At 38.4% G+C, this 144,179-nt stretch overlaps 2 protein-coding genes and 1 long non-coding RNA gene across 7 annotated transcripts; 2 read left to right on the forward strand and 1 right to left on the reverse strand.

The window, feature by feature from the left end:
* The first annotated feature begins 1,942 nt into the window (after positions 1 to 1,942).
* LOC142178622 (uncharacterized) lies at positions 1,943 to 9,866 on the forward strand. Its single transcript, XR_012706892.1, has 2 exons — positions 1,943 to 3,385; positions 9,625 to 9,866. It is a non-coding gene; the product is annotated as an uncharacterized LOC142178622 (long non-coding RNA).
* A 6,273-nt stretch (positions 9,867 to 16,139) lies between these two features.
* LOC107794604 (uncharacterized) lies at positions 16,140 to 62,825 on the reverse strand. 5 transcript variants are annotated; one of them, XR_012706493.1, is made up of 10 exons: positions 62,647 to 62,825; positions 56,774 to 56,945; positions 56,349 to 56,436; positions 50,710 to 50,790; positions 50,556 to 50,620; positions 50,420 to 50,473; positions 49,600 to 49,855; positions 18,097 to 18,268; positions 17,663 to 17,750; positions 16,140 to 16,381 (listed from the first exon to the last, which is right to left on the reverse strand). XR_012706493.1 is itself a non-coding variant. In XM_075247128.1 (7 exons), exons 3-7 carry the CDS (start codon positions 56,402 to 56,404, stop codon positions 49,839 to 49,841), a joined length of 273 nt encoding a protein of 90 aa, XP_075103229.1. In that variant the 5' UTR covers positions 56,405 to 56,436; positions 56,774 to 56,945; positions 62,647 to 62,823; the 3' UTR covers positions 49,643 to 49,838. The 5 variants fall into 5 exon arrangements, 4 of the variants coding, with proteins under 4 accessions (XP_075103229.1, XP_075103230.1, XP_075103228.1 ...); XM_075247128.1 differs by lacking the exons at positions 16,140 to 16,381; positions 17,663 to 17,750; positions 18,097 to 18,268 and having other exon boundaries at positions 49,643 to 49,855; positions 62,647 to 62,823; XM_075247129.1 differs by lacking the exons at positions 16,140 to 16,381; positions 17,663 to 17,750; positions 18,097 to 18,268; positions 56,774 to 56,945 and having other exon boundaries at positions 49,643 to 49,855; positions 62,647 to 62,824.
* A 3,629-nt stretch (positions 62,826 to 66,454) lies between these two features.
* Positions 66,455 to 67,645, forward strand: LOC142178345 (uncharacterized). Its single transcript, XM_075247680.1, has one exon. The coding sequence runs from the start codon at positions 66,455 to 66,457 to the stop codon at positions 67,643 to 67,645; it is 1,191 nt and encodes a 396-aa protein (XP_075103781.1).
* Positions 67,646 to 144,179: the final 76,534 nt, after the last annotated feature.

Raw genomic sequence — 144,179 nt, forward strand, 5'->3', positions numbered from 1 at the left:
TATAGATCACGTATTTTTAGAACCACTAAATCAAATTTAATTGTTATTATTATTTTCATGGTAAACAAATAATAATATTAATAACAACAATAACAACAACAACAACAACAACAACAACAATAATAATAATAATAATAATAATAATAATAATAATAATAATAATAATAATAATAATAATAATAATAATAATAATAATAATAACAACAACAACAACAACAACAACAACAACAACAACAACAACAACAACAACAATAATAATAATAATAATAATAATAATAATAATAATAATAATAATAATAATAATAATAATAATAATAATAATAATAATAATAATAATAATAAGGTAAACAATTAAATCATATCAATAACTGAAGTCAATTTAGCATTCATAGCCAATTATTTCTTTTATCATTCTCTTGCAGCGTGCAACCCGTTCCCACAATATAATCCTTCAATTAATTTTCGTTGCGGTATGCAACCCGCTCCAACAATATAAACTTAGAATAAAATCTGTTGTGGGGTGCAACCCGATCCAACAATATAATCTTTCAAATTAATTCCGTTGCGGTGTGCAAACTGCTCCAACTAAATAAACTTAAAATAAAATCCGTTGCGGTGTGCAACCCGATCCAACAATATGATTTAACAACTCTTAAATGTAAAAATACTCCAATAAATACCATAATAAGGAATTATATGGCAACAAAGCATACAATAATTATAATCTATTTAGGAAATAAGTAATGACAAGTAGCAATAAATTGTGAAAATCAGGGAGAAAATAGGCAATTTAATATGCTAAATGTCAAGTAGCAATTAAGACACGTAAGTCAAATAAGCATGTAACAATTATAGCATGAACTCAAGACATAATATTGGATAAGGAATATGAGAGAAATAATTAATATAATAATTAATTCATGATTTAAAATAATTTATGATTTTCAGATAAATATGCAAACAATCAATTTGATGACGTATAGGCACTCGTCACCTCGCCTATACGTCGTTACACATGAAATTCACGTAACAAATAATTCAAGGTTCTATTCCCTCAAGTCAAGGTTAACCACGATACCTACCTTGTTTTGCAAATTTTAAGTGATCACTCGACCACAGCTTTTACTTTCGAATTAGTCTCCAAACCAATCAAATATATCAAATTATTGTCCAAAAATTCAGTTGGAGCTTTAGAAATTATTCATAATTCGAAAGAGACTTAATTTAAGTCATTTTCGAAAAAGTCAACCAAAAGTGAACTTGGGGCCCACTTTTGGTAACCCGACGAAAAATCACGAATTCGGACACCCGTTCCGATACGAGTTCAACCATACAAAAATTATCGAATTCCGGCATAGGATTGTCTTTCAAATCCTAAATTTTTATTTTTATTTATACGGTGTCCTATGCGAGGTTTTCATTGATCACCGAAGTCTACAACATTTGTTTAAACAGAATGATCTTAACTTACGGTAGCGGACATGGTTTGAGCTGCTTAAGGATTATGACATCATCATTCTCTATCATCCCGGGAAGGCCAATGTGGTGGCCGATGCCTTGGCCAACCTGTTCGTCAGATTGGATGTTTTCGAGCCGAGCAGAGTGTTGGCTTGTGTGGTTTCTCGGTCTTCTCTTTATGATCGTAACAGGGAGCGTCAGTATGATGACCCCCATCTACTTGTCCTTAAGGACACGGTTCATCACGGTGATGCCAAGGAGGTTACTATTGGAGATGACGGTGTATTACGGATGCAGGGCAAGCTATGTCACTACTAGAAACTGGACCTATCGCAACGGATTATTTGCAACGGTTGTGAGACCATTGCAATAGACCGTCTATTGCAACGGTTACAACCGTTACATAAGTCTTTCGACCCTAGAGACAGTTCTAAGAATAAGTAACCGTTGCCACAGATGGAGTTATAGCAGCGGTTACATAAACCGTTCCAAATTTACTAAACCCGATTTTACTTTTTTATTTTATCCATCGCCTAGTCTTTTTTGTTATTCCTCCCAACCATCTTTTATGTTCTGTGTTTTAAACATCAATAGCCATTTCTTTTATGTTCTGTGTTTTCTTTTAGCTTCGACCCTTCGAACCCTAACCCTTTCAACAAGCCATTCTGGAAAGGCAGTATGTCAAGGTTACTGTATTTTTTCTATTTTGATATTACCCTTTGAGCTATTTTAAGAGAGAAGTTGTAGAGCAATTGATTATAGTTGCAAGGCTTAATTATTGGTATTACCTCGGGGTGAAGTGTTTGTAGCCTGTTGAATTGAATTTTCTAGAATTTTTTGGGAAATTCCGGGCCAATGTAATATTTTGCTCATAAGGTGTTTGAAAATAGTTTACAATCAAGACAACTGCGTGTGCCAAACAAATAAAACTGCAATTGACTAGAAAAGTTAACTGCAGATCAGCAACAAAACAAGATTTTTAGAATTGAAAGATTCCACTTTGATGGTAATATTTATTTAAACTAGTCATGGTGCTTAACATTATAGGATAAACTTCCAAATATCTCCACTTTTGAGACTAGGAGATGTCTATTACATAGTTTAAAGGTGTTGTAGCAGTGTCTTAAAATTTTCCCAAGGGAATGAGCATGGCATTTGGAAACCTCTCTATGTTCTTTAGTACTTTTTGAACTTGGTTTTTCCTTGTTTTCTCTACCTTTAGTAGTTATTGTGAAATTCTTTTCCTCAAGATCCTATTAAATAGAAATAAAGAACGAAATAACTGAAAAAGGTGTTACAATCTCCCTATTCTAGAAGGATCATCTACTAAGTTATTCGTCTTATCTGTATTTAGACTCTCTCGAAGATTTCCTTTTTAGAAGAAGAAAACTCCTCATAAAAGAGAAGCGTAGCACGAAGCTACCGCTTCCCTCAACCGACTAAACTAGAACAGTCACTACTTACTTTGACTCAAAAGAAAGACACACATCCTCTTAGCCAGAAGTACTTTTCTAGTGCACTGTTTGCAGTTGCATCAACTGCTCTGCTATGTACTCTAAATTCATGTTTTTATATTTTTTCCTAGTGAAGTAGCCTTAGATTTTCAATAAAACTTCTATGAATAATCTCTGGTTGTTTGAAGTGTAGCTTTCAGTCTTCTTCAAGTCATATAAAGGGAGAACATGCTCATTAGCTGCATTCTCGAAGCTGTTCTTTTAATTTGAAGCTGCGATTTGTTGCTTTAAGTTGCTATATTTGTGGTTTCATCAGCAGCACCTTCATGCTCCATGAATCAGCTTACCAGCTGGTGTGATGTTCATTTAAAGTTGGTACTGGAGGCATTTTACTTGTTGCCTTTCAATCGAATAAGCAGACCTCTGATGTATCAAGTCTACTAGATCAAAAGCTTGCCACAACTTGAATAAAGGTATTGTTCTTTATTGGAGTTTAGTGCATCCTAAAACTAAATATCTCCATCTGTTATGAAATTTTTTTATTAGTCTTTATTTATTTATTTTGTTTGGTAAATAGACTTCATCATTTGATTAGTCGCCTAGGAAAGTCACAAAGGCACAGTTGGATAGTATTTGTTCATAAGTAAAGTAGTATTAAAATAATTTTCCCCAAGTAGAGAAGAATGGCTATAGATCATTCATAATGAAATAATTGATTAACTAAGAAAGCTCTGGTGTTGCTTTGTTAAAATAGAATTTGTGATAATTAGATATAATACATGTGTTGTTTGTAGTTTTAGAGTTGCACATTCTTGGTTGCTGGATTCCCTTGTTTGGTGGTGTTTGAGTTCCGAAGTTGTTGCTTAATGGCAGTGATTATGCTGATATGTACTCAAAATTTAAGATGTGTTCTCGTGCTATGAAACACTTTATCAAGACTATTATTCTTTAGTAGCATGAGCTAACTTTCTGTCTAGATGTAGATGAACTCTAGAACTTTACCCCTTTCATTGAGAGGCAGGGGAGATAATAAGATGCAACATAATAACCTTTTCGCTCTAGGTGGCAATATTTGTCCAAGGAATGTAAAAGAAATATAAGAAGAGACTCGTTTGTGGTCTTTAAAGGGATGATGAATAGCAATGTAGAAAGAGAATCTATCAAGATCTAAATTTGGAAAGCAAATAAGCAGTTACTATAATGTGGAGCTTAGATTAGAGTATGTAGGGGTCGACGTTAGCAATTTTCTTCATCCCCCGATTAGTAAAAGCTATGTGTAGCACTCTTTCTCAAGGAAAGCACTAGATAACAATACATATAATTTTCTGTTTTAAATTAGATAAAGTTAAACTAAAACGAATCTACTAATTATACACTAGCACAAGGTATAAGGTGAATATCGGAGATTTTCCCTCATTCTTTTAGTAAATTCAATTGTTTCCATAAATTCCATGAACTGAACCTTCCTCTGGGACAATAGTGCACATTTCTGTTGCTAATTTAGGTTAGAATTTTCTTAAATGTACATTTTACCTTACAATATAATATGTAATATGTAGAAGATCTTAATATTGTTGTACATGCCTAATGTACATGCTGCCTAATGAGTATTTTCTATATATGTTGAAAATATATTCTTCTGTGAAAATTTTGCTGAATCATATTTATCATATTGGTTGATCATTGCTAGATCTTCAAATGTTCTAGGAATCCTTTATTTTCGAACTTCTTGCTAATTTATGTATGCTATCTCTTGAGTTGTAACGTTGTATATTTTTCTTTTTGATATGAATAATACTAGTTGGAGATTGTGATGAATGCTTTTTGTTTCATGATTTATATAAATTTCTGTGTCTTTTATTATATATTCAAGTAATTATTTATAACCAAATAGTGTACATGATAGACTCCATAATCGTTGCAATAGCCTCACTAAGTTGTTGCAATAACAAAAGTAAATCGTTCCAACAGTTCTTAAGCACCGTTGCAATATATAACGAGAACCGTTGCCACAGCATTACAAACCGTTGCAAATAGCCTAAAATTCATCACACAAATTGATATTGCAACGGTTTAGAACCATGCCATTGGACTGAATAACCGTTGCAATATATAAGTTTAAGACAACGGTTAACGAACCGTGGCAACAAATATACCTATTGCAACGGTTTGGAAACCGTTGCACCAAACTGTTGCAATACGCCTATTGGCGCGCGATCTGGTGGAATGGTTGCTAAATTGTTGCAATAGTGCTATCGCAACAGTTTTCGTGCCTATTGCAACGATTTTTGCAGTGTTGCCATAAGCCTATTTTCTAGTAGTGAACTGAGTTATCGCCGCATGTTGAGCCTGCAGCATTTCGAAAATCACTCGTAAACTGATCCCGTTCCCTCCAATATATTGTGTATTTTGAGTTGCCGATCGGGCTCCACCACAGACGCTATTCTCGGGGTCAGTTGGCAAGTTTGCGTCGATAGCCACATGTGAATTAGCGTCAAATTGGGTCTGCGACCGTAATTTCGATGGGATCAGCGGGCGGTACCTCTGGGCTCATTGTCAACATGTAGGGGTGCTGATTGAGAGTTCGACATTGTGTTTTAACCGGAAATTAGAGACACTTCAAAGAGCAAGCGTAAAGTAGTGTGTGTTATGGAGATTTGTATCAAATAACCACTATTATCCTTAGCCCCACGGTGGACGCCAAATTGTTTACCCTCAAAATTGGATAACATTTAAATTTATACGTGGTTCTAAGGATACGTGATCTAGCTTGATACAAAATAATAAATCAGATTGAAATTGAAATAAACAATGGGAAAGTAAATGCAAACCACATAGGTTGAACAATCTTAGCCTTAGAAGGTTAGCCGCCCTCGAGCCAAACGTGCTTTTATCGATATCAGAACAGAATGACAATAGAATAATAAGAACTAAAAATAACAATATATTACTTTGGGATGCGAGTTACAATGTATTCAATGAACTATCAGAACCCCTTTATATAGTAGAGAAGTCCTACTTTAGGTACAATTCTATAAAAGGTAAAATAATCTCTTGATTTGCTGATTGTCGGTTCCTTATTGATACGTGCCGAGATTCCCGCCGCAATATCCAACCTGTCACGGATATTTCGGTCTTCTATTAGTTATCTCAACAATGTCTCTCCGAGCTCGTTCGAAGCTAAGGTCGACACCAGACTCACCGTTAGTCGAAGGCAAGTCCTAGCTCGGTGGGACTTGAGGTCACTACTAGAAATCAGGGCTACTGCAACAGTTCGTAAGCAGCGGTTGCTACAGAAGCGCTATTGCAACGGTTGTCAAACCGTTGCATAAGACTCTAGGGCCTATTGGGATAGTTCGAAAAAAGAGACGGTTGCATTAGTATAAGAACCGTTGCCACAGATCAGTCCATTGGAACGGTTACTCTAACCGTTGCAATATACAGATCTATGGCAACAATTCTTTGGAAAAAAATTGCTACTGGGATGGTTTTATTTTCCCCCTTTGTTTCCCTCTTCTTTTTTCACTAAACCTGCCCGATTTTCTTTTAAAGTTTCTTAACCGTACTCTCTCTTATGATTCAAAATCTGAAGACATGGAACATAACAAATTAACCCAGTTATGCGCATCTCTTCACATATTCGCTCAGTTCCTAAACCCGCATCGGAACAATAGCCCGGTGAAGCACCCACCTCCGACAAAGCCACACCTCTGGCAAGACCCAACTGGAATCTTCATTTATTTTTCAGCTAGGTAAGTTGTAGAGATCATTCTAATTTTTCTACTTTTATTTTTACATATTTGGCTTTGTATTCTTTATCTGTTCCTAGGTTGCTTTAGGCATCCTTGTTCTTTCATAGGAAGTATCCAAAAACTAGTAATAAATAATTCTAAAGAACCTTCTGTTCTGAAATGAATATATGTAATGGGCATAACCCAGAAAATTAAAGCTTCAATTTTTTATGCAAACCCACCCACGTCCCTTTGTATCACCTTTACTCCTAGATTCTAAGCCTTTATAGTTTTCAAATTGTAAAATCCCTCTCTCAATCTCTTGAATCCTCCTCCGCCAACCAATTTGGGCACTCGTGTAGTTTTATTACGAGAAGAGTGTGTCGAAATATTTGATTTTCTCTAGTTTATTCGTTTTTGCTCATATTGTCGTGTTGAATCTCCTTGTGCGGCATATACAATGTTTTGAGATCCGATCTATGTGTTTGCCGAAGCCCCTTCTAGCCTTTTTACGGATTTCTGTGATGACCCAAATGGTCATCTTATGTTTTAGAACTCGATTCTCTGTTCCGAAACTTTTAAAACCTCATTTTATTCCTCCTCGATTTGCGTGCACAGTCCGGGCGTGTTTCTGAAAAGCTTTTATGTTGAAAGTTGATGAAAATAAGGAATTTTGCTTAAAAACCTCATTTGAGTTTATTTCGGTCAATATTTTTGATAAACGGACCCAGACTCGTGTTTTGACAGTCTCAGTGGGTCCGTATCGAAATATGGGACCTTGGCGTATGCCCGGAATCGATTTCCGAGGTCCCTAGCTCGAGATATGAATTTTTGTTGAAAATTTAAAGACTGAAAATCTAATGGTTTTAAGAATTTGATTAATGTTTGATCTTGTTGGTATCGGACCCGTATTTTGGTACCTGAGCCCGGTACATGTTCATTATGATATTTAAGACTTGTTTGTGAAATTCGGTGAGAAACGAAATTGGTTTGACGCGATTCGGACGTCCGGGTGTGAAAATAGAGGTTTTAAAGCTTTTTTTATAATTTCATTCGATTTGGTGCAAAATTCGTAGTTCTAGGTGTTATTTTGGCGATTTGATCGCGCGAGCAAGTTCGTATGATGTTTTAGGACTTGTGTACATGTTTGGTTTGGAGCCTTGAGGGCTCAGGTGAGTTTCAGATAGGCTACGGTGTGAATTGAACTTAGAAAAAAATCTGGTTTTCTTCAGCTTCAGTGTTTTCTGGCTTTCTTATTCGCGTTCGCGAAGGTACTCTCGCAAACGCGAAGAGTGAAATGGAGCTGTGTCGGTTTTATTCTTCACGAACACGTAAGCTTGATCGTGAACGCCGAGCAGTGGGGGTTTTACCCTTCGCGAACGCGACCGGCATCTCGCGAACGCGTAGCGTTAGGGGACCTGGGGGAGGGGACAACCATTCTTCTACGCGAACGCGAGCACTGGCTCGCGAACGCGAAGGCCAGGGGGGAGCAGCCTTCGCGAATGCATAGTAGGACTCGCGAACGCGTAGGCCTTTTGGGCCGCTGCCTTTCGCAAACGCGGCAGGCCCTTCGCGAACACGAAGAATGCCTGACGCTTCTACTTAAAACAGAATCAAACACGGGAATTTGCCATTCTTTCAAAAAAATTCAAAACTAGAAGACTTAGAGGCGATTCTCAAGAGACATTTTCTTCCCCGATTTGTAGGTAAGTAATTCCAAACTACTTTCTTTCAATTACCCATTGTATTTCATGAAGTTTCAACCTAAAATCTAGAGTGTTCATGGTAGAATTGAGGGTTTTTGGGTAGAAACTAGGGATTTCGAAATTTGAGGATTTAGACCTCAAATTGAGGTCGAATTCCAAAACCAATTATATATCCGGGCTCAGGGGTGAATGGGTAAATGAAATTTGGTCCGAACCTCGGGTTTTGACCAAGCGAGCCCGGGGTCGATTTTTGACTTTTGGGGGGAGAGTTTGGGGAATCTAAATTTATGCATTGTAGTTGATTTATTTAGCAATTTTTGATATTATTGAGTCGTTTGTGGATAGATACGAGTGTTTCGGAGGTGAATTCTAGAGGAAAAGCGGAAATTGAGCATTGAGTGGCCTTTGGAGCGAGGTAAGTGTTGTGTCTGACCCTGACTTGAGGGAATATGACTTGTTTTGTCTATTTGCTATATGTTTAGATGCTGGGGAACAATGTATATGTGAGGTGACGAGTACTTATGCGTTATAGTCAGGTTAAAGCATGCGGGTTGGGGCTTAATTTCTTGCAATTATAGCTTCCTTTGTTCATGTTATCCATGTTTAGACTAGTATTGTTAAAGTGATCGTTCTTATCATGTATACGGATTTTTTGGTGATAACTGAGTATTGATTTCGAAGCTGATGTTGGTATTGTGGAACCAAATGTTGAAGTAAGGTTTGTACTTGTTATTCTATCTCTCTGTTGTTATTTGTTCATTGCATTATGGTAAGGGAGAATGTTAATGCACGAAGGGTGATGCCGTGCCATATTGTGAGTGTTAATGCACGAAGGGTGATGTCGTGCCATATTATGAGTGTTAATGCACGAAAGATGATGCCATGCCACGTTATGAGAGCTAACGTATGAAGGGTGATGTCGTGTCGTATCTATTGATTTATATTGTGAGGTTGAGAGTAAAAGCACGAAGGGTGATGCCGTGCAATTGTTTTCATTGTGTTTAGTTGTTTTCACTGGTTAAAAGCATGTTGACTGTTCTGGTTATCATTTTCACTATATGTCCTATATCCTGTGCCCCTTTAGCATGTTCCCCCTCCCAATAGTACATGTTTAGCTGGTACTGTTGTTTTCTTGTACATATACTGTTATCTGCACAGGTTTATTATGTGAGTGTCTTGTCATAGCCTCGTCACTACTTCGTCGAGGTTAGGCTCGACACTTACCAGTACACGGGGTCGGTTGTACTGATACTGCACTTTGCACTTCTTGTGCAGATTTTGGTACCGGTCTTAGCTGATCGTGAGGCTTAGCAGCTTGGATTTGCTGTCAGGAGACCCAAGGTAGATCTGCTGACGTCCGCAGACCTTGGAGTCTCTTCCTAGTTTTATCATTTACTGTTTCCTTACTCCAAAACAGTGTATTTTTTCTTTTCAGACTCTATTTGTAGTAAATCATAGTAGCTCATGAGTTGTGACTCCAGATCCGGGTGGTAGTAATTAATGCAGTTTTTATATTATTCCGCAATCACTACATTTCATCTTAGCTAATTTGCTGTTATTTACTGAATGAAAAAAGGATTGGTTTAATGATTCTCTAATGTTGGCTTGCCTAGCAAGTGAAATGTTAGGCGCCATCACGGTCCTGACGATGGGAATTCCGGATCGTGACAATTTCGGTCATCGATGCTACTGTATGTTACTAACGTTTTTTCATTCATTAATTATTAAATATCCCTTTATAGGTTTTAGAAGTTTTATAACAAGCATTGAGCTTCAAATTGAGATGGTAATCCGTCAGGACATAATGATGGAAGATTGTCCTAGCCTGCACTTGGTAGATAATTTGGGTAATATCGAAGTTGAAGATGAACTGTTTAGTGCTTTTTCTTTTATGTAAAAAAAAGAGTACTTACAAGAAGCTGAGTCTATTTTTAAGATCTCAGATTATTCATGAGATAGTTAGATTATGTATAAAACAAGAGTACTTACAAGGAACTTAGTTTGTGCTCTCCTTGTATGCCTCTTTATTAGAAACTCTCGTTGCTAATGAATATCACTTTAGCAAGATCTTTATCAATGAGTCTACAGCTGAATCGTTTCAACCACAAAGAAGTCCTTAAGATGAAGAACTGAATTATATAAGGAGCCATTGCTCTGAGGAAATCACAACAACAAAATTCCCACCTCCATGTGGAAAACGCATGTGTTTAGTAAGCTTTTATGTGATATTTAAATTTCTGGTAGTATTTTTTCTTTTGGGGAATCTAATATTCTAGTCTTCTTTCCAGGTTTCTTCTATGATGTGTTCCTTCTTAATTTAAATCTTCTACAAGTAGATAGCATGAAAAGTAATGTGATACTAAAAGAATCATCAAGAATTTGTACTTCAAGTGGGAAGACAGCTTATATAGGTATTAAAATTAGTAAGGCATGATAATGATATACTCTGTTCTAGGAATATTATAAGAATTTATCTAATCATGCATGTATTCTCTAATCATTTTATTTCACAATAACAGTGAAAACTCAAGTTGGCCTTGAAACTTTTCAGCTGTTATCTTATTGCTAATGCGTGTGATACTACTTTTAAAATTGGCACTGCGGTCAGCTACCTTCTTTTTGTTATCTATTAATTAACACTTGCTTTATTTAATTGTAGGCATGGATTATGAAGATCCAACAAAGAAGAGCAACTTTGTGGTAACGTTCTTATGGATGTTGTATTGACAACATTATGATGCTCTCATTCTCGCCTGTGCCATTTCTATCATGGCACGTTGATTTTCCTTGGCATGAGATGATAGGTTTGTGCATTTATGCACTTGCATTATGTTATTATCATAATAGAGAATGGCTTTCACGAGTTACGACCATTAGAAAAAATGACAACATCAGGGGCTTGTGGTTTTTCTGTCCACTTCTGGTGCTTTTTATATTGTTCTGTGCAATTCTTGTTTATAACTTTTAGTTATTCCAGAAAAAGCCTATCTCATAACATTGGTTCTACAATAAATTTTTGATGTGGATTTTATTCTTGTGCTGCAGTATATGATACATTGTGACCTTACTATATGAAATTATTATTTCTATCTGTTAGTTCGTCTACCTTTTACTGGATTATAAATATACATACAATCAAATTTTAAGTTGCATGTTCTCAATTTACAATTTATAATCAACTTCTCATATTGTCATGCTATTTGTGTGTTCTCTTTGGATTTTGATGGATACTTCTATTTTTGGATAGCAGTTTATGTTATTTTCTGCTGCATCATTCATCCCCGCACCACAAATTCTAAATATCATGTTATGTTACGGATAACCATTCATTGAAGTTTCATCTCAATCTGAATATATGTAGCGCCTAGCGTTAATGTCACGACGCAAAATTCAAATAGTCGTGATGGCATCTAACCCAACCCGCTAGGTAAGTCACTTTCAACTATCCAATTCCAATAACAATTATTAAAGCCATTTAAGTAAGTAAATATCTTAATCTTATATATTCCCCTAAGAACTCGTAGTACAAATCATGAGCTTATAAGAATAGAATTTACAAAGCTGATATGAAGTAAATACATCTTCTGTTTGAAAAGTACATAAATATAATTTTTATAATCTAAGGCTACCATGAACAAGAGGCAGCTACCATAAGAACGCAGGTACATCTTCAAATCCGGCAACCATCGAGTACAGTAACAACATCAGCCAACATCTGCACGCAATGTGCAGAAGTGTAGTATCAGTACAACCGACCCATGTATTGAGTAGGAAACAAACCTAACCTTAGGTTGAAAGCAGTGACGAGCTTTTACCAAGGTCGGCTCCAAAAACCAATAGTCCACAACAGTCCATAACCACGTAAAGCAAATAAAACAAGAAGTAACTCAGAGATAAAATGCTCAGCTAAATCATGATTTCAAAAATAATAATCCTTCATTTTAAGTAAATCAGTGAAAACCCAAATCGTTTACCAAAGTTGCCAGAAATATGAATAAGTTTGAAAACAATAATTTTTCCAAAATCCTTTCAATAATAAATGAGATGTTTCATTTTCTTTCTAGATAACCTGTATAAAAATAAATGCATCACTATGCCCATCTGTCAACATATTTGAGAAATCATGAATGATATGATACTGTACAACATGAGGAAAATACATCTCTATGCATGTATGTCATGTGTGCATGTCAATGCGATGCAACTCAGTGATAAAATCATATGCATACTCTGAGAGTATCATTTCACTCAGTCCTCCCAGTCACTCAATCCTCCCAATCACTCAGTCCTCCCAATTACTCGGCAATCGCACTCGGCACTCGGCAGTCGCACTCAGTAGGTACCTGTGCTCACTGGGGGTGTGTACAGACTCCGAAGGGGCTCCTTCAGCCCAAGTGCAATAATCTGCACGGGCAACACACGTGCGGCACAGACAACTCACGTGCTATAATAATATCTAGATCCGCACGGACAACTCACGTGCTGTCATCCGTGCACCAATACGCAATAATTCAATTGTACTCAGTCATGGAAAAATGACTCCAATGAGAGAACTGCCCCGCAAGACTAATAAGTACCGCCACAAAGAATTGCTGAAAATCCATCACACACCATAGAACCATCACGCAATTCTAACACAAGGTTCATTCCTTAATATAACTCTGCTGCAATGCGTCCGTACCTTCATACCTTCGCCCCGATGTCTAACGCTGGTCCATATTATATACCCTAAGCTATCCTGCTCAAAAATCAATAACCCCGGAGTGGCAAATGACATAATGCCACACAAAACCCGAAAGAACATAAATAATATGCAATCAATCATGCAATACCCAAATACTTATCTCGCTCAAATTCTGCCATAAGGCATCCAATAGAACTGCACCATGTGTGCATATAAACGATGAATCACAACTCCTTGTAGCATGGAGGAGTAACTCACATATCACTTCAGAACATGAATAATTTTAACATCAACCAAATGGCATATCCCTCAACAATAGCAGTATGGAGCCAACCAATCCGACTAGGTGTAGAATACACATCCTAATTGGGCCTACCAATGGACCCCCAAATCAATTATGGTCACCTACAAATAGATAAATAACCCTCCAAAAATTCACCACGACTAATTCATAATACATCCTATCATCTAACTAGCTTCGGCCACGACTTCACACTCTGCAACGATGAAACAATCTGCTCCTGAAACTCCCAAATTCCAAATTTATAGGACACATGAATCATCATAACGGATCCCAATTCTAGCCTTCAAATGACTAACACATCTTTCATGCACGATCATTCTACAAGAAGTACTCCCATAATTCTTCTGTACCACATAGAAATAATTTGAATATCAGTAGTCTATCAACCATGTGAGTACCGCAATACTAATTATACATCCGTAAGTCAAAATACAATGCACCTTCTGAAATCCGCCCCCTTCTCATACAAAACCAAGTAGTAATAGTGTTCATCTAGTTATTTGGTACCGCCCATGTTGTCTAACATTCATTACCTTCTCTTCAAGACTGTACTGCCACCTTGTACATATAAATCTAACTTTCGCACAACATATAACATCTATCTTGCCATCATGTGAAAAGCACAAGAATCTTATTATCAACTTTGAGTCACCAACAATTTACATACCTTATTAGTTAGAAACCTTTTTCTTGCTTCTTTCCAGGAGGAAATCACAATACACAACACGTTCTCCACACCGGTAGAAAATATTGGTTCAAACCATGGTAGAAACCATCAAGAACACTTTGAAATCCATTTGCACATAACCAAGCCATCAGACCTGAATCTCTCTAACTCAACCAAGCCACGCAGGTCACCAAACCCAAGAATATTGCCACCAAAACATCTGTAAAGTCTTACCACATCGTAATTACCCCAAAGACCGATCCTACCATTACCATACTGGTCCAGTCTACTACCTAGTTGTCCTATTTCTCCGAGTCCCTTCCGAATTTGTCTTCAGATTGATACTTCTCCTTGCTAAAACACCACGATCTTTGACTACAACTCACTATAAGACACCCTAACATAAAACTACACCGCCCTAAGGCCCATAAGTTAATGTATTCCCCCAAAAGCACCACAAACGAGACATCCACTCTGAAAGACCTTATGTAAATTTAAAATTTCTCCCCTTTCCTTTCTTATACTGAAATATAAAGTCCCTAGTCATACAGAATTTCCGCAACTCCAGTCGCCATTAAATGTAAATATCAGATTTTATCCATATACAAGTCCGGAGAATTTCTCAATTGCTATATATAAATCTCGAACCTATTGGAACTTTCTCGAGAGTGATCCACTTTGTTCAAATCTAAATTACACTGCCCAAATGGGCCAAAAGACACATGCCCCAATAGCACAACAACACTCAAAAAATTAACTCTACTTTAATACCACCTATCAAATTCATACTCTGTGCGCACTACATCATTTACAAATAGCAACTCACTCATCCCACGATTTCCATATGCTCATAAAGCGCAATAAACCTGTATTCAGGAATTTCGGTACTCGAGTTATTCTCGAACTCCACCTCTACAAGTCATCACTGATTCCCAAGTATACCTCAGACCAAAACACAATTTTGACATATAATCATGAATTAAATTGTCAATAGCAGGCTCCCCTACTTGGCTCAAAGCCATAAATAAAAACATTCGATAACTCACAATAACCATACTCTCTTACTGCCATAATGATGCAGTCAGTTCAATAAAAATTCTTCTCAAGCTCGTGTGACACCAACTATAAAAAAAAAATACTTCGATCATTCTCTAAGCTCGCATTTATTCTCTTGACAGTCAAGTCAACTTCCTCACACAGATTCAAATTCAAATCTCCATACATATAACTCGCTGGTAGAAAAGAAACTCTTCAGTCAACACTATAAAGAACACTTCTACGTAGATTACTTTGCAGGAGATAATCCACCTGCTTAGCCTCAAATTGTCATCTTGTTATACCCTTTCTTAGCCACAATTGCTATGAAATCACTTAATTATTTTGAGTCCAAACTCATTAACCAGACACGAGAATTTAATTTGCCCCAAAATTTAACAACGTGAAAGATCTTTCAAAACATTCCCACTCGAGACCGTATGTCACATCAAAACAAAAATCAAGCACCCAATGGCCTTCCTTTACACTTCAAGAAAACACTTCTCGCCACATTCACATCATCTTAACACATCCCGCAGTTACATCATACTCATCACAAAGCCATTTCACCGCTCATCGATCCATGAATTCCACCTGTAGGGACATTACCGGACATATGAGTCCAAATGTACAAGTTATAACTGAAGCTACCGAGCTTAAACTGCGATCTAACCATGGCCTCAAGTCCTCCAGACTGGCCCATCACCAAAACATAGCATACACATCTCGCACATCATCCCTGAAACCACAAGCCGGTGATGCACAGCTGATACTGAGCGCTCATGTGCGCATACGAATACGTGGAAGGAATTCAAAGAGTTATGTCCCAAGCTGAATCAATCCCGCACGATAAGGAAAGAAAGATGGGAAGTATATATCCTAAATGCCCTGTAGCCTCTCGAAGATAAGTATGGACGTCATCATACCGATCCACAAGACTCTACTAGACACTTGCTCATGACTTGTAGAACCTATGAACCTAGAGCTCTAATACCACCTTGTCAAGACCCAAAATCTAACTAGTCGTGATGGAACCTAACCCAACCCGCTAGGTAAGCCAACTTTCAACTATCCAATTCCAATAATAATTATTAAAGCAATTTAAGTAAATAAAGATCTTAATCTTATACATTCCCCCAAGAACTGGTAGTACAAATCATGAGCTTAAAAGAATAGAATTTACAAAGCTGATATGAAGTAAATACATCTTCTGTTTGAAAAAGTACATAAACAAAGTTTTTATAATCTAAGGCTACCATGAACAAGAGGCAGCTACCATAAGAACGCAGGTACATCTTCAAATCCGGCAACCATCGAGTACAGTAACAACATCAGCCAACATCTGCACGCAATGTGCAGAAGTATAGTATCAGTACAACCGACACCATGTACTGAGTAAGAAACAAACCTAACCTTAGGTTGAAAGTAGTGACGAGCTTTTACCAAGGTCAGGTCCAAAAATCAATAGTCCACAACAGTCCATAACCATGTAAAGCAAATAAAACAAGAAGTAACTCAGAGATAAAATGCTCAGCTAAATCATGATTTCAAAAATAATAATCCTTCCTTTCAAGTACATCACTGAAAACCCAAATCGTTTACCGAAATTGCCAGAAATATGAATAAGTTTGAAAACAATAATTTTTCCAAAATCCTTTCAATAATAAATGAGATGTTTTATTTTCTTTCCAGATAACCTGTGTAAAAACAAATGCACCACTATGCCCATCTGTCAACATGTGTGAGAAATCATGAATGTTGTGATACTATACAACATGGGAAAAATACATCTCTATGTATGTATGTCATGTGTGCATGTCAATGCGATGCAACTCAGTGATAAAATCATATGCATACTCTCAGAGTATCATTTCACTCAGTCCTCACAGTCACTCAATCCTCCCAATCACTCAGTCCTCCCAATTGCTCGGCACTCGCACTCAGCAGTCGCACTCAGTAGGTACCTGCGCTCACTAGGGTGTGTATAGACTCCGGAGGGGCTCCTTCAGCCCAAGCACTATAATCTGTACGGACAACTCACGTGCTGCATGGACAACGCACATGCTATAATAATATCTGGATCAGCACGGACAACTCACGTGCTATAATAAAGCCAATCTAGCATGCTGCGGCGTGTAGCCCGATCCCATAATTATCCTCACAATCAGGCCCTCGGTCTTACTCAGTCATCAATCTCTCCAGTCTCTCGGGCTCACAATGTCATGAAAAATCAGCTCAAAATAATGATATGATGTATCAATAAATAGCAACAGAGACTGAGATATGATATGAAGTGAATGAACATGAATATGACTGAGTATGGATTTTCAATTTAAAATAAATAATTCACAGTAATATGAACTCTATGGGTCCTAATAATATTGTGACATAGCTTCAACATGATTTTTAATATGATTCTCAGCTCAATTTCTTGAGCACATAAAACTGCATGGAAAATACCAAGATTATTTGACTACAAAATTTCACGAAACAATTACGTCACAATTTCTATGGGGCACGCCCACACGCCCATCACCTAGCATGTGTTTCACCTTCCAACAATTTAAAAATCCATATATTCAGGGTTTATACCCTCAACTCCAAGATTAGAAGAGTTACTTACCTCGAATAAGCCAAATCCAATATCGAGCAAGCTAAACAATGCTCCAGAAATTCCATTCTGCGCGTAACAACTTTTGAACTGCTCGCATCTAGTCACAATTAATTTAATTCAGTCCACAAAAATTATAGAAATTTATTCCATATTAAAATACTAATATTTTCCATAAATATCTGAAATTATACCCCAAAAATCACCCGTGGGGCCCACGTTTCGGAATTATACGAAACTCATAAAATCCGACAACCCATCCAATTACAAGTTAAATCATACTAATTTCACTCAATTCCGACTCCAAATCAATGTTCAAAGCTCAAATATTCATATTATGAACTTTAGGCCAATACCCTCATTTTCCTCTTTAAATTCATCAATCAATTGCTAAATATGAAGATAGATTCATGGAATATAATCATAAGGGAGTCAAGAACACTTACCCCAAGTTGTGTGGAAAAATTCCTCTCCAAAATCGCTCAACCCGAGCTCCAAAATCCGAAAATGAGTAAACATCACGAAACCCCGAATTTAAGCTTCTGTCCCAGCGATTTCCGCATCTGCAGACAAGGGGTTGCACCTGCGACCCTCGCTTCTGCGGACAAAAATACGCGCCTGCGAAAACAGTCGGCATTCTCAAATTTCGAAACTGCAGCGCCATTCTCGCATCTACAGGCTTGCAGATGCGCATACCCTTCGCACATGCGGCCTCGCAGATGCGGCAATTTCTTCGCACATGCGAGTAGTGCCCAGTTCCACTCTTGGCCGCTTTTGCGGCTGATTTCGCGCATATGCGGCTTCGCACCTGCGATTAAAAGCTTCGCAGGTGCGATCACAGTCTGAATTTGATCCGTTAACTATCCGAAACTCACCCCGGGGCCCCCGGGACCTCAACCAAATATACTAACAAGTCCCATAATATAATACGGACCTACTCGAGGCCTCAAATCACATCAAACAACATCAAAACGACGAATTACACTTTAATTCAAAAATTATTGAACTTTGAAACTTCAAATTCTACATCTTGTGCCGAAACACATCAAATCACGTCCGATTGACCTCAAATATTTTGCACACAAGTCACATTTCATATTACGGACCTATTCTAATTTCCAGAATCGGATTTCGACCCCGATATCAAAAAGTCAACTTCCGGGTCAAACTTTCCAAAAATTCAACTTTCGGCATTTCAAGCCTAATTCTACTACGTACCTCCATAAAATTTTTCGAACTCGCTCCTAAGTCCAAAATTACCATATGGAGCTATTGAAATCATCAAAACTCTATTCCGGGGTCGTTTACACATAAATCGACATCCGGTCACTATTTTAACTTAATCTTTAAACCTTGGAACTAAGTGTTCCAATTCATTCCAAAATCTCACCAGACCCGAACCAATTACCCCGGCAATTCATACAACAACTGTAAAGTACAATTTGAGAAGTAAATGGGGAAACATGATTGTAATGCTCAAAACGATCGTTATTACAGTTAATTGTTCTGATGCTTTTTGAAGCTCACCAAGCTATGAATCACTTGAAGTTGAACCAAATTTTGTCCATGGTTGAAGAAAGAAAGGTAAGAGACAAAGTGTACATTATTTGACTTCTGCTCACTCTTCACCAGTTACATGTGAGTTCTAATAGCTAGTATTGAATACCTTAACCTAATGTTGTTGCTCGTGACTTAGACAAATGGAGTTGCAGGATTCACTTAGCTTTCAAATAGTGAGTATGATTGCTTTGGCACTGGCCATAGTTCGACTACCATCTTAGCAGCAACAGGTATATATCCATTAAACTGTGAACTGAGTTCAGTACAGAACATGACCTGTGAAACTTGAATTGACTCCCCCTCAAACACATGGATCAGAGCTTTTCTTTCTTCATCAGTTTCTTGTATATGGCTAAGGAGAAGGTATAATTCCAAATCTTGTTAGAGGTTTCATTTGGTTATATGAATGTTAGAGGATTTGTTGAATTAGTATCTGCACATTCGTCCAAGTTAATGTTACTACTTAAATTATCATTAACCAAATTAAAGGTTCTACCAATTTCTCCGCGTTGACAATGCGATTGTGAAACGTTCTTGATGGTATTATTTTAATTTTGGACCTGTCTGACTGATCTCTTTTACTGCTATATGCGTATTTTCCTGGGCTAATACGTGTTCTTTTGAGAATTTGTAGACATTTTAGTTTAGGGATAATATTTTTATGACTAGTTCATTGAAAACTAATGTGTAGAATCTAATTTACTTAAGTTAGGTTTCTTAGCTAGCTATTTTAACTTAATGAATTCATATGCAAATCTACCTTACTTGTGGGAATACACTGGGTTGTTGTTGTTGTTGTTGAATTCATATGCAAATCTGTTGTTTGTCTTTATGTCTGATAGCATGTATACAGATTATCCCGATATAACTTATTTTAGTTCATTTCATTTTCATAATTAATTTTGTTAAGGAGACAACTATTTCACCTTGAATTCATATATTAGGATTTTTCTTATTAAAAAGTAGCACCTGTAATGTATTCTTTTCCTACTTTTTTATCGAAAGTGGTCTATTTGTCTTATTATAATTAGCATCTGCAATGTATTTTTCTCATGCTTTTCTATAGAAAGTGGTCTTGTAATTTTGCCATAATTGTAAGACATTGAAGAAACCTGTAATAATGAAATTTGCTTGTCTGTTGTGATCCATATATAAATGCACAAGTGAATCTAGCTTTAGAAAAATTCTAAATGTATTCATTGTCTGGTATATCTACATAGAATTCTTACTACATTAAAGAATATGTTCGAATACTTTCTTGAATCTGTTAGCTCTCCATTTTACAGTATATTTTTAGATGTTTGTGAACCTGATATAAAGAATATATCGGTTTATTCGTGTTTGTTTCCTGTGTGAATCAACCTCTCCAAGTTAACTAATAATTTGTGGGAGGTTAAGGACATGACGTCAACTCCTTATATTAGTATGAACTCTTATTTTCAAACCTGACTAGCGAGTCCTATTGTTTGAAACTCTTTGTGATTAATTTGAACTCTTTTTTTTTTTACAAGTGTCTGGTATTTGCAGTGAAACTTCTTGCTTAACATGATAACTTGTGTGCCTAGCACCTTTGCCTACTTGTCCATGTGGTTATATGATATGTTTTCTTACTGCCTAGCATATTAAATCCATGAGAAAAAAAGAAATTTTATTGACAAGATATTCTGATTGCTCCATTTGGTTAACATAGATCTAATTCTTTATCCAGTTAATTTTGAAATGTTAAATTGTACTTATTTTATGTATTCTGATATTTGTGAGTTTTGTCATATCTATCTCAATCTCTGTTTTACTATCACTCTATCATTACCATTCTGTTGACTCATAGTATGATGAAAGATGGTCCTCATCTAGGTGCTTGACATTAAACGGATTCTTTTTGAAAATTTTGCTTACTTTTTTTTTTAGTATCTTTTGTAGGTGGAGCAAATGAACAAAGGATAGGCATAAACGGTGAAAACCTTACTTAGAGTGCTGATTGATTATTGTTGAAACTTCGAAATCATTCGAACATTTTGCAATCTTATGTATTAATAATTTTGCATTTGTAAACACTATTGTATAATTTACTTTTATGGATATTACCCCTTTAAATATTTTGGATTGTTGGATTATGAATTTATTTATGATTGTGATAACCCGATAGGTCATTTTATATTTTAGAACCTAATTATGCGTTATGAGTTCTCAAAAACCTCATCTTAACCTTTCTCAATTTGCGTGCACAGTCCGAGTGTTCTTCCGGAAGGCTTATATGTTAAAAACTGATAAAAAGAGAATTTTTACCTTAAAAATTAATTTAAGTTGACTTCGGTCAATATTTTTAGCAAACGGACCCGAACCCATATTTTGACGGTCCCGTTGGATCCGTATCGAAATATGGGACCTGGGCATATGCCTGGAATCGAATTCGGAGGTTCCTAACTCGAGTTATGATTTTTTGATGAAAATTAAAAGTCTGAATATTTAATGGTTTTTAAGAATTGGTTAATGTTTGGCCTTGTTGATACCGGGTCCGTATTTTGCTTCCGGAGCCCAGTATAGGTCCAATATAATATTTATGACTTATCTGTGAAATTTGGTGAGGAACGGAGTTGGTTTGACGTGATTCGGACGTCTGGTTGTGAAAATAGAAGTTTTAAAGTGTTCCTGAGAATTTCATTTGATTTGGTGCTAAATTCGTAGTTCTAGGTGTTATTTTGGCGATTTGATCGCGCGAACAAGTTCGTATGATATTTTTAGACTTGTGTGCATGTTTGATTTGGAGCCCCGAAGGCTCGGGTGAAGTTCGGATAGGCTACGAGATGTTTGGACTTAGAAAATTTGGTATTTTTGCTGCAGCAGCTGTTCTAGTGTGTTCTTATTCGTGTTCGCAAAGATACTCTCGCGAACGCGAAGGGTAAGCTGGTCAGGGTGAGTTTTTGCTCTTCGCGAACACAAAGGACTGGTCGCGAACGCGGAGTGATGGGGGATTTATCTTTCGCGAACGCGACCGTCTCAACGCTAACGCGTAGTGTTTGGGACCTGGGGGAGGGGGGGTCAGTCACTCTTCATCGCGAACGCGAGCAAGGACTCGCGAACGCGAAGGCCAGGGGGCGTAACCTTCGCGAACGCGATAGGAGTTTCATGATCGCGTAAGCTTGGCAAGCTCTGATCTTCGCGAACGCGATGAATACTGTCGCCCAACTATTAAACAGTCCCATTACGGGACTTAAGCCATTCTTTCAACTTTTTAGAAGCCAAACGGCCTAGAGACGATTCTCCCAAGCTAAATTCTTCCCCAAAGTATTGGTAAGTGATTCTAAACCATTTTCTTTCAATTACCCATTACATTTTATGAATTTTCAACATAAAATCTAGAGTTTCATGGTAGAGCTGAGGGTTTTTGGGTAGAAACTAGGGATTTGGAAAAAATGGGGATTTAGACTTCAAATTGAGGTCGGATTCCAAAACCAATTGTATATCCGGGATCGGGGGTGAATGGGTAAATGGATTTTGGTCCGAACCTCGGGTTTTGACCAAGTGGGCCCGGGGTCAATTTTTGACTTTTTGGGGGAAAGTTTGGGAAATCTAAATTTATGCAATGTAATTGATTCCTTTAGAAATATTTGATATTATTGAGTCGTTTTTGAATAGATACGAGTGGTTTGGAGGTGGATTCTAGAGAGAAAGCTGTGATTGAGTATTGAGTGGCTTTCGGAGCGAGGTAAGTGTCGTGGTTAACCTTGGCTTGAGGGATTAGGTATGATTCGCTTATTTGCTACGTGTTTGTATGTTGAGTAAAATGTATAGGTGATGTGACGAGTACCTATGCGTTGTTGTCGAGTCATAACATGCGAGAAAGTCTTATTATTGTAATCGTGGTATTCCTTGATCATATTGTTCATGATTAGACTAGCTATTCGTTATATTGAACAATTCTTATTATGTTTTACGGAAATTGGTATTGACTCAAAGTTGAGGTTAGTAGCATGGGAGTGAATGTTGAAGTAAGACTTATTCTTGATATTTCTATCTCCCTGTCGTTGTTGTTCATTGTCTTGGTGAGGGAGAGTATTAAAGCACGACGGGTGATGTCGTGCAACGTTTTGTGAGTGAGTGTTAATGCATGAAGGGTGATGTCGTGCCATGTTATGAGAGAAAGTTAATGCACGAAGGGTGATGCCGTGTCATTTCTATTGTTCCTTATGGTGAGGTTGAGAGTAAAAGCACGAAGGGTGATGCCGTGCCGTTTCTATTGTTTCTTATGGTGAGGTTGAGAGTAAAAGCACGAAGGATGATGCCGTGCACTTTCCTTTACTGTGTTTACTTGTTTCTTTCTGTTAAAGATATATCGACTGATCATGTTCTCATTCCTGTTGTGATTCCTTGCCATGTAATCCCCTCAGCATGTCCCCTTCCCAATATTTCTTGCCTTGCTTCTTTAGTTGTTATTGTTGTATACATTGATATATATTGCACATGATTATTTTTAGGTGTCTTGTTCTAACCTCGTCACTACTTCGCCGAGGTTAGACTCGATACTTACCAGTATATGGGGTCGGTTGTACTGATACTGCACTCTGCACTTTCTGTGCAGATTTTGGTATCGGCTCGGGTTGATCGAGATTTTAGCTGTTGGACCCGCTATCCGGAGACTCAAGGTAGATCTGTCGGCGTTCACAGACCTTGAAGTCCCCGTCTATCTTTTATGTTTTACTGTTTCTTTTATTGAAACAGTTGTATTCCTTCAAACACCTTACTTGTAGCTAAATCTTAGTAGTTCATAAATTGTGACTCCAGATCCGGGTGGTAGTAATTAATGTAGTTTTTATATTATTCCGCACTCACTACATTTCATCTTAGCTAATTTACTGTTATTTACTGAATGGAAAAAGGATTGGTTTAATGATTCTCTAACATTGGCTTGCCTAGCAAGTGAAATGTTATGCGCCATCACGGTCCCGACGGTGAGAATTCCGGGTCGTGACAATGATAGTTTCTGTTTGTGATTTATATAAATTTTTGTATATTGTTGCTTTATTAGCACGTTGCAATAGCCTTAAAAAACCGTTGCAATAACCTTAAAAAGTCGTTGCAATAACCTTAAAAACCGTTGCAATAGCCTTTTTACCGTTGCAATAGCCTTATAAAAACGTTGCGATAGAATTTTTAACCGTTACAAAAGGCCCAATAACCATTGCATTAGCTTACATAGAGACTATTCAGAACTATTGCATTTGCCTTAAATAATCGTTGCAATAGACAGAGTTATCGTAACGGCTGTAAGCCCGTTGCCATAACAGTCTATCGCAATAGTGTTGAAACCATTGCATAAAACCGTTGCAAAAGATCTATTGGCACGCGACCTGATGAAACGGGCCCTAAACTGTTCGAATAGATCTAGAGCAATGGTTTTCCTATCTACAACAACGGTTTTCCAGCCGTTGCCATAGGTCAAAATTCCAGGACATGCTATGTGTGCCTAATGTAGATGGTTTGTGTGAGTTGATTCTACAGGAGGCTCACAATTCGCGGTACTCTAATCACCCAGGTGTCGCAAAGATGTATTAGGACTTGAGGTTGCACTATTGGTGGAGGTGGAAGAAGAAGGACATCGGAATATATCGCTCGGTGCCTAAATTGTCAGCAGGTGAAGTATGAGCTTCAGTGACCGGGTGGATTGTTTCAGAAGTTAGAGATTCTAGAGTGAAAATGGGAGAGGATGACTATGGATTTCATTGTTGGACTCCCACAGACTCAGAGGAAGTTCGATGCAGTCTGGGTGACTGTGGATAGATTGACCAAGTCAGCTCATTTCATTCTTGTAGTTACTACTTATTCTTCGGAGCAGCTGGCTCAGGTTTACATTCGTGAGATTGTCCGACTTCATGGCGTAGTGTAATGACCCGGCCGGTCGTTTTGAGAGTTGTAGCCCCATTACCCCCATTTACTGCTCATTATGTACTTTATAGTTGTATTGTGACTTGCTGGGGTAGTCAGTTCGAGTCCGGTGAGGTTTTGGAATGAATTGGAACATTTAGTTCCAAGGTTTAAAGCTTAAGTTAAAATAGTGATCGGATGTCGACTTATGTGTAAACGACCTCGGAATAGAGGATTATGATTCCAATAGCTCTGTATGGTGATGTTGGACTTAAGAGCATGTCCGGAAAAAGATTATTTGGAAGTCCATAGCTAAATTAGGCTTGAAATGGCTAAAATAGAAATTTAAGTTTGGAAGTTTGACCGGGGAGTTGACTTTTTGATATCGGAGTCGAAATCCAGTTTTGAAAATTTTCATAGCTTTGTTATGTCATTTATGACTTATGTGCAAAGTTTGAGGTCAAGCGGACTTGATTTGATAGGTTTTGGCATCAAATGTAGAAGTTAGAAATTCTTAAGTTCCTTAAGCTTGAATTGGGGTATGATTCGTGGTTTTAGCGTTGTTTGATGTGATTTGAGGTTTTGACTAAGTTTGTATGTTGTTATAGGACTTTTTGGGATATTTCGTTGAGGTCCCAGGGGCCTCGGGTGAGTTTCGAAAGGTTAACGGATCAATTTTAGATTTGCAGAACAGATGAAGAATTTCTGGTGTCCAGCTCTGGTTTCCTTCTTCGCATTCGCGAAAGAGGTCTCGCGTTCGCGAATGGGAACTGGGGCAGACGAGAGTTTGTTCTTCGCGTTGACGAAGCAAGGGACGCGTTCGCGAAGGGTGAGGGCCAGTTTGCATCGGGAACACGAGAGAGGCCACGTGTTCGCGAAGAAGAGTAAGGGCTGGGGTGGACTTCACGCGTTCGCGTGTGAGGCTTCGCGTTCGCGAAGGCATGGGACCCCTGGTCATCGCGTTCGCGAGAGGACCCTAACGTTCGCGAAGAGGAAATTATGGGCAGCACATTTTGTGCTTCGCGAACGCGAAGCAAGGGTCGCGTTCGCGAAGAAGAAATCCCTGGGCAGAGACTTTAAGTTCTGAAAATGGGACTTTGTGCCATTTTCCATTTTTGATAAATTAGAGTTCAGGAAGAGGCAATATTCGGGAGATTTTCAAGGAAACAACGGGGTAAGTGTTCTTAACTCAATATTGGTCAAATTACCCGAATCCATGATTATTTTTAACATTTAATTGAGGATTTAAGTTGGGAGATTTAGAAAACCTTCTTGGTTTAATTTGAAGATTTGAGGGTCGAGTTGATGTCGGAATTTAGTGACTTTGGTATGGTTGGACTAGTGGTTGGATGGGCGTTCATATTTTATAACTTTTATAGGGTTCTAGGACGTGCGCCCCATGAGCGATGTTTTGGAGTTAAAATTCGGATTTTGTTGGAAAATTTGTATTTTCTTATGGAATAAATTCCAATAATTTGTATTAATTGAATTGATTTAATTGTGACTAGATACGAGGCTTTTGGAGGCCAATTCACAAGGCAATGGCATAGTAGAGTAAAACATTACCCGGTTTGAGGTAAGTAACTTGTCTAACTTTGTGTGGGAAAAATTCCCCATAGGATTAGTATTGATGTGATGTCTTAAAAATCGTGTACACGAGGTGACGAGTGTGTACACGGACTAAATATGGAAGGTTATGTCATAAAATTGTGTAGATCACTATTTCATATTAATTAAATCATTTCATCCTGTTATATTCATCATCACTGGTCTATTTTTATATTATTTTATTTTTTAAAATTTTGCCTGACCTTTTCTTGCTAATTGCCTTACTTGTTTAGTTGAAATTTTATTTTTTTTATTCTGTGCATTAATCGAAGGTTGATCTTTTCTTAAATTGAAATATTATTAATATAAAGTAGTGGATATTTTTAAATTTGGTACTGAGGCAACGTGTTAAAAATTGTAAAATATTATTTTTGCTGAGATATTCATTTCCGAATATTTTGTGAGATTTTTGTACTCGTTGTGATTGAGCCGTGAGCTCCTTATTGTGGAAAATATTGTTGTTGTTGGTTTATTTTGGCAAGTTGAAATATTTGAACACTTGAGGTGCAAATTGTGATCTTGATACCATGCGGTGGTATAAGGTCTGGGTACTCCAGTGGTATTCCGGCTACTCCCAGACCCTATGTTTCATATTATGCACCCCAGTGTCTACTGTACCTCCTGTACATGGTGCTTTCAGCGGGCAGTCCAGTCGATCAGGCCCGAGCCAGTCCCTGCAGTCGCGTCCTCCGAGGGCTTTTTTTGAGTGGTGACACTCGTAATATAATGAGGGATTGCCCCAGACATAGGAGGGGTGCACCTCCACAGATTTCTCAGGACCCACCTATTCCATAGGGCCTTCAGACTTCTCAGGCCATGATTACTGCACCAGCTGCCACTCCACCTGCACAGCCAGCAAGAGGCGGAAGTCGGGCAGGTAGGGGTCGCCCTAGAGGGGGAGGCCATGCCAGATATTATGCCCATCCTGCTAGGACGGAGACAGTTGCATCCGATTTTTTTATCACAGGTATTTTTCTAGTCTGTCATAGGGATGCATCAATCTTATTTGATCCAGGCTCCACTTATTCTTATGTGACATCTTATTTTTCCCCATATTTGGGCGTATCCCGTGATTCTTTGAGTTTTTCTATTTATGTATCTACACTCGTGGGTGATTCTATTATTTTTGACCACGTGTATCAGTCGTGTTTGATTTTTATCAGTGGTTTTGAGACCAGAGCTAATTTATTATTACTCAGTATGGTGGATTTTGATATTATTTTGGGCATGGTTTGGTTGTTGCCCTATCATGATATCCTTGATTGTTATGCCAAGACGATGACGTTGGCTATGTTAGGTCTATCGCTGCTAGAGTAGAGAGGTACCTTAGATTATGTTCCTAGCAGGGTTGTTTCATTTCTTAAGGCTCAACGAATGGTTGAGAAGAGGTGTGATGCGTATCTGGACTATGTGAGAGATGTTAGTATTGATACTCCCACCGTAGAGTCAGTTCCGGTATTAAGAACTTTTCTTGATGTATTTTCATCAGATCTTCCGGGTATGCTACCCAATAGGGATATTGACTTTGGCATTGATTTGTTACCAGGCACTCATCCCATTTCTATTCCACCATATTGTATGGCCCCAGCAGAATTGAAGGAATTAAAGGAGCAGTTACAGGAGCTGCTTAATAAGGGTTTTGTTCGGCCCAGTGTATCGCCTTTGGGTGCTCCTGTCTTATTTGTGAAGAAGAAGGATAGTTCTATGCGGATGTGTATTGATTACCGCTAGTTGAACAAGGTTACAGTGAAGAACAGGTATCCATTGCCACGTATTTATAACCTATTTGATCATCTTCAGAGTGCCAGAGTGTTCTCAAAAATTGATTTGCGGTCAGGATATCATCAGTTGAAGATTCGGGAACTAGATATTCCAAAGATTGCCTTCAGGACTTGGTATGGTCATTACGAGTTCCTTGTAATGTCATTTGGGCTGACCAACGCCCCAGCATCATTTATGCATTTGATGAACAGTGTATTTCAGCCCTATCTTGACTCATTCGACATTGTGTTTATTGACGACATTCTGGTGTACTCCCGTAACCGGGAAGATCATGAGCAACACCTTAGGACTGTGCTCCAGACTTTGAGAGAAAAGAAGTTGTATGCAAAATTTTCAAAGTGTGAATTCTGGCTTGATTCAGTAGGATTTTTAGGTCATGTGGTAACGAACAAGGGGATCCAGGTAGATCCGAAGAATATTGAAGCAGTAAAGAGTTGGCCCAAACCGTCATCATCTACTGAGATTCAGAGTTTTCTTGGCTTGGCGGCGTATTATCGCCGATTTGTAGAGGATTTCTCTTCTATTACTGCACCTATGACCAAATTGACCCATAAGAGTGCTCCATTCAGGTGGACCGAGGAATGTCAGGAGAGCTTTCAAAAACTCAAGACAGCTTTGACTTCATCTCGGACTGTCGGCTTGCATTCTTGAGGCGAGCTTCTGTACTTCTAACTTGAATTGAATTCTGAAATATACTGTGTTGATGCAAGACGGTAGGGTGATTGCCTATGCGTTCAGACAGTTAAAGGTACATGAGAAGAATTATCTGATCCACGACCTTGAGTTAGCAGCTATTGTTCATGCCTTGAAGATTTGGCGGTATTATTTGTACGCTATCCATTGTGAGGTTTATACCGATCACCGGAGTCTACAAAATCTGTTTAAATAGAAGGATCTTAACTTGCGGTAGCGGAGGTGGTTGGAGTTGCTTAAGGAATATGATATCACCATTCTCTATCACCTCGGGAAGGCCAATGTAGTGGTCGATGCCTTGAGTCATAAAGCGGAGAGTTTGGGCAGCTTAGCATATTTACCGGTAGCAGAGAGGCCTTTAGCCTTGGATGTTCAGGCCTTGGCCAATCGATTTGTTAGATTGGATGTTTTTGAGCCGACCCGAGTTTTGGCTTGTGTGATTTCTCAGTTTTCTCTTTATGATCGTATCAGAGAACGTCAGTATGATGACCCTCATCTGTTTGTCCTTAAGGACACAGTTCAACACGGTGATGCCAAGGAAGTCACTATTGGAGATGATGGTGTATTATGGATGTAGGGCAAGCTATATGTACCCAATGTAGATGACTTGCGTGAGTTGATTCTCCAGGAGGCTCACAGTTCGCGGTACTCCATTCATCCGGGTGCTGCAAAGATATATCAGGACTTGAGATAGCACTATTGGTGGAGGGGAATAAAGAAAGACATAGTGGAGTATGTAGCTCGATGCCTAAATTTTCACCAGGTGAAGTATGAGCATCAACGACCGAGTGGATTGCTTCGGAAGTTAGAGATTCCATAGTGGAAATGGGAGCGGATCACTATGGATTTCGTTGTTGGGCTCCCACGGACTCATAGGAAGTTCGATGCAGTTTGGGTGATTGTGGATAGATTTACCAAGTCAGCTCATTTCATTCCTGTGGTTACTAATTAATCTTCAGAGCAGTTGGCTCAGGTTTACATTCGCTAAATTGTTAGGCTTCATGGCGTACCGGTATCTATCATCTATGACCGGGGTACGTAGTTTACATCACGGTTCTGGAGAGCTGTACATCAATAGTTGGGTACTCGGGTAGAGTTGAGTACATCATTGCACCCTCAGACGGACGGGCAGTCCAAGCGCTATATTCAGATACTGGAGGATATGCTTCGTGCTTGTGTAATAGATTTTGGGGGTGCTTGGGATCATTTCTTGCCACCTGCGGAGTTTGCTTACAATAACAGCTACCAGTCAAGCATTCAGATGGCTTCGTACGAGGCCTTGTATGGTAGGCGATGCTGGTCTCCAATGGGTTGGTTCGAGCCGGGCGAAGCTAAACTATTGGATACGGACTTGGTTCAAGATGCTTTGGAAAAGGTTAAGTTGATTCAGGATCGGCTCTGTACAACCCAATCTAGACAGAAGAGTTATGGGGATCAGAAGGTTCGTGATGTTGCATTCATGGTTGGTGAGCGGGTCTTGCTCAGGGTTTGGCCTATGAATGGTGTTATGAGATTCGGAAAGAAGGGCAAGTTGAGCCCGAGGTATATCACACCTTTTGAGATTCTCGAGAGAGTTGGAGAGGTGGCTTACAGACTTGCACTACCACCTAGTCTCTCTGCGGTTCATCCAGTGTTCCATGTTTTCATGCTCTGAAAGTATCACAGCGATCCATCCCTTGTGTTAGTCTTCAGCTCAGTCCAGTTGGACAAGGATCTATCTTATGTTGAGGAACCACTGGCTATTTTGGAAAGACAGGTTAGAAAGCTAAGATCGAAGAGCATTGCTTCAGTAAAAGTATAGTGGAGGGGTCATCCTGTCGAGGAGGCGACTTGGGAGACCGAGCATGATATGCGTAGCTGTTATCCTCATCTTTTCACCACTCCAGGTATAATTTTAAACCCGTTCGAGGATGAATGTTTGTTCAAGAGGAGGAGGATGTAACAACCCGGCCGGTCGTTTTGAGAGCTATAGCCGTATTCCCCCATTTACTACTCATTCTGTACTTTATAGTTGTATTGTGACTTGTCGGGGTAATCAATTCGAGTCCGGTGACATTTTGGAATGAATTGGAACATTTAGTTCCAAGGTTTAAAGCTTACGTTAAAATAGTGACCGGATATCGACTTATGTGTAAACGACCCCGGGACATTTTGCTTTGTATGGTGATTTTGGACTTAGGAGCATGTCCGAAAAATTATTTGGAAGTCCGTAGCTAAATTAGGCTTGAAATGGATAAAATAGAAATTTAAGTTTGGAAGTTTGACCGGGGAGTTGACTTTTGGATATCAGAGTTGGAATCCAGTTCTAAAACTTTCCATAGCTCTGTTATGTCATTTATGACTTTTGTGAAAAGTTTGAGATCAATCGGACTTGATGTGATAGGTTTCAGCATCGAATGTAGAAGTTGGAAATTCTTAAGTTCCTTAAGCTTGAATTGGGGTATGATTCATGGTTTTAGCATTGTTTGATGTGATTTGAGGTTTTGACTAAGTTCGTATATTGTTTTGGGACTTGTTGGTGTATTTCGTTGAGGTCCTGGGGGCCTCGGATGAGTTTCGGAAGGTTAACGGATCAATTTTGGACTTGGATAACAGCTGAAGAATTTCTGGTGTCCAGCTCTGGTTTCCTTCTTCGCGTTCGCGAGAGAGGTCTCATGTTCACGAAGGGGAACTGGGGAAGACGAGAGTTTGTTCTTCGTGTTCACGAAGCAAGGGATGTGTTCGCGAAGGGTGAGGGCCAGTGTGCATCGTGAAGGCGAGAGAGGCCACGCGTTCGCAAAAAAGAGTGAGGGCTGGGGTGGACTTCACGCGTTAGCCTACGCGTTCGCGAGTGAGGCATCGCGTTCGCGAAGGCATGGGACCCCTGGTCATCGCATTCGCGAAAGGATCCTCGCGTTCGCAAAGAGGAAATTTTGGGCAGCACATTTTGTGCTTCGCGAACGCGAGGCAAGGGTCGCGTTCGTGAAGAAGAAATCTTTGGGCAGAAACTTTAAGTTCTGAAAATGGGACTTCGTCCCATTTTCCATTTTTGACAAATTGGAGCTCGGGAAGAGGCGATGTTTGGGATATTATCAAGAAAAAAAATGGGGTAAGTGTTCTTAACTCAATATTGGTCAAATTACCCGAATCCATGGTTGCTTTTAACATTTAATTGAGGATTTAAGTTGGAAGATTTAGAAAACCCTCTTGGTTTAATTTGAAGATTTGAAGGTCGAGTTGATGTCAGAATTTAGTGATTTTGGTATTGTTGGACTCGTGGTTGAATGGGCATTCATATTTTGTAACTTTTATTGGGTTCCGAGACGTGGGCCCCACGAGCGATTTTTTTTAGGTTAAATTTCAGATTTTGTTGGCAAATTTGTATTTTCATATGGAATAAATTTCAATAATTTGTATTGATTGAATCAAATTAATTGTGACTAGATACGGGACTTTCGGAGGCCAATTCACGAGGCAAAGGCATAGCAGAGTAAAGAATTACCCGATTCGAGGTAAGTGACTTGTCTAACTTTGTGTGGGAGAAATTTTCCTTAGGATTGGTATTGATGTGATGTGTTGAAAGTCGTGTACACGAGGTGACGAGTGTGTACACGGAATAAATGTGGAAGGTTATGTCATATAATTGTGTAGATCACTGTTGCATATTAATTAAAACATTTCATCATGTTATATTCATCATCATTGACATTTTCTTGCTAATTGCCTTACTTGTTTAGTTGAAATTTTGTTCTTTTATTCTGTGCATTAATCGAAGGTTGAATTTTTCTTAAATTGAATTATTATTAATATAAAGTAGTGGGAATTTTTAAATTTTGTATTGAGGCAACGTGTTAAAAATTGTAAAATGTTATTTTTGCTGAGATATTCATTTCCGAATATTTTGTGAGATATTTGTACTCGTTGTGATTGTGCCGTGAGCTCCTTATTGTGAAAAATATAGTTGTTGTTGATTTATTTTGGAAATTTGAAATATTTGGGCACTTGAGGTACAAATTGTGATATATTGTGATATTGATACGCATGCGGTGGTATAAGGTCTGGGTGTTGAAACGCATGTGGTGAGATAAGGGTGGCTTGATACACGTGGCTAGTAGGGGAACTACTAGAAGCCATGCAGTGTGATAAGGGTGGCTAAAACGCGGGATGCTATTTCGGGAAAAATAATTTCTTTAAAATTAATTGTGAAGGCTCCCGCAGTGATATAAGAAAATGAGATATTGTGAATTTATTTATTATTTGGGACTACGAGGCGGTACCTCGGGAGTGCCCTTATTGATATTTCTTTATGGCTGCATTTGCCTTTGATTATTGTTGTGATTTTCTTAAAGTTGTAAATTTCTGTTTTCTTTCTGTGAGGTATTATTTGCCCTCATCCTGTGTAATTAAATGGTGACATACTACTTATTTGATTCATTTCCATTGTTATTTTATTGGTATTACATTGTTAAACATTTCACCATGTCATTTATTATTTCCACTAAGGCCTGACTTGACCTCGTCACTACTCTACCGAGGTTAGGCTTGGCACTTACTGGGTACCATTGTGGTGTACTCATACTACGCTTTTGTACATCGTTTTGTGCAGATCCAGGTACTTCCTATCAGACCAGGCATCCGTGAATTAGTCGTACGCGGAGATTTCGAGGTATATCTGCCAGCGTCCGCAGACTCCGGAGTCCCCTTCTATCCTTATTATGTTGCTTCTTTATTTTCTTTAGACTTTGATATATAGAGATATTGAGGATAAATTCTTAGAAGCTTGTGACTTATTCCTACTGGTTTTGGGAGATTGTAATGGTTAAATTAAAGTTCTTATTTATTCAACTGCTAAGGATTAAATTTCAGTTTATATTCAGTTATTCCACATTAATATGCTTACCTACTTTTAGAGACTAGGTGCCATCACGATACCATACAGAGGGAATTTGGGGTCGTGACACGTACCGGTATCTATCATCTCTGACCGGGGTACGCAGTTTACATCACGGTTCTGGAGAGCTGTACATCGTGAGTTGGGTACTCGGGTGGAGTTGAGTACAACGTTTCACCTTCAGACGGGCGGGCAGTCCGAGCGCAGTATTCAGATATTGGTAGACATGCTTCGTGAGTATGTGATGGATTTTGGGGGTGCTTGGGACCAGTTCTTGCCACTTGCGGAGTTTCCCTACAACAACAGTTATCAGTCGAGCATTCAGATGGCGTCGTATTAGGCTTTGTATGGTAGATGGTGCCTGTCTCCAATGGGCTGGTTCAAGTCAGGCGAGGCTAGGCTATTGGGTACAAACTTGGTTCAGGATGCCTTGGAAAAGGTTAAATTGATTCAGCATTGACTTCGTACAGTCCAGTCCAAGCAGAAGAGTTATGGGGATCGAAAGGTTCACGACGTTGCATTCATGGTTGGCGAGTGGGTCTTGATCCGAGTTTCGCCCATGAAAGGTATTATGAGGTTTGGAAAGAATGGCAAGCTGAGCCCTAAGTATATTGGGCCTTTCGAGATTCTTGAGAGAGTTGGAGAAGTGTCTTACAGACTTGCACTACCACCTAGCCTCTCTGTTGTTCATCCAGTATTCCATGTTTCCATGCTTCGGAAGTATCACGGCGATCCGTCTCATGTGTTAGACTTCAGCTCAGTCCAGTTGGACAAGGATCTATCTTATGTTGAGGAGCCAGTGGCCATTTTGGACAGACAGGTTCGGAAGTTAAGGTCAAAGAACATTGCTTCAGTGGAGGGGTCATCCGGTCGAAGAGGCGACTTGGGAGACCGAGCATGATATGCACAGTCGTTATCCCCATCTTTTCACCACTTCAGGTAAGTCTCTATACTCGTTCGAGGACGAACATATGTTTTAAGAGGGGAAGGATGTAACGACCCAGCCGGTCGTTTTGAGAAAATTAGCCCCGAACCCCTAATTATTGCTTCATCTATCTCATTTTATAGTTACGTGACTTGCCGGGAGGATTTGTTTTTGGTGTCGGAGTGAAAGGGACACATAGTCCCTAAATTGGAGGTTTAAGTCGTAGGAATTCAACGTAGGTTGAATTGTGAGAAGACGACTCTGGAATGGAGTTTTGACGGTTCCAATAGCTCCATATGGTGATTTTGGTCTTAGAAGCGTGTCCGGATATTAAATTAGTGGTCAGTAGGTCATTTTAGCGTCTATTGGCGAAAGTTCGAAAATTGGATAATTTTTAGAAAGTTTGACCGGGAGTGGACTTTTTGATATCGGAGTCGGATTTCGATTCTGAAAGTTGGAGTAGGTCCGTAATGTCAATTATGACTTGTGTGCAAAATTTATGTCAATCGAACTTAATTTAATAGGTTTTGGCATCGAATGTAGAAGTTAAAGTTTTAAAGTTTATTAGGCTTGAATCGATGTGCAATTCGTATTTTTAGCATTGTTTGATGTGATTAAAAGGCTCGACTAAGTTCGTATGATTTTTTAGGACTTGTTGGTATATTTAATTGTGGTCCCGGGGGCCTCGGATGGATTCCAAGTGGCTAACGGATCATTTTTGGACTTAGAGGAATAGCTGATGCTGGGCTGGTTCTGGTGTCATCGCACCTGCGGAAGGGTTGGTCACAGGTGCGGTCTCTCATTAGCGAGCCTTGAGTCACAGATGCGGGGCGAGGAGGATGGCTAGTGATTGTAGATACGACGTGAAGACCGCAGAAGCGGAGTTGCTTCTGCGAAAGGGTGATCGCAGAAGCGGAGTGAGCGAGGGAACTAGAGTAGACAAGGCTTCCGTAGAAGCGGATGATGGACCGCATAAGCGCTTCCAAAGATGAGGATGTTTGTGCGTAGGTGCAGAATATGGTAGTTTAAGTGAACTCCACAGATGCGGAGACTTCACCGTAGAAGCGAATTTTTGATCGCAAGCGTGAAAAGCCTGGGCAGACTATATTAAATCAAGGGCTCGCGATTTTTATCATTTTTGGACATTTTGAGCTCGGGTCTTGGCGATGTTTTAGAGCAATTTTGAGGGATTTTTTGAAGTAAGTCTCTTGTACTTATTTTTTATCAATAACATTGTTTCCCCATTGATTCTCCCACCTAGATTGTGTGTGTTTAAGGTGGAATTTGGGAGTTTGAGGCTAGGGATTTAGAGAGTTTAATTTGGGGATTTGAGTGGCGATTTGGTGTCAGATTTTGGTAAAAATGGTATGGTTGGACTTGTGGCCAAATGGGTGTTCATATTTTGTAACTTTTACCTGATTCCGAGACGTGGGCTTGGGTCAACGTTTTGGGCCGAATTTCTAATTCTTTGCTTAAATCGTAGTTTCATTATTTAAATTAGTTTCTTGTAGTTATATTTATAGAATGAAATTATTTTGGCTAGATTCGAGCCGGTCGGAGTTGAAAAATCGAGGGAAAGACATCCTTATCGATTGATTGAGCGAGATTTGAGGTAAGTGACTTGTCTAACTTTGTGTGGAGGAAATCCTCTTAGGATTTGGTACTGTATCGCATGTCTACGTGTCTTAAATCTTACTTGCAATTTGTGCAACATGTTTAGTTGAATTACCTGATTTCCTTGATTTGAATTAAATTTTTAACTGTAAGATTTCTTGCTGTAAATTCGTTGTTCCTTCGGTTCGGTTATCTGCTGCATATTTACTTTGGGACTACGAGGCGTTCGAAAAATCCCCCTGTATTGCATATTTACTTTGGGACTACGAGGCATTTACTCGGGAGATCCCCATGTCTTGCATATTTACTTTGGGACTATGAGGCGGTACCTCGGGTGATCCACTTGTCTTGCATATTTACTTTGGGACTACGAGGCGGTACCTCAGGAGATTCCCGTGTCTTGCATATTTACTTTGGTACTACGAGGCGGTACCTCAGGAGATCTCCCTCTCGTGCATATTTACATTTGGGACTACGAGGTGGTACCTCGGGAGCTCCCATGTTGTTTACCTCTATTTGTTGTGTTGTTATTTTCTGAAAATTCTCGTTGTTTAAATTCTCAGTCATTTCAAAATATTATTATATCTTCTGCGTTGCTTTTCTTTTAAACTAGTAGGGGTCTGACCTGACCTCGTCACTACTCTACCTAAGTTAGGCTTGGCATTTACTGGGTACCGTTGTGGTGTACTCATACTATACTTCTGCACATCTTTTGGTACAGATCCAGGTCCTTCCTACCAGGCCAGATACCCGTGAGTTGGACTGTACGTGGAGACTTCAAGGTATATCTACCAGCGCTCGCAGACCTCGAAGTCCCCTCTCTATCCTTATTATGTTGTTTTTCCTTATTCCCTTTAGACTCTGATGTATAGAGACACATAGTATTTTCTCTTAGAAGCTTGTGACTTATTTTCACCGGGTTTTGGGAATTGTAATTATTGATTTGCAGTTCTATACTTATTTCATGTGTTGATAATTGGGCTTCAATTTTATATTATGTTATTCCGCAAATTGTTAGGCTTACCTAGTCTTCGAGACTAGGTGCCATCAAGACTCCTACGGAGGGTGAATTGGGGTCGTGGCAGTTTGTATCGTAACATTGTTCTTGATGTTTTCTACTTCTTCAAACTTAGTTGTGATTAATTTCTCCATTTTTATGGAGTAGTTTATCTTAGGATTTGACGGATATAGTGTTTTGAGTGTTGTTTGTGGATTTGACTATAATTTAATTGCATGAATTCGTTTATAAAGCTTTGAATTGATTGCAAATTTGTTCACTAATTTATTTAACCGAAAGAGAAATATTTTGGTGATTATCTTTACATTATTTTATTTGATTTAAAGTAGTGATTGTTCTAACTAATCGTTAGAACTTTTTGAATTATTGATTAAACCAAGTTAGGATAATATTTGAGAGATATTTTCCTAAAGACTAGTCCATTAACGTGTTATCCACAATTGAGTTAATTTTTTTGTTTTTGAATCTAGTGTTAGTACTCCTATGCATGTTTAATCTTAAGGTGGTCGACAATTCCATAGTTGTAGGTGCTTAAAGTTTATGTATTTGGTGCTTCATAATTCTATTTGAATATGTTATCTTCTTTAGTTTGAGTACTTCTAAGGAAAGGGGCTTATGTTTACTGCTGGTTTATATTTTTCCAGTCACGTGAGATGCTCATGGAAAATCATCGTTAGATTTCAACATGGGTTAACAAAGTTGGACCAATGGTGTTTTACTTTAGCAAATTTGACGGATTAAAGATGTTCAAGGATATATTTAAAAGATAAAAATAAACTTGCACTCATAGACAAGGGACAGTTTGGCGAAAAACACGTAAACATGTAGATATGGATGTGGATTTACTTTGTTCGAATTCCTCAACATTAGCTAGAAATCTTACACTCCACCCTTAGTCAGATGGGGAAGAAGAAAACTAGAACCTACAGAACACTTGCCCATTATAGATTTAGAGCGTTATTGGTGATAAGAATCCATATCATTTGTACTGAAAGTTGGATAAGAACGTGAATTGGTTAACCTAAAGATAGTTGCTTGCTTTATGCTGAAGTGGGATGTGTATAAGATTCGTCCTTATTGAAAGCCAAAAGGCAATTTATTATATCACTTTTAACTGATAAAGAAGAAAACTAATGAAACAACTGCCTTAACAAATACTACTGATGGGTTTAAAGTATCTTAGATTTATGTTTTGATGATCTAACAAACTTATTGTCAAGAACCAGATAAAGGACCTGATGCATACTTGGTATATTTATCCATCAATGGACTTAAGCTAATGTGAGTTGTATGACTTCAGATAGAAAAGAACCAACTCAGGAACCTGATCCCTTGGAGCTTCCCTGACAGCAGTACGAAGTCAACTCTACAGTTGAAAAATGATTGTCTACACTGTACATGCTACAGTGCAGAAACAATGCAACAGTCACTTCCCATTGGGAAGGGCTTTTTACCAACCAAGTGTTTACATCATCTAAGTGATGTCATTCAAAGGATATTAACAAGAAGCACTATAACAAAACATGACTTGAACACTTGTGATATTCAAACAAAAGCATTCAAGATCTGATTATCCAGCATTGAAGTCACAAGTGCATCAAGAACAAAGTGCAACACTACTACGGACCAGTTCCATAACAAGTCTTTTGTATGTCCTTAATTGAGTTGTATCTTTGTATTGGTTATTTATTGTAATTCCTACTTTGCTTAGCTAGAAGCTTAAATTAGGAACCTCAAAAACCACAAACCCGTAGAGCTTGTGTCGTGACTAGAGTTAGTCATGAGTTGAAGTCTTTGTAATAGGTGTATTGCAAAGTGGCTTATAATAGGTGTATTGCAAGTTAGTAAGGGATTAAGAGTTTAATTCCTAGGTTGTAATCTAAAGATTGCTCAGTAGTGAAGTTGAAATCCTACCAGTGTAGGTCGTGGTTTTTTATCCCCTTGAGCAGAGATTTTTTCACGTAAAAATCTTTCGTGTCATTTACTTACTGTTAGATTAGCGAGTTCTGTGGGAACTGTTATAGGACCAGGTCTCTATATAGTTTGGTGGACTCATACATTCTATCAATTGGTATCAAAGCGGGTTCTTTCTAAAAGGTTAACACTTAGAGAGGATCCTTACCATGGCTGCTCCACCAAACTTCGAGGAAGGACAATCAACTTACAGGCCCCCAAGATTCAACGGCCAATACTATGGGTGGTGGAAGACTCGAATGCATAACTTCATAATGGCAGAAGACTCCGAGTTATGGGATGTTATTTGTGATGGTCCATATGTCCCAACAAAGAAGGTAGGAGAACCTGCTGTAATGGTGCCGAAAACCAGGAAGGAGTACAATGACGCTGACAGGAAAGCTATAGAGAAGAACTTTAGCGCCAAAAAGATTTTGGTGTGTGGTATAGGACCTGATGAATATAACAGGATTTCAGCATGTCAGTCTACCAAGGAGATATGGGAAGCTTTACAAACGGCACATGAAGGAACTACTCAAGTAAAGCAGTCCAAGATCGATATGCTCACCACTGAGTATGAGCTCTTTAGAATGAAGGATGATGAATCCATTCAAGACATGCATACTCGATTCACTTCCATTATAAATGAGCTACACTCTCTTGGAGAAATCATCCCTAGGAACAAGCTCGTGAGGAAAGTTCTTAGCGTTTTACCCAGCTCCTGGGAAAGTAAGGTGAATGATATCACTGAAGCCAAGGATCTGCAGACATTGACTATCGATGAGCCAGTTGGGAATCTGAAAACCTACGAGATGAAGAGAAAGAAGGAAAATGAAAGAAGAGAACCAAAGAAGGAGAAGAACCTGGTACTCAAAGCTTAAAACAATGATTCGAGTGAGGAGGATAGTGACATGGCATACCTTACCGGAAGGTTTCAGAAAATGGTTCGAAGAAATGGAGGTATACCAAAGAAAAGCAGTTCCAGCAAACCAAAGAATTATGACCTCTATCATAAGTGTGGAAAGCCAGGGCATTTCATCAAGGACTGTCCTCTTCTGAAGCAAGAGCATTTCAAGCACAACTCTGATAAAGCAGCCAAAAGGAACCCGGTTCCTGACAAACGCTTCAAAAGGAAAAGCGTAGCTGACAATGTCGTGAAGCAAGCTCTTGCAGCATGGGGAGACTCCTCCAGTGAATCAGAAGAAGAAAATGATGCAGGTGATAGTTCCATGATGGCAGTTGAAAATGAAGCAAATGAATATGACTCAATATTTGCTTTGATGGCTCAGTCAGATGATGATAAAGATGATGAAAATGATGAGATAAACTTTAGGGATGTTCAGAGGAATCTGAAATCCTACTCTACCAAGAAACTCATATCATTAGATAATATTTTGATTGATGCATATCATAGTCTTGTGAGTGATAAGGATGCCTTGACCATAGAGTTAGGAGATGCTGAGCAGACTAGAGATGACTTGGTGGTTTGTGTAGTTGACCTGAAGGAAAATATAGAAAATCTGAAAAATGAGAAGAAGGTTGTAACATAAAAAATTGCTAGTGTAGAACATGAAAGAGATGATTTAATGGTAGTTGTAGTTGACTTGAAAGAAACCACAGAGAACTTTAGTAAAGAAAAGAATGCCTTAGTAGAGAAAGCTGCCATTACTGAGAAAGAAAGAGATGATCTCTTAGTGGTAATCGTAGACCTAGAGGAAACAATTGAGGGACTTAAAGAAGAATGTAGGCCGGGAAATTCTGAAAAAGAGAAGGAAGTAGATAGTGAGGCACATATTAAACTTGAAAATGAGCTGAATAATGTGAAAACTAGTCTGTGTGCTGAGCTTGAGAAAAATAGGCAGCTTCAAGCAGAATTGGAGAAAGTAAAAAATGATCTTAAGAAATCTCTTAAGTGGACCTGGTCCTCAGATGCTATTACTGCCATGTACTTTAATAATGGTAGAAACAAGTAGGGAATAGGGTTCCAAAGGGAGAAAGTTCCATATAACACTCATAGCAAGTACGTCACTGTACCTGATAACTGGCTTTGTACCTATTGTGGGAACAATGGGCGTTTCAAGGAAAATTTCCAAGCCAGAGTCTAGTCTGTTCAGAAAAATAAAGTTTTTGCTGAAAAAGTAACTACTGGAAGAGGACCAGGTTCCATTTACAAAAAACGCATGTTGCCTGCATGGACTAGAAGAGCTCTCATTCATCCCTTTTCTCATTACAAGGGACCCAAACTTGTTTGGGTTCCTAAATCTAACCCTTGATTTATCTATGCAGGGAACAGTGAAAGGAAGCAGTAAACAATGGATTATGGACAGTGGATACTCTAAGAATATGACTGGGAATACCATGGACTTCCTTTCACTAAAATCCCTGCAAGGAGGGAATGTATCCTTTGGAAATGGGAAAAAGGGGTACATTTTTTGTGTTGGAAAAGTTGGAAAGTCTCTCTCACACTCAATTGAGAACGTGTACTATATAAATTGTCTGAAGTATAGTCTCTTGAGTGTTTCTCAAATCTGTGATAAAGGAAATAAGGTGGAGTTTTTGACAAAGGTGTGCACAGTTACTAATCTGGTAACTGGTGAAGTGGTACTAGTGGCCAAAAGATACAAGAACATCTACGTTGCTGATTTCGAGTCCTTAAAAAATGGTGATATGAGCTGCTTGAAAGCAGTTGATGATGATCTAGAGTTATGGCACAGAAGGCTGAGACATGCAAGCTTCTCTCTTCTCTCTTCGTGGATTGCCAAATTCAAAATTCAAGGAGCACAGAGTGTGTGATGCATGTGCTAGAGGAAAGCATGTGAAATTCTTATTCAAGACAAAGAAAGATGTCAGCACATCAAAGCCACTTGAACTCCTTCATATGGATCTATGGCCCTATGAGAGTGCCAAGCAGAGGAGAAAAAAGATATATTTTTATGATAGTAGATGACTACTCAAGATTCACTTGGACATTATTTCTCAGAACTAAGGATGAGACCTTCGAAATGTTTGTAGCCTTTGTCAAGAAAATCCAAGTGAAGATGGAATCAAAAGTGGCTTGCATCAGATCCGATCATGGAACAGAATTTGACAATGCCAAGTTTGATGAATTCTGCAGTGAAAATGGCATCACCCACAACTTCTCAGCTCCAAGAACTCCACAGCAAAATGAAGTTGTAGAAAGGAAGAACAGAACCCTTGAAGATATGGCTAGAACAATGCTTATTGATAGTGGGATAGCCAAAAGCTTCTGGGCAGAAGCCATAAATATAACCTGCTACTTGGTGAACAGGTGCATATCTTTCCTGAACAAAACTCCCTATGAACTGCTCAATGGAAGGAAGCCCAAGCTGACTCACATAAGAACATTTGGGTGCAAGTGTTATGTTCTCAACAATGGAAAGGATCAACTTGGAAATTTTGACGCCAAAAGTGATGAAGGAATTTTTTTGGGGTATTCCTCTCAAAGCAAAGATTACAAGGCTTACAATAAAAGGACTCAGTGTGTGGAAGAAAGTGTTCATGTAATCTTCAACGAGACACTTCCATCTGGTGAGAAGAGTAACAAGGATGATCAAGACAGTGAGCCACTCCTGGTTCCAGGAGAGATCACCAACATGGCAAATGGAAAGGAAGATATGATGAGTCAAATGAAGCAGACAAATGAAGACAATCCAACCTCTTCCTCTCCAACTCAAGAGGAACCAGGTACACACATCACAATCACTGAAGCTGGAGAAAGAGTAGCTGATGCAATTCAAAGTACCCCACAGGCAGCAAAAAGAGGAATTCAAGGGAACCATATAGGATTACCTAGTTCCTCCACTAATGAGATTCAGGTTCCAAATTGGAAACACAAAAGCTCTCATCCTCTCAATAATATAATAACCCCCTTGATTCTGGAGTCCAAACTAGATCAAAAGCAAGGAATTCACTTGCGTTCTCAGCCTTCCTCTCCCAAATAGAACCCAAAAATATTAATGAAGCCTTAAAGGATGCAGACTGGATCACAACTATGTAGGAGGAGCTGCATCAATTTGAAAGGAACGAAGTATGGCACCTGGTACCTAGACCCTCAGATAGAACCATCATAGGAACCAGGTGGGTATTCAGGAACAAGCTTGATAAGCATGGAAACATTACAAGGAACAAGGCAAGGCTGGTTGTCCAAGGTTACAATCAGGAGGAAGGGATTGATTATAATGAGACTTTCGCTCCAGTTGCTCGTATCGAAGCCATCAGAATTCTCATTGCCTTTGCATCACATATGGAATTCACCTTGTTCCAAATGGATGTCAAAAGTGTATTTCTAAATGGTTTTCTAAAGGAAGAAGTCTATGTTAAGCAACCTCCAGGTTTTGAATTTCATAAACATCCTGAATATGTGTTCAAATTGGACAAGGCATTGTATGGTTTGAAGCAGGCTCCTCGATCTTGGTATGAAAGGTTGTCAAAGTTTCTCTTAGAAAATGGCTTTACAAGAGAAAAAATTGACAACACTCTGTTTCTGAAGAAACGAGGAAGGAACCTGCTCATTGTTCAGGTATATGTTAATGATATTATCTTCGGGGCAACAGCTGACTCACTTTGTGAGGAATTTGCAAAACTTATGGGAAGTGAGTTTGAGATGAGCATGATAGGGGAGCTGAACTTTTTCTTAGGTCTTCAAGTGAAGCAGTCCACGAAGGGAACTTGTATTAGTCAGCAGAAATATATTAAGGAGATTTTGAAGAGGTTTGATATGGAAGCATCAAAGGTGATTGACACCCCTATTGCCACTGCCTCTAATCTAGACATGGATGAATCTGGCTCTCCTGTAAATCAACAATGTATCGAGGCATTATTGGATCACTCCTCTACCTCACTACCAACAGGCCAGATATTGTATTCAGTGTGGGTTTATGTGCAAGGTTTCAATCAAATCCCAAGGAATCTCATCTAAAAGCTGCTAAAAGGATTCTGAGATATCTTAAGGGAACACAGGACCTGGTTCTGTATTACCCTTCAGGTGACAACTTTAATCTTGTTGGTTTTGCTGACGCTGACTATGCAGGTTACCTTGTGGACAAGAATAGCACATCTGGAATGGCTCATTTCCTAGGATCCTGTCTGATTTCATGGGGTACAAGGAAGCAAAATTCAGTAGCTCTCTCAATAGCTGAAGCAGAATATGTTGCTGCAACGTCCTGCTGTGCTCAACTCTTGTGGATCAAACAACAATTGGAGGATTTTGGGGTATACACTGACTGTGTGCCTCTGTTATGTGATAACACCAGCGCACTCAACATGACAAAGAACCCGGTCCAACACAAGAGAACTAAGCACATTGATGTGAGACATCATTTTCTCAGAGACAACGTGGAGAAGGGGCTTATTTGCATGAAGTTATGTAGTACAGAAGACCAAATTGCAGATATCTTCACCAAAGCTCTAAGCAAGAAACATTTTGAGAGAAACAAGATGGCACTAGGGTTAATCAAGCCAAATTGAGAACCTGATTCCCTTCCCTATGGCTATGAAAATTACATTCATGTAAATCTAGCTAAAAGTGTTTTCTGGCCAAGCTTAACTCATTCTATACCATTGTAGGTAGACACGCATGATGATTATAGAAGCTAAAGGAACAATGCATGAGAAGCAAAAGAGAGTTGAAAATCTTTTTAAAAAGACCGGTCAGGAACCTAGTTCTTGTACCACAGGTTAGTAGTACTGTGTTTTTCTCATGCGTATCTCAAAAGAAACAAAATTAACTGCCACGTCATCCACCTTTTCAAACCTTGTATATCACGTCTTTTCTTTCAAATCTTTTCACCTCCCTTTGCAATGGTGCATCTTTCCACAAACCTACCGCCGTTTCAGAACCCGTTTCTCTCTTCCCTCATCATTATCCTTTCCCTCCTTAAAACCCCTTCATTTCTAACCTTGAGCGATCATCCCTCTCTCTCTCCATCCTTCCAGAATCTTCAATCTAACTATCTACCATGGTTGAAGAGCAAGCTACCCTACCCACCTTGGAAGGTAACATCTTCGACTCATCTGCCACCTTTGAAACACCACCAAAAATCCCCTCTTCCACCATTACTGACACCGATATATCCAAACCTGATTCCTTTTCACCTCTTATCTCTCTCACCACTCCATCTGACCCTATTCCTTTATTAAGTGTTGAGGACTCAGAAGCCTCAAAAGTCGACATTATTTTTTTCTGTTGCCTGATACTCTCAAAAACCAGAACAAGGATGAAAAAGAAGGTGAAACTCTACAAGAAAAAGGGATTTTTGAGGAAGATATTGATCAGTACATAAGTTCTCCAGTCTTGGACACTGTTGCTCCCATGGAGTCTCAGGAAAAGGAGGCCGCTGAAAATATATTGGCCATTGCTGCTAAGGGACTGGTGAATGAAGGACCTTCTACCATGCCTAAGTCTCAGAGGGAAGGGACTCCGCTCTTAGGAGAAAAAGGAACAATGGTGCTCTTTGAACCACCTGCACCTGAAGAAGCAACTGGGAACCCTGCTGATGAACCTGATCCCCTCCCTGAGGAAACAAGCCAGGAATCATCTTCCCATGTCAGCTTTGACCCTGCCCCTTCTCCTCACTTTGACGTTGAGTCGTTGGAGTCTATCCCTCCTGTTGTGAGACCTAGTGATGAGGATGATCAGGATGATGTGTTTCTCAGTGCTCGCTTCAAGATTAGAAAGTCTGTGGTCACTCCTGAGCCCCCTTCTAAGAGACCTACCATAAGGTTGCAAAAGAAGGAGGCTTTTGAGTCTACCCTGAAGAAAAGAAGAAGGAGTAGCAAGAAGAAGAAGAAGAAGAGGCTGATGAAGGAAGGGGAAATTGTGTGTGAAAAAAGTATTCCAATAGTAGAGGTGGATGAGGATGCTCACGAGGAACCAAGTTCCCTGGTTGAGAGATCTCAGAAAAAGAAACAATCTGTTGAGAGTGCTTCAAAGGAAGTTGTTGAAAAACCAAGTAAAAGGTCTGTGAAAGGTAGTGTCAAGTCTAAGCAAGTTGTGGAGGAAGAATTTGTGCTTGATGATGATATTCTGGTAAAATCAAGTGGTAAGGGCAAGTCTATTGGCAGGTCTGGCAAAAGGAAGTTGGAAATTGTTGGGGAACCCGGTTCTGCAAAAAAAAGTGAAAAGTGTAAGTGTACTAGGGAAAGAAAGGTTGCGACATCAAAAGGTACTGTGGGGTCGCACTTTTGACCCAGAGATTTCTGAAATGGCGGGTATGAGACAAATTCTTGAGATGGTGAAATTTCAGCAGTGGGGCCATATGTTCAACGAGGATATGGCCAAAGTATATGAGGATGAGGTCAAAAGCTTCTATGACGACCTCTTCACAGTTGAAGATGACCACGTCTGTATTTTAGTGAATGGAGTGGATATGATATTGGATGCTACTGTGTTGGGGGACATTCTCAAGGTTCCATCTGAAGGGTTGTCATCTGTGAGAGGTGCTTGTGGCTCTAATTTTAGACACGCCATTGTGAAAGAAAAGGTTGTCCAGCATGGGGAACGGGTACACAAGAAGGCTCTACTTCCTGTGTACCAACTGTTGTTCGAGTTGGTTAACAAGGTTCTGCTCCCTCGTGCTGAAAGAAGGTCCATTACTTCCAAGTCTGATCTATACTTAATGGAAGCACTAGATGAGTTTCGTTCTATCAACTGGCCTGCCATTATGATTGAACATATACAGAAAGTGGCAGCTTTCAAAGATGGGAACCATGGACTTCCGTATGGCTTTCTTCTCACGCGTGTCTTCAAGTTCTTTGATATACCCTTAGGAAATCCCAAGATGGGGACCAGGAAACAAACATTCTCGAAAACTACACTGGAGGAATGTGAATGTATTGAAACGGTTAGAGGAATGGGAAGCACTTCGACGATCTCACAGCTAATCAACGCTCAGAATAGTGCCACAGAGGAGATCAGAAAGCTTAAGGCAAGGAACGTCATTCTTGAGACTTAGCTTAGTCAGGCTATAGCAGCACCAGGACCCTCCAGTTCATCAAGTGAAGAAGTTGCTCGTCTGTCTAAAGAAAATGCTGAGCTGAGGCAACAGGTAGAGAACCAGAGAGAGAAACTGCTCGCAGAGCAAATGTCCGCAAATGCTCGGATTGACCTTGTTCTCAACACTCTTGTTGCCTCCTCCAAACCTCCCTCCTCTAGTGCCCCCTAAGAAAATCTTCCAGTGACCAATCTCAAGTTTCTATCTTTTGTTTTGATGACTTGTGGTAGTTGTTTTTGTCTTTTTTTGTGATGTGGATGGATTTCACCTGTACTGCTCCCGCTTTCAACAGTCCAAACTTGCCTTTGCTGTAATGGAAAAGGCTTATGTTTTATAAAAATCAATGAAGACTCTTTTGCTGTTAAATGCTTGTCTTTTTCTGCTTCTCTTTTCTATCATGTTGTGTGCACACATGTGGCATAAGTTAGCTAGGCTAGACTTCTTTATGCTGATTGCTTGCTTGTGTATTTTTAATGATGCCAAAAGGGGAAGATAAATTGAAGGATAAATTGAAGCAGGGGGATCTGATTAAGGGAGAAGCATAGAGTCCGGGGGAACTTGTGAAGTTCCTGGTACTTTATCTGGTTTATTGTGCTCTGCAAATGGTTGTCAATTTTTAAAGTTTGTCATCATCAAAAAGGGGAAAATTGATGGGTTTAAATTATCTTAGATTTATGTTTTGATGATCTAACAAACTTATTGTCAAGAACCAGATAAAGGACCTGATGCACACTTGGTATATTTATCCATCAATAGACTTAAGCTAATGTGAGCTGTATGACTTCAGATAGAAAAAAACTAACTCAGGGACCTAATCCCTTGGAGCTTCCCTGACAGCAATACGAAGTCAACTCTACAGTTGGAAAGTGACTGCCTGCACTGTACATGCTACAGTGCAGAAACAGTGCAGCAGTCACTTCCCATTGGGAAGGACTTTTTACCAACCAAGTATTTACATCATCTAAGTGATGTCATTCAAAGGATATTAACAAGAAGCATTACAACAAAACATGACTTGAACACTTGTGATATTCAAACAAAAGCATTCAAGATCTGATTATCCAGCATTGAAGTCACAAGTGCATCAAGAACAAAGTGCAACACTACTACGGACCAGTTCCATAACAAGTCTTTTGTATGTCCTTAGTTGAGTTGTATCTTTGTATTGGTTATTTATTGTAATTCCTACTATGCTTATCTAGAAGCTTAAATTAGGAACCTCAAAAACCACAAACCCGTAGAGCTTGTGTCGTGACTAGAGTTAGTCATGAGTTGAAGTCTTTGTAATAGGTGTATTGCAAAGTGGCTTGTAATAGGTGTATTGCAAGTTAGTGAGGGATTAAGAGTTTAATTCATAGGTTGCAATAGGTTATAATCTAAAAATTGCTCAGTAGTGAAGTTGAAATCCTACCAGTGTAGGTCTTGATTTTTTATCCCCTTGAGCAGGGATTTTTCCACATAAAAATCTCTCCTGTCATTTACTTACTGTTAGATTAGCTAGTTCTGTGGGAACTGTTATAGGACCAGGTCTCTATACAGTTTGGTGGACTCATGCATTCTATCAAATACTATTGTAGATATTCAAAGTATCATTATAGATCCGAATTATAAAAACAACCCAAACAAAGAGAAGCCAACTTCTCACTCCGTCGTTATAAAAGTTGTAGCTAATTCGAAGGCAAAGTCATACTCTTTAAAGGATTAAAAGGCCAAAAACAGGTAAGCAAGCATCATTCAACTATACATACTACTCCCTCCGTTTTAGTTTCAGTTTATGTGAACCTATTTTCATTTTGGTCCGTTTCAAAAAAAATAACCCCTTTCTAAATTTGGTAATAGTTTAGCTTAAACTTGAAATTTTATCTTTAATGAAAAGCTTTTATAATCACACAAATTCTCTGGGGGCCTTTTTGACTTGTTTAGGACCACAAATTTCAAAAGTCTTCATTTTTTCTTAAATTTCGTGTCCAGTCAAACAGGTTCATATAAATTGGAACGGAGAGAGTAATAATAATGCCATGAAAGTATACAAGGTAGTAGGGGAATATTTACCAGCTAAATCATGCATCATGTCCGCCGCTAGACATGTGTCGTAGAAACAAGGTCACTAAATGCAAAATTTTCATTTATAAGCAGCAGCAGGTCTACTCGGTAGCTGCTGTTGCTGAATTTAGTTCCTTTGCCTATTGACAGAATGTTTACCCAGTCAAGATAGAGGCACACTCTTCTTCCGACTTAGTTGATACATTGCTGACAGAATTCCAGCTAGCAACGTAACTAGGCTCACATTCTCAATTTAGCATTTGCCCTGCCAAAACAAATTCAGAAATAAGTGTTATTGTGCAAATCAACTACTAGACTTATAGGAAATTGTGGTGGTCACATACAGGCCAATAAAATATATTCACAAAAAATAACGGTAAACAAAAACATGAAAGCCCCATCAAGAAATAAAATTCATCCAATTTTGAGTACCACTTTTGATGCAATGAGAATTAGAAGATAATAATCTTATGAGGTTTGTAGTGGAAGCATGTTGAAGTTTCAACAACTGCCAAAAAGTTTGGTTTTACAGAACCAGTGAACCACGAGTTTCATTGCTTGCACTCTGACCCCTTAACTTTAGTTTACAAAATTACACTTCTTCTGTTCCAAAAGCAAGCTATTTCTCTCACATATAAGAACAGTAATCCCCTTTTTTCAGATATAAAAGAAATTATCTTTAGCTTCTTTTAGCATATAACTTAACTCTTAGCTAGGAATTGTTTTTAGATTCTCTAAGAACCGCAGACTTGCATTAAAAAAAAAGAACTTGGTCTAACCCAAATTTCACATTTTTTGTTTCTTGGAGAAACAAGTTTGAGGTACGCACCAAACAACGTAGATAATGGAAGATGTAACTGTCCCGATACAAAAAAAGTTTTAACTGCAAAGACCAGACAAAAAAGGGGTTATTATAATGGAAGAGATTTTCAAGTAAAATTAAACAAATGGGGTGAGAAGTTTACTTTCTAGACTTCGTATTTCAGAGGGACTTGGGATTTCAGAGGCTGAAGGTTTCTGGCAGTATCCCCTACATATTAATAAAGAAATTAAAATAAATGGGAGCATTCAATTCAATTCAATGGTGCCAAAGAAGAATACAATTCTGTAGACACTTACCTTACTTGTTGTGTGGGTGCTGCACCAACACGTCCAAGCCCAAGAAAAGCCCTAACACCAGCACCAACAGTAGAAAATTTTCTGCACCAAAAAAAAAAAAGCAAGCAATCATGATATCAAAAGGCTAATAAATCAAAAGAGTGACTAATACTAAGAAGTTATAAGCAAAATTAGGGAAACTAACCCGCGGAAAGCCATAACTCACACACAGCAGTCTTGTCGAACCAAAAAAAAAGCTTTCACAGCATGTCGCAAATAGATTAAAAAAAATTACTAAACTCAAATTGACGCCAGAACTCAAAGCAATCACCATATAACTCAAACTTATCCAAAACTCATCGGAATTCAACTTAACTTTATGGACATGTCCAAAATCATACAAACCTATTGGAATAATTAATATTTGATTCCGAATCCGTTTACCCAAAAGTCAAACATTGATCAACTCTTCCAACTTAAAGCTTCTAAAACGAGAATCACTCTTCCAAATCAATCTTGAACCGCTCGAAAGCCGAAACTAACCATACACGCAAATCATAATACATAATATGAAGCTACTCGAAGTCTCAAACCACCAAATTGAATGCTAAAACTCAAAACGATTGATCATTACTTTAACCTTAGTCCATAAATCTTAAACCCAATTTCTAACATCCGGAATTCCTTTCAAGACCCAAATCTCGCACCTACACACTGTATAAGTCTGAACAAGCTATATCAAGTCATAACCATAACCCAAGATGTAATCACATGATATACCGCATAACTCATATGCTCACAGCAATAATTTCTTACCATAATAGCCTCCCATTCAAGGTCCAATGACCTCATCTCATCAAACACAACTATTCTACGAACATGCCCCACCAATCCAACCTAAAGCCACAAACCGTGCAATCTGTGTACCAATAAGCAACAATCCCAATGTACTCAAACATGAAAAAAAAATCAAATGAGAGATCCGTCTCGTAGACTCAACGTGTACTACCACAAACGCAATGCTATGACCCCATCACACATAGTAGAATCAAGACACGTTAATCTAACACAAAAGATCATATCTTTACATACTCCGATGCAACGCGTGACCCCGTCCAAACACCGGTCCATATAAAATACCTCGAGCCCCAGTGCTCAAAATCAACAACCATAAGCAAGTCAAAAATAACCATAAAGTGCATGACCATAATCATGAAGAAACGGATAACACGATATACCATCAACAGGAAGGACCATAATTATGGCGCAACCAGCCAATCAACACCTCAATAACCATCTCGCTCAAAGAAGAAATGCATCTAGTGTGCGTATAACCAACAAATCACAATCCATTATAGCATAGAAGAGTCACACATAGAACATATCGGAACGCGAACAAGCTCAACTCCAACTAAATGACACACCCCTCAACAATAACAGTGTTGAGTCAATAAATCCGACCCGGTGTAGAATACACATCCTCATTGGCCTACCAATGTGCACCCAAATCGACTCCGGTCATCCACAAATAGATAAATATCCTCCAAAAGCCCTCAATGGCCTAACCATAACACCTACTAATAGATATATGACTTTGCCCATACCTTCACAGCCTGCAACCAAGGAACAATCTGCCTCTGAGACTCCCAGTCTCCAAACCACCAGAATACAAAAGAATCACCAGATCTGATCCCATCTCCACCACTCAAGTGACTGACACATCCTTCATACATAATCATTGTACGATAAATACTTCCATAATTCTTCCGTGCCACATAGAAAAATCCGAACATCAGCAGTCAATCAACCAGACGAGTACTGCAATACCAATGAAGCATCTGTAAGTCAAAACACAACGCGCCCCTTTGAAATGCACAGTCTTCTCGGGGCATACCAGATAGTGCCAGCATTCTTCTGAATACTTGAAACTGTCCATGCCGTCTAGAACTCATGACCTCCCTTTTGAAGCTGAATCGTATACTTGCACATGCAAATCTCAATCTCACATGACACACCGCCTCTATCAGGCCATCATATGAAAACACGAGAACCTCATTGCCAACTCTGAATCACAAGCAAAATACATACTCAAATAGCTAGAAACCTTCCACTTGATCCTATCCAGGAGAAAATTGCAATACACCACAAACTCCCCATGTTATAGAAAATATCCATCCCAAGTCGTGGTAGAAATCATCGAGAACTCTACGAAACCTATTTGCACATAACCAAGCCATCATAACTGAATTACTCTAAGTCAACCAAGTCATGCAGGTCGCCAAACCCAATAGTATTACCACAAAATACTTGTAAAGCCTCATCACATCATAATAACCAAAATAACCGAGCATACCATTACCATATTGATCCAACCCGCTACCAAACTGCCTATTTCCTCTAAGTTTCTTCTGAATTGCCTTCAAGTTAACAATTCTCTTTGCTAGAACACTATGACCCTTAACTCAACGGCCACTACGAGAGATCCTAACAAAAAATCACATTGCTTTAAGGCCCATAAATCATTGTATTCCCATTTAAATACTCAAAATATTACACCCGAGATACCCACTATGAAGAGGCCTTATGTGAATCTAAAATCATTTCATTTACCTTCCTGTAGAATCCATAATACTAACGAAATATCGCGATTCTCGACACCATACAATGCAAATCTCAGATTCTAGCCATATACAAATCCGAATAATTTTCAATTGCCACATATTGAATCCGTTAGAACCCTCTCGATAGTCATCCACTCTGCTCAAATCTCAATTGCACCACCCAAGCGGGCCGAATGACATGTGCCCCATTAACACAATAACACCCAAAGAAGTAATCCACACCTCTAAGCAACCGAGTAAATCCTTTTCTTAGTACATTACATCTATCACGAATGCAACCCTAGACCATTTTTAAGACTCATATATATCCATAAGGTGTAATATATCATGCATCTAGAAATTTCTTACTCAAGTCATTCTCAAAACCAACCTCCACAAGTATGCCTCAAACCGAAACAATACAACACATAACCATGCAATCAAATCAAATCGCCGATGGTGAACTACCCCACTTGGCTCAAAGCCATAGCATAAAACATCCATAACTCACAATACATATTCTCTATTACTGCCATAATCCCGCAGTGAGATTCAACTAAATCCTTCACAAGCTCCTGCAATACAACTCATAAAATACCTCAAATCATCTGTTAAGCCCGCGTTCATCCTCGTGACAGTCGGGTCAACTTTCTCAACCGATCCAAACCCAAATCGCAACACATATAACCCACTAGTAGAAAAGAAACCCTTCACACAACATCATAAGGATCAAACACCTGTAGATTACCCCGCAGATGACAACTCACCTGCTTAGCATCAAACTAACACCTTTCTATACCCTTTCACACCCACAACTACTACGCAATCACTTAATCTTCCTGAGTCTGAACTTATCAACAAGACAAGAAAATCTACTTAGTTCCACAAGTGAAATAACACGAAAGAATCTCTCAAAAACCTTCATAACTCGAGATTGTATGACACATCCACAGAAATGGAGCATCTAATAGTCCTTTTCACATCTCAAGCAAACTCTTCCCGCCACATTCAAACCATCTGAACACATCCCGCAGTCATATCCTACTCATCGTATAGCCATCCAATCACTCACCGAGCCATCAGTCCCACTCATAGGGACACCACTGGACATAGAAGTCCACAAGAACATGCTCACACAACTAAAACTACCGAGCCTAAGCTGCGCTCCAAACCCAGCCTCAAGTCCTTTAGACTGGCTCATCACCAAAACACAGAAGACACATCTCGCGCCTCATCCATGAAATTCCACAGGCCGTCGATGTACAACTGATACCGAGCGCTCACATGCGCATACGAGTGAGTGGACGGAATTTAAAGAGATACGATTCAAGTTGAATCAATGTTGCACGATAAGGAAAGAAAGATGGGAAGTTTATCCTAAATACCCTGTAGCCTCTTGAATATAGGTATGGACGTTATCATACCGATCTGCAAGACTCTACTAGACACTTGCTCATGACTCGTAGAACCTATGAACCTAGAGCTCTAATACCAACTTGTCATGACCCAAAATCAAACTAGTCGTGATGGCGCCTAACCTAACCCGCTAGGTAAGCCAATTAACAATAAACTATAATATAATGATAATGATAAGAGTCAAAAATAAAATAATTGAATTTTATACAACTCCCCAAGGACTGGTAGTACAAATCATGAGCTTTTAAGACTTGAAGTTTACAAAGCTGATATGAAATAAATATATCTGCTCGAAACGTACATAAACAGATTTATAAATCTAAAGCTACCAAGAATAAGACTCAGATATAACTAGAATGGAGGTACATCTTCAATGCCAGCTCCCTCCATACACAACAACAACAGCTCCAAACTGTGCACGCAAGGTGCAGAAGTGTAGTATGAGTACAACCGACCTCATGTACTCAATAAGTAACAAATATAACCTTAGGTTGAAAGTAGTGACGAGCTTGGACAACGGTCAAAGTCCAACACCAATAGAAAAGAACAATTCGTAACGATATAATAAAAGCAGCACAAGTAATAACTCAAATATATGATGCTCAGCTCGTTCACAGTTACAGAAAAATAGACATGATTTTCAGGTATAGCAGTAAAACCCCAAATCTTTCATCGAAATTGCCAAAGTAAGAGTATATCAGAAAACTGTAAAAAAATTTCAAAAACTTTCAACAATAGATAAGATACTCCATTATCAGATAGCATGAGGAAAGTATACCTCTATGCCTACATGTCAATGTGTATGAGAAGTCATAAATGTCACAATACTGTATAGCATGAGGAAATATATCTCTATGCCTACATGCCAAGTATGCATGTCAAATGTATTGCACCACACTGATAAATTCATGTGCTCATGCTCTCGGAGTATTCAACCTCACTCAGCACCTCCCAATCACTCAACACTCTCAACCACTTAGCACCTCCCGATCACTCAACACTTTCAATCACTTAGCACCTCCCGATCACTCAACACTTTCAATCACTCGGCACTCGCACTCATCGGTACTTGCGTTCACTGCTGGTATGTCAGACTCCAGAGGAGCGGATACTACCCAAGCGCTAATATAAGCCAATCATGGTATGCTGCGGCGTACAGCCCAGTCCAATAAATATCACTCACAATCAGGCCCTCAACCTCACTTAGTCATCAATCTCTCCAGTCTCTCAGGCTCACAAATCTCATGCCAATCAACCCAAACAATGATACATGATGTAACAATAAATGATAGTAGAGACTGAGATATGATATGCAAATGTATGAATATGACTGAGTATGAAATTGCAATTTAAACAAATAACTCAACAGTAAAAATGACTTCAGTGGGTCCCAACAGAATAGGCATATAGTCTAAATATGATTTCTAACAAAGATCACAACTCAATTACTCTAGCACGTAGAAATTTCATGGATAAAAACAAGATTTGGTAACTACACAATACCACAGAATCCACAAAGTCATAATTCACACGGTGCACGCCCACACGCCCATCACCTAGCATGTGCGTCACCTCAACACCAAACATATAATACGTATGTTCATGGATTCATCCCTCAACACCAAATTTAGAAGTGTTACTTACCTCGAACAAGCTGAATCCAATATCGAGAAAGCCAAACAATACTCCAAAAATGTCATCACGTGTGTACCGATCTCCGAACGGCTCAAAACTAGCCAAAACAAACTCAAGAACATCAAATAGGAAACAAACACAATCGATAAAGGATGAATCTTTAATCAAAAGTCCAAAGTCAACCAAAAAGTCAAACTCGGACCCGCATCTCAAAATTTGACGTAACTTACAAAATCCGATAACACATTCAATTACGAGTCCAACCATACTAGTTTCACTCAAATCCGACTCCGAATCGAAGTTCAAAACTCAAAAATTTACTTTATAAAAGTTTAGACAAAACCCCCCAAATTTCACTTTCAAATCATCAATCAAATGCCAAAAACAAAGATGGATTCATAAAATATAACCAAAAGCAAGTATAAAAGACTTACCCTAATCCATGTGGTGAAAATCGCCTCCAAAATTGCCCAAAACCGAGCTCCCCAACTCAAAATATGACCAAATGACCAAACTCTCGACGTTATATGCTTCTACCCAGCTGTTCTATCTCGTTTCTTGTGTCAAACGATCCCGAAACTCGCTTTTGATGCCTCCAATGGATTCCTTGAGAAATTCCAGTCCAGTGAGACTTTTGAATCACTCCATTTGTCCTTGTAACGAAGGAGATATGTTGGTTTCAATATTTGAAAATAATGTAGATTTTTAAATACGAATTCAGTGACAATTTCGTAATTAATCTGCAAAATCTTGCAACCCAATTCTTAGTAAAATGATCATAAATTCCTCATACGATGTCAAAAATTGATGATTCCAGTTCCTATGGTTCCAAAATTATGATACGGATATAATGATTTAGTCGAAACACGAAGCGAAGGTCGTTTGCTCAATATGGTAACCTTTATGCTCAAATCAACGTCGAAACTGAAAGCAATCATCATACAACCCAAACTTATCCAAAACTCATCGGAATTTAACCAAACTTTGTGGGCATGTCCAAAATCAAAATACAAACCTATTGGAATAATTAAAACCAGATTCCGAGTCCGTTTACTCAAAAGTCAAATTTTGGTCAACTATTCCAACTTAAAACTTCTAAAACGAGAATCATTCTTCCAAATCAATCTCGAACCGCTCGAAAGACGAAACCAACCATACACGCAAGTCATAATACATAATATGAAGCTACTCAAAATCTCAAACCACAGAATGGAACGTTAAAGCTCAAAACGACCGGTTGGATCATTACAAGTCTTCTCTTTTGTCGTACAATTTTGAAGGACTGTAAAATAGGCTTGGGCATAAAATTTGAAAAATCGAAAAACCGGACCGAACCGAATTAATTCGGTACTTCGGTTTCGATTCTTCGATACTTCGGTATTAATTTGGTATAGAGTTTTCAAAAGTTTGGTACTTTGGTACGGTCCTTAGTATTAAGACATCGGTGCTTCGCTATTTTGGTTAAGCCGAAATACTGATTTCTTTTACTAAATGTTAAATAGCATATGTTAAATATAGTGTTTATCCTAGTTTTAATTAAGCAATGGTTCCCTAATCTTTAGAGATGTGCTAGTATTTATTTTCCCCACTTCTCCTGTTTCGGTGTCATTTGTTTACTTAATGCTAGAGTAATATGCTATTAAGCTTAATTTGCATGTTATCAGCAAGGGAACATGAATCTAATTTGGTTAAAGAAGCCATATTTCTGAAAAGGCATGCATTTTGTAGAATTCCATCACTTGTCATGGAAAATCGGCATTAGCCAGAGCTTATGACCATTGCCATACGTTAGAGCGGAGTGCACAATTTTGAGCTTACAACAGAAGTGAAGAAATCATGTTCCACTATTAGACTCTGTTGCTTGCATCTTTATTGATTCTATGGCATGAAAGTGCCTCTGGATTGTATTAATGAAATATTTGTTTCTCATAGAAGGAAAACTGGATAAAGCCAGAGTTGGAATTAAAAAAAAATAACTTAAGCAATGGGGAATATGTTCCTACCTAAGAAGTTATCGTGCTTTTCCATCCAACTCTTTTTACCCTCTCGTTTTATATATTTTCTCTATTAAATTTTGGTATGTTCTATATATTTTATTGTTCAATGGCTGTAATGATCAAATACTTCTCGTTCCAAAATTTTCAAAAATTTTGGGTGCCTCAATCTTATATGTAAATAAGGCAACTACGGGAAATGCTCTAGTAAAGTTGTACATCACTCTTTAATGCATTATTAGCATTATTGTTGTCGCATTTCTTATTATCTTATAGAAATTTATCATGCAAATTTGTTATGAAAATTGATAAACCGAAATCGTACCAAACCAAACAAGAAATACCGAACTACTTTGGCAGGGTATTTGATATACACAATTGATAAATCAAATACCGAAGTACCGAACCGTAATTCTTAAATACCGAACTGAAGTACCGAACGCCCACCCCTACTGAAAAGTCTGCATTAAATGTTCAATTTCTTCACCTAAGCCCCTCTCCACACAACCAGCCTCGTAGGTCTGACCCGTATTCTCTCCAACTATCAAAGAGACAGCCTGGACAGACCCTTAGAGGAAAGTGAGATCAAAATGGCCATCTCCTCCTTCAAACCCTTTAAAGCTGCTGATCCTGATGGCTTACACCCCTTCTTCTACCAAAAATAGTGGAGCATTATGGGGCAATCAGTGATTGACTTCTGTAGATCATGTTTTGACACCCACTCCATGCATGAAATCATGAATGAGACCCTGCTCTACCTCATCCCCAAGTGCCCCCGGGCTACCATGCTCAAAAACTTCAGTTCTATAGGACTTTGTAATACCATCTATAAGACTATTACAAAGGTCATTGTTAATAGAATTAAACCACTCATCCCTGACATCATTGACCCTACCCAGGCCAGCTTCTTATCCAACATGAGGGCATCTGACAATGCTATTATTGTCCAAGAATACATCCTCACTTGGGCAAAATAAAAGGGAACCAGGCTCACATGATCCTCAAAATTGACTTAGAAAAAGCCTTTGACAGGCTGGAATGGTCCTTCATTAGAGACACCCTTCAGGCAATCTACTTCCCACCTGGACTAACTAAGTTAATCATATCTTGCATCAGCTCTTCCTCCATCTCTATTCTAGTAAATGGTGGCAAACTAACACTTTCAAACCTTCAAAGGAAATTAGGCAAGGGGATCCCATCTCTCCATACATGTGCATGGAGAGACTCTCAAGACTTATTGACATGGCTGTGTATGACAAGAAATGGCTTCCCATCAGTATTAGTAGGTCTGACCCAAAGATATCCCATCTTTTCTTTGCTGATAACCTAACCATGTTTGCAAAGGCAAACATCAGAAACTGCAATACAATCTCCACCATACTGCAGTCCTTCAATGAAGCATCTAGGCATAAAATCAATCTCACTAAGTCTAGGGTGTTTTTCTCTTCTAATTGCAAAGCCTGACACTATGGAGAACCTTACAAGTATTCTTTCCATTCAAGCTACAACCTCATTTGGTAAATACTTGGGCTTCCCAATGTTCCACAAGAGACCCTACAATAGTGACTTCCAGTTCATAATAGATAATATACAATCCAAGTTGTCTGGGTGGAAAACAAATTGTCTAAATATGACTGGAAGAATTATTCCGGCCAAAGCCTCCCTTAGCAGTTTACCCAGCCATGTCATGCAATACATCAAGCTGCCTACCAAAACTACCAAGTAAATAGATAGCATCCAAAGGAATTTTATTTGGGGTACTACTCCAAATAAAATAAAAATGCATCTAGTCAATTGTGACAAAGTCACTAATCAGAAAGCTCATGGAGGTGTGGGCTTACATAAAGCTGAATGAAATAACATAGCCTCTCATAACTCTAGCCTATGGGCAAAAGTCCTAATCTCCAAATACTGTAACTAGAATCATACTCCAAGAAAGCCTAAATCCCCAATCTGGCAACGTAACCCAGACGCAAAGGGAATTGGAGGGGGGGTATTTAGGACACACCACCAATACCCTTGCAGAATTAATTGCCTTGCTTAAGGGACTCCAAATTGCAGAACAAAATGGCTTAATACTACTGAAAGTAGCCACGGATTCATCAGAGGTAATAAGAATGCTAATCACAGGGAATATAACTTATGATACTATTATATGTGAATGTAGGTTGTTGATCTAAAGGATGGCCAGAATAGTAGTGAAACATAGCTACAAGGAGCAGAATAGGATGGCTGATGCATTGGCAAAGGAAAAAGCAAAAACAATTTTTTTGGGAAGAACTACTATACTACAAGTTTCTCCGATGTTTGCAAATGAATTATTTTGGGCAGACATCCTAGGAACTGAAGTAACTAAACATATTTTGGCTTGTAATATTGATACCTTGGAAAAAAACATGTTTGCTTTAGGGGGATTGCAATATCCCCTGAGTAACCAATATTCTGTATTATTATTATTATTATTATTATTATTATTATTATCATTATCATTATTATTATTATTATTATTATCATTATTATTATTATTATTATCATTATTATCATTATTATTATTATCATTATCATTATTATTATTATTATTATCATTATTATTATTATTATATATATATATATATATATATATATATATATCCCTTTTACCAAAAAAAGAAATTATTGAAGAATTTAGAATTTAAATTAAAGAAATTATTGACGGATTTAGAATTTAAATTCTATGAGTTCAACAGTTAATATTCTTAATATTGAACTCATTATATTTTTAAAATTATGGATCCATATCTACTATTTTTTATAATTTTGCTAAATCTTTACATAAATTTACACGATAAAAAAGGTACAAAATCTTTATAAAGAAAAATAAAAAAAAAATATTCACTTTTTAACAATAAGAATATTTTTAAACTTTAAATTAAACTATTCAAAGCTTCGTATTGATAAATAATTTTTCATAACAAGATCTAAAGTAGCATATTATAAACACATGGCTAACATTTTATTAACTTGAATTAACTTTGCCAATATAAAGCTAATATTACTATTAGAACTTTAAAACTTTGTCCGAAAACACTATGGTACAAAAGAAGAAAAGGAAATGCTTCTAATTTAAATTTGGCTTTCAACTACTTGCTTCACATTTAAAGATGAAAATTTTAAGAGCATGTGATCTCACCTCTGGCATTAAAGTACTTAATCTACTAAAGAGAAACTGAGATAAGACTTCATATAAAGCAAGGTTTCTACACCTGAAACCAAGAGGGACAAAGTTTTGCAAAGTAAGCTCATTTACATGATTTGTAGAGCACAATGACACACTTAGTTCATGGTTCATAGTGACAACTACTTAACTATCTACTACTGCTATGGACTCAGCAACTGCAACTAAACTAATACTGAAGCCAAAGGTTATGCATGACAATTCTTGATTGCTTCCATCTACTATTTTCATCGTAAGAGTATATGAGCCCTCTATAAAAGCAACCCTAGTTAGGTTCGATAAAGCAGGCAATATAACATTTTATTCCAATTCACACAATTGAATATCAGGGAAATGAAGCAACAATTGACAATAGGTAACATAAGTGAATATGAAATCCACTTGATCCCACAGAACAATTTCTTTTTATGAACGGTTAATTTTAGATATCTAATTTAAATAAATTGTGTCGTACTCAAACCATAAAGAGCTGATAACCTCAAAGCCACTAATAGAAAATTAAAATAACTAGCTATAATAAGAAAGAAAGAACCCTGAACCCTGAATAATATTATTCTTGTTAGGTTCAAGAGGAACATGCAAAAACAAGTTCCTCCAATTTCAAACAAAAGGATATTAGGGAGGTCGTACAACGGCAATATCGTCAACCATAATCAGTTAAAATTAACATTTGAATAAAAGAATCGCATAGAAGAAACTTTATCTAAGCTTTCTTTCGATGAAGAACAGAATATCATGAAAGACCGAAGGGAAGTAAACCTCTACAAAATCAGGATATTCAAGTGCTTTAAGGGGTGCAACATATATAAAGCAAAGAGAACCAAAACTGAGGTTGTTTACCACAAGTGCGTAACAAAATTATAAGTTATGACTTAAAAAACATAAATGATTTGTTTCATAACAGAACTATAAGCTGTGATTTTAGAACATATATGATTTCAACATTCCTTTCACTATAGAGGCACAGCAGATTAGTGCTTGAAAATTTTAAAGTCTGAAAAATCCAAGAAAGAGGAAGACGAACACCTCTTTATAAAGGAAAGTTATGCAGAATGAAGCTTCATGACAAGATAACAAGATAACAGGAAAGATGACTTACGGGGGGAGTAATTCCAGGTAAAGCTTGAGAGTGAGAAAGCACAAAATCACCATAAACTGGGCAAGATGTCTCTTTACAGATGTCATGGGACTCTTGGTGGACGTGTAGGAAGAAATACTTGACGTCAATCACCAACTTTCCACCACTGATATTTTCATCTGCAAGAGAAAACTCACTGAGTCATTTTTCTACCAAAGAGCTCTTATTCCAGTACTATGCTTATTCCAGTACTATGCAGTTGTCACACTTGACATCTACTTTTGAGAGGTCAGAGATTCCTGTATATCGCAAATCTCACATAAACTATTCTCATTCCACCCCCACCCCCCACATGCATAATACAAAGCTGAAAAAATGGGGAAAACAATACCTAATACAGACTCAGATTAAGTGCATTGTTGGTAATATGAAGCAATGCAAGCACTTAAAGAAAGCAAATGCTGGAGATATATATTCCATAGTAAAGTGATTGCATGGACAGTTGACCATAAGTACATAACCAAGTAAAATATTTTATTTGCATCCCAATAAATTCAATTTTCCAGGTTCAAACTTTTTTTACAGTCGTGCCCAACAATTTCCCCTCAGGTATGTATCATAGCCATTCGAACCAACATGCCAAACATAAAAGTTTGCCTTTCCAAGCATCAAAATGAAGTAAGAAAACAAGTTTACCAACATCATTTTACTAATAAATTTTAAAATTATGACAAAGGTAAAACAGCGTCTCTAATTAAAAGGAAAAAGGGACAAAGGCCTAACACAACACTACAAACTGATTACTGCCCGAATTTTATTCACAGATAACATTAACTTTATTTCCTCCACTCTTCCCTTATCCAACTTTGTTTGGTGATGCACCACTTCAATAATTTTAAACAAGCCAGACTCATTTTTGCATAGCACTGGTGCCACCATTGTCCGGTCCTAACTCCTAATACAGGAGGTAGTACCATTATTTCCAAAGTCAGCACTTAACAACAAGTCAATTACCTTTAACTTCTTACGGATATAAAAATACAAGGTCTTAACTTTAGATAAAAGAGGGAAAGGATTAAAAAAACCAAAAACGACAATGACTGAATGCGTAATTAGCCATTACCTGTAGTAGCAGCAATGCTGAAAGTAGTCTCTTTACCTCTTTTAACAGGATAAGGTGTTATATCTACTCCACTGACCTTAACAGCATAGTTGGCCTTCTTATTTGCATTATTACACCAAAAACAGTCCGGCTGTTGGAATCAAGATTATCTTTAGTACAGATTATATCTCACAAGAATCCTTCCTTTGAACACCAAAATCATGACCATGGTAACATAAGATAGAGACTACATACTTTGGGACAACGATAAGATATTGCAGGATCGAAAATGGATGAACAGTTAATACAAGAGTATTTACTGTGATTATGTCATGCGGTCAATTTTTAGTAGATCTTATAAGAAACCTCCTATATGTTTGTAGTATAATTCAGTCGTGTTTGGTTTCCAATTGGATTAAATTTGTTTGCATTTTGCCTCTCTGGACAATATCTTAACACATCAATCAATCTCGTCACATCATAAAATATAAAGAAAATATATGGCAATGAAAAAGATACAACTATATATAAATATGCAGATCAAAACCTAGCCAGTTTAGTTTAATTAAGAACAAGACATAACTACAAAAATTTACTTACATCTAGTTAGTTATGAAATATTAAAAACAATTTTCTTAAAAGGTCCTTAAATACCTAAAACTATAAACAAATGTCTTTTTTTAAACGAAATTCCAACTATAAACCTCAATAACAACAATAAACCCAGTATAATCTTACAAGTGGGGTTTGAGATGGTAGTGTATATGTAGACCTTACCCCTAACTTGTAAAGGTAGAAAGTTTTCTGATAAACCCTCCGTTCGAGGGGGGAAGAAAAAAAATAGTGTCAGTAATTTTGCTAGGTTATGCCCTCTCTCAAACGGTAATTTCCTAACGACTAGCGCGTCACGCTCCAGTCTATGGAGCCACCGGACGGCGACCTAACGGCGCGTCCGGTCAACCAAACTGCTCCCCCCACAGCTGCGACAATATCTACCGTGGGGAATCAGTCCAATCACTCTTATGCTAATGTAATTTCTGTAATACCAAATATCAATTCTGCCCCAAATCGACCTCCCGTTCTTGCTCGAACCTCGACTCACAATGGCATGCCAGCGGTGATCTTCAAGGCCAAGGACTACTACGGAGTGATGGCAGAACCGCAGAAGAATGCAAATATCTTATTGTGGGACGATTCATAAGGGTGAGGCCCCAAATTGAGAAAATTAGGTCAGCTTTTGCTGAGAAGATTCCGTTAAAAGGTAATGCTAAAATTGGTGTCTATGATCTACATAATGTTTTTATTGAACTCTATAATGAAGAAGATTATAATACGGTGAGATTTAGAAGGAGAATCGAAGTAGATGGAAAGGAAATGTGGCTAACTAAATGGACTCCCGATTGGAAACCAGAGGAAGATGCCCATTATGCTCCAGTTTGGGTTTTATTACCTAAACTCCCTATGAATTGTCATAAATGGGACTATATTAAACAGATCCTAGCACCTGTTGGTATTCCCTTGGCAATAGATACAGCTACTAGAGGGAGAACTAGACCTAGCATGGCTAAGGTTCGTGTGGAAATTGATCTTCTTAAACCTCAGCTAGAACAAGTTTGGGTGGGTTTAGAAGATGATAACACTGGTCTTAAAGGTTTTGCACAAAAAATTGAATATGAGGCTATCCCAAAATATTGCAAACATTGTAGATTGCTGGGACACTCAATAGTGCAATGTAGATTTTTGGAAAAAAAGAAACAAGCAGAAACTAACAAGGTGACAGAGGAATATAGTAGCTGAGAAAGATGATTTACAAAAGGAAGGATCTAAGCACAAGGAAGATAACATTGCTCAGAAAGAAGTTTCTAAACCAATAGAAGAACAGAGAGCACAGGTTCAGGAGACACAAATTGAAATAGCAAATATTAATGATCAGATAGCTGCTACACATGCAGGAACTTCTAAGAAAGCTATGAAGGACAAGGAAAAAAGGAGGAAAAGGAGACAGAGAAATGCCCTTAAAATTGTCAAGTAGAAGAAGAACTCTAAGAGATCAAACCAACAAAAACTAGTGGAAAGAGCTTCCAAAGCACCTGGAACTAGTAACACACAAAATCATGGCAAACTAGAAAATCATATGGTGGAAAGTGTGAGTTCACTTGGAACAAAGAATGTCAACCATGGAAAATGTGTAGTAGTAGTGACAAGTCAAGAGGAGGGATTGCAGAATTTTAGTATTTCAGCACCCCAAGATCCTCTTATTGAGACTCAAAATGTCTTCCGGAACTTGACACAGGAACAAGATGAACACATTGAAAAGGAACACCTGCAGGTGACACAAAATGATCAGAATGTTAACTCAATAGGTCAAGTGCCTTTGCAACAAGGTACATTGACTATAGAGGCAACAGACAACACTTTGGTACAAACAGAATCTAGAGAAAGATTTGGTACTAATCAACGGCAATTACTCAAGAGAAACAGTCAACATCTTCAATCTGATGATGATGAGGAAGTGTTAGAAAGTTTAGCTGAGGATTTTGCTCCTGGAGAGGAAAACCACATGGAAGAAGTAGTTGAGCAAATGAAGGAAACAATTGATAAATGTTGTTTATCACCAAGAGGTACTCCCACAATAAAAAAGAAGTCTTTCAAAACATATCCACCTTCTACTCCTATTACTAGGGGCAGAGGGAAATCCAACAAACAAAACCAATCCTAATTATTCCGATGATTAGTACAATCATATGGAATATTAGGGGGGTAGAGTCAAAAGGTGCTTTTGACAGATTCATCAAACTCAAAAAAAGGCACAAAGTCAGCTTTGTTGCTTTACAAGAGCCTTTCTTACATAGTTCACAGTTGGAGAATTATAAAAGGAAACTGGGAATGCATGGAGCTTTGGCAAACTTCAATGGAAAGATCTGGTGCTTTTGGGACTCTAGTTACACTTGTACAGAGATTTTCAATCATAAGCAGCATCTTACTTTATCTATCCAACATATTAGCTCTCTTGAAGTTTGTTCGGTAACTATAGTGTATGCAAAATCTAAATCAAGAAGAAGGAAGAAATTATGGGAAAGTTTGGAACAGATGAATAGTCAATTTCAAGGGCCATGGTCAATTTTTGGAGATTTTAACTGTATCGTGAATGCCACAGAGAAAGAGGGGGGCAGACCTCACAGGCTGAGGAAGAGCTTAGATTTCATCAATTGTATGAATGAATGTGGTATATTGGATGTTGGGTATTCTGGTAATGACTTTACATGGACAAATAACAGAAGGAAGATGAAGAGGATTAGAGAGAGACTAGACAAAGTCTTTTATAATGATGAATGGTCTGCCACCTTTCCATTAATCAATGTAAGACATCTGCCTAGAACAGGCTCTGACCACAACATGCTCCTTATGACATGCTCTATAGAAGATGTTCCTCCCATCAAGTATTTTAAATTTTTGAGCTTCTGGACCGAGCAAAAAGATTTTCAGAAGATTGTGAAAGACTCATGGGATGAAGAGGTCATAGGTAATCCTATGTGGATTATGCAACAGAAACTAAAGACGCTTGCTAATTCCCTCAGCTACTGTTCTAGAAACACAATAGGAAATGTGTTTGATAAGACCAAAGAATTAGAAGAAAAAATTGAAGCCATGGAAGCAACTTATGGGGCGGATAATAGCGATGTCAACAGAACTAATTTGCACAACCTTTATGCTGAGCAAATTAGTTGGATGAAAATGCAGAACAATCTCCTTAAGCAGAAAGCTAGAGTGAAATGGGAGTTTGAAGGAGATAATAACACTAAATACTTCCACAGCACTATGAGGCAGAGGAGAAAAAGATCTTATCTGCACAGAATAAAAAATGAAGAAGGTAATTGGGTCGAGGGGAATAAACATATCTCTGAAGCTGCTGTTTAGTACTTCAGGAACCTATTTACCCAACCTATCCAAAGTACTAACTACAGGATTTTGAACAAGCTTCAGAGTCATATTATTGCAAAAAATAACTCTTTCCTGGTTGCTTTGCCATCTGATGAAGAAGTAAAAGATGCAGTCATGGCTCTAAATCCTAACAGTGCAGCTGGCCCGAATGGGTTTAATGGGTGTTTTTATCAATCCTGTTGGAGCATAATAGCTGTAGATGTTGCAAATATGGTTCAAGATTTCTTTAGGGGCAAAAGAATGACTAAGTTTTATACCAGCACCTGCTTGGTACTAATTCCAAAAGTAGAAGCCCCTAGTTCTTTTTCCCAGCTTAGACCTATCAGTCTAAGTAATTTCTCCAACAAAATAGCGTCTAAAATTGTCACCATCAGATTATCCACTATGCTTCCTAAAATCATTTCAGAAACCAATCAGGTTTTATGAAAGGCAGACTAATAACTGAGAACATCCTGTTAACTCAGGAAATCGTCAGGGATATTAGCAAAAGGAATACGGGAGGCAATATGGTGATCAAATTAGTTATGACAAAGGCCTATGATAAGATATCATGGAATTTCCTAACAGCCACCATGAGAAAGTTGGGATTTTCAGAAGACTTCATTAACATTATATACAGGCTAGTGGCAGATGTTTGGTACTCCATTCTAATCAATGGCTCTAGACACGGTTTTTTTCACTCAACTAGGGGCCTAAAACAGGGTGATCCACTCTCACCATCTCTCTGTCATAGCCGCTGAAGCTCTTTCAAGTTCTCTTAATTGCCTACATGAAAAAGAAGGTTATGTGGGTTTTTCTATGAGTAAGAAAGGTCCTCAAGTTAACCATCTTTGCTATGCTGATGATATAGTCATTTTTTCCTCTTGTCAAAAGAGGTCAATGAACATGATTATGAAAAAGTTGCAACAATATGAACAGGCCTCGGGCCAGGAAATTAGCAAGGAAAAAAGTTTCTTTCTCACCCATACTCACACCTCTCAATCTATAAGGGATAAAATTCGGGTTACAAGCACCACCACTTTCCTTTCAAATATCTTGGTTGTCCTATATATTGTGGAAGGAAGAAGATTAGTTTCTTTGCAGACATGGCTACTAGACTTCTGCACAAAATTCAGGGGTGGCAGGGTAGGCTATTATCCGTGGGAGGAAGGGCTACACTGATTAAACATGTATTACAATCCCAGTCTTTGCATATAATGGCTGCAATTTCTCCTCCAAAAGCTATTCTAAAACAATTGAAAAAGCAATTTTCAAATTTCTTTTGGAGGTATAATGACTCCAATAAAAAGTACCATTGGAGTGCTTGGAACAAGCTGTGTTTCCCAACTGCAGAGGGAGGCGCTGGTTTCTGAAGATTGGAAGATATAGCCAAGACCTTTACTGCTAAAACGTGGTGGAGGTTGAGGACTCATGATAATCTATGGTCCAAATTCATGACCAAAGAAGACATCTGGTAGCCAAGAAAAAACAATGTGCTGATTCTAATTGTTGGAGGGAGCTGATGGAGATTAGAAATAGGGTGAAGCCTCATATCTTGTGGAAAGTCCAACAAGGAAACATCTCCTTTTGGGGGAACAATTGGAGTGGCATGGGTCAATTAGCACAATTGCTATATATTCAAAACCCTGGCAATCTTTTGGTGGAAGATTGTATTAAAGAAGGAGCATGGAATATTAAACTCCTTGAATTATTGGTTCCTACCAACATGGTTCAGCACATCAGAGAAATCAAAATTGAAAATACTCAAGGACAGGATAGAGCAATATGGAGATTGTCTACTGATAATTTTTTCTCTTGCCTTTGATCTTCTAAGACAAAGAAGTGGACATCATCAAATGTGGAAGGACACTTGGATTAAACACATACCTTTCAAAATCTCATTCTCAATGTGGAGGATCTGGAAGAAAAAAACTCTAGTTGATGAAATTATCTTCAGATTTGGACAACGTTTGGATTCTAAGTGTTCTTGCTGCAGACAGCCACAAGAAGAGACTATTGAACATGTTTTCAATACTAGTCCCAAAGCTAGAGCAGTATGGACTTTCTTCTCCAAGGCTTTAGGTTTTCATTCAAATTCCCAGTCTCTATATAAGAACACTTACATGGAAGAATCAGACAACCTCAAATTTTTATATCAAGACTTTGTATCACATAGCACCAGTTTACATCTGCTGGGAAATATGGAAAGCTAGATGTGGAGCAAGATATGGCAGAGGATATCCAACTATGGAGAGAATATGCAGTGAAATTCTCTTCCTTCTAAAGATACACTTGAAGAAAGTTGGAGCATAAATTAATTTGAAATGGAACTGGTATACTCTTGGCAAGGAACTGGACAGTAGAAGACCTTCTTTAACTATTAAACCAGTCATATGGGAGAAACCTCCAAGTAGCTGGATTAAAGTTAATACAAATGGGAGCAGTAGTTCAGAAAATCAAACATCAGGTACAGGAAGCATTGTAAGGGATGGAAATGGAGACTTAATTATGGCTTTTTCAAAAAAGCTCCATTTCTGCACTAATAATTAAGCAGAGATACAGGCTGCTTTATTTGCGGTTAACTGGTGCAATCAACAAGGTTATTGTAACATCATTTTGGAGTTAGACTCACTGCTGGTGGTAAATATGATAACTAACAAGAATGGAATTCCTTGGGAATTGTCTCAATGGGTGGAGGAGATTAAGGATAGTTTGCAAATTCACCAATACAAAATCCAACATTGCTACAGAGAAGCAAACTCTGTAGCAGATGTTCTCGCTAAAGCTGCAAGTAACATGCAAAATGGAGATGCTGTTTTTTTCTATAACTGGAAAGACCTTCCAAGGGATGCTGGAGGTTGCTCAAGGATGGATCAATTCCAGATGCCTAATTTTAGGATCAAGAGACAAAGGAAAGGGAATTTCTTGTAAGTCTCCCAATTCTTTTGGAAATTTAACTTCTTTAACCTAGTTTTCTTTGCACTGGGATCTCTCTTTGTTCTTGGAGATGTTACAGTACATGATGTGGAGATAACATGTATAATTTTGTCATTAAAAACATGTATAAAGTTAGGCATGCCTAACTTACTTGATGTAGATGGAGAGGTAAGGTTTTATGTCCCCTTCTTTATGTGTTCTCATTTTGGATGCTAATATACAGGTTTGGGGTTATGCCTAAACCCCCACCGTCAAGGTGAGTATAAAAAATTAAAAAATAAATAATAAAAGGAGGGAAGAAAAATAAGCAGTAACAGATTGATATCGTAATTACATAAACCTCATCAGTTGAAATACAATTGAACTACGAATTACAAATTAATAGATATACGCATACCAAATTTCCCAAAAATCTGCATTCAGAAATAGAAATTAATCTAGCAATAATTAGGGATAACATAATAGACGAAAAGAAAGCAGAAGAATGAAGAATTAACTCACTGCAATACTGGAATTCGGTGGATTTAGCTGAAGACAGAGGCAGGAGAATACACATGGAGAAGAGGAGAGCAACGAGGAGCTTCACTGTAATCACCGCCATTGATTGTTGATCAGAGAGAGAGAGAGCAAATTAGCAGAGGGAGGGGTCCGATAACTGTTGAGAAAGTGATTGAGAACAGTGAATTAAGAAGTTTTAATTGTACGTGTACGACGACGCGTAAGCAATAGGAAACAGATGTTTCTACTTGCCTATGCCAACTCATTAATGCTTCCGATATTTTCTTTTTTTATTTATCAAATGAGGACCTCCAAAAAAGATAATTGGACAGTAACACCTTTTCTTTGGTATAACTAATTAGAGGCTATTAGCAACAAAAAAAACTAATTAGAGGTGTAATTTTTCGTTTGCTCGTCGAACTTTGTTACCTATAGCAATAAAATGTTACTACTTGATTTTACGTAAGTATTACTTATACAAATTTATTGAGAGAAAATAAAGAGATATTTCCTTTTAATACAAATTGTTTAGCTTTTCTTTAAGTTCTAAGCAAAGTTCGATAAAAAGATTTATTATGGGAAAAAGTTTATTGGCAGAAAAATAAATTTTGAGTGATCGTCCATTTAACTATCTTTGAGCTAGTATGAGCTAGATTTATAAAATTATAATGGTTGTTTCAAGACCGCTACTCATACGATTTGAACCCTTCATTCAATTATAAAAGATCGAAATAACTCACCAAATGAACTAATTCTCAACCCTTCGTCTTGCTCCTTCCACGGAAAAAACTTACCCGTTTACACCCAATATAATTAAGCTAACCATAGAAGACAACTAAGATCTAAGAGCCTTATTTTAAATAGATAAAAAAAATTAAAAAGAAAGAAATAACAACGTAAAAGGAGTAAGGTCTAAGAGTCCTTCTTTCTTCATTCTTTGACTATTCCGATATAATAGCCTACTAATTTAGATTAAGAGCCATAACATAAAGAAATTTTATTTAAGCTTTTATATTTTCTACTTTTAAATGGCAAGAATCTTTCATAAAGCATGATTGTGTTTTGCTCTATTTAAATTGAATTTACCTTTACAATGATAGTTACTGAAAAGTAATACAAAGTATTTAGCCAAGAACTCAACCATAAGTTTATATTATGGGAGACAAATATTTCAGGTAAGCATATATTATTAGCTGTAACTACGCAATAATAAAAAATTACAAATATAGCTACGATATTAAAATAGAAGTAAAACAAAATTCCAGATAAAAGCTAAAAATATGTTTGTATAACTAATTATACTTACAGCAAGTAGAAGGGAAAAAACAATATGTGGGTAATTGCGTAATGGCAGATGATGGCCTTGGTGGCACAAAAACAAAAATGTACCGTCGATTTGATGTTATTGTTAGCATAGCGAAGATGTGAAAATATTAAGTATTTTAGTAGAATATTATTATATTTAATATTTCTCAAAACTAGTTAACTATAGTGAAATTCTAATAATTTTAGTTAAACAAAGTGACATGTGTTGATTGTTTAATGGTCGGGTTTATACACCCGGTGCGGGTAAGTATTTTCCTTCCTTCAACCCCTAGTTTATTCCTTTTTTCCCTAGAATCTTCCAATTGCTTATGCATATCGTTTACATGGCCCCATTGAACTCGAAAACAGAGATGAAGGAGAACATTTAAAGGGGGGAAAAAAGAATTCAAAAAACAAAAGAAATATAAAACGGTCTCCCTAAAAGTTTAGAGGGTTTTTTGGTAGTTAGGTACAATTGTAAAATGTTCTAATATGTGTTGAGACATAATAAATTCATATGCAACCTCTTTTCTGCTTTCTTTTTTTTTTCTTGTTATTTTTTTGAATATATACTATTAACCATGGGTGTAACAATCAGATCGGTCGTTTTGCTTTCTAGAACCTCGTTTCCCTAAATAAGACTCCTTGTATGTGCTTTTACTGTTTTATGACTTGGGGAATGGTTAGTTCGGGATTTGGAAGGGTTCGGGTTGAAATCGAAATACTTGGTTCGTATGATGATTTCGGACTTGAGCGTATGTTCGGATCGAGTTTTAGACGACCCAGGAGCGTTTCATCGCCTAATAGTGAAAGTTGACTCTTTGAAGGTTTTAAAGTTCTTTAAATTTGGTTTGAAGTAGGATTTTACGTTATCGAGGTCCAATTAGAATTTCGAGACCGGTAATAGTTCTGTATAGTGATTTAAGACTTGCACGCAAAATTTGGTGTCGTTCCGAGTAGTCTAAGTGTGTTTCGACGCATTCGGAGTAAGTTGGAAGAACTTGAAGTTCATAAGTTGATTCGAATTGGTTTAGGGTGTGCTTCTTAGTTTTGATATTATTTTACGCGTTCTAAGGGTTCAAGCGAGTTCGTTTTATGATTTCAAACTTGTTGGTATGTTTGGGCCCCGGGAGCCCGGGGTGTCAATCGGACTATGCACGAACCAAGTTTGGACTTGGAAGAGGAGCTGAAGCACTAGGTTTCTGGTGTAATCGCACCTGCGGAGGGCTGGCCGCAAGTGCGAGCTCGCAGAAGTGAGCCATGGACCGCAGAAACGGCGCAACCCAATGTTTGCAAAAGCAGCAAGGTGACCGCACCTGTGGATGCGCAGGTGCGAAGAGGGAGATCGCAGTAGCGAAATGATCGCATGTGCGACAAGCTCGACGCAGAAGCGGTCTCCCGCCCGCAGAAGCGAAACCAGCCAGCATCAGGCATCTCCACAGAAGTGGACCTTGGTCCGCAGATGCGGCATAGCGACCGCAGGTGCGAAATCGCTGGAGGCAGTATAGTTCTTTTAAAACAGGACTTTGGCTATTTTAAGTGCATTTATTGCACGCTTGGGCGATTTCGGAGCTTCAAAGAGGGGGCTTTCCACCTAGCTAAGTGAGGTAAGTAATTCCTACACAGTGTGAGTTTAATACATAGATTATGGGTAGATTTAACACGTAAAAATCGTGAAATTATGGGTTTAGATGAAAAAACTAGGTTTTTGATAAAAAAAAAAAATGGGATTTAACCACGAAAACGGTTATGGACTTTAGTGAATATTATATATTCAAGTTCATGAGGTTATGGGTAACACTTTTATTCAAAAATTTCCAGAATTCGGGCACGTGAGCCCGGGAGTGAATTTTAGGAATTCTTCAATTGGGATTGGGTAATCACTTTAATAGCTAGAATATGAACTTTTGAGTACGTACTGATTATTTCATATAACATTTGACTAGTTTCGAGTCGTTTGACACCGAGTTGAGGGTTCAGAGCACAGTTGTGGACCGAAAAGTAAGCTTTGAAACGAAGTAAGTCTCTTGCCTAACCTTGTAAGCGGGAACTCTTCCCCTTATGTGTATCTTTACTGTGAGTTTTATGTGTGGGGAGATACGTACGCACTAAGTGACGAGAGTTCGTGCGTAGTTGTATTCTATGTGATGTCCGGATAGACTTAGGCTTACACCATGCGTTGTTTGCACTCTTAAGTTGGTTATGCACATTAACTGCTTTGAAATGAGCTGGGATTAAGGATTTAAATATTTAAAGTCTCTAGTTTAGATTTCTTGTGTTTGGAAAGAATTTAAGGATTTTATGAGAACTCTGACAAATTTTATGTTCACTCGCGTCGCAAATATTTTCGCGAGCGAGGCAAACTTTCCTCTACTCTCATGGGACCGGGTCGTTCGCCTCGGTAGGTTAATAGATGTATCTATGGTTCGTGTCTTTTGACCCTCGGTAGTGCATAGTATATTTCTGGATCGGGCCATATGACCTCGGCATAAATCGTGCGTGATAATACTCGGAGCCTAACTTTTATTTGATATTAATTTATGGCTCGAGCAGTCACTATTTAAAGGACATGAATTTATTTGAAGTTATTGTTAGAAAATGGAATTATTATTCACTGCTTGTTACTGTGTGATATTAATTGCTCACATAATCCATGCTTATTTATGATTTTCGCATTTTATTTATAGCCCATAGTAAGTGTCGATGTCGCCCCCTCGTCATTACTTCTTCGAGGTTAGACTTGATACTTACTAGGTACATGTTGTTTATGTACTTACGCTATACTTCTGCACTGACCATGCAGGATCTGAGGCAGTGCATCTGGTGGAGATACCGACGCACACCCCCATTACCCGGAGGCCTAGTGGTAAGTTGCATCCTGAGTCGTTCTGCAACACCCAGAGCCTTTAATTTTTACTTATTTTCTGTCTATATTACTTCAGACAGTAGCTAGAGTTTTGTATATTCTACTAGTGCTCATACACTTGTGACACCGGATCTTGGCACATACTCTAGTGGACTTTACGATTTTGGGATATTTACATATTTATGCTTGCATTCAGTTGTCTTCATTTTAACCATTTGAATCTCTATTTCTCCAAATTCTAAACAAATGGGATTTAATTACTCGGAAATTTAGTAAAAAGAAGAAATAATGTAGTAACTTCACCGTAGGCTTGCCTAGCGGCGACGTTAGGTGCCCTCACGACCTATAGGAGAAATTGGGTCGTGACAACATGGTATCAGAGCACTAGGTTCGCATAGGTCTCACAAGTTATGAGCATGCCTAATAGAGTCTTACGGATCGGTGCGGAGACGCACATACTCATCTTCGAGAGGCTATAAGGTGTTAGGAAACCACTCTTTCTTCATCTCCTATCGTGCAGTTGATGTAATACTAAGTATTCTTTTCTTTTCTCTCATTCTCTTACAAATGGTGAGAACGTGCACATCGGATGTACCAGACCATGGAGGAGCTACACCCCTTGTCGCTAGAGGCCGAGGCCGAGGCCGAGGGAGGGCTCCAGTTCATGGTAGAGGATGAGGGCGTCCTAGAGTTGCTCCAGTTACACCACCAGTGGATCCAGTAGAGGATCCCATTGTTGAGGAGCAGGGTGAGGTGCCTGCACCAGGACAAGCCCCAGTGGATTCATGTCCGCACCAGGATTCCAGGAGGTCATGGGCCATATTTTACGGTTCATGGATTCTATGACTCAGGCTGATTTATTTCTAGCAGACCCTGCCATATCTCAGGCGGGAGGGGGAGCACAAACCCCTACCGCTCAGGCTCCAGGGCACGGAGCTGCTGTATATCAGACCCTGGGAGCACTGCCCGTGAGCGGAGCTCATCTATTTACAGCAGCCATACCTGAGCCCATACCAGCTGCGACCGGAGATCCGCATAGGCTATTGGACAAATGGACCCGGCTACAGCCTCCTGTCTTTGGAGGTGAGCGACACGAGGACCCCTAGGACTTTATCGACCGGTGCAGGGACAGACTGCACAACATGAGGATATTGGAGTCTCACGAGGTGGATTTTACTACTTTCCAGTTTGAGGGCAGGGCCCGTAGATGGTGGCAATCTTATCTTTTTGGTAGACCAGCAGGTTCTCCTCCCATGACTTGGGACCGGTTCACATATATTCCGTCCTCTAAGAGGGAATAGTTATGACTTCAGTTCGAGCAGCTCCAGCAAGGCCATATGTCAGTGACCGACAATAAAGCGAGATTCTCTGAGTTGTCTCATCATGCACTTATGATACTTCTGACTGATGCAGAGAGAGTGTGGAGGTTTGTTGCAGGATTGCACTCTACCAGCCATGCCACTATGGCCCGAGAGGTTGAGATGAGGACTTCTTATAAGCTAGTTATAGAGATAGCTCGAAGGATCGAGGGCACATGTCATCGTGCTCGGGAGTAGGCTACGAGGGATAAGAAGTTCTGGTATTCTGGAGAGTTCAGTGGAGCCCCAAATGAGGGCAGGGGTCAGTTCGTGAGGGGTTAGTCTAGCAGGTCTACATATCCAGCATCGCTGCCTCCTTGGGGTGCTCCACTATGACTTTATTTCAGTGCCATGCTATAGAGTTCTTACCGTCCGCCAACTATTCAGGGATCCTCCAGTGGGTATTCAGGCCATCAGGGTCAGGCTTCCGATCAACAGTCCGCCGTTCCAAAAGGTTGTTATGAATATGGGAATCCTGGCCAAACGAAGATGTTTTGTCCCAGAGCCTGACCCTGATGGCCTGAATACCCATTGGAGGATCCCTAAATAGTTGGCGGACGTTAAGAACTCACTAGCATGGCACTGAAATTTAGGGAGTTAGTCAAATTTGGGGCTGCTGGTGTGTGATATGAAAACTGAGTTGCATAAGATGCTAATAATGAACCTTGACCCTCATTCGAGGACGAATGATCTTAAGTGGGGGAGGATGTAAGACCCCGTAAAAAATGTTTTCCTAAGAATTGGGGTTCCGTGATGCCGGGGTAGGAGTATAGGTTCGGACTTTTTGGATTGAACAGTGCACTGGGAGGTTGAAGGAAAGTATTTTTGCAAAAATAGGCATTTCTGCGGCCCATTATGTAGCCGCATAATCACTCTGCGGGCTGCAGAATAGATGCAGAGTGAAACAATTATTTGGGCCATTCTTGATGTCAATTTTGCGTCCAGTTATGCGACCGCACAACCATTTTGCGGGCCGCACTTTGATCATATAATCAGCCTTGGACTTTTGCGGAGGGAGGTTCTGCGGCGCATTATGCGACTGCAGAGCAGGTCTGCGGGCTACATAGAGACTGCAAACCCAGGCAGATATTTTCCAGTTTTTGGCCCCAAATTGTGCGGCCGATTATGCGGACCGCATATCCATTCTGCGGTCGCATATGCGGCCGCTTACCCTATTCCGGAGCTTCATTTTTTGGTTTTTATAACCTGGCCCTACTTCATTAATTAGACGTTTTGTCCTATTTTTGAGCTAAAATCTGATATTTTGAGAGGGAGAGAGTGCCCTAGAGTGAGAGAGTGATCCTCAACAAATTGTCCTTCAATTCTTTCTCGAATCCCTGAAGATTAACAAGAAAAACTCACCAGGTCTTCATCCTAGAGGTAAGATTCTACACCCTAACCCTCAATTTCGAATTTTGTCTAAGAATGGGATAATTAGAAAGACAATGCTTGGGTGTGGGGGGTTGTTACCTTGTATGCATGTGTTATCAAAGAATGTTGGAAGGTTGTGAGCTAAAAATTATAGATAATGGGTTGGGGTACGATGGAATCTTTCACAAAAGAGCCTTAAAAATATTGATGCACACCTAGTGTTTGATAATGTGCTTATATGAGCTAGAATCATGACCATCTTCCTAATTTTGGTTCAACTTGTTATATTTCTCAAATAGATTGAAGTTGCTAAGAATTCTGAAACGTTTTTAAAGTTTAAGGAAGCTCAATTGAGGTATGTTGGCTAAACCCTCTTCTTCTTAGAAACGAATCCTACGGTGTTCATGTAATTGGTGTAAGTCACAAATTGATCATTATAGAATTGGCTATTCCTAATGTGTTTGTGTTGGAGGATGTATGTTCAATATTTATTCTAAATGCTTCATCATGTCATCTTGCCATTTGAGGATGTGTTAAAAATGTGGAATATGTGTTATAAATGTTAAGACTTCATGTCAAGATCAAATAAAGGTTGTTATGTCAAATTGTATGAAAAGCCTCTATGTGCCTAAGATTCCCAAATTGCTCATATGTGAATTTAATGTCTTGAATGGGAAACTTTTTTGTTGTTGATAATGATAATGATGTTTGAATTTGAAAAAGGGAAACTGGAATTATGAAATACGACTAAATGCCAAGAATGACTTTCTAATTGAGGCCACTCGTGCCAATGAATTGAAAAGATGTGAAAGAAGTATGAAGTGAGATGATTTATTAAAAAGGTAATGTCTCGGGCGAGACGGCCTAGCCGATCGGGCCGTGATCGGACGCCATGCCACACACATAGTAGTAATTGTGCTGGAAATTATAAACTGAAAAAGGTAATGTCTCGAGTGAGACGGCCTAGCCGATCGGGTCGTGATCGGACTCCATGCCGCACACATGGTGGTACCTGTGCTGAAAATTATAATGAAATTGTGGTTATGGTTGATGTCTCAAATGAGACAACCTAGCCGGTCTGGTCGAGATCGGACTCCGTGTAAGAATACAGAGGTATTGTGAATTATGGTATATCGGCTTTAAAGACCACCCAACCTAATAACATGGAAATTGACTTGAGAACTTATGTGATCCTTATTTGATGTTTTAGTAGTGTTTGAAGCTCTTATTAAACTCATGACTTTTTTCCCTTGTATTATTATTCATTCTATTGAGATGGTGTTTAGTTTTACATACTAGTACTATTCGACAATACTAACGTCCCTTTTGCCGGGGCACTACATCTTTAAATGGATGTAGGTGGTTCCATAGGAGGCAGTGTTGATCAACGATAGCAGTACACCTTCCTCCTAGTAGACTTGGTGAGCCCCACCTCATTCCGGGGTCATGTATCTTTTGTACATTTTGTTATCATGTTTTGAGGTATAGCCGGGGCCTTGTTGCCAGCACTATCATAACACTCTTTTGTATCTTTTAGAGGCTCCGTAGACACTATGTGGGTTGTGCATGGGTGCTAGAAAAGCCAAACAGATTATGTTGTGTTTTGGTCTCTTGTTCCATTCGAATCATAAAAATGTGTGTATCTTGAAACTTAAAAAAAATGAAGTAACTAATGAAACGATTTAGTATTGTATATATGATCTTCCTACTGTCTAATTAATAAAATCATGTCTTCTCTTGATCATGGGTGAGTTGCGTAAAAAGTATCTAATAGACTTACTCGACCGGATTCACTCGGTTGAGCGCCGGTCGCGCTCCCCGAGGTTGGGGCGTGACACCCAGCCTATATCTATTCCATCATACCGCATGGCTCCGAGAGAGCTGAAGGAGTTGAAGGAGCAACTTAAGGAGTTGCTAGCAAAAGGGTTCGTCAGGCCGAGTATATCACCTTGGGGTGCACCGGTGTTATTTGTGAAAAAGAAAGATGGGACTATGCGGATGTGCATTGATTACCGCCAGTTGAACAAGGTTACCATTAAGAACAAGTACTTGTTGCCGCATATTGATGACTTGTTCGACCAGTTGCAGGGTGCTAGGGTGTTCTCTAAGATCGACTTGAGATCGGGGCACCATCAGCTGAAGATTCGGGATTCCGATGTCCCGAAGACAGCATTCCGGACTAGATATGGCCATTATGAGTTTTTAGTGATGTCATTTGGCTTGACTAACACCCCAGCGGCATTTAAGGATTTGATGAATAGGGTGTTTAGGCTGTATATTGATTCATTTGTCATTGTCTTCATTGATGACATTTTGATCTACTCGCGTAGCATGGAGGAGCACGAGCAGCATCTGAGAGTGGTACTCCAGGGCTTGCGGGAACAGAAGCTATATGCTAAGTTCTCCAAGTGTGAGTTTTGGCTAGATTCTGTGGTATTCTTGGGACATGTTGTATCGGACGAGGGTATTAAGGTTAATCCCAAGAAGATCGGGGCAGTTCAGAGTTGGCCTTGTCCTACCACATCGACTGAGATCAGGAGCTTCCTGGAGTTAGCAGGTTATTATCGTCGGTTTGTGGAGGGCTTCTCATCTATTACAGCACCTTTGTCGAAATTGACCCATAAGGGTGCTCTGTTCCGATGGTCCGACGATTGTGAGGCGAGCTTTCAGAAGCTCAATACCGCCTTGACCTCAACACCGGTGTTAGTGTTACCTTCCGGTTCAGGGATGTATAATGTGTAGTGATGCTTTACACATTGGTTTGGGTTGTGAATTGATGCAGAAACCATCAAAATTCTAATCCGAGGTTGAATACTAAATAATCAAATTTGGTAAACTTTTTCAACTTAAGCCTGTCACGACCCCAAATTTCCTCTGAGGATGTCGTGATGGCACCTAGTCTCTAAGACTAGGTAAGCCTATCAATGCGGAATAACAATAAATATCTTAAATAAATAAACTACAATTCAAACAATTTTAACTCCTAAAACCCGATAGAAATAAGTCACAAGCTTCTAAGAATTTATTCGTTATGTCTCTATACATCAGAGTCTAAAGCAAATAAGGAAGACAACATAGTAAGATAGAAGGGGACTCCGGAGTCTGCGGACGCTGGCAGATATACCTCGAAGTCTTCTCGTATAGCTAGTTTACTGATGCCTGGTCTGATAAGATGTACCTGGATCTGCACAAAAAGATGTGCAGAAGCGTAGTATGAGTACACCACAACGGTACCCAGTAAGTGCCAAGCCTAACCTCGGTAGAGTAGTGACGAGGTCAGGTCAGGCCCTGCTGGAGAATAAATAATGGCATGGTAAAATGTTTAAACAATATTATAAGATAAAATGACAATAAAAATGAATCAAGTAGTATGTCACATTTAATTACATCAAATAATGGCAAATAAATACCTTGTTGAAACAAAACAGAATTCTTTTCAACTTTAAGAAAATCACAACAATAATCAAAGGCAACTACGACCATAAATCAATATCAACAAGGGCACTCCCGAGGTACCGCCTCGTAGTCCCAAATCATAAATAAATTCACAATATCTCATTTCCTTATATCACCGCGGGAGCCTTCACAATTTATTTAAAGAAAACATTTTTTGCCGAAATAGCATCCCGCGTTTTAGCCACCCTTATCACACCGCATGACTTCTAGTAGTTCCCCTACTAGCCACGCGTATCAAGCCACCCTTATCTCACCGCATGCGTTTCAACACCCAGACCTTATACCACCGCATGCGTATCAATATCACAATATATAACAATTTGCACCTCAAGTGCTCAAATAATTTAACTTTCCAAAATAATTCAACAACAATATTTTTCCACAATAAAGAGCTCACGGCTCATGCCAAAATAAATCATCAATAATAGTTTTCCACAATAAAGAGCTCACGGCTCCCTCACAATGAGTATAAAAATATTCAGAAGTAAATAATTTAGGAAAATAATATTTCAAAATCTTTACTACGTTGCTTCAATATCAAGTTTAAAAATGTCAAATACTTCATATTAATAATATTTAATTTAAAGAAAATCAACCTTCAAATAATGCACAGAATAAAAGAAACCAAGTTTCAACTAAACAGGTAAAACAATTAGTAAGAAAAGATCAAACAAATTTGAACAATATATCTCAGATCAATGATGAAGAATATAACAAGATAAAATAATTTAATAAATGCGCAACAATGATCTACACAATTTAAAAATATAATCTTTCGCAATTTAGCCCGTGTACACAATCGTCACCTCGTGACACGACTTTCAACATATTTCAATAATCACATCAATACCAATCCTAGGGGAAGTTTCCTCCACACAAGGTTAGACAAGTCACTTACTTCGACTTGCTCCAATTTAACCAAGTATTATGATTTTTCCTCGAATTTCCGACTCCGATCGACTCGTATCTAGTCATAATTAATTCGATACATTCAACAACAATTATAGTAATCAATTTTATAAGAAAATATTACATTTTCATTAAAATCCGAAATTAGCTCAAAATTTGCTCGTGGGGCCCACATCTCGGAATCCAGCGAAACTTATAAAATCCGACAACCCATTTAATTACGAGTCCACCCATACTAATTTTACCAAAATCCGATAACAACTCGACCTCCATATCTTAAATTTTCGTTTTTGGAAGATTTTGCAAAAATCTTGATTTCTTCCATTTAAATCCGAAATAAATGATGAATATGACCATGGATTTATGAAATATAATCACATTTGGATATAGGACACTTACCAAAGTTGAAGTCTTGAAGAAATCCTCAAAATCGCCCAAGAACCATGCTCCAAAACTCCAAAACGAAATGACTATTTTTAGTCCTTAAGTTTCTGCCCCAAAAACACTATTCCGGTCGCTAAAAGTCCAATCCCGTCGCTAAAGTGTCACATCTGGTCGCTAAAGGTGCACACGAGGACTATTTACACCAACAGTTTTATTTCACTAAAAAGGCTCTAACTCAATCATACGAACTCGGAATTCGACGATTCTTGTTCCTATGAGTCACAAATAAAACTACGAACCCATTCGTTCAATCGAAACTCAATTCGGAGCTCATTTGCTCAATGTGATACCAATTTCGCTCGTTAAACAATTAACTCATATTTCGCGCTTAAAACTCAATCGCGACTTGATGAAATTAGACCAAACTTTCCAAATCACTTCTATAATTCATTATCAAAATGTCGAAAGTCTCAAAATCAAATTTCGATCTCTAGAACTAAAAATGGACTTTTGGATCATTAAATGCTTATGTTGAAAACATCAAACTCTTCCTTGACAGCCTGTAGTGTATCAATCATAACTTCTTGTACTTAACTCCAACTACCAAACGGTTTAAAGTTCTGCAAACTAGATACAAAGTACTACAACTTTCATGTTTTTCTCATCGCCCAACTCCTTATAGATTGCAAGATATAAGCTCCCAAAGTCAGCCCTGTGCAGCAGAAATATCTGGCGATGCACACTGCTGTAGCCAAAATCTGCAGTACTAGCTTCAGTCAATCGATCATAACATTTTGTATAAATGTCTGAATGATAAATGGTTTATCATTCTGGAAACTAGAATCAAAGGGCTACAAATTTCATGTTTTGAAAATGTTCAGATTCCTTATAGATTTCGAGATATAAGCTTCCAAAGTCAGCTCTGCGATGCACCGGTTGCTGTCCAAAAATAGCTTCTGCAGCAGAAATATTCCAGCAGTTCCTTTTTGTCCGAAATCCATTCCGTTAACCTTCCTAAATCCACCCGAGGCCCTCGGGATCTTAACCAAATATATCAACATGTCCCAAAATACAATATGAACTTAGTTGAGGCTTCAAACCATGCCAAACAACACCGAAATTACGAATCGCGCATCGAATCGAATTATGAGTTTTCAAATCTTCCAACTTCTATATTTTGCGCCAAAACGTATCAAATCAATTCCGATTGACCTCAAATTTTGTATACAAGTCATAAATGACGTAATGGATTTATGAAAATTTTCAGAATCGGATTTTGACCCCGATATCAAAAAGTCAACCCCTCGGTCAAACTTCTCAAAAATTCAACTTTCAGCATTCAAGCCTAATTCCACTACGGACTTTCAAATAAAATTCCGATCACGCTCCTAAGTCCAAAATCACCATACAGAGCTGTTGGAATCATCAAAATTCTATTCCGAGGTCATTTGCACATAATTCGACATCCGGTCACTATTTGAACTTAAACTTTAAATTTTTCATCAAAATTCCATATCTCGGGCTAGGGACCTCGGAATTTGATTCCGGGCATACGCCTAAGTCCCAAATAACGATACGGACCTACCGGAACTGTCAAAACACTTATCCGAGCTCGTTTGCTCAAAATGTTGACCAAAGTCAACCTAGTTGAGTTTTAAAGCTCTAACTCACATTTTAATCCATTTTTTCACCTAAAAACTTTTCTGAAATTTTTTTATGGACTGCACACTCAAGTCGAGTAATAGTAAATAATGCTTAGATCACATAATTAATCATTAAATTTAAAGATGACATTTTGGGTCATCACATTCTCCACCTCTAAAACAAACGTTCGTCCTCGAACGGAGTTAGAAAAAGTACCTGAGCTGGTGAATAAGTGTGGATAACAGCAGCGTAAGTCATTCTCGACCTCCCAAGTCACCTCCTCGACCGGATGACCCCTCCACTGAACCTTTACAGAAGCAATGTTCTTTGACCTCAGCTTTCGAACCTGCCCATCTAAAATAGCCACTGGTTCCTCAACATAAGATAGATCCTTGTCCAACTGAACCTAACTGAAGTCTAACACATGAGACGGATCGCCGTGATATTTTCGAAGCATAGAAACATGGAATACCAGATGAACCGCAGAAAGACTAGGTGGTAGTGCAAGTCTGTAAGCCACCTCTCCAACTCTCTCAAGAATCTCAAAAGGCCCAATATACCTAGGGCTCAACTTGCCCTTCTTCCCGAACCTCATCACACCCTTCATAGGCGAAACCCGGAGCAATACCCGCTCACCAACCATGAATGCAACATCACGAACCTTCTGATCCGCATAACTCTTCTGTCTAGATTGGGCTGTACGAAGTCGATCCTGAATCAACTTAACCTTTTCCAAGGCATCCTGAACCAAGTCTGTACCCAAAAGTCTAGCCTCGCCTGGTTCGAACCAACCCACTGGAGACCGGCACCGCCTACCATACAAGGCCTCATACGGAGCCATCTGGATGCTTGACTGGTAACTGTTGTTGTAAGCAAACTCCGCAAGTGGTAAGAACTGATCCCAAGCACCCCCAAAATCTATCACACACGCACGAAGCATATCCTCCAGTATCTGAATAGTGCGTTCGGACTGCCCGTCCGTCTGAGGGTGAAATATTGTACTCAACTCTACCCGAGTACCCAACTCACGCTGTACTGCCCTCCAAAACCGTGAGGTAAACTGTGTACCCCGGTCAGAGATGATAGATACTGGTACACCGTGAAGTCTGACAATCTCGCGAATATATACCTGAGCCAGCTGCCTCTGAAGAGTAAGTAGTAATCACAGGAATGAAATGAGCTGATTTGGTCAGCCTATACACAATCACCCAAACTGCGTCCAACTTCCGCTGAGTCCGTGGGAGCCCAACAACGAAATCCATAGTGATCCGCTCCCATTTTCATTCTGGAATCTCTAACTTCTGAAGTAATCCACCCGATCGTTGATGCTCATATTTTACCTGTTGACAATTTAAACACCGAGATACATACCCCACTATGTCCTTCTTCATCCGCCTCCACCAATAGTGTTGTCTCAAGTCTTGATACATCTTCGCAGCACCTAGATGAATGGAGTACCGCGAACTGTGAGCCTCTTGGAGAATCAACTCACGCAAGCCATCCACATTAGGCACACATAGCCTGCCCTGCATCCGTAATACACCGTCATATCCAATTGTGACTTCTTTGGCATCACCGTGCTGAACTGTATCCTTAAGGACCAGCAAATAGGGGTCATCATACTGACGCTCCTTGATACGATCATAAAGAGAAGACTGAGAAACCACACAAGCCAAAACTCGACTCGGCTCGGAAACATCCAATCTGACAAACTGGTTGGCCAAGGCCTGAATATCCAAGGCCAAAGGCCTCTTTGCTACCGGTAAATATGCTAAGCTGCCCAAACTCTTCGCCTTACGACTCAAGGCATCGGCCACTACATTGGCCTTCCCAAGATGATAGAGAATGGTGATGTCATAATCCTTAAGCAACTCCAACCACCTCTGCTGCCGCAAATTAAGATCATTATGTTTAAATAGATGCTATAGACTTCGGTGATCGGTGTAGACCTCACAATGGACACCGTACTAATAATGCCGCCAAATCTTCAAGGCATGAACAATAGCTGCTAACTCAAGGTCATGGACCGGATAATTCTTCTCATGTACCTTTAACTGTCGGGACGCGTAGGACCCTACTGTCTTACATCAACATTGTGCCGAGACCAATACGCGACACATCACAATACACAGTAGAAGACCCTGAACCTATAGGTAATACCAACATTGGGGCTGTAGTCAAAGCTGTCTTGAGCTTTTGGAAGCTCTCCTCACATTCCTTGGTCCATCTAAACGGAGCACCCTTCTGGGTCAATCTGGTCTTAATAGTTGTTCATAATCAATTACAAAATCGTCAATTAACTTCATGTTAACAAAAATCTCGTTGCAAACCTTCACAATACTGATAACTAGATGCGAGGCATGAAGACCTCATAATTAGTTATCCGAATTAACGAGTCACATTTAACGCCACCTAGGCGGGCACCTACCTCGTAGGTTAAAAATTAATAATTACAACACGAATTTGACAATTATGCACAGAGAATTTCATATAAGAATTTTCAAATAAGCCTAACAGGCATGACTCCCTATTAGTACTATAGTACATATTTAATTTCACAAGGGAGAACTTAAACACAAGAATTTTCTTCACAAGGATCTCGTCCTTATATAACTTCCACCGTAGCTCGTAGCCCGGTTTAAATATATCAATTTATATAAAAATATGAGGATCTCGTCCTCAGTTCTGAATCACAAGTAATATGCACATCGTGCCAATTGAAAATTTGCATTTTCTCCTTTTAAATAATTTCGGTTACACCAAATCACAACACATAATGAACCCCACACCGCTAGGACATATAATTCACAATTTGCAATTAATTATTCAGAATTTACATCAAAATTTACCGAAATGAGTAACAGAAAGCCACATTTAGACTCGCAACTCTTATTATGACCAACACGAAATAATAGGCGTAGTTATCTCCATAAAATCTCCCAACAGGGGTAAACACATAAGTAGATTATATAATTATGAAGCTCACTCATAAGTGGAGCACAATAGGAGGACTCATCTCGATACTCAAAACCGAATCAAGTTAAGGAAATTATTCCTTTATATAATATCAAGGTCGTACCTGTAACGACACCAACTGATGTAGCGACCTCCGCCATACCATAAAAGAAATATATCAATGGTTGGGTCTCCACCTCTAGGACGCCTTCTACCCGTCTTTTCTCCACCACTAACTAGTCGTGTGGGTGGTGTAGTAACTACAATGGGGCACATAGCCTGAGTGCTTTGATGAAATAAGTCTCTCCCAAGTTTGGGATAATTTTCTCATGATGTGCCTAGTATCACCGTATTCATAACAACCCCTTTGCGGGTTAGGCTGCTTATATTGAGTCTATGCCAGATAATTGGAATGACTATTGTAGGAACTCATGTCGGTGGTGCATTAAAAGAACTTACTGGAGCACCCCGAGTAATCCGATGTGCGGACTGGGATGGACGACTGCCTGAGCCCCTGCCATAATGATTTATACTTGCAGAGTAGAATCCACTGAATCCCCCAGAACCTCGAGACGTCTTGGTCTCCTTAGTTTCCTTTTTCCTTACCCCGAACACGTTCTAATATCTTGGCAATTTGTACAACTAGCATAAATGAAGTATCAGCTTGTAGCTCCCGAGTCGTACGAAATTTTACGATTATAATTAAGTCCTTTAATGAGTCTGTGGACTCGCCCTCTGGCTGTAGGAAGCAAAGTAGGAGTATGACGGGCTAACTTATTAAACTTGATGTCATATTCTGAAATCGTCAATGGTGACATGACCCAACCGTTCAAACCCTATGCGCCATGCATTACAGAGAGTCCGGGAAACAAACTCTTTCAAAAGCATTTCTGAGAACTAAGCCAAGTGGGCGGTGTTGCATTGGCTGGTCTGCCCTCTTCATAGGCTTACCACGAACACCGGTGGTGAATTATCTCTCCCAAGGCAAATTTCTTCTTTTGTTATGCTGACTCAACACTGTTGAGCTGACCCATTTCTTAACATACTCGTCGACTCTTCTTTGGGGTAACCCTTACCCCTATTTATACACAACGATCATAAAAGTAGAGCTCCATACTGACAAATCTTGTCATGAACCACATAGTCCAGACTCTCGTCAACAAGTGTACTTACTCCGAAGCACCCCAAAATCTGCAACAGTGACGTCCACGCTAAGTAGACCTTCTACAAATTTAGAGTTGTTTCTATAACTCCTTTGATATTGAAGTATAGGATTATTAAGGAGGCGTACATACCGCAAGTCCTAACCTTATCCTCTACAAATCTCAGGTCTTAAGCATGTGTAAATTTTAGGGAACCTTTCAGTACCACATATATACATTTCAGGCCAAAACTGATATAATACATGACCCCGCAATCCACCCATTGGCAGTGGACTCCTCCCACTCGGCGCGATGTCATAGGTCACAACGTCCAATGATCCTCAATAATAACCTTCATAGCTTGTATAAATCAACCAGACGCCAACGTCCGTTGCACCCCCACATAATTCACTAGGTGATCTCTCAATACACCCGCATCTTCAGTCGGAACCACACGTTGAGGCAATGTTTGAGCATCTCTGGCTCCCTCATAGTCCATATACGACATTACGAACCGTCGACACACAACTGATACTGAGTGTGCAATGTCATACACGAGTGGATACAAAGGAATATAAGATATATGTTTCAAGCTAAATCAATGCCGCACGATAAGGAGTCAAAGAAGTGAATATTTCCTAACAGTTCCATAGCCTCTCGAAGATAAGTACAGACGTCTCCGTACCGATGCGCAAGACTCTACTAAACCTGCTTGTGACTCATAATACCTATGAACCTAGTGCTTTGATACCAACTTGTCACAACCCCAAATTTCCTCCGTAGGATATCGTGATGGCACCTAGTCTCTAAGACTAGGTAAGCCTATCAATGCGGAATAATAATAAATATCTTAAATAAATAAACTACAATTCAAACAATTTTAACTCCCAAAACCCGGTAGAAATAAGTCACAAGCTTCTAAGAATTTATTCTTTATGTCTCTATACATCAGAGTCTAAAGCAAATAAGGAAGACAACATAGTAAGATAGAAGGGGACTCCGGAGTCTGCGGACGCTGGCAGATATACCTCGAAGTCTCCTCGTATAGCTAATTTACTGATGCATGGTCTGATAAGATGTACCTGGATCTGCACAAAAAGATGTGCAGAAGCGTAGTATGAGTACACCACAGCGGTACCCAGTAAGTGCCAAGCCTAACCTCGGTAGAGTAGTGACGAGGTCAGGTCAGGCCCTGCTGGAGAATAAATAATGGCATGGTAAAATGTTTAAACAATATTATAAGATAAAATGACAATGAAAATGAATCAAGTAGTATGTCACATTTAATTAAATCAAATAATGCCAAATAAATACCTCGTTGAAACAAAACAGAATTCTTTTCAACTTTAAGAAAATCACAACAATAATCAAAGGCAACTACGGCCATAAATCAATATCAACAAGGGCACTCCCGAGGTACCGCCTCGTAGTCCCAAATCATAAATAAATTCACAATATCTCATTTTCTTATATCACCGCGGGAGCCTTCACAATTTATTTAAAAAAAATATTTTTTCCCGAAATAGCATCCCGTGTTTTAGCCACCCTTATCACACCACATGACTTCTAGTAGTTCCCCTACTAGCCACGCGTATCAAGCCACCCTTATCTCACCGCATGCGTTTCAACACTCAGACCTTATACCACCGCATGCGTATCAATATCACAATATATCACAATTTGCACCTCAAGTGCTCAAATAATTTAACTTGCCAAAATAATTCAACAACAATATTTTTCCACAATAAAGAGCTCACGGCTCATGCCAAAATAAATCATCAATAATAGTTTTTCACAATAAAGAGCTCACGGCTCCCTCACAATGAGTATAAAAATATTCAGGAGTAAATAATTTAGGAAAATAATATTTTAAAATCTTTACTACGTTGCTTCAATATCAAGTTTAAAAATGTCAAATACTTCATATTAATAATATTTAATTTAAAGAAAATCAACCTTCAAATAATGCACAGAATAAAAGAAACCAAGTTTCAACTAAACAGGTAAAACAATTAGTAAGAAAAGATCAAACAAATTTGAACTATATATCTCAGATCAATGATGAAGAATATAACAAGATAAAATAATTTAATAAATGCGCAACAATGATCTACACAATTTAAAAATATAATCTTTCGCAATTTAGCCCGTGTACACAATCGTCACCTCGTGACACGACTTTCAACATATTTCAATAATCACATCAATACCAATCCTAGGGGAAGTTTCCTCCACACAAGGTTAGACAAGTCACTTACTTCGACTTGCTCCAATTTAACCAAGTATTATGAGTTTTCCTCGAATTTCCGACTCCGATCGACTCGTATCTAGTCATAATTAATTCGATACATTCAACAACAATTATAGTAATCAATTTTATAAGAAAATATTACATTTTCATTAAAATCCGAAATTAGCTCAAAATTTGCTCGTGGGGCCCACATCTCGGAATCCAGCGAAACTTATAAAATCTGACAACCCATTTAATTACGAGTCCACCCATACCAATTTTACCAAAATCCGATAACAACTCGACCTCCATATCTTAAATTTTCGTTTTTGGAAGATTTTGCAAAAATCTTGATTTCTTCCATTTAAATCCGAAATAAATGATGAATATGACCATGGATTTATGAAATATAATCACATTTGGATATAGGACACTTACCAAAGTTGAAGTCTTGAAGAAATCCTCAAAATCGCCCAAGAACCGTACTCCAAAACTCCAAAACGAAATGACCATTTTTAGTCCTTAAGTTTCTGCCCCAAAAACAATATTCCGGTCGCTAAAAGTCCAATCCCGTCGCTAAAGTGTCACATCTGGTCGCTAAAGGTGCACACGAGGACTATTTACACCAGCAGTTTTATTTTACTATAAAGGCTCTAACTCCATCATACGAACTCGGAATTCGACGATTCTTGTTCCTATGAGTCACAAATAAAACTACGAACCCATTAGTTCAATCGAAACTCAATTTGGAGCTCATTTGCTCAATGTGATACCAATTTCACTCGTTAAACAATTAACTCATATTTCGCGCTTAAAACTCAATCGCGACTTGATGAAATTAGACCAAACTTTCCAGATCACTTCTATAATTCATTATCAAAATGTCGAAAGTCTCAAAATCGAATTTCGATCTCTAGAACTAAAAATAGACTTTTGGATCATTAAATGCTTATGTTGAAAACATCAAACTCTTCCTTGACAGCCTGTAGTGTATCAATCATAACTTCTTGTACTTAACTCCAACTACCAAACGGTTTAAAGTTCTGCAAACTAGATATAAAGTACTACAACTTTCATGTTTTTCTCATCGCCCAACTCCTTATAGATTGCAAGATATAAGCTCCCAAAGTCAGCCCTGTGCAGCAGAAATATCTGGCGATGCACACTGCTGTAGCCAAAATCTGCAGTACCAGCTTCAGTCAATCGATCATAACATTTTGTATAAATATCTGAATGATAAATGGTTTATCATTCTGGAAACTAGAATCAAAGGGCTACAAATTTCATGTTTTGAAAATGTTCAGATTCCTTATAGATTTCGAGATATAAGCTTCCATAGTCAGCTCTGCGATTGCACCGGTTGCTGTCCAAAAATAGCTTCTGCAGCAAAAATATTCCAGCAGTTCCTTTTTGTCCGAAATCCATTCCGTTAACCTTCCTAAATCCACCCGAGGCCCTCGGGACCTTAACCAAATATATCAACATGTCCCAAAATACAATATGAACTTAGTTGAGGCTTCAAACCATGCCAAACAACGCCGAAATTACGAATCGCGCATCGAATCGAATTATGAGTTTTCAAATCTTCCAACTTCTATATTTTGCGCCGAAACGTATCAAATCAATTCCGATTGACCTCAAATTTTGCACACAAGTCATAAATGACGTAATGGATTTATGAAAATTTTCAGAATCAGATTTTGACCCCGATATCAAAAAGTCAACCCCTTGGTCAAACTTCTCAAAAATTCAACTTTCGGCATTTCAAGCCTAATTCCACTACGGACTTTCAAATATAATTCCGATCACGCTCCTAAGTCCAAAATCACCATATGGAGCTGTTGGAATCATCAAAATTCTATTCCGAGGTCATTTGCATATAATTCGACATCCGGTCACTATTTGAACTTAAACTTTAAATTTTTCATCAAAATTCCATATCTCGGGCTAGGGACCTCGGAATTTGATTCCGGGCATACGCCTAAGTCCCAAATAATGATACGGACCTACCGGAACTGTCAAAACACTTATCCGAGCCCGTTTGCTCAAAATGTTGACCAAAGTCAACCTAGTTGAGTTTTAAAGCTCTAACTCACATTTTAATCCATTTTTTCACCTAAAAACTTTTCTGAAAATTTTTTACGGACTGCACACTCAAGTCGAGTAATGGTAAATAATGCTTAGATCACATAATTAATCATTAAATTTAAAGATGACATTTTGGGTCATCACAAAGGCTTACAACATGGAATTTATTCTTCCGAACTAATCCCGAAACACTTAAAAATCAAAACCGACGATTCACACACGTCATAATACATCATATGAAGCTATTCAAGACTTCAAATAGTTGGAGGGAGCGTAAATATTCAAAACGACAAGTCGGGTCGTTACATTCTCCCCTACTTAAACATACGTTCGTCCTCGAACGTGCCAAGAATCATTTTGAGGACATTAAATTACTGAGTGTATTATTACACACATACTCACGGGTGATTCTGCATCACCGTAAATTTAACATGGATCCGACAATGCCATTTCAGTTGAAGATTGTTTCTCTCATCCATACTTATAAACCTTAAAACTAATTTTTTACACTCCAAGCATTTCCAAAAGGCATGATTATTTTTTACATCAACACACGGTATTAGTCTCAACTGGTTGTAGCAACTCGTGCCTACACTTGCACGGCACAACTACATAACGTAACACATCATACATAGGCCCATAATAATAACTCTGGCCATAATAGCTGCACATAATCAATTACAGCACCATCAATTAACTTCATCTAAGTTTAAACCTTGCTTCAAACCTTCACAACACTGACAACGATTTGAGGAACATGAAAACATCATAATTAATTTACCCGAATCGTCGAGTCACATATGACTCCACCTTGGCACATACCTGGTAAACTAAAACACAATAAACATAACACAAATATGACTAACATGCACAGATAAACACACAAAAGAATTATCAAATAAGCCTAACAGGCATAACTCCCTATCTGTACTATAATGCAATTCAATTTCACAAGGGAGAATTTAACACATGACTTTAAAAACAAGGATCTTATCTTGATATAATTTCCACCGCGACACGTAGCTCGGTTTAAACATATCAATTCACATTAAAATACTAGGATCCCATCCTCAACTCTGAATCACAAGTATTATGCACATCGTGCCAACTGAACTTTTTTTCCATTTCTTATTCCTTTTTTAAATAAATCTCGACAAATAATTTCACAACACATAATGAACCCCCATACCAGTAGGGCAATCAAATTCACCAAGTTTAATCAAATTATCTCGAATTTATATCAAAACCCACTGTAGTGAGTAATATAAAGTCACTTTTGGACTCATAGTCCGTAATAGTGTACAAAACAAAATGATAGACACGGGTTAATACCGTCAACTCTCCCAAAAAAGATAAATACGGGAGTGGAGTACAAATTCACAAACTCACCAGATAAGGAGCATGAAAGGAGATTTCACCTTGATAATCGGAATCAAATCAAAACAAGAATAGTGCTCCTCTATTATGAATTAAATCATACCTGTAACGACACCATATGGTGTAACGGCCTTAACCAATTCATAACAGTCATATCAACGGGTCAGGCCTCTCCGTCTAGGGCGGCCTCTACCCATCTGTCCTCCACACCTAACTGGCAGTGCATGTGGGGTAGTAACTGGAATAGAGCATGTAGCCTAAGTGTTTTGATGAAATTCGCCTCTCCCAAGTCTGGGACAATCTCTCATGATATGCCTGGTATCACCACTCTCAACCAACCCCTATGAGGTCGCGACTGCTCGTACTGAGTCTGTGCCGGATGATTGGAATAATCACTGTAAGAACCTCGTGCCGGTGGTGCACTAAAAATATTAACTAGAGCACTACGAGTACTCTGAATTGCGGACTGGGCTAACCGACTGTCCGAGCCTCCGCTATGATGAGTGCTAGATGCAAAGTAGAATCCACTAAATCCTCCAGAATTTTGAGACCTCTTGGCCTCCTTAGACTCCCTTTCCTCATTCCTAACATGTTCTAACATTCTGGCAATCTCTACCACTTGTTGAAATGGAGTATCAAACTACAATTCTCGAGCCATGCATATTTTCAAATCATAATCGAGTCCCTCAATGAATTTGCGAACTCGCTCTTTGACTATAGGAACCAAAATAGGTGCATGACGCGCTAACTCACAAAACCTGATGGCATATTCTGACATTGTCATGGTGCCCTGACGCAACCATTCAATCTCTGCGCGCCACACATTCCGGAGAGTCTGGGGAACAAATTCTTTCAAAAATATCTCTGCAAATTGAGCCCAAGTTGGTGGTACTGCATCGGCTGGTCTACCCTCTTCATAAACTTACCACCATTGATACGATGCTCCTGACAAATGAAATTTAGTAAAGGCAACTCCACTCACTTCCACAATTACCATGGTGCAGAGAATACTGTGGCACTTTTCTAGAAATCCCTGGGCATCCTCGAAAGCTGTGCCACTAAAGGTAAGTGGACTATACCTCTTAAATCTCCCAAGTCTCTTTTGTTCTTCTTCTGATGCCTCTGTCCTGACCTCAGGCTCAACAGAAATAACAGTGTTATACCGGCACCACACCCAGAACCTGACCAATGTGAACCTACTGCTCTGGAGTATGGGTGGTAGGAGGCTGAGCTCCTCCCCCAATCTGTGAAATATTTGGTGCAATGGAGATCAATCCTGCCTGAGTTAATGTACCAAACATGTTTCAGGAACTGTGCTAAAGTCTCCTGAAGTACGGGGTTAACAACATGTGTCTCTGGTACTTTTCCCCCAACCGGAGCTACTGGCGACTCCTCAACTGCTACTCTGACAAGTGCTCTAACTGCGGCACGTGCCCTTCCTCGGTCTCTACCTCGGCCTCTACTTTGGCCTCTACTTCGGCCCCAGCCTCTTGCGGCCCTAGCAGAATGCGCGGGTGTCTGCTCAGCTGACCCGATAGCATGTGTCCTCACCATCCGTGAGACAATAGAGATGCAAAAGGCTCAAACTTCAAAATCAACAAATTCCGCACGACAAGAATGAAAGAAGTGGAAATTTCCTAACAGTTTTGTAACCTCTCGAAGATAAGTACAGACGTCTCTGTACCAATCTGCAAGACTCTACTAGACTCGTTCATGACTCGTAAAACCTATGAACCTAGAGCTCTCATACCAACTTTTCACGACCCAAAATCCCACTACAGGCGTCGTGATGATACTTAGTCGCTAAGACTAGGTAAGCCGATTATAATTACACTTCGAACCATTATTTTTTGAATTAGATAATCGAATACACGTGTCGAAACCAAAAGCGGAATGAAATATAAAAACCTCCCAAGACTGGTAATACTGAGTCACGAACTCTAACTGGGTACATGCAGTGATCCCAAGCTCTGTTTTAAAAGGCATTTCTGGGGCGAGCCCCGGGGCGAGGCATACCAAAAAAGCCCCGGGGCGATGGTGTGGGGTGAAAGTCTCATGAGACGTACGCCCCGCAATTTGGGGCGTACGCCCGGGCGTTCAGGGCGCGTTTTTTTAGTAAGGAATAAGCCCTAAAGAATTTTTCAAATTAAAACAAAATTTGTTGAATTAGTCCTTCATATAATACCCAAATTCTCAAAAGTCAATTTGGTAATTACTCAAAAGGTTTAAAAAGGAACTCAAAAGTATTAAATTTAAAAGTAAAGACCTTTTTTATTTATTTAAGCGCTAATTCATGGTTTTCCCAATTTTTTATCTTGTCCGCTAGTCTTCTAATATCTACCAAAAGCAATGAATATTTAATTTTTTTTACAAATACAAAGAGAACTACATTGTTTTTCATAGCAGCAAATTCAAAGTTCAAATTGCAGGTTAATCATCCTTTTTGTTCCTCCATATAGAAAATTTTATTCTTTTAGACTCAAATTACTTGTGCTTGTAAGTAACGTATAATAGATTATTTTGATTAGTTTTTTGTGGGGATGGAGCACACATATATATAGTTTTCTTCAATTTTTATGCAATTTTACTTGTTTATAAATATTAACTGTCATTATATTATTTTATAAAATATTAAAAATTAAATACCTATGGGGCTTACGCCCAGCGGAGGCATATGTAAAACGCCCCGCCTTACGCCCACGCCTTTTAAAACACTGATCCCAAGGATCGAATATACAATACTGTTCGAATAAGAGTGGATAATACAATAAAAATGGAAAGACTCCAAGGGACTGCGACAACTAAGCAGCTCTACCTTGAATCCTTGCGATCACACTCTAATCTCTGTCCGAATCTGATATCTCCAATACCTGCTTCTGCACAAAAATATGTAGAAGTATAGTATGAGTACACCACAGTCGGTACCCAGTAAGTATCAAGACTAACCTCGGTGGAGTAGTGATGAGGTACAGTCAAGACACTCACTAGTCAAATAACTTATGCAATATAGCATGCAAAAATAATAGAAAACAAATAGCAGTGACGGCAACAAATATCAATCAGGGATATGGACAACACGGCAACAAGAACACCATAAATATTGCTCAAACGAATAAGGAACACAAGTACAACCAATTAATCAAGTCCTTCAAAAAATAAATCTTTCACATATAAGTTTTTCAAATAAAAATCTTTCGAATATAAATCCTTCAAATAAATATCCTTAAAGTAGAATTCTTTTCAAATAAAAGTCACTCTGTGACACCTCATTTCATAATCATAAAATACGGGTCTCAACCCACTTTTATATTTTCACGGCACCTCGTGCCCATATCTCCTTTACAACCGCACGAACAACTCACGTATCAAAATATTAAGGTATATAAGATCCGCATGATCAATTTATTTTCAATAAAGTAAGTTTATAATTTTTTTAAACCAAGTAATAAATCAACAAAGAAATGATTTGGATATAAAATTATTAAATTCAAACATAATAGTAATTTATTTTATTTAAATCAACTCAATCATCCAGAACAAGTAAAAACCAGAAATATACATCCTCAGAGTCTCGTACGAAAAAGCCAAAGCCAACACAATACTACAAGAAATACAAAACACTTAATAATAAGTCAATTAATACATCACGGAGAACACATGAATTTATATATTACGGAAAAACAAAATAACCAAAGGTAAGTGCAGCCATAGAAAAATTTCAACAAAGTGCACTCCCGAGGTATCGCATTGTACTCCCAAATCATACATAAATTTCAACAAAGGGCACTCCCGAGGTACCGCCTCGAAGTCCCAACACAAATATAAACAACAACAATGCCCCAGGCCATCACAAGTCATCACAAATCAATCCCTAACATAGCCCACCTTGTCTCGCCACGTGCGCAATAATAAAGAAAATGCTCGCCTTGTCTCACCGCAAGCGCATAATAATATTCCCACCTTATCTTTCTACTTGTGCAAACTCACATATATAGCCCGCCTTGTCACGCCGCATGTGCATATATCAATAGTAACAATAGCACGGCAGAAACCTCGTGCAAACACCCTAACAGACCTCCAAACAATATCATGTGCCAATATCACAACATCTCATAAATTATACCTCAAGTGCTCAAGGATTACAACATATCACAAATTGCACATCGAGTGCTCAAATATCAAGACATATCACAAATTGCACCCCAAGTGCTCAAATATTTCAACTTGTCATAGAAATCAACAATACATTATTTTCCACAATAAGGAGCCCATGGCTCGACCATAATGTGCACAAAATTCTTAACAAAAATATTTTGGAGTGAACAACTCAACAAAATAATATTTCACAATTTAACACTTTGCCTCAAATATCATTTACGGCCTTTATAACTCAATACCAATTTCAACAACATGAACTTGAAAGTAATTCATTAAGGAACAACGCCATCTTTAAATCTAATTTTTTGGCAAATAGATTAATGCCTCATTTTTAAACTTATTTAAATAATTATTTGCAGATGGAAAAATCCATAATGTGATTATTTCCAAGAATTATCAAATCAACAAACACACGAAATTCACATAAAAATCCAAGTGGCAATCACACTAAATTATCATATAAAATACAAACTCGATAACAAGGAATGAGGCATGATAAATCAAGAATCTACTAAGTTCCAATAATTTTCCAATTTAATACATAAGGGTGTTTATGAATTTCAACCGATATAATTTGCACATATAAACCAAGTACGTACTCGTCACCTCGCGTACATGGTTTTCAATCACACAATTTTCACATAAGACTCAATGCCTAAGGGAAAATTCTCCCACATAAGGTTAGGCAAGATACTTACCTCAAGCAACTCAATCCACTAGTAAGCCTTTTTCTGCGATTATCCAACTCCGAATGGCTCGAATCCAAATGAATATTTCCTTGAAAATCCTTCGGCAACATCGCTACAAATCGAGCTTCTTGATTCATCTATTTAGTGATATTAAAATCTCCAACTACTCTTACAACTTTGATCTACATCAACATAATTCGATCGGTCCAATATTAGTAAAATTTTCAGGTTTTAGGTCATTTAGGCATTTTATCAAACACCTAGTAGGCATGAATCTCTACATCTCTTAACCATAGAATTAGTTCATTCAACTACTATAATTTATCAATAATTTATCCCACCAACATTCTTAAATAATTCATATCTTCCAACATCACATACATGACCATCCATCCACACCCAACCAACAAAATTTTATCAAATAATCACCTTTCAATCTCTACAATGGTTATGTATTTAATTGAGAACTTATGGATTCCAATCACCATAACATAAGTTCCAATACTTAATTCATACTCATATTTCCATAATATATCCATACATGTAAGTCTAAGAGTGTAGGATTACCTTTTGGAAGAAATCTTGCAAAATCATCCTTTGAGTTCTTGAAGAAATTTCTTGAAGATTTAAGTATTTTGTGTGTAGATTTCATCAATACTAGAGTAGAAATGATGGAATTTCACACTAAGATAATAGGGATTGCTTACCTTGAAGAATAGATGAGTTGATGGTCTTGAGAGAGTGGAGAAGAGCTCCAAAATTCGTCCAAATGAAATGCGGAAAATAAGCCCCGAATTGGCTTAAAAAGAGCTAGAGCTGATTCGCGCTTGGTCTGGCGAAGTGACCCTCACTTTGCTGTCCACTACATGTAAGATAAGACAGGATCCGCGCCCGGTCTAGCGAAGTGACCCTCACTTCACTGTCCGCCAAAATAACTAGGTGATCTAACTTTGGTAATTTGATCATAACTTTTAGTAGGAATGTCCAAATGACGAACGGCTTGATGCGTAAGAAACTAGACTCAAAGGTATACACTCTAGGTGAAAAGGTCATGAAATTATCTTCACATTATGAGAGTTATACCAGTTCAAATGTAGGTATTGTGCAAATTAAGACACATTTTCCACTTAATATTTTTAACTTTCGCCATTTAGTGCCGAAACCTTCTAGATCTATCCAAATGCAAATCCGGGCATATGCCCAAGTCTAAATCACCATCTGATCCTAACGAAACCATCAAAATTCCGATCTGAGGTTGAATACTAAAAGGTCAAATTTGGTCAACTCTTTCAACGTGGAATTTATTCTTCCGAACTAATCCTGAAATACTTAAAAATCAAAATCGATGATTCACACACTTCATAATACATCATATGAAGCTATTCAAGACTTCAAATAGTTGTAAGGAGCGTAAATATTCAAAACGACAAGTCGAGTCATTATATGGTGCCAGAGAGGCTACTATCGGTGAGGATGGTGTTCTGCGACTTCAGGGTCGCCTATGTGTTCCTAATGTTGATAGCTTGAGGGAGAAGATCCTAGAGGAAGCACACGGTTCTCAGTATTCTATTCATCCAAGTGCTACGAAGCTGTATCGCGACCTGAGGCAGCATTATTGGTGACGTCAGATAAAGAAGGACATAGTTCAGTATGTTGCGCAGTGTCTAAATTGCCAACAGGTTACGTATGAGCACCAGAGGCCAGGTGGACTACTCCAGCAGATGACTATACCTGAGTGGAAGTGGGAGCGCATTACTATGGACTTCGTAGTTGGGTTGCCGTGGACCTTGCGGAAGTTTGATATAGTTTGGGTCATTGTCGACAGGTTGACCAAGTCGGCACACTTCATTCCAGTTATGACTACGTATACTTCAGAGAGGTTGGCCCAAATTTATATTTAGGAGATAGTCCGTTTGCATGGTGTGCCTATTTCCATCATATCTGATAGAGGCCCTCAGTTCACTTCGCATTTCTGGAGAGCAGTAAAGAGTGAGTTAGGGACTCGGGTAGAGCTCAGCACAGCCTTCCATCCACAGATCGACGGGCAGTCGGAGAGGACAATTCAGATCTTGGAGGACATGCTCAGAGCATGTGTGATTGACTTTGAAGGGTAGTGGGATCGATTCTTGCCCTTGGCCGAGTTTGCTTACAACAACAGTTATCAGTCCAGCATCGAGATGGCGCCATTTGAGGCTTTATATGGTCGGCGATGTCGTTCTCCCATCGGGTGGTTTGAGACCGGCGAGGCTAAGTTATATGGTACTGATTTGGTGAAGTATGCCTTGGAAAAAGGTAAAGTTGATTTAGGAGCGGCTTCGCACAGCACAGTCGAGACAGAAGAGTTACGTGGATCGGAAGGCGCGTGATTTGTCATTTATGGTGGGCGAGAAGGTTCTATTAAAAATCTCGCCGATGAAGGGGATCATGAGGTACGGGAAGAAAGGCAAGTTGATCCCAAGGTTTATAAGCCCATTTAAGGTGTTGAGACGAGTTGGGGAGGTTGCTTATGAGCCTGCTTTGCCCCTCAGTCTATCGGGAGTTCATTTGGTTTTCCATGTGTCTATGCTCCGGAGGTATCATGCCGACAGATCGCATGTGTTAGACTTCAGCACAATTCAGTTAGATGAGAGCCTGGTTTATGAGGAGGAGCCAGTTGCCAGTGTTGTCAGGCAGGTTTGCTAGTGGAGGTCCAAAATGATTTCCGTGGTAAACGTTCAGTGGAGAGGCCAACCAGTCAAGGAGGCGACTTGGGAGGCCGATGAGGACATGCAGAGAAGATATCCATACTTATTAAGCACTCCAGGTATGATTCTAGTTCCGTTCAAGGACGAACGTTTGTTTAAGAGGTGGAGAATGTAACGATCCAACCGGTCGTTTTGCTTTCTAGAACCCTGTTCACCTAACTAAGACTCCCCGTATGTGCTTTTACTTTTTTATGACTTGCGAGGATGGTTAGTTTGGGATATGGAAGGGTTCTGGTTGAAATCGAAACACTTGGTTCCATGGTTTGACTTTAAAAGATTAAGTTTGACTTCGGTCACTGTTTCGAGTAAACGACCTCAGAATCGGGATTTGATGGTTCCAATAGGTTCGTATAATGATTTCGGACTTGGGCGTATGTTCGGATCGGGTTTTGGACGATTCGGGAGCGTTTTGGCGCCTAATAGTGAAAGTTGACTCTTTGAATGTTTTAAAGTTCTTTTAATTTGTTTTGAAGTAGGATTAGGCGTTATCGAAGTCCAACTGGAATTATGAGACCGAGAATAGTTATGTATAGTGATTTAAGACTTGCACGCAAAATTTGGTATCGTTCCGAGTAGTCTAAGTGTGTTTCGCCGCATTCGGAGTACGTTGGAAGAACTTGAAGTTCATAAGTTGATTCGAATTGGTTTAGGGTGTGATTCTTAGTTTTGATATTGTTTTATGCATTACAAGGGTTCGAGTGAGTTTGTTTTATTATTTCAAACTTGTTGGTATGTTTGGGCGGGGCCCCGGAGGCCCCGGGTGTCAATCGGACAAGGCACGGACTAAGTTTGGACTTGGAAGAGGAGCTAAAGCACCAGGTTTCTAGTGTAAGCGCATCTGCGGAGGGCTGGCCGCAGGTGCGAGTTCGCAAAAGAGTGCCATGGACCGCAGAAGCAGCGCAACCCAGTGTTCGCAGAAGCGGCAAGGTGACCGCACCTGCGGAGGCGCAAGTGCGAAGAGGTAGATCGCATAAGCGAAAGGGGTTGCACGTGTGACAAGCTCGAAGCAGAAGAGGGACAGTAGAAGCGGGAACGCAGAAGCGGTCTCCTGCTCATAGAAGCGGTTTCCTGCCCGCAGAAGTGGTCTCTCACCTGCAAAAGTGAAACCATCCAGCCTCAGACACCTTCACAGAAGCAGACCTTGGTACGCAGATGCGGCCTAGCGACAGTAGGTACGAAATCGATGGAGGCAGTGTGGTTCTTTTAAAACGGGACTTAGGCTATTTTGAGTGCATTTATTGCACACTTGGGAGATTTTAGAGCTTCAAAGAGGGGGCTTTCCACCTAGCTAACTGAAGGTAAGTAATTCCTATGCAATGTGAGTTTAATATATAGATTATGGGCAGATTTAACACGTAAAATTCATGAAATTGTGGGTTTAGATGAAAAACCTAGGGTTTTGATAAAAAATGGGATTTAACCACGAAAACGGTTATGGAATTTAGAGAATATTATATATTCGAGTTCATGAGGTTATGGGTAACACCTTTCTTCAAATATTTCCAGAATCCGGGCACGTCGGCCTCAGGGCCTGGGGGCCTGGGTGCCCGGGGGCTCGGGGTGGATTTTAGGAATTCTTCAATTGGGATTGGGTAATCACTTTAATAGCTAGAATATGAACTTTTGAGAATGTACTGATTATTTCATATAACATTTGACTAGTTTCGAGTCGTTTGGCACCAAGATGAGTTTTTAGAGCACAACCATGGACCAGAAAGTAAGCTTTGAAATGAAGTAAGTCTCTTGCCTAACCTTGTAAGAGGGAACTCTTCCCCTTAGGTGTATCTTTGCTGTGAGTTTTATGTGTGAGGAGATACGTACGCACTAGATGACGAGAGCCCGTGCGTAGCTGTATTCTATGTGATGTCCAGGTAGACTTAGGCTTACACCATGCCTTGTTTGCACTGATAAGTTGTTATGCACATTAACTGCTTTGAAATGAGCTGAGATTAAGGATATAAATATTTAAACTCTCTAGTTTAGATTTCTTGTGCTTGGAAAGAATTTAAGGATTTTATGAGAACTCCCACAAATTTTATGTTCACTCGCATCGCAAGAATTTCCGCGAGTGAGGCAAACTTTCCTCTACTCTCATGGGAGCGGGTCATTCGCCTCGTCAGGTTAATAGATGCATCTATGGTTCGTGCCATTCGACCCTCGGTAATCCACAATATATTTCTGGATCGGGCCGTACGACCTCGGCATAAATCGTGCGTGATAATACTCGGAGCCTAACTTTTATTTGATATTAATTTATGGCTTGAGCAGTCACTATTTAAAGGACAGGAATTTATTTGAAGTTATTGTTAGTAAAGGGAATTATTATTCACTGCTTGTTACTGTGTGGTATTAATTGCTCATATAATCTATGCTTATTTATGATTTTCGCATTTTATTTATAGCCCATAGTAAGTATCGATGTCGCCCCCTCGTCACTACTTCTTCGAGGTTAGACTTGATACTTACTGGGTACATGCTATTTATGTACTTACGCTACACTTCTGTACTGATCGTACAAGATCTGAGGCAGGTGCATCTGGTAGAGATACCGGCGCACACCCCCGTTACCCGGAGGCCTAGTGGTGAGCTGCATCCTGAGTCGTTCTGCAGCACCTAGAGCCTTTCTTTTGTACTTATTTTTTGTCTATATTACTTCAGACAGTAGTTACAGTTTTGTATATTCTACTAGTGCTCATACACTTATTACACCGGATCTTGGCACACACTCTAGTAGACTTTATGATTTTGGGGTATTTACATATTTTTGCTTGCATTCAGTTGTCTTCATTTTAACCATTTGAATCTCTATTTCTCCAAATTCTAAACAAATGGGAATTAGTTACTTGGAAATTTGGTAAAAAGAAGAAATAACATAGTAACGTCACTGTAGGCTTGCCTAGCGGCGACGTTAGGTGCCCTCACGGCCTATAGGAAAAATTGGGTCGTGACAATGGGTTTGGTTTAGATATAGTATTTATTATGAAGTAATTATTTATTCAATTTTAATAAAGTTTAAATAGACCATATATTAGTCTGTGTCCTTTGCTTATATAGTAGATGATTTAGTGTATAAGTATAAAGTTTGAGTTGACAATCTAATGATTGAATTGGACAAACCATCATGGATGATTGTAGCACAAGATTAAATATAATTTATCTTGATTATGGGAATAGTTTAATTCCAACTTCTTGTGCTAGTACATTTTTTATGTATTGAACGGACCAAGTAGAGATAAGTATTTTATATTGACTTAATAAAATAAACTCTCTAGCCATTAAATGTACTTATACTCTTAATCTTGATATAATTATTATTAGCTGTGTATATTATTATTGTTTTGATTTATTAAAAGGAGAGATTCTTTCATGGGTCAAAATGCTTGGTAAATTGGATAATAATAATGTACATTGGCGAAGCAATAGTTAGTTCATGGAATCCATGTCTCGGTTTAGAGATTGATGATACACCTTTATGAAAGCTTATAAGTTTTCATGTGTAAACCCGACCGGTGAATTTTATATCTCACACATGAAATAAGTTAAGCGAACGTTTAAAGGAAATAATCAATAAATTAAATCGTTATTAATTTAATTTAATTGATTAGTATCTGAATCTTAACATGGGGAGTTAAATAAGATTTAATGGATGAATTTTGAAATTGAATAAGGAGTGCAATTATGAATTTTTAGTGGAATAATTCGTAATTAATTATGGTGGATATTAATTTCGAAAATTAGAAATTAATTCCATAATTGGAAGCCTTGTTAATTAAACTATGTGGTCCTTGTTGTGCTTAAATAATATGAAATAAAGGAATCCTTTTTCTAGTGGAAAGGAAAACCTAATAGGTTTTGAAAAAAAAGTTTTAACTCTTTAAACTTGTGCAATAAATACATAAGGTTTTTCACCTAGAGGGGGTAGAACAAGGTGGCCGAATTCCAATATAGTGCAGATGAAAGGCGCGTGAAACGTTCGGAGACCCACACGAAATTGCTATTTTCCAGATATTATTTGGGTAACACAATAGGAGACCGTGGAACGTTCAGAGATCGTGATCGTGCGGGTGATTGAGATTTTATTGAGTTGCTGTAGAATTGGAGACTCACGTGGTAGAGGAGCTTTGTTCACGCTTCAAGCGGTAACTAGTGAAATTCCGTTTATGATAGTTGTCTAGATTATATGTGATTTTGATACTGGGATTGCTTCCGCTGCTTATAATAATCCATCAATTGGTATCAGAGCCCACTTACATCTAATTAGACAACTAGGTTTTTCATGAAACAAGAATATCGTGTTTATGTACGTTTTTGAATTACATGTATTTGTTATTTTCTGAAAAATTGTACTACTATTTGTGAATTAACTGTGCAAAAGTTTTTGGATTATTCTTGTAATCATGAGATATTTGTTTTTTTATTGATATTTGATTGGGATGATCTGAATTTTTTGGGTAAACCCTAAAAAAATACAAAACCCGATTTTGACCGAATTGCCGGTGTTTTCGGAGGTTAACGAACTTGACGGACTTCGATTGAGCCGAAATTTGGTGGGTCCATCAGAAACGACATGGTGAAAATGACCGAATTGCCGGTGTTTTAGGCGTTTTGAGGTTGTTTGGACTGTGTTTGGACGTTTTTCTATTTTTTGGAAATTATTTCTTAATAATTTTAATTCGTTTTTAATTCAATGGTGGTGGGGGTGACTCCCCATGGTCTCCATGATTAAATACTAGTGATATAATGGGTTTACACATTGGCTATTAGTAAATGAACGTGTTGTTGTATTAAAAATTAATAATAGAGGTGTGGGATTTTATTGACTAAGTCTTACAAGGTATACTTGATATTGTGTGATGATATAATTATTTTGTAAGAAAGTGAAATCATCTGTTTGATATCCTGGATGATTAATGATGGGTGTGTTTGGCATATTTGTGCATAAAAAGTTTCTCAAAATTTTAGTTTATGTCTCCATGCCCTGCGTGATTACTAGTCTTGGATTTTCGATGAAAAATTTTGTTCTCTGGTTGGAGGTTGTAATTAAGTGAAATATGATAGTATTTTGTATGAGTTTTGTATTATTGGTATGGATTTTAAGCTATGGTCCATATTCTTCCATACAATAATCTTATGAGCTACATGTATATTCACTTGTAAATTCAGAATTTTATGAGTAATAAATAGTTACCACTTAAGTGGTTTGTTTATTTGAACTCATGAAAAATTCTTAATAAATTGTACATGTAAAATTCTGTATATTCATGGATTGAGCATTATGATTAATAAGTAGGATCCACAAAATGGTCTATTTATTAGAGTCATTAAAATCTGCTTAATGTACTATGTGAAAATTATCCTTGACAAATCTACATTAGTAGTGGTGAATTTTAACTAGAAAAGAGTTTTATCTTTGGGTACTAGTGAGACCAACTCTATCCATGAGAAGAGATATTGGGGTTTTCGTCGAACAGGAGAAAATATGATATCTTAGGCTCTTGTGTGTTTAATAAAAGAATAATTTAATGCAAAAGGAGATATTTTATATCCTAGAAATAGGTGGAACATAATATATGCCTTGAGCTCATAGTATAATTATAAGGAGAATGGAAATCAATATCATATTTATTTTAATTCATAAAACTGCTTAAAACGATTATTCTCCGAGTTTGGTTACAGGCTGGTGGTCATGAACTTGACGAACTCCGATTCACCTGAAACTTGGTTGGTTCATCGAAACTTGAGGTCATTTAGATGGGTTTTCAAGCAGTTTATTAAATTAAATTTGGTATAAATATGAAAAATCATTCTTTATATATCGACTATATTTGAGTTAAATCTGGAACATGATGACACATAATAATTTTACTTGATATGATATTATAATGACTCGGCCGGTCGTTTTGAGTATTACAATCCCGTTCCCCCATTTACTGCTCAAATTATGCTTTAAAGTTATAATATGACTTGCTGGGGTAATTGGTTCGGGTCCAGTGAAGTTTTGAAAGGAATTAAGACACTTAGTCTCCAAGATGGAAACTAAAGTTGAAAAGGTTGACCGGATGTTGACTTATGTGTAAAACGACCCTGAAATATAATTTTGATGATTCCAATAGCTCTGTATGGTGATTTTGGACTTAGGAGCGTGTCCGGAAAATTATTTGGAAGTCCGCAGTTAAATTAGGTTTGAAATGGCTAAAATAGAAATTTAAGTTTGAAAGTTTGACCGGGGAGTTGACCTTTTGATATCGGGGTCGAAATCCGATTCTGGAAATTTGAATAGGTCCGTTATATCATTTATGACTTGTATGCAAACTTTGAGGTCAATCGTACTTGATTTGATTGGTTTCGGCATCGAATGTAGAAGTTGAAATATCTTAGTTTCATTAAGCTTGAATTGGGGTATGATTCGTGTTTTTAGTATTGTTTGATGTGATTTGAGATTTCGACTAAGTTCATATGACATTTTAGGACTTGTTGGTGTATTTGGTTGAGGTCCCGGGGGCCTCGGATGAGTTTCAGATGGCTAACGGATCGAATTTTGTACTTAAACAAATGTTGGAAATTTTAGCCTTCTGGTGCAATCACACCTGCAAAATTTAGCTCGCAGGTTTGGGTTGAGGCCGAGGTCGCAGAAGCGAGCAGATGGTCCGAAGAAGCGACCAGGAATGGGTTGAGGCCGAGGTCGCAGAAGCGAGCAGATGGTCCAAAGAAGCGACCAGGCGTGGGTTGAGGCCGAGGTCGTAGAAGCGACCAGACATGGGTTGAGGCCAAGTTCGCAAAAGTGACTGCTCGACCGCAGAAATGGCTAAGTTAGTCGCAGGTGCGAAAAGCCCAAGACAGAACATATAAATTCGGGGGTTGGTCATTTTTACCCATTTTTGGATTTTTAAGAGCTCGGGTGAGGCGATTTTCAGGATATTTTTCAAGGAAAATATTGGGGTAAGTGTTCTTAACTCAATTTTGGTCAAATTACCCGAATCCATGGTTCTTTTTGACATTTAATTGGTGATTTAAGTCAGAAGATTTAGAAAACCCTCTTGGTTTAAATTGGAGAGTTGAGGGTCGAATTGATGTCGGAATTTAGTAATTTTGGTATGGTTGGACTCGTGGTTGAAAGGGCGTTCATATTTTGTAATTTTTGTCGGGTTCCGAGACGTGGGCCCCACAGACGATTTTCTTTTGAGTTAAATTTCGGATTTTGTTAGAAAATTAGTATTTTCATATGGAATTAATTCCAATAATTAGTTTTGACTGAATCGAATTAAATGTGATTAGATACAAGGTTTTCAAAGACCAATTCGCAAGGTAAAGGCATAGTGGAGTAAGGAATTACACGGTTTGAGGTAAGTAATATTTCTAAACTTGGTTCTAAGGGTATGAATCTCCGAATTTGGAGTTATATCAATTGTTTGAAGGTGACGCACATGCTAGGTGACGAGCATGTGGGCGTGCACCATAGAAATTGTGACTTAATAAATTCTGTAGAGTTGTAAAATTAAAGAATCATGTTATTATCCGAATATTCTCCACGTGTTAGGAAATTGAGCTGAGACTCGTATTGAAGATCATGATTAGGCTACGTGCCGATATTTTTGGGACCCACGGGGTCGTGTTGCTATTGAATTTAATTGTTTTAAAATGTATATTTCATACTCAGTCATGTTCATCCATTGTGAGGATATTTATGGGATCGGGGCTGCCCGCCTGCAGCAGGCCATATTGGCTTTATATTATTATTATATGTAACGGGGCTACCTGTTGCGACCAGGCCTTATAGGCTTTATTATTATATGGATTGGGGCTGCCCGCCTACAACATGCCTTATAGGATTTATTAATATATGGATCGGGGCTGCCCGCCTGCAGCAGGCCATATCGGCTTTATATCACGCTTGGGCTGAAGGAGCCCCTCCGGAGTCTGCACCCCCCACAGTGAGCGTAGATAATTTATAAATACGGGATGGACTTCCCAGGGCATGGACTTGCCTTACTTATTTATATTTGTGATGAATTTCCCTAGACATGGATCTTGTACGAATCATTTACATTTGGGGACAAACTACCCCAGGGTTGGATTCGTCTTATAAGGTATTGAGTGTGTGTGTGTGTGTGTGTGTGTGTGTGTGTGTGTGTGTGTGTGTGTGTATATATATATATATATATATATATATATATATATATATATATATATATATATATATATATATACACGGGATGAAATATCCCTGGGCTGTATTGGCCATAAACAGTACCGAGAGACTGAATGATTTGTGATCGTGAGTACACATGATTTTCCACTAAGATGTTATATTCCTCATATTATGCAGTATTGATCTATCTTACTTGTACTGAGCTTAACTGTTGAACTTGAAAGCATGCCTACATTTCTATACCATTATTCATATACTGGATTGTACCTGCAGAGCTCGTCACTACTTTCAGCCCAGAGGTTAGTCTTGTTACTTATTGAGTTGGTTGTACTCATATTATACTCTGCACCTTGTGTGCAGATCCAGGTGCTTCCGGACACGGCGACTGTTAGATCTCAGAGTGTTATCAGCTGGAGACTATCAAGGTAGCTTCCTGGCGTCCGCTGACCTTGACTTCCTTCCTTTCAGTTATTCTACTGTTCTATATTTTCAAACAGTGTGTTTATCAGTCAGACTTTGTTATCATTTAAATGCTCATGTACGTGTGGGATATATATATATATTATGTTTCCAAACTTAAAAGAAATTGTGGCTTATTGAGGTTGTCAGCTTGCCTAGTATTGAGATAGGCACCATCACGACATGCGGATTTTGGGTCGTGACAAGTTGGTATCAGAGCCTAGGTTACATAGGTCTCACGAGTCATGAGCAAGTGTCTAGTAGATTCTTGCGGATCGGTATGATGATGTCCATACTTATCTTCGCGAGGCTACAGGGCATTTTAGGATAAACTTCCCATCTTTCTCTCTTTATCATGCAGAATTGATTCCAGCTTGAAATATAACTCTTTGAATTCCTTCCACGCATTCGTGTGCGCATGTGAGCGCTCGGTATCAGCTGTGCATCGCCAGCTTATGATTCCATGAACGAGGTTCGAGATGAGTATTCTTTATATTGGTGATGGGCCAGTCTGGAGGGCTTGAGGCCAGGGTTTGACCGCAGCTTAAGCTCGGTAGCTTCAGTTGTAACATGTACATTTGGACTCATATGTCCGGTAATGTCCCTACGAGTGAAATTTGTGGCTCGATGAGTGGTGGAATGGCTTTGTGATGAGTATGATGTTGACTGCGAGATGTGTTAAGATGATTTGGATGTGACGAGAAGTGTTTCCTTTAAATGTAAAAAGGGCCATTAGGTGCTTGATTTTTGTTTTGATGTGACGTACAGTCTCGAATATGAATGTTTTGAAGGATCTTTCACGTTGTTAAATTTTGGGACAAATTAAATTCTCATGTCTTGTTAATGGTTTGGACTTAGAAAGATTAAATGATTGCATTGTAATTGTGACTACGAAAGGGTATAACAAGTGTTGATACCCAATTTTGCCCTCATATTTTTAAAATAGTATATATACTTTCAAGATGTCATTCTTACATCATTACCTAATTTATAAGAATTATACAAGTATTTTCTATAATTTTTCACATCTTTAGAGCTTCAAAATTGATTCCTTCGCATTTAAATTACTTGATTATTTATTAATTATCCCTTAAATTATTCTGTAATGGTTTAATTATCTAAAGTTATTATTTTCATCAACATATATGTTTTAAAATATTTTACTTTATTTTATATAAGCATATTTTTGTTTTCCTAAGCTATTTACATAATTTTGCAATAATAGCCTATATTCTTGCATAATTATATTTTATTACATTATTTGTGCTAAAATAGCATTTTTATATTTTTATAATGTTAAGTTATTATTTCCAATCAATTTATTGCACAATTAATATTTTATTATACATTAAATAGTTTTATAAATTATTTATTAACAAATTTTGTGTATTTTAATTTATAGCCCAATTTTGAGTTACTTTTGGCCCAAATCTTTAGCCCAACCTTCTAGCCTAAACCAAATAACCCCTTTAAAATTCGGGCATGACCCGTTTGAAACAACCCGTCCCACCTTCTTTAACATCCTGACCGTTGATCTTAAGGGATCAACGAACCACGATTAACCCCTCACTTTTAATTACTCAACCCCAAATCCTACTCATCACTCTCCTAAGACAACCGCCTCTATTCTCTCTATCCATTTCCTCTTCCTCTCAAACCCTAGCCGCCTCCCTCAAATCTCTCCCAAATTCGATCAATCATGGATTCTTTCTACGATTCTCTTACCTTTTATGGATCATCTCATCATTTCTTACAAGACTATGGCATTACATAGTACTTGCCTCAATTTTGGCAAGTACTAATCCCCAAATCGGGTGCCACCGCCTTCGACCTTTGAAATTTAGATGTTATTTCATCTATATATACTCTACAATGGACGGTTCTTGCATTATTGGTTCGATTCAATACCGTTGGACCTAACTAGGGTTTGAAATTTTCCTTTTTTTCCTTACTTATTCTGGCTGCATGTGGTATTTGCTTTCCATATTTATGTTTGATTGATTATTTACCTTGTTTATTTGTTCGATTCCTACCAGTATATAAACCCCTCCCCAATTCCCCTATAGGGATAAAAAACGTTATCACTGCTATTATACTCAATACTTTCTCACCCGTTCATCTTCTCTGAAATACTTGGCTCTTTGGCCGGCTGAAAGCCAAGGCCATAATATTATCTACCTCCTCCGGTGCAAGCACTGCTCTGGGACCTTATGAGGCTCTTGTGAACTCTGAAGCATTGGAGACCTGGGGTTCTTGCTACCAGTATTCTATGTTCCTTATTATTTTTTTGCCTGTCTAATTTTGCTACTGGTTAGTGCTTTTAACCTTTGCAATGTTAAATATTTTTCTTCTACATACCTATATGTGTTTGAATCCTTGAGCATGATTTAGTTGTGAATCCCTGATATTGCACTGCTATGATATAGTTCAATACTCCCCTATTATTCTATATTTGGATAGTTGAATGCATTTTAGTACTTGTAATAGTTTCCTGATTATTCTTAGTTTGTGTTAGGCTAATGTGTGTTCTTCACTAAGGCCTGCACTTCTATATTGTTTTTCCTTGTTCTCTTCTGGAATCAGTTCTGTACCTCTGTATTTTTTTTCTAGCATCTGAACATGTTTTAGTTTTGAGTTTCAATGCGTGCCTATCTTATGTGTTATTTTAAATCTAACTGTCATGACTATCTATTGTTAGTTATAGAATCCCCTTCATGCCTTTCTTTGGAACTACTAAAACTCTATGAAAACCTCCCTCTACTTTGAATGAATCATTTAGTGCTGAGTCTTGTATTTAATCGACTGTTGTTTGTATACTAGCCACAACTATATAAGTTTCATGTTGTAATACTGCTTTCTTGCTATTTGTAATACTGATCTTTAGCACCACCTAAGATTTTAGATAAACATCCCATTTTCCTCTTATGTATGTTAATGAGTAGCTAATCAACCCCTTTTTATGCCATAAGTTTCTGTACTATGATCTATTCCCTATCATGTTAAGTTTTTCATGATATTGGCCAAGCTGTACCATGAGTATGTTGATATGCTATCTGGGACTTTATTAGAACTGTCACGCTAGAACTTTCATTGTACTAGACTGACATTTGAAATCCTTTAGGTTAATGCTCTATTTTGAATTTGTGTGGCATTGCGCACCCTTATATGTTGATCTTATAATCTCAGAAAACCTGATTCCTCTAACTCTCAATAAGTTTTCCTGCCAATGTGCTATCTCTTGCTAAGTGTTTGAACCTGTAATACCAACCTGTCCTCTAAGTCTTGTTGATTCTCTTAACTGGCATGTTCCGTGTTTAATCAACTCTGCTATGTCTGCTTCTAAAGTACAAGTGAACCTCTTCAATTTCTATCACTTAATCACTGGTCTCTCACTCTCATCTATTATCTATATTATTCTGAATCTATTGCTTTTGGCTGGCTGAAAGCCAAGGCTACCAAAACTCTCTCTATTGACCTCCCTAGTGTAAGCACTGCTCGGGGTCCATTTGAGAATTCTGTGAACTCTAACACACTAGCATTTGGGGTCCTTTGGCCACCCTCTTTACCGGTGGAACTTAAGCTGTCTCTGACACTTAGCTTGCCTCTCTTATTGTCTTTGTTGAATCTGTAAACGGGGTTGCTTAATTGATTTTTGTGTGATTCGATAATTTATTTGGGACATGTGGTCAATTTGTGACCGTTTGGTCTGTCATGAGTTCCTTTGTGACTTTGGACTGTGCCGATGGACATAGTCTCCTGTTTGAGATGTTTGGACCTGGGCATGCTATTTGTGAAAATTGAGCTTGTTGAAGGCCCAGGCAACACTGGGTTATCTTCATTTTTTAGGCCTGTTCTTGGGCCTATAGCCTTATTCACGTGTAATATTTATATTTATATTCTTTGGGCCTATAATAATTTATAATAACAAATCATTGGGGTGTTAGTGAAACTGAAAAAATAGGTATATTCTAATATTTTGCATAAAAGGGTAGAAAAACATGCCTATAGGATTTACATGACTTACTTGTTATTTTATTCAACCTGCCATATATGCTATTTAGTTTCCATGTACACTAGTGGAAACCATGCCTATAGGGACACTCAACCTATTTTACTACACCTACTACTTTGCATTATTAGACAGCATGTCTATTGGAAATCACTGTCAATAACTGTTCGCTAAATTTGCGTAACTGCAGCATATTCATTAGATACCATGCCTATAGGATTATTATTAACTTATGTCCTACTGATCCTCATCTAGATATCATGTCTATAGGATCTTAATTGATTAATTAGCTATTGTTATTGCTATTTCTATCATATTGATCGCCTAGAAAACATGCCTATAGGGACAAAGTATTATAGAATCAGTTTCAATTACCAACTCTTAGAAATCCTGCCTATAGGATGTTGTTATTCGCCTAGAAAGTATGCTAATAAAATCAAACGCGGGTAATTATTTCAAGCTTTCAAACGGCTTTATTGCCTCATTTAGAGATTATGCCTATAGGATTTGTAACACCTATAATCTGTAAATTCATTGTTCTAACATAATCAGCACTGCCTGTGCGCTTAAAATCAAAGTCACATAGAAACCATGTCTATAGGGCTTAATGATTCTAATTTGCCTCAATTATGGGATTATCTACTGCCTAATGTAAAATATGCCTGCGTACATTAGTTTTATGTGTGGAGGCTAACTTGGGCCTTTAACTGCCCTTACGTGAAGTCCTGCTTGTTTTGAATGTCGCTTAGTTTTATCATTTTGAGCAGCCTAAGTAAAGTCTATAACCACTCAAATAGAGGTCCAATGCCTCCTGGATCATAGACATTGGACAGGTAGTACACGCATAGGATACGACTTAGAATTGAATTAGAGCGCCTTTAGGTAAACAACTTTAACATAGTAATTGGATAGCAAGATATGATAGTCTGTGCTCGCTGAATAATATGAGCAAATCCTATCTAAAAGGAGTTGCGAAGTATTATTTATGTTGCACGGGGTGATCCTTTAGGCTAAAATACTTAGGACCCCCCTTTTCCTTCATGCACTTAGTCATCTAATATAAATCGTTATAGTTATATCCTTGTAGTCATCAAGATGTGTACCCACTCTCGTTGTGTTATAATAAAACTCTCCGACCTTTTATCCTCTTTGTTTATTTGATCATCTCGCCTAATTTTAATCCACATAGTCTTAAGTTCGGCCGGGACCCATAGTTGTGGACCTCGAAGAGTGCCTAACATCTTCTCTTTGAGGTAATTTGAGCTCTTACCTGATCTTTGGTGACGTTGACTAATCAAACAGAGTTATCTGCAAAATAGGTGCCTAACGCACCTTAAAAATCATTAGTTAGCAACTCTTCTCTTTTAATCTCCTCCTTTAAAAGAGTTGTCACACGTCGAAACCCCGCTTTTGCGAGAAAGAAAAGGGGGCGCGACAGTATGGCGACTCTGCTGGGGATAAACTTAGGTTCTTACCATATTGAACTTGACTTACGTGGATTACTTTCTTTATTACATGCACTTCCCTTCTTCACCTTTATTTGTTTAAATTTGTTATGACATGCACATCCCTTCCCCGTTAACCTTTATTTGTTTAAATCTGTTATGACATGCACATCCCTTTCCCGTTCACCTTTATTTGCTATGACCACTTTTTATTTCATCTTGTCTAAGGCTGCCATATCATGCCTTCCCCATCCCTATTCCCATATCTGCTTTATTACATTCTTGCATATATTCCACGAACTAAACTGACTCTTTCCTTTTGTCTTTCCTTTCTAAATTTCCTGTGTTTACCTTACTATTGTATTTACTGCTTTTACATATTTATCATGCAAATACCTGACAACGTGTTATTTCTGCATAAAGCATGCTCCACATCATACTCCACTCGCGCCAATTATCAACATAGCGGCGCTTGATGAGTGTTCCCGCTTTTCCAAAATTACCTTTTTTAAATCGGAAAGGCTTATTTGCGGTAGACTAGTCGATCATCAGGTTCGGCATATAGTGAATGAAGCACTATATGAAGCACGAAGTCCCTAGGTTCGGCATGGTCCAAAACATCCCACCTCTGCTACTTGACTGGTGGAAAGACCTTGCGCCTTGCGACAAGAATCATGTGAGAAGAGTACTTGGTGACTTGCCGTCTTTGCTTAATATCCAACCAAATAGAGCTTTGATTGAGGCTTCTACCATGTTCTGGATGAGAAAAGAGCGGTTTTCCGATTTGGTGACATAGAAATGACTCCTCTCTTAGAAGAAATATGAGGTTTTGCTAAGCTGCCATTGGACAGTCCGGGGTTATTAGTACCATAGAATTGCACCCCTCGTGGTTTTCTAAAGATGTTGGGCTTTAAGAAAAATGAAGAATTGCTTTCCTTAAAGAAATCCTACATCCCTTTTGGGTCCTTTCGCGTTCGCGAAGAAGGAAACCAGATAGCAGCAACAACTACAGCAAATCATTCCAATTTGGCTCGAAACAACCCCGAAACACACCCGAGGTCCCCGGGACCCTGTCCAATCACACAAACCATTCCCATAACATAACACAAACTTTTTCGAGGCCTCCAATCACATCAAACAATAACAAAATCATGAATCGCACCCCCAATTCGAGCTAAATGAACTTTAGAACTTCCAACTTCCACGTTTGATACCGAAACCTATCAAATCACGTCTGATTGACCTCAAATTTTGGACACAAGTCACATTCGACATTACGGACCTACTCCAACTTCCGGAATCGGTATCCGACTCCGATATCAAAAAGTCCACTCCCGGTCAAACTTTCCGAAAAAACCTTCAAATTCCAACTTTCGCCAAATGACTCCAAAATGACCTACGGACCTCCAAATCCACATCCGAACGCGCTCCTAAGACAAGAAATCACCATACCACAGGCTCGAAATTCCAAAGGACATCGAAAACATTAATATACACTTCAACCCAAATTTATGAGATCCTTCCAAAATACCAACTTTCTACAATAGGTGCCGAAACGCTCCCAAATCATCCAAAATCTTATCCGGACATACGCCCAAGTCCAAAATCATCATACGAACTTGTTTGAACCTTCAAGTCCCGATTCTGAGGTTGTTTACTCAAAAATCACACCTTAGTCAATTCTTCCAACTTCAAGCTTCCGAAATTAGAATTTCTTTTCCAAATTAACTCCGAACTTTTCGAAATTCAATTCCGTCACACATACAAGTCATAATACCTTAAGTGAAGCTACTCTTGGCCTCAAACTGCCGAACGACGCACTAGAGCTCAAAACGACCGGTCGGGTCATTATATACTCTGGTGGAGGAGGTGATTGCTAATCGAGAGTTGAGCTTATTGTTGAGAGGAGGATTGTACCATATATTTATACTTGTTTAATTCGTTTATTTACTCTCATATCTGTTTACTTCTTACTGTAACTGTCTTATTAGACCACTAGTAAGTGTTGATGTCGACCCCTCGTCACTACTTCTCTAGGGTTAGGCTAGATACTTACTGGGTACGCGTTGATTTACGCACTCATACTACACTTGCTGCACATTTTTGTGCAGGTACATATATGGCTGGTGGTCTTCTGGGCACAGAAGCAAGGATGTTGCGGTGATTTACCGTGAGCTGCATTTTATGTTACGATTCGCAGCCTGCATAGTCTCCATCAGAGTTATTTATATTCTCCTGTCTAAATTGTACTTCAGACAAATGTTGTAATGTATTATATTTCCTAGTTGATGCTCATGTACTTGTGACACCGGGTTTTGGGGGTGCTTATCGGTGGTTCATTATTGTAGTTGTGAAAATAATATTGGTTACCCTGTAAAATTCTATTTCTTATTACTTAATTGATGAAAATTATGATTTTAAAAATACTAAAATGATTAATTAAGTTAATCATCCACTGTTGGCTTGCCTGACGGCGGTGTTATGCGCCATCACGACCTTAGTGGATTTTGGGTCGTGACATTCTATCCCTATCTCTATCTTTTAGAATTAAGGTTCGATTATTATGACAACAAAAGGATTCAACCTTTTGACCAATATGTTGACTCAATAGTTAAAAGCCCAACTCAACCAATCCGAGAATCATCAAGATTTGATCCCAATATAAAATTATTCATTAACATCAATATCAGATACAAAGCTCAACATCCAAATTACTACTTACTAGAATAACTTTTATTAAAAAGGGAATAATAGGAATATTTAATTTTGATGCCGGCCAAATTATGGATATAGTCTAAATTGGTAATTTATTAGATGTTGATTATCTTATCGTGTCTCTAAATTTTGAAATTTTTAGATTTTGTTAATACGGAATACTACTTTCTTCTTGAAGTTGATGGGTGTAACTTTTCACCCTCTTGTTGATAATTAGAAGTTTTATTGGTTTGTTACTTTTTTCTTACTGTGATATATTTGTTTTGGTGCTATATCCTTAACTCTGTTGTGTTATTTCTCCATCCCAATTTCTTTTATACAAATTAACTTCTCAAATATCAAATGAAACTTCACGTTGAACACATTTTGGTCATTATGTTATGACAATTGTAAAATCCATTAGTGAAAAAATATGAAATTTCGATCTAATTTGGAATTCAAATGCGATAAAAGAAAAAATAACTTTGGAATATGAAAAAGGTGAACTGGGTAGTTAGATTTTCCACCAATTGTGCTTAATACTTATATGCTCTTAGTATAATTCAGTACTTGAATAAGATAAATTAGGTAAAACACTTCCCCAAGGAACTAATAAAATAAAGGATTACATAAAATTCTGTTGAATATGGAGGGTCTGTAACATCTGTTTTGAGGTTTATTATCAACTTTTTTATTTTTCTTGACTATGCTAGTGTAACGATCCGTCCAGTTGTTTTGTCACGATCCGAAATTCTCTCCTTCGGACCGTGATGGCGCCTAACATTTCACTTGCTAGGCAATCCAATGTTAGAATAATATTAACCAATTTTTAAATTATTAATAATCAAGGAAACAAAAACGGAAGCAAAATTTGAAATATAGTGAATAATCCATAATAACAATGGTGTCTAAATACCATCCCAGAATTGGTGTCACAAGTGCACGAGCTTCTAGAATAAATACAAATAAGGTCTGAATAAAATAAAGTTGTCTAGGAATAAACACACAGCTAAAGTAAAATAGACGGGGACTTCAGAACTGCGGACGCCATGCAGTTATACCTAAAGTCTCCTTTGGTAGCTGAAATCCGAGCAAGTCTATGGTACGCCGCTCGGACCAACTCCAAAATCTGCATCAGAAGTGCAGAGTGTAGTATCAGTACAACCGACCCCATATACTGGTAAGTGCTGAGCCTAACCTCGACGAAGTAGTGACGAGGCTAAGGCGGTTCACTTACATTAACCTGTACACAATATTAGTAACAACAACAATAATAGAAATAAATCAGGTAATTCATTTATAATAATTGAAGGCAACTCAGCAATCATAACCAATTATCATTTTCATTAATTCTGTTGCAGCGTGCAACCCGCTCTCACAATATATTCACATTCAATTCTGTTGCAGCGTGCAACCCGCTCTCACAATATATTCACATTCAGTTCTGTTGCAGCGTGCAACTCGCTCTCACAGTATATTCACATTCAGTTCTATTGCGGCGTGCAACCCGCTATCCGATCCCCCAATATTGACTTTTAATAAGTCTGTTGTGGCGTGCAACTCAATCCACCAATATTAACTTTTTAACAAGTCTGTTGCAGCGTGCAACCCGATCCTCCAATATTAATATTTTAACAAGTCTGTTGCGGCGTACAACCCGATCCTCCAATATTAACTTTTTAACAAGTCTGTTGCGGCGTGCAACCCGATCCTCCAATGTTAACTTTTAATAAGTCTGTTGCGGTGTGCAACCCGATCCTCCAATGTTAACTTTTAATAAGTCTGTTGCGGCGTGCAACCCGATCCTCCAATATTTTAATTTCAATCAATTCTTATAGAAGAAATTCCCCAATAAACGCAATAATTAATATAAAATCATAAGACAACAAGCACACAACAATTATAATTTAATTATGAACAAACAATGAAAACTAGCAATTTATTATAGAAATTAGAGAGAAAATATGCAGTTTAATATTTAATATGCTAAATGTCAAATAACAATTAAAACACATAATTCAAATAGCATGTAACAATTAATGCAGGAATTCAAGAATTAATATTTTGACAAAGAATAAGAGAGAAAAAATTATTAGAATAATTAATTTATGATTAAAATAATTTATAATTTTTCAAGTAAGCAGGCAAACAATTAATTTGACGACGTATAGACACTCGTCACCTCGCCTATACATCGTTCACATGCAATTCACATAACAAATAATTTAAGGGTTCTATTTCCTCAAGTCAAGGTTAACCCCGACACTTACCTTGCTTTGCGAATTTCAATCAATTATTCAACCACAACTTTTTCTTTTAAATTTACCTCCGAAAGTTTCAAAACTATTCACAAACAATTCAATATATTCAATATAAATCATAGGAATTAATTCCATATGAATTTATAAATTTTTCGGATAAAAATCTGAAATTCATTAAAATATTCGGCAGTGGGACCCACATCTCAAATCCCGGAAAAACTCGCAAAATCCGAACAGCCGTTCCGATACGAGTTCAACCATACTAAATTTTTCCAATTCCGATATCAAATGGACCTTCAAATCTTAAATCTTCGTTTTTGAAAGATTTTATAAAAATCTGATTTTTCTTCCATAAATTCACGGATTCATGATATAAATGAGTATGAAATCATAAAATATAATCAATATAGGATAAGGAATACTTACCCCAATATTTTTCCGTGAAAATCGCCCAAAAATCGCCTTATCCGAGCTTAAAAATGGAAAAGAATTGAAAATGGGTCGAAACCCCATTTCTAGAACTTAAGTTCTGTTTCTGGGATTTTTACCCTTCGCGAACGCGGTCAGTGCCTCGTGTTTGCGAAGCACATTTTTGTGCTGCCAAAACTTTGCTCTTCGCGAACGCGAAGGCAATGTCGCGAATGCGAAGGCAATGTAACGAATGCGAAGCCTTGCCAAATTTGGCCTTCGCGAACGCGATACACCCTACGCGAACGCGAAGCTTTAACGCTTGGTGCCCTATCAGGCCTCGCCTTCTACGCGAACGCGAACGCTTCCACGCATTCGCGATGAACTCTGCTCTCTTCCCTTCGCGAATGCATCCCACTCTTCGCGAACGCGAAGAATAAATTTCACATGCCTCCAGTTTCTTCTTCGCGAACGTGAGCCACCTCTCGCGAACGCGAAGAAGGATACCAAAAGCATATTTCTGCAGTTTTTCCCAAGTCCAAAAATGGTCTGTTAACCACCCGAAATCAACCCAACCCCTCGGGGCTCCAAACTAAACATGCACCCAAGTCCTAAATTATCATACGAACGTGCTCGCGCGATCGGATCACCAAAATAACACCTAGAACTACGAATCGGACACCAAATCAAAGGAAGTTTTCAAGAAAACTTTAAAACCTATATTTTTACAACCGGACGTCCGAATCACGTCAAATCAACTCTGATTCTCACCAAATTCAGCAGACACATCATAAATATTATAGTGGACCTATACCGGGCTCTAGAACCAAAATACGGACCCGAGGTCAATAAATCCAACATCAGAAATTTCTTAGAAATTATTAAGATTTCAAGCTTTTAATTTTTCATCAAAATTCCATAACTCGGGCTAGGGACCTCGGAATTCAATTCCGGGCATACGCCCAAGTCCCAAATCACGATACGGACCTACAGGAATTTTCAAAATACTGATCCGGGTCCGTTTTCTCAAAATATTGACCAAAGTCAACTTAGTTGAGTTTTAAAGCTCTATTTCCCATTTTAATCTATTTTTCACATAAAAACTTTTCTGGAAAATTATACGGACTGCGCACGCAAGTCGAGAAATGATAAATGGTGCTTTTAGAGGTCTTAGAACACAGAATTACTTATTAAATTTAAAAATGATATTTTGGGTCATCACATTCTCCATCTCTAAAACAAACGTTCGTCCTCGAACGGAGTTAGAAAGAAGTACCTGAGCTTTTGAATAAGTGTGGATATTTACTCCGCATGTCCGAGTCGGACTCCCAGGTAGCTGCCTCTACCGGCTGACCTCTCCATTGCACCCAAACTGAAGGATAACTCTTTGACCTCAACTGTCAGACCTGCTGGGCTAGAATAGCCACCGACTCCTCCTCGTAAGTCAAATCTTTGTCCAATTGGATTGAGCTGAAATCTAACACATGGGACGGATCACCATGATATTTTCGGAGCATAGACACATGGAACACTGGATGAACCGCTGATAAACTAGGTGGTAATGCAAGCCTGTAGGCTACTTCACCCACCCTTTCAAGAATTTCAAAGGGTCCGATATACCTAGGGCTCAACTTGCCCTTCTTTCCGAACCTCATTACACCTTTCATAGGTGAAACCCGGAACAATATTCATTCTCCAACTGTGAATGCAATATCACAAACTTTACGGTCGGCATAACTCTTTTGCCTAGACTGAGCTGTGCGAAGTCGATCCTGAATAATCTTGACCTTATCCAAGGCATCCTGTACCAAATCAGTACCCAATAATCGAGTCTCTCCCGGTTCAAACCAACCAACTGGCGATCGGCATCGCCTTCCGTATAATGCTTCATATGGAGCCATCTGAATGCTCGACTGGTAGCTATTATTATAAGCAAACTCCGCCAATGGCAGGAAATGATCCCAAGAACATCCAAAGTCTATAACACAAGTGCAGAGCATATCTTCCAATATCTGAATAGTGCGCTCTGACTGTCTATTTGTCTGTGGATGAAATGTTGTACTCAACTCCACCCACGTGCCTAACTCACGCTGTACAACCCTCCAAAAATGTGAGGTAAACTGCGTACCTCGATCTGAAATAATAGACACGGGCACACCGTGAAGGCGGACAATCTCACGAATGTAAATTTCAACTAACCTCTCTGAAGAATAGGTAACTGCCACTGGAATTAAATGGGCTGACTTGGTCAACCTGTCCACAATGACCCAAACTGCATCAAATTTTCTCTGAGTCCGTGGGAGCCCAACAACAAAATCCATAGCGATACACTCCCACTCCCACTCAGGAATTTCTAACTTCTGAAGCAAACCACCAGGTCTCTGATGCTCGTACTTAACTTGCTGACAATTCAGACACCGAGCTACATGTGAAACTATATCCTTTTTCATTCTCCTCCACCAATAATGTTGCCGCAAATCTTGATACATTTTAGCGGTACCTGGATGAATAGAATACCTGGAACTATGTGCCTCTTCAAGAATTAACTCACGAAGCCCATCCACATTAGGCACACAAATACGGCCCTGCATTCGCAGAACTCCATCTTCCCCCACAGCAACCTATTTGGCATCAGTGTGCCGCACCGGGTCCTTAAGGACAAGTAAATGAGGATCATCATACTGCCTCTCTCTGATGCGCTCATATAAAGAAGACCAAGCGGATGTGCAAGCTAGAACCCGACTGGATTCTGAAACATCTTAACTCACAAACTGATTAGCCAAAGTCTGAACATCTGCAGCTAATAGCCTCTCACCAACCGGAATATACGCAAGACGGCCCATACTCACAGCCTTTCCACTCAAAGCATCGGCCACCACATTGGCCTTTCCGGGGTGATACAAAATGGTGATATCATAGTCTTTCAACAACTCCAACCATCTTCTCTACCTCAAATTAAGTTCTTTTTGTTTGAACAGATACTAAAGGCTACGATGATCAGTAAATACCTCACACGAGACACCGTAGAGGTAATGCCTCCAAATCTTCAGCGCATGAACAATGGCTGCCAATTTTAAGTCATGAACAGGATAATTCTTCTCGTGAACTTTCAACTGCCGTGATGCATATGCAATTACCTTGCCATTTTGCATTAATACTACACTAAGCCCAATGTGAGATGTGTCACAATATACCGTATACGATCCTGAACCTGTGGGTAATACCAATACTGGCGCCGTAGTCAAAGCGATCTTGAGCTTCTGAAAGCTCAACTCACACTCGTCTGACCATCTGAATGGAACACCCTTCTGGGTCAATCTGGTCTTAATAGTTGTTCATAATCAATTACAGAATCGTCAATTAACTTCATGTTAACAAAAATCTCGTTTTAAATCTTCATAATACTAATAACGAGATGCGAGGCATGAAGACCTCATAATTGTTTACCCGAATTAACGAGTCACATTTAATGCAACCTGGCCGGGCACCTACCTCGTAGGTTACAACTCAATATTACAACACGAATTTGGCAAGTATGCACAGAGAATTTCATACAAATATTTTAAAATAAGCCTAGCAGGCATGACTCCCTATTAGTACTATAGTACAAATTTAATTTCACAAGGGAGGATTTAAACACAAGGATTTTTATCACAAGGATCTCGTCCTTATATAACTTCCACCGCAGCTCGTAGCCCGGTTTAAGCATATCATTTTATATAAAAATGCGAGGATCTCATTCTCAGTTTTGAATCACAAGTAATATGCACATCGTGCCGAAAATTTCCATTTTCTCCTTTTAAATAATTTCGGTTACACAAAATCACAACACATAATGAACCCCACACCGGTAGGGCATATAATTCACAATTTGTAATTAATTATCTGAAAATTACATCAAAACTTATTGATATGAGTAATAGAAAGCCACCTTTAGCCTCACAGCTCTTATTAGTGACCAATATGGAATGATAGATGCAGTTATCTCCATACAATCTCCCAACATGAGTAAACACATAAGTAGATTATAGAATTACGAAGCTTACTCATAAATGGAGCACAATAGTAGAACTCGTCTCGATACTCAGAACCAAATCAAGTTAAGGAAATTATTCCTTTATATTAAATCGAGGTCACGCCTGTAACGACACCATCTGATGTATCGACCTCCGCCATACCATAAAATAATTGTATCAACGGTTGGGCCTCCACATCTAGGACGTCTTTTACCCGCCTGTCCTCCACCCCTAACTGGTCGTGTGGATGGTGTAGTAACTGCAATAGGGCACGTATCCTGGGTGCTTTGATGAAATATGTCTCTCCCAAGTCTAGGACAATTTTCTCATGATGTGCCTAGTATCACCGCATTCATAACAACCCATTTACGAATTACGCTGCTCATACTGAGTCTGTGCCAGATAACTGGAATAACCATTGTAGGACACTTATGTCAGTGGTGCATTAAAAGAACTTACTGCAGCACCTCGATTAATCCGATGTGCGAACTGGGCTAGCCGACTTCCCGAGCCCCCGCCATAATGATTTATACTCGCAGAGTAGAATCCACTGAATCCCCCAAAACCTCAAGACGTCTTGGTCTCCTTAGTTTACTTTTTCCTCACCCCGAACACGTTCTAATATCTTGGCAATTTCTACCACGAGTGGAAATGAAATATCAGCCTGTAGCTCCCTATTCATACAAAATTTTACGATCATAATTGAGTCTTTTAATGATTATGTGGACTAGCTCTCTGGCTGTAGGAAGCAAAGTAGGAATATGACGGGCTAACTTATTGAACCTGATGGCATATTATGACACTGTCATGGTGACCTGACGCAATTGTTCAAACCCTATGCGCCATGCATTACGGAGAGTCCGGGAAACAAACTCTTTCAAAAGTATTCCTGAGAACCGAGCCAAGTGGGCGGTGTTGTATTGGCTGGTCTGCCCTCTTCATAGGCTTGCCAGAGACACTTGTGGAGAATTATCTCTCCCAAGGCCAATTTCTTCTTTTGTTATGCTGACTCAACATTGTTGAGCTGACCCATTTCTTAACATACTCTTCGATTCTTCTTTGGGCTAAACTTTACCCTTATTTATATACAATGATCACAAAAGTAGAGCTCTTTACAGACAATTCTTAGTCCAGAATCTCGTCAACCACTGTACTTCCTCCGAAGCACCCCAAAATCCGCAACCGTGATGTCCACGCTGAGTAAGCCTTCTGTAAATTTAATATTGTTTCTCTAACTCCTTTGGTACTGAAGTATAAGATTATTTTGCAGGCGGACATACCGTAAGTCCAACCTTATTCTCTACAAGATCTCAGGCCTTAAACATATGTAAATTTTGGGAGAACCTTTCAGTACCACATATATACATTTTAGGCCAAAACTGATATAACACATGACTCACAATCCATTCATTGATAGTGGACTCCCCCACTCGGCGCGAAGTCATAGTTCACCTCGTCCGATGGTCCATAATATTAACCTTCACCACTCGCATAAATCAACCAGATGCCAAGGTACGTTGCACCCCCCACATTATTCACTGTGTGATCTCCTTATACATCTGCATCTTCAGTCAGAATCACACGCTGAGGCAATATTTGAGCATCTCTGGCTCCCTCGTAGTTCATCTACGGCATCACGAACCGTCGACGCACAACTGATAGCGAGAGCGCAATGTCATACACGAGTGGATACAAAGGAATGTGAGATATAGGTTTCAAGCAAGATCAATGTCGCACGATAAGGAACGAAAGAGGTGATATTGTTCCTAAACTTCATAGCCTCTGAGAGATAAGTACAGACGTCTCCGTACCGAACCTTCAGACTCTCTAAGCTTGCTCGTGACTCGTGAGACCTATGTAACCTAGTGCTCTGATACCAACTGTCACGACCCGAAATTCCCTCCTTCGGACCGTGATGGCGCCTAACATTTCACTTGCTAGGCAAGCCAACGTAAGAATAATATTAACCAATTTTTAAATAATTAATAATTCAAGAACAAATGCGGAAGCAAGTTTGAAATATAGTGAATAATCCATAAAAACAACGGTGTCTAAATACCATCCCAGAATTGGTATCACAAGTGCACGAGCTTCTAGAATAAATACAAATAAGGTCCGAAAAAAATAAAGCTGTCTGGGAATAAACACACAGCTAAAGTAAAATAGACGGGGACTTCAGAACTGCAGACGCCATGCAGTTATACCTCAAGTCTCCTCTGGTAGCTAAAATCCGAGCAAGTCTATGGTACGCCGCTAGGACCAACTCCAAAATCTGTACCAGAAGTGCAGAGTGTAGTATCAGTACAACCGACCCCATGTACTGGTAAGTGCTGAGCCTAACCTCGACGAAGTAGTGACGAGGCTAAGGCGGTTCACTTACATTAACTTGTACGCAATATTAGTAACAACAACAATAATAGAAATAAATCAGGTAATTCATTTATAATAATTGAAGGCAACTCAACAGTCATAACCAATTATCATTTTCCTTAATTCTGTTGCAGCGTGCAACCCGCTCTCATAATATATTCACATTCAATTCTGTTGCAGCATGCAACCCGCTCTCACAATATATTCATATTCAGTTCTGTTATATATTTATTTAGATCAAGTATATATATAGACTTTTAAATAAGTCTGTTGCGGCCTGCAATCCGATCCCCCAATATTGACTTTTCATTAAGTCTATTGCGGCGTGCAATGCGACCCCCCAATATTGACTTTTAATAAGTCTGTTGCGGCGTGCAACCCGATCCTCCAATATTAACTTTTTAACAAGTCTGCTGCTGCGAGCAACCCGATCCTTCAATATTAACTTTTTAACAAGTTTGTGCGGCGTGCAACCCGATCCTCCAATATTAACTTTTTAACAAGTTTGTGCGGCGTGCAACCCGATCCTCCAATATTAACTTTTTAACAAGTCTGTTGCGGCGTGCAACCCGATCCTCCAATGTTAACTTTTAATAAGTCTGTTGCGGCGTGCAACCCGATCCTCCTATATTTCCATTTCAATCAATTCTCATAGAAGAAATTCCCCCAATAAATGCAACAATTAATATAAAATCATAAGACAACAAGCACACAACAATTATAATTTAATTATCAACAAACAATGACAATTAGCAATTTATTATAGAAATCAGGGAGGATATAGGCAGTTTAATATTTAATATGCTAAATGTCAAATAACAATTAAAACACATAATTCAAATAGCATGTAACAATTAATGCAGGAATTCAAGAATTAATATTTTGACAAAGAATAAGAGAGAAAAAATTATTAGAATAATTAATTTATGATTAAAATAATTTATGATTTTTCAAGTAAGAAAGCAAATAATTAATTTGACGACATATAGACACTCGTCACCTCGCCTATATGTCGTTCACATGCAATTCACATAACAAATAATTTAAGGGTTATATTCCCTTAAGTCAAGGTTAACCTCGACACTTACCTCGCTTTGCGAATTCCAATCAATTATTCAACAACAACATTTCCTTTTAAATTTGCCTCCGAAAGCTTCAAAACTATTCACAAATAATTCGATATATTCAATACAAATCATAGGAATTAATTCCATATGAATTTACAAATTTTCCGGATAAAAATCCGAAATTTATTAAAATATTCAGTAGTGGGACCCACGTTTCAAATTCCGAAAAAACTCATGAAATCTGATCACCCATTCCGATACGAGTTCAACCATACCAAATTTGTCCAATTTCGATATCAAATGGACCTTCAAATCTTAAATCTTCATTTTTGGAAGATTTTATAAAAAACTGATTTTTCTTACATAAATTCATGGATTCATGATATAAATGAGTATGAAATCATAAAATATAATCAATATAGGATAAGGAATACTTACCCCAATATTTTTCCGTGAAAATCACCCAAAAATCGCCTTACCCGAGCTCAAAAATGGGAAAGAATTGAAAATGGGTCGAAACCCCATTTCCAGAACTTAAGTTCTGTTTCTGGGATTTTTACCCTTCGTGAACGCGGTCAGTGCCTCGCGTTCGCGAAGCACATTTTTGTTCTGCCAAAACTTTGCCTTCGCGTTCACGCAAAGCCTTGCCAAATTTGGCCTTCGCGAACGCGATACACCCTACGCGAACGCGAAGCTTTAACACTCGGTGCCCGGCTAGGCCTCGCCTTCTACGCGAACGCAAACACTTCCACGCGTTCGCGATGAACACTGCCCTCTTCCCTTCGCGAACGCGTCCCCCTCTTCGCGAACGCGAAGAGTAAATTTCACCTGCCTCCAGTTTCTTCTTCGTGAACGCGAGCCACCTCTCGCGAAAGCGAAGAAGGATACCAGAAGCAGATTTCAACAGTTTTTCCCAAGTCCAAAAATGGTCTGTTAACCACCCGAAATCAACCCGAGCCCTCGGGGCTCCAAACCAAACATGCACCCAAGTCCTAAAACATCATACGAACTTGCTCGCGTGATCGAATCGCCAAAATAACACTTAGAACTACGAATCGGACACCAAATTAAAGGAAGTTTTCAAGAAAATTTTAAACTTATATTTTTACAACCGGACGTCTGAATCACGTTAAATCAACTCCGATTCTCACCAAATTCGGCAGACACATCATAAATATTATAGTGGACCTATACCGGGTTCCGAAACCAAAATACGGACCCGAGGTCAGTAAATCCAACATCAGTAATTTCTTAGAAATCATTAAGCTTTCAAGCTTTTAATTTTTCATCAAAATTCCATAACTCGGGCTAGGGACCTCGGAATTCGATTCCGGGCAGCCCAAGTCCCAAATCATGATACGGACCTACCAGAATTTTCAAAATACTGATCTAGGTCCGTTTTCTCAAAATGTTGACCAAAGTCAACTTAGTTGAGTTTTAAAGCTCTATTTCCCATTTTAATCCATTTTTCACATTAAAACTTTTCTGGAAAATTGTACGGACTGCGCACGCAAGTCGGGGAATCATAAATGGTGCTTTTCGAGGTCTTAGAATATAGAATTACTTATTAAATTTAAAGATGACATTTTAGGTCATCATATGTTTTGAGTATTACAACCTCGTTTCCGCATTTACTGTTCATATCATGCTTTACGGTTATTACTTGACTTTCCAGGGTAATTAGTTCGGGTCTGGTGATGTTTTGGAATGAATTGAGACACTTAGTTCCAAGGTTTAAAACTTAGGTTGAAAAGGTTGATCGGATGTTGACTTATGTGTAAACGACCCCATAATAGAGTATTGATGATTCCAATAGCCTTGTATGGTGAGTTTGGACTTAGGAGCATGTCCGAAAAATTATTTGGATGTCCGTAGTTAAATTAAGCTTGAAATGGGTAAAATAGAAATTTAAATTTGGAAGTTTGGCCGGGGAGTTGACTTTTTGATATTGGGGTCGGAATCCGATTTTGGAAATTGGAATAGGTTCGTTATGTCATTTATGACTTGTGTTCAAAATTTGAGGTCAATCTGACTTGATTTGATAGGTTTCGGCGTTGAATGTAGAAATTAAAAATTCTTAGTTTTCGTTAAGCTGGAATTGGGATGTGATTCGTGTTTTTAGCGTTCTTTTATGTAATTTGAGGATTCAACTAAGTTTGTGTGATGTTTTAGGACTTATTGGTATATTTGTTTGAAGTCTCGTGGGCCTCGGGCCAGTTTCGGGTAGTTAACGGATCGAATTCGGACTTAGAAGAAATCTGGAAATTTTTTGTCTTCTGGTGTGATCGCACCTGCGAGAGTCTAGGTTGCAGGTGCGGCAGGTGGAGCGCAGTTGTGGAGTTTAAAGAAAAGGAGCAGAGGTCGCAGGTGCGAGGTTGGGTCCGCACCTGCGAGGTCGCAGATGCAGCGTTAGGGGCGCAGAAGCGTAGGGACCGCGGGTGCGATAGTGAGTTCCGCACCTACGATTGCACATATGCGGTCCAAGGCTCGCAGAAGCGAAGGAAGTTGGGGTAGTGGACTCAGCATAAGCAGAGAATTAGCCGCAGAAGTAGCCTCGCAGAAGCGAGAAATTGAGCCGCAGGTGCGAAAGCACTGGGCAATGTACAAAATAGAGGAGTTCCGACATTTTTGTTATTTTTGACATTTTGAGCTCGGGTTTTGGTGATTTTTTTGAGGGATTTCGAAGGAGAACTTGAGGTAAGTTATTTTTGATCATTTTTAGTCAATAATGTTGGATTATCATTTAGTATTTCGACTAAATTACATGTTTTTGAGGTGAAATTAGAAGATTTGGGCATAGAGATTTCAAAATAAGATTTAAAGATTTGAGGGTCGAGTTGATGTCGGAATTTAGTAAAATTGACATGGTTAGACTCGTGGTTGAATGGACTTTCGGATTTTGTAACTTTTGTCGGGTTCCGAGACGTGGACCCCACGGGCAATTTTTGAGTGAAATTTCGAATTTTGATGGAAAATTTGCATTTTCATATGGAATTAATTCCTATAATTTGTATTGACTGAATCGAATTATTTGTGGCAAGATTCGAGGCGTTAGGAGGCTGATTCGCGAGGCAAAGGCGTTGCAGAACAAAGAATTACACGGTTTGAGGTAAGTAACAGTTCTAAATTTGGTCCTGAGGGTATGAAACCCCGGATTGTTGTGATATGTGATTGGTTTTGAGGTGACGCGCATGCTAGGTGACGGGCGTGTGGGAATGCACAGTAGGAATTATGACTTGGTCAATTCCATGGAACTGTGTAGTTGAATAATCTGCTGATATCCGTATATGTTTCCACGTATTAGAGAAATTGATCTATAAATCATGTTTAAACTATGTGTTGACATTGTTGGGACCCACAGAGGTCGTGTACATGTTGAATTATCTATTAATTGTTGTTTCATACTCAATCATGATTTTTACTTGCATATTACATCTCAGTCTCTCCTGTCTATTGTTGATGCATCATATCATTGTTGTTAGGCTGCTTATCATAATTTCTGAGAGCCCGAGAGACTGGAGAGGTTGATGACTGAGTGAGGCCAAGGGCCTAATTGTGAGGATATTTATGGGATCGGGCAGCACGTCGTAGTATGTTTCATTAATTTATGCCATGACTGGCTTGTTATAGCGCTTGGGCTAAAGGAGCCCCTCCGAAGTTTGTACACACCCCCAGTGAGCGCATGTGTAACGACTCGACCGGTCGTTTTGAGCCTTGGGGCGTCATTCAGCAGTTTGAGGCCTTGAGTAACTTCACTTAAGGTATTATGACTTATACGTGTGGTCAGAATCAAATTTCGAGAGGTTTGGAGTTGATTTGTGAAGAAAATTCTAATTTCAGAAACTTTAAGTTTGAAGAATTGACTAAGATTTGGAGTTTTAGTAAACAACCTCGGAATCGGAATTTGAAGGTTCCAATAGGTCCGTATGATGATTTCGGACTTGGGTGTATGTTCGGGTCGAGTATCGGGAAGCCCGGGAGTATTTCGGCGCCTATTACTGAAGGTTGGCATTTTTAAAAGCTTAAGAATTTCCTAATTTTGGGTTGAAGTGTATTTTGATGTTATCAATGTCCGTTTGGAATTCCGAGCCTTGGAATAGCTCCGCATGGTGATTCTGGTCTTAGGGGTGCATCCGAATGTGGATTTGGAGGTCCGTAGGTCATTTCGGGGTCATGTTGGAAAATTGAAGGTTTTGGAGAAGTTTGACGGGGAGTGGACTTTTTGATATCGAGGTCGGATTCCGATTCTGGAAGTGGGAGTTGGTCCATAATGTGAGTTATCACTTGTGTGCAAAATTCGATGTCAATCGGATTTGATTTGATAGGTTTCGGTATCGAATGTAGAAGTTTGAAGTTCTAAAGTTCATAAAGCTTGAATTGGGGTGTGATTCGTGGTTTTGATGTTGGTTGATGTTATTTGAGGCCAAGAGCAGGTTCATGTTATGTATTGGGCTGGTTGGTACGATTGGACGGGCTCCCGGAGGTCTCGGGTGTGATTCGGGGTGGTTCCAGACCAAGTTTGGGTGTTTTGATGCTGTTGGTTGCTGGTTCTGGTGTTGTTCTTCTCGTTCGCGAGGAGCCCCTCGCGTTCGCGAAGAAGGATTTTGCTGCTAGGACTTTGTTCTTTGCATTCGCGAAGAGGCTCTCGCGTTCGCGAAGAAGGAATTTCTGTTGTCCATCGCCTGACTTCGAAAGCTTATATCTCTCAATCTATAACGAATCTGGAGATGATCCAATAATGAAAGTTGTAGCCCTTGCTGTCTAGTTTTAGAAAGGTAAACCATTTATCATTTGGAGTTATGTACAAAACGTTATGGTGGATACACTACAGACTGTTCGGGAAGAGTTTGGAAATATCTACTGCACATGGCTAACTTTGGAAGCTTATATCTAGCAATATATAATGAATTGCAAGATTATCAATATATGATATGTCTAGTTTCCAGAAAGTCAGACTATTTGTGATTTGGAGTTTTGTACAAAAGGTTATGACCATTATACTAGAGGCTATCTGAGAAGAATTTGAAAAGGGCTTTTGAGAAATTTGTTCATCGCGAACGTGATGGGGGGCTCGCGAACGCGAAGAAGGGTCGCCTAGGCAGTGTATAAGTTTGCAAAAACGGGTTTGGCTCATTTCATATCATTTTCTCCGTGGGAGCCGACCTAGGAGCGATTTTGGAGATCCATCTTCATCATCTATGTCAAGGTAAGTGATTCCTACCTATTGCAAGTTAAATATTTGGTTTTTATATAGATTTTAACATGGAAATTCGTGGAAAATTTGGGATTTTGGTAGAAAACTTAGAAATTGATATTTTTGGATTTTGACCACGAATTGGGCATGGAATTGAGAATAAATCATATATTTGAGTTCATAATGTTATGGGTAATGTTTATCTTCGAAACTTTTCGGAATTCAGGCACGTGGGCCCGAGGGTTGTTTTATCGGCTTTTCAAACGGAGTTGGATATTTGTCTAAATTGATTTGTTATGAGTATTAGAGTATATCTTTATTGGTTTGCACATTGTTTGACTAGTTTTGGAGCGACGGGTATCGGTTTGAGGTGTTAGAGGGCTTTGGAGCCGGTTATGGAATTTCGGAGCGAGGTAAGTCTCATGTCTAACTCTGTGAGGGGGAAACTACCCCTAGGTGATATATTTAATGTGTCCAACTTGTTGCAGGGATTATGTACGCACGAGGTGACGAGAGTCCGTACGTAGTTAGATTCATGTTATTGTCCGGGTAGACTTAGGTTCACATCATGCTATAGTTGTACTATTTGAGAAGTCTCTTGCCTATTTAATTCCTCTATTTTACATTACTACTTGAGACTCGAATTGCTTTTGTAGAGACTTCACGAGTTCAGGATTAGTCACCGAATAATGTTACTCCTCTTACGGCATGTTTCCGGGATATATATATGTTTCATTGAAAGGTTTTTTGATAAAGAAATTACAAATCACACGTTTATTCGTGAGTGGGGTCAAGGACCCGTCAAAGCCTCTTATTCTAATGGGATCGGGCCGTTCACCTCGGCAGGATTACGTATTTCACTTCTTATGGGATCGGGTCGTTCGCCTCGGTAGGACTTATGTACCACACTCTCATGGGAGCGGGTCGTTTGCCTCGACAGTTTAATAGATGCATCTATGGTTCGTGCCCTTCGACCCTCGACAGTGCACCATTTAAGTTCTTATGTTGGATCGGGCCGTACGCCTTGGCATTTCTATAAAAATATCCTCATGGAATCGTACGTAATATTTGGCAAGAAGCCAAAGTATCTGTGAGTTTTTCCCTAATTCGAATTATAACAACCTATTTGGTGAGGTCCATTATATATATATATATATATATATATATATATATATATATATATATATAGGAATATGCTAATTAAGAGCTTAAGTTTATTGTAAGGAGGATAATTGTACCACATGTTTACACTTATTTATTTTATTTATTTACTCTGTCTCATATTTGTTCACCTCCCTATTGTACCTGATATTATTGGACCACTATTGAGTGTTGATGTCGACCCCTCGTCACTACTCCTCCGGGGTTAGGCTATATACTTACTGGATACACGTGGATTTATGTACTTATACTACACTTGTTGCACATTTTTGTGCAGGTACCTTTATGTCTGGTGGTCCTTTGGGCCCGGAGGCACGGATGATGTGGGGGACTTGCCGCGCGCTACATTTCAGGTTACGATTTGCAGCCAACAGAGTCTCCTTCAGAGTTATTTGTATTTTTTTTCCTGTCCTATTTGTATTCCGGACAGATGTTGTATTTATTTTACTTCCTAGTTGATGCTCATGCACTCGTGACACCGGGTTTTGGGGATGCTTTTGATTTGTTCTATATTATGTCACGGCCCAATTTCTCCCTCTGTGAACTGTCGTAACGGCACCTAGTCTCTACGACTAGGTAAGCCTAATTATTGAGGAAATGAAATGAAACCACAAAGATAACAGCTAACAGATATAGTTAATAAGGAGAAACAGTGCCACTCGGCATATACAATATTCACTTTTTCCCAAAACTTGGAATGTCACAAGTCACAAGCTTCTAAGAGTTTCTATCTGCTCTATACATTTATGTCTGAAGAAAACAAGGTGGAAATTAACACAAGGGAATATAAGGGGGCTCTGACGTCTGCGGACGCGGGAATATATACCTTGAAGTCTCCTGAAGCGGCAACCATGCAACTAGACTCGAGGGTGGTAGCTAGCACCTGGATCTACACACGGAAAACATGTGCAGGAAAGTGCATGAGTACACCACAACGGTACCCAGTAAGTGCCAAGCCTAATCTCGGTCGAGTAGTGACGAGATCAGGTCAGGGCCATACTGGTATAAATATAGTGAAATAAGATAGAATGAAATATAGCAGTAATAATAGATACGAAAATCTAACAATGATAGAGTAAATGAAAGAAAACAGCTCAGAACACAGTGATAACAGCAGGGGGATCTCCCAAGATACCGTCCCATAGTCCCTAACGTAAATATGCGGGGGAATCTCCCGGAATACCGTTCCGTAGTCCCAAAGTAAATATGTAGTGCTGGGGGATCTCCCGGAATACTGTTCTGTAGTCCCAAAGTAAATATGTAGTACAATCAACAGGAATAACAGTTACAACAGGAGAACCTACATATTAGACTAAGTGCAAGTCAAGGAAGGCAGCAAATTTCACTAACCATGCTGCACAGAGTTCAAATAGGCAGTTAAAACATGTAGGCATGCTTTTCTAATCTAAACAGGATAGTTACATATGCTAGTGTAGTTCAAACAAGGACAAAACAGGTTATAACTTAGGGGAAAACGGAGTTTTACAATAAATAGCCCGTGTACGTACTCGTCACCTCACGTATACGGCGCTCACATATCAAACAGTACCAAATCCTAAGGGGAGTTCCCCCACACAATGTTAGGCAAGCCACTTACCTCGAACCAAGCTCAATCAATCAGTCACAATGCTTTTCCCACGAATATCCGGCTCCGAGTGGCCCAAATCTAGCCAAAATCAATTACATAGCTTAAATATAACTACAAGAAACTAATCTAGCTAATGAAATCAAAGCTAACGCAAGAAATTGAAAAATCGCTCAAAAAGCCTCCCCGGGACCACATCTCGGAATCAGAGTTCATTCGTACTAAAATTACTCAAATCCGATACCAAAATCTCAATCAAAACCCCAAAATTCGGCCTAAGAACGTTTCTCAAATTTTCCCAATTTTTCACCCGAAATCCGAATTTAAATGATGAATTCAAGCATAGATTAGTGGGATATAACCATAAAGGAGTTAGGAATCATTACCCAATGACTTCCTCTAAAAATCTCTTGAAAGATTGTCTTCTACCAAGCTCCCAATTTAATTTTGTGATATGAACTCAAAACCCTTATTTTTGAACTTTAAATTCTGCCCAGGTATGCCCTTCTTCGCGAACGCGGTCAAAGCCTCGCGTTCGCGAAGTACAAGCTGCTTCAGACCAAAAATATACTCATCATGAATGTGATGCACTGGTTACGAACGCGAAGCTCAACTAGCTTGACCCTACGCGAATGCGGGACACTCATCGCGAACGCGTAGGCTATCATGCATGGAACCCATCTGACCGCTAACTCTACGCGAACGTGAGGTCCTTATCGCGAACGCGTAGCCTAAGTGTTCCATACCTTCGCGAACGCGAAGAACAAACTCAGCTGACTTTCCCAGATGCTCTACGCGATCGCGAGACCTCTCTAGTGAACGCGATGAAGGATTCTCTCAAACAAAAACACCAGAAATCTGCTATATTTCAAGTCCAAAAACTAGCCATTAAGCACCCGAAACTCACCCGAGGCCCCCGAGACCTCAACCAAATATACTAACCAATCCTAAAACACCATACGAACTTAGTCAAGCCCTCAAATCACATTAAACAACGCTAAAATCACGAATCACTCTCCAATTCAAACTTAAAGAACTTGAAACTTCAAAATTCTACAACCGATACCGAAACCTATCAAACCACGTCCGATTGACCCCAAATTTTGCACACAAGTCATAATCAACACTACGGACCTACTCCAACTTTCGGAATTAGATTCCGACCCCGATATAAAAAATTCCACTACTGGTCCAAAACTTCAAAATTCGACTTTCGCCATTTCAACTCTAAATGAGCTACAGACCTCCAAAACACAATCCGGACACTCTCCTAAATCCAAAGTCACCCAACGGAGCTAACGAAATTGACGGAACTCTATTCCAGAGTCGTCTTCACACAGTTCTGACTACGATCCAAATTCTAAGGCTTAAACCTCCATTTAGGGACTAAGTGTCCCAAACACTCCTCAAAAACCAAAATAAAACCTCCCAGCAAGTCACAATAGCAGAAATAGATACGGAAAAAGCAGTTAATCGGGGATCGGGGCTCTAACTCTCAAAACGACCGGCCAGGTCGTTACAAAAGTTATAAAAATATTGCCACTCACTTGTAAATTTCATCTCGTACATATTAATCGAAGAAAATTATGATTTCAAAAGTACTAAAATGAGTAAGAAGTTAATTATTTAATTGTTGGCTTACCTGAGAGCAGCGTGCGATGCCACCACGACCTTTAATGGATTTTGGATCGTGACAGTAGGTACCTACTGAATGCGAGTGCCGAGTGCCGAGTGATTGAGAAGAATGAGTGACTGTGAGGTTGGAGTGAATGGGAGGACTGAGTGACTGTTACTCTGAGAGGGTGCATTGATTTTATTATTGCTGCATTTCAGCTGTCATATATCATTGTTTTGGAAATTTCTGAAAGACATTATCCTCTATGTCAGTCGAAGTTAATATGAAATTACTGTGGAATTTTAAATGTTGAACTTGAGCGCATGCCTACCCTTTTATGTTGAAAATTATTGTATTTGGACTTAGCTGTGAAGCTCGTCACTACTTTCAGTTCTTATTTATTATTGTTACTTACTGAGTTGGTTGTACTCATATTACACCCTACACTTCGTGTGCAGATCCAAGTGATTCCGGACACAGTGGGTGTTGATTCTTTCGCACAGTTGATTTTTCGGATATTCAGGGGTAGCTGCCGTGTTTCGCAGACCTTGTCTCTCCTTCCCTATCTCCTTGTTTACTGTATTTGGTCTCAAACTATTATAGACCGTATTTTCCAGACTTGTAATATATAGATGCGCATGTACTCAGTGACATCAGGTTTTGGGAGTGTATTTGTATATGTAATTGTGAGGTCTTTTATTAAATTCAAATTATTATGTTTTCAAACTTAAAAAAAAAATGTGGGTTATTGATGTTGTCGGCTTGCCTAGTACTGATATAGGCGCCATCACTACATGTGTGATTTTGGGTCGTGACAGCTAGTGGCCATATATCTATGCTATATTAAAAGCACGAAGGCTCATAGCGAAATATCGTTTGCCTTTTTTACCCTCTAAAATATATTTTAAATTGGACACAATTATAATTTAAGTTACTTTCCTAATATTTAGGATACTTAAATCTCCTAAAATTTTGATTATTAAATATTTTCTTGTTAAACTAAATAAGAACTCCAAATTTTTAGCCTTTAGCCATTATAACATATTGATTAAATAAAAAACGTGCGCTTATTTATCTAGAATGAATGACTAAAATTTAAAACTAACCTTTTTCTTTTTCTTTTCAAACTTGATCTTTATCACAAAAAAAATTAAATATTATAAGAAACACTTCATTCAATAGTCATTTAATTATTTTTTTTAATATTTAGGAGTTTAAAACTAATTAAAATTTAGTTATTATTATTTTGTTTCTCATTTGAACTATGTAGAAAGTTATAATACTATAGCTTTATTAGATTTCACTTTGTATATGTCTTACACCTAAATTATATATAAATGATAAAAAATAGATAAAGGAAAAATAAAAGATTTAAAAAAGAAGAGGTACGGGTTCATTAGCTAAATATGAGATCGATAAAGGGCATAAAAACAACAAGATAATTTATGAGATCTTTTAATTTTTAATCCATGATACATTTAGCTAAATATGAGTAGGTTCATTAGCTAGCTTTCAATGGTATATTCTCTTACTAGCTTGCTTTATTTTTTTAGTATATTTTTTTTGTTTATTATTGTACTTTGATTTTGAGTTTATTTAAAGTTTGTAGATTATTAGTTGCCTGCTTATATATTGTAAATTGTATCCTTCAAGATTTTTTAGATTTTCAAGCTTGTCGTGAAACTAAAATTATAAAATTACAAACATGAAATAAATGTTAAGTTGAATTATTGATGATTGAGGACTTCTGAGATAATTTCTTTAATTATTGAGTTAGTTATACACAACCAATAGTCCTGATCATCTTTAGAAACTGACACTTTTATTTTATATCTAAATATTATTCTTTTTAAAATTTATATTCATTAAGGAAGGATTCACGCGCATCGTGCGTACCCTAAGACTAGTAGGATAAAATGTGTGTGTTTTAGTGTACAGTTTGCTAGTGTTCTTTAGTGGGTGAATTGATTTCTGTATGTCGCGACTTCTTATGTTTTTTTGAGAAAAATTGCATTATAATAAAGTTTATTTAGATTTTCCAATCACAATAGGTTGGTTTAGTCTGGAAGCCATATTATGGGTTTTGTTTATTTTAAATAGTGTTGATTGCATCATAATAAACTTCATTATTAATGATTATCCTGAGATTATACCAGGTTCAAGTCGTCTTTTGGATTTGGTATTGCTTTAATCTTCTTTGATTTTTTAAGTGGTGAAAGTTGCATTTTATTGGGATTTTAGTCAGTTATTAGACTAGAACCGTGTCTTTTTTAAAGTAGTAGTTATTCTGGCTTTGTCATATGATGAATTTGGATCAATGTGTTTGTATGTAAAAGGATCTGTTAGGATGTATGTCTTTGAGTAATAGGTGTTAGATCATGATTCTCTAATCTTTAATGCTATTTAAATTTAAGCCGTGAACTTATACTCATTGGTGCTAGAAAAAGGATGGCATACAACACCGTTATTGATTTGCTTTTGTAGAGTAATTTTATCTCTTATTTTGTCTGCTTCTTTCGTGTTTCTTGATTCACTAAGAATTCTCCTCCTTTTTCCTAATTATTTTTAGCTATTACAGTAATTACAGAAAAGAAAAGAATATCTTGAATATTATGGACATTCCTAAAAATAAAAGATGGATGTATTGTGACAGAGTTACTAAAGAATACTTGGACGGAGTAGAAGATTTTATAAACTATGCTTTTTTCTGGAAAACAAGATGGAGAAAAAATTACATGGCCTTATATTAAATGTGTGCTAATCGATCAAGTAAATAGGGCTAAAGCATATGATCATCTTATGATTAATGGTAGTATGCCGTCATATGATACTTGGTATTGTCATGGGGAATCTCTAAAGGGATCAAATAATGCTCAAGTAAATAATCACACCCAGTCAACTTTAAGGAGCGATGATATGAGAGAAATGATACATGATGCCTTTGGAGGCATTACACAGTTCATGTGAGAAAAAAAGAAATTGGTAGATTTTTTGAGGGTATGGAGTAGCTATTATTATTATTATTATTATTATTATTATTATTATTATTATTATTATTATTATTATAAAAAGCTCATAATTTTATAGATGCTACTCCCGACAAGTCACATAAGCAGAAAAAATACGAGGGAAGCAGTAAATATGGGATCGGGGCTATAACTCTTAAAACGACCGATCAGGTCGTTACATGAGTATGCGCAAAAATATAAGACTAAAGACGCTTTGCTAAAAAATAGACCAAGTCGCATACCGAGGGATCAATGGAGTGGTCTTGTCTCTTATTGGCTTTCTAATAAAGCTAAGGAATCAAGCTTGAAAACACTCCCTAGTTGCTTATTTGCATAGTGTTTTCATTTTAGTTATATTTAGTTTGTATTTATAATTTATAAGATATCGTTTTATTGTTTCAATGACAGAGACGTACGCAAGCAAATAGAAATAATAAGGCCAATCAAAAGGTGCCTCACACGGGAGGATCCAAAAGTATTGCCACCTTGATGGATGAGCAGGTAAACCTATGAAAATTACTAACTATAATATTTTAAAAGCTTTTTTTGTCATGCATATATGCCATCAATTTATTGTGTAAGGTTGTAAATGGGATAGAGCCTATACGAGCAGAAATATTTTTTTATTAACTTATAAAAAACTTAAGGATGGTAGACCACTGGATGATGATTCTGCCAAGGCAATTGTAAGAGCACTTCTTTCTTTTATTTTCTAAATAAGAAAACAATTAGAAAAAAACTTAGAAGAGAATAAATGAATTTTAAAATTGAATTTATTGTGTATTCTATGTTTATGATATGATAAATGAAGGGATGAGCAATGATGAAAGATCTACTAACCAACCTCCTCGTAATGTTTCTTGGGAAGGCGATGTGTATTCTCAAGTGTTGGGAAATGAAAAAAGTGAGTATGTTCGTGGTTTAGGACTTGGTCCAACTCCTTCTATTCTATGGGGTAGTAGATCTTCCTAAGAAAATATTGATGCAGAAGATTCGTCTAGTGAGGCTGTACAAAGGTTAGAATAGGAGATAACCGAGTTAAAGGAGAAACACAATGAAAAAATGAATCTGATGAAACAAAATCAGGAGATGATGCAATCAAAATTACTCCAAGTGAGACAATTCATGCGCAAATATGCTCCTAATGAACCTATGCGTCAAAATATCAATGGCACCTCAACTAAATAGGTAACTCGATTTTATAAGTTTTAGACATTTTTACGAAAATTTAATCCTATAAAAGTATTGTTAACTAGTGTGTTAATATTTATCAGGTTCCTGACGCCAACAGTGGCCATGAACGAGTACCATATACATCAAGGATACTTAGTGTTGCCGAAAATACTTTACATTCCCACGGTAATACTCATCTTTGTCGGCGCTATTGTTTGTGTTTTCTACTGTTTGAGTTTATCTCCTTGATTTTTATTAATTTGTTGTTGTATTTGTGCTTTTCTTGGATGCTTCTTGCTTTTATATATTTCCTCTTTCCACGGTTGTTAATGTCGTAAGGTTGTGATAATAGTGAATACTGTCAGATACCATAATCACCTACTACATCTTAACCATCCAACTTTCTGTTGTAATTTGTAGTAACATTTTGCTCAACCATAAGTTAATATTAGTACAAAAATGTGTTTTTTCCTCTGCTATGCGAGTGAACTTCTCAGTTATATGGACTCCTCCTCCAGTTGATGACCCTTCTTTCTTGCCTTGGAATAAAATAAACTAGAGAAGCTTTTGTAAAATATTGACGGGATATTTGGAAATATCGTGTGATTTATACTAGTGTAACTCTTCCCTTTGTTGTGTAGATTTTACTTGATTTAGAATGACTTACATGTGTATCAGAATGATATGTAGTAAACTTGTCCTTGCTTCTTGTGGCTGTTTTTTCATAGTATATAATGTGATTACTTAAAAGCAAAATTTCAAGGAGAACATGACCTGCTGATATACTAGAAACTAATATAAAAAGCTTTATAATTTAATAAATTCTCGTACGTAGCTAAAAAATAAAGGCATCATCTCATTTGTTGGAATTAAAGTGTTTTTTGTTTCTAAGGAACGTTATACAAAACTTATATTGATATAGAAGATTCATGTAGCTCATCTCTACTAGTTAAAAAGTTTTATGTCGTGCGATAGGTATTATATTTGGACATAACTTCATATCAGTCGTGTGAAGGTTTTATGAGTGTCTTATTGTACTGGTCCATAGAACTTAGTCTTGGAATTGTAGTTATGTTTAAGTTCTTATCAGAAACAATTATTCTTAAGTTGACTATAGTTTCTAGAGTAATTTCAACTATTTGTGACACATACAATATGACTACGCCTAAGGTATTGTCGAGGTTATTGTGCTTGTAAGCAAAAAGAACTTGTTTAAGGAAGCATATTCTAGTATCTATGTTTAAGGAAAAGAACTTGGCGACTATAACATTTGCTAATGAACTTGGAATGCAGTTTCCTTTCACTTCTCCAAGCTAATATTCTGCTTTTGATTTTTTTTCCCTCGATTATAACAAAGAAATAATCTCTCTTTCATTATCCATTTTGCTCGCCTATTAATCCATCTAGTTGTTTCTGCTAATAAATGTTAGGTGAGGGAGTTAGGCTGAAAAAGAATATACAGACCGGCAGTGATGGAGTCTTCAATATGTTTTTTCACATTATATTTTATCTTTTGACACAGATTTTTTATAATTTCAGGCCACACACTCTGATATTCAATAATTTAGCGGGTGGAAGATTTAAATATGATGAAAAGCTGCGAAAATTATTTGAAGACTATCATTCGTCATGATTAATTATATAATAGCATTAGCTATTTAGTTCAAACAATATAAGTTTATTTTTTAAGTTAATGTGACATTAATTTTTTTTATTAGTTCTTCCTTTTGTTTGTTAAGATTTAGTAAGATATATTATATTTTTGAATTAATATTAATACATTTTGTTGTTTGGAACATATTATGG

The sequence above is a fragment of the Nicotiana tabacum genome, chromosome 24, assembly GCF_000715075.1.
Source record: "Nicotiana tabacum cultivar K326 chromosome 24, ASM71507v2, whole genome shotgun sequence".
NCBI lineage: Eukaryota > Viridiplantae > Streptophyta > Magnoliopsida > Solanales > Solanaceae > Nicotiana > Nicotiana tabacum.

Excerpts from the sequence above, each read along its gene's own strand:
- LOC107794604 (XM_075247127.1), bottom strand. The coding sequence starts at position 62,732 with ATGACATCTGTAAAGAGACATCTTGCCCAGTTTATGGTGATTTTGTGC. Across the intron at positions 50,621-50,709 it reads GCACCCACACAACAAGTAAG|GGGATACTGCCAGAAACCTT; the intron begins GTAAGTGTCTAC and ends ATTAATATGTAG. Across the intron at positions 50,474-50,555 it reads TGAAATACGAAGTCTAGAAA|TTAAAACTTTTTTTGTATCG; the intron begins GTAAACTTCTCA and ends TGGTCTTTGCAG.
- LOC142178345 (XM_075247680.1), top strand. The coding sequence starts at position 66,455 with ATGATTAGTACAATCATATGGAATATTAGGGGGGTAGAGTCAAAAGGT.